Genomic DNA, 112,706 nt, shown 5'->3' on the forward strand with positions numbered 1-112,706 from the left:
TTGAGTTTAAGGGGACTTGTTAGACTTCTACCAGCAAAGAATAGGTAAGGAGGTCTGCAGTCCCAGGGTGATGTTCAGGCTAGAGATATAAGTTTTGGAAAGATCAGGAGAAAATGGTTTTTTATCAGACTGTGTGACTGTAGAAAATCACCCAGGGAAGGAGTGAAGAGAAGAGCTTCCAAGGACTGAGTCCTGGAACTCTTGTGTTAGGAGGCTGGGAAACAGAGGGGACCCCAGCCAAGAAGACTGAGAAGGAGCAACCACAAGAGGAGAGTCAGGGAGTGTGATCTGTTCCAGTCAAGCAAGGTGGCCTCCTCTGTTCAGGAGGCAAGCACTTGGCCGGGTTGCCTGCTGCTGACAGTTCCAGGAAGAGATGGGGATCTGATCACTGGACTTAGCAATATTGGGGTCAACAATGACTTTGATGAAGAACTTTGGAGTAGGAGTTGGGTAAAAATCTGATTAGAGTGAAAAATCAGACCTGGAGCCCACAAGTGTGGGCAGAAGATGCAGAAGATGCAGAAGAGCTGAAGATAAGAGGCAACCCAGGGTGTGTGGGTAGTGTGTTTGCTCCTTAGGGGAGCAGTGATTCGGTAGTAGCTGGAGGGAGTAGGGAAGATCAACCAGGCACTCAAAAGTGAACATGGCCCACCACCAGTACACAAGGAAATCCCCGAGGCTGCTTGTGCCCAGTCTCATTGACTCTCATAGACTAAAGAGCTCAGGGACCCAGAGCCATCAGAGCACTTAGCCCTGGGACCACTGATAAATAACAGGAGTCTCAGAGAGTTAAGTTCTCTACCAAGGGAGACATTCCTTCCATTTCCTGCACCCCAAATCTGCACATTTCAGAACACCGAGAGAGAGGTGCTGGGTGGGGTCAGGGGAAAGGGCGAAACTGCTGGGGGCCTGCTGTCCTTGATCTGGACCCTCTCCTAAAGCCAAGAGCATAGCAGCATCTTCTCTCTCAGTTTCTCCAGCTGTCAATGGGAATTTAAGTTTTTTTGTATTCAACACACTTGTTTTTAGCTCTCTGCTTGATACATAATAGGTTCTTAGATTTTGGTGATTGTCTTTATGGATCCAAATTAGGGCACGGTTGGGGGAAGTAGTGAATATGGTAGAAAATCTTTATGAAAAGCACCGTTTATTGTAGCGATTAAAAAGAAAACAAAAGCACAGTTAACTTTAATCAAGAAGCTGGGAAGAAGCCCAGAAAGGTGGTCAGTGAAAGCAAGATGAGAAGCAAAAGGAGGATGAGCACCGCCTGGAGACCATGGGAAGCTGCTGGAGAGAGGCGCTGGTGCTGAGGGGACGGCTGAGGGGACGGGCCTCGCCCTCCTCCCTATCTGCTCCCTACCTGCTTCCTTCCCACCTCCTACCTGCGGGCCGGCTTCGCTGGCGCTCCTGCCGCCCAACCTCCCGTCCCACTTCCACCCGCAGCCACAGCAGATGCCAGAGCCAGCGGGTGCGGCAGGTCTCACAAATCCAGGCGGGTCCCCCACTTCACGCTTACTCAGCCGGGACCTCCGCCACTAGCCGGGACAGGGGGTGTGCTCAAGGGCGCAGTTTGGACGTCGTCACCTAGCAACCGGCTTGCACGCTCTGGCTCTCCCTGCGGAAAGACTACAAGCCCCAGAATACACAGCGCCCCCTGCGCGACCAAGGGCGGTGCTCCCAGGGCCCCGCCTCCCCGCAATGCCCATCGGGACTTGTAGTTTTTCGCCGTTCCCAGGAGCGCTTGGTCGCCCTTGGGGAGCGCGCCTCGGGCGGGGCGCGGCACGGCGCCTCGGGATTGGGCGGGCGGGCAGGGGGCTCGCGGCGCGTCGGCGCATGTGCGGCGCGCGGCGCGGTGGCCCGCGAGGCGCGGGTTGTCAGTGAGCCGCGAGGAGCCGGCGCCGCTGTGCCAGCGTCTGTCCGCCCGCGGGTTCGCCTGCTGCGGGGCTGCGGGTCCGCCCTGCGCGCCGCTAGCGGAGCATCTCCGACCGCGCACCTGCCCCGCGCACCTGTCCGCCACCCTCCGCCAGGCCCCGCGCTGGACTCCGCTCGCGCCAGCCGCCCAGGCACCGCGCGGGCCCCGGCCCGGCCCTGCCCCCGCGTCCGCCCCGCTCTGCAGCCGGGCGGGGCGCAGCGCTGCGGAGGCGAGGGCCGCGGGGCCGGGTCCGCGCGGCGCGGCGATGATGAACAGGTTCCGAAAGTGGCTGTACAAACCCAAGGTGAGCGCCCGCCCCTCCTCGCGTGACTGGCCCTCTCTCGCCTGCTGCGACACCCTCGACCTCCACTCCGCTACCCGCACGCGCGGCCACGGGACCCCTGCGGCGGGTCCCGCCTCTCCTACCCCTTCCCCGGCGGGGTCTTGGACTCTCCTGCTCTCGCGCGCGGACCTGGGCGCTCTTTCCCCTCTGGCGCGGCAGGGACGCGCCCAGCTCCCTGCTCATCCCTGTTCTGCGTGGCCCCTGGCTCGCATCCCGTGGTCCCCGGCCCGCAGCCCAAAGAGGACCCCTCCTACTTCTCCTGGGTCCCGGAGGGACCTTTCCATCCCTCTTCCCTGCCCCGGAGGGCTCCCTTATTCTTCTGCCCGCCCCCGTTATCCTGGACCCAGAATGTGCCTCCCAGCCTCCCGCTGCACTCCGGAGGAGACCCTCTCCCCACTCCCCCAGTTTCGGAGGGGACCCCCATTTTTCCTCTTCCCGGGTCCTGCTGCTCCGGACCTGCTTTCCCCCAACTAGCGCTGATCCTCCCCTCGGCCCTGTCCTTGGCCCGTGCCCACCCGCGTACTCTTGAACCCAGGGCGGGTGCTTTCCTCGGCCGCAGGGTCGGGGTCCGGGCGGCGCGCCTCGCGCCTCGTTGGCTGCGCCAGTCGCACTGCGGGCGCTGCGTCCCCGCGCCGGCTCCGGCTCTTGTACGCTGTGGCCGGCGCGGGGCTGGGGACGGGGGTGCGGGGCGCAGGGTCCCGGCCGCAAGCTGGGGACCGGCACAGCGGGGCGGGCGGGAGCGTTGGGGCCCTGGCTGGGGGCGATACCGCTCGGGTGGGGTCACCCAACGACCTAGGGACATGGAGGCCGCAGTGGCACTGACCGATCCGAGGAACCCGCTGCTGCCCCCGCGCTGACCGCCTTTCTGGATCCGGCTTCCCCGCCCTCCCAGGCGTCGGTGGTCTCTCAGGGTGGGGGGGGGGTTTCTTTAAATCCGTGCCCTTTGGATGTGCCCAATTGGGGGAGGCAGCAGGTCTGTTTGAGAGACCGGCGCCCCGGGTCCTAGGATGAGCCTAGGGATCTGCGGGGTTTGTGCGTTCCGTTTTTGGGGTCAGAGAGTTCTCCGGAGCGTATGGTTGAGGGTTTAGGATGCCAGCGGTGCGCCTTGCTCCTCCTTGGCCTCACCCGAAGAGGAGCTGGGTTCTTCCCGGCCAGGGGCAGCCGCCCTCCGGCTCTCAACCTTCTTGTCATGTAGCAGCTCCTTGTCCCTACAACCCAGGTGTTCCCCGGATCTGCGTGTGGTATGCGGTCGCCCTGACCTCTGCCATTTCCCACCAGACCGCTCCTGGCTGCAGTTCCCCCCAGGCCAGTCTCTGTCCCCCTGCCATCCTGCTGTAGGTTGCCTGGGGAGGTGGCAGGCTCTGCACAGGTTATCTGGACAAGGAATGGCTTTTTGCTTGTGTGACCTTTGTCCCCAGTTAAGGAAAAATCGAGTCTGCCTGCTGAAAGGTCATTTCTAGGGTGGTCCGCAGTGTTCTTTTTTCAGTGTGTATGCCAGCAAGGGCTGGCGGGGGAAATGTACCATAGATCAAGTAACCTGGTATTTCCAGAAACACTCTGTCAGGAGTCCAGGGGCTCTGGGATGACTCCCAGCTATGGGTCTGCAGTGGCCTTGCTTCCAGGATCACATAACTGTGTCGTATTGTTGGAAGGGGAGTAAAAGTAATTGTGGGCCATATGTTTCATTAACAACTGCATACTTTCAGTGATCCTGCCTGTTTCAGTTTAGGGAAAAGTCTTTAAAAGTGGAAACTGATACTGCCCTTGAGGTTGTGCCCGGGAATTGAGAATGGTGTCCCTAGTTTTCTCTCTTTGGCAAGCAGCTGCCCTTCCAAGGCAAGGTCTAGGGACTGGCCTGGGCAAGGGAGAGAGTCGTGATGGAGAATCCAGCTACCGGGGAAGGGAGGGGTCATGGTTCATCGGGTCCTCCATGTCGTCTGGGGTCGTGTTGTCTGGTATTTGTCCCTGACCCTTGGACTCAAAGACACATCTGCACTAGAGGTCTTTGCATCTGGCCATGGCATGCTGCCCTGCAGTCAACTTGAGTTTGGGCTGTCTCTTATTTGAGATCTGTCTTTGGAGTTAAATGTCTTGATTGTTTGAAGGGGTAGAATATGTTAGGTCTCATCGCAGTAGCCTTTCATTTTTCAAGCAAAGCTCAGACTTTTGTCTGGGTTTCTGAATTGAATTTTGTTTCCCCTATCATTCTAATTTAACCTATTGGGCACAAGTGAGCACAGACTCAGTCTTGGGAAGATTCTGGGCTGGAGGAGCAGAAGTGTGAGTGTTAGCTGTGGGGGGGATGTGTCTGGGGGAGACTGTGGCCTGCAGTTAGGATTTTCCCCCCACTTTTGTATTTAGATAGATGCACAATTCAAACTGCATTCTTGATGTAATCCCTGCTTTGGTTTAAAACCGAACACTGAGCTGCTTGTTCATTACAATGCAGTGGAAAATATTCTGAAGCCAAAAATACTCATTGTTCTTGCAGTTGAAAAAAGCACTTAGAAATGCTTTAAAACATTCTGACACTTAAAATTTTTGCTATCTGAATCATTAATAAGTACCTCAGTTGACTAAAAAAAAAACCCAATGTGCAATACACTTGTTTAACATTAAAATGACATTACCCATCTCTCATTTTTCCATTTATTTTCTTTAAGGCAGTTTCTTTAAGGCAGATTGGTCCATATTACCTGGATGGTGAAAGCTGCGTGCTTATCAGCCTGCCCTTCATGATGTTGGTGATGTGCTTTTTTTGGCTTTTGTTTAGGGAAAGTCCTTCCAAGAAAGAGTTAACTAAATTAAAAAATATATTTTTTGAAGATATTATTTATTTAGTTGAGAGAGAGTGCGAGAGCATGAGCACAAGCAGGGGGAGTGTCAGGCAGAGGGAGAGGGAGAAGCAGAAGCCCCAGATCCTGTTACTGGACTCTATCTCAGGACCCTGGGATCATGACCTGAGCCAAAGGCAGATACTTAATTGACTGAGCCACCCAGAAACCCCAGTAATTAACTTTAAAAAGGTAAAACCTTTTGGAATAGTTGGTGTCTTCATTTGAAGGAAAAATATTATGCTTGTGTTTCTTGCTTGGTTATAAGTTTCTTGTTGATGCCCAGTTACTGTGCTAAGGGGTAAGATGGTGACATGGCAGAAGGGGTCCCACACTAGGCACAGCCAGGACGTCTTGGCCGCCGTCAAAGAGCATCCTTACGATGGCACAGGTTAAATTTGTGCTTTCCATCTTTGAAGAAGAACTGATGGGTGGGTAGGTGATGCTGTCCAGCTGGATGGGGGTTGCCCTGCTCAGCCATGCACCTCATGGTGAGCTCTCTCATCTCACCCCCAAACCACTTCTTGGTGTGGTTCATTAATCTTCCTTGGAAATACAGTGGTTTAGTGGGCAATGTTTATCTGGAAACTTTCAGTATTCAGTATTCAGGATTCTTAAAGAGAAGCCTGAGTAATGGGATGGGTATGTGTGCTTTCTGAAAGGACTCTATGAGCTCTGTGAAGTCTGCCTGGGTGTACACCCAGATGGGGTGTTTGTGGAACTTCCTGCTGGTGGCTCTTGGCTTACCCCAGCCTCAGTGGGATAGGGGCTCCAGAGCTCTGTCCGGGGTCCCTCCTGGTTTCCAGAGTCCCTGGCCACCTAGTCCCGGCAGTGGAGCTGGCCCTCTGTTCCTTGACCACCTGGCAGAGGGGGCTGGACCGTGGGACGGCAGTGGCAGGTAGGAGCCCTCCGGGTAGTAAACCTGCAGGTCACAGAGCCACAGGAAAGGCTTCGGTTTGTGTTTGCATGTTGCCTAGACTGGTCATCCTCTCAGGGCTCCTCTGCAGAGGCCTGGAGAAACACAACCAGGGCACCAGCTAACCCCAAGGCACAGGGCAGCATGGGGGGTTTGCGGTGGAGGCCAGAAAGACGTGTGGTCTTCCCTCCTCTGGGGTCCTGCAGCCTCTGGGTCTGGGAGGGCAGCATCAGCGTGTGCCTTGATTTCCCTTTTGGAGTCTAGTGCCGGCTGCAGACACCATTTCAGGGGCTTGGGGTTTTAGTGTAAATGTGCATCAGGCTGCGGAAGGATTGGTTTTCAGCTGATGCGATCTGAGTACCCAGCTACTGCTGAAGTTGTCCTTGGGGTAGCTCGCTTCCCTCTGTTTCTCTCTGAGGTGAGCTGCTGGGAAGCCAGTGTTTGGGAAGCCTGGCCACGCCGGTTGTGCCAGGCCCGAGCTCCCTTTGCCAGCAGGTGCCAGGCAGAGGGGGAGTCCTGGGAAAGAGGCTCGGCAGTGCTGAGTCACAGCGGGCTTGGCTGGCCCACACACCCATCTCTGTCAGCCCTGAATTCGGAAGGCATGGGCCCCTCCCAGAGAGCCTTTCCTAGGCTGTAGCAGCACTGAGAGGCCGCTGGCATGTGGGAGGGCTACAGAGGTCTCCAGGCCCTGCAGGGGGCTTGCGGAGCCCACCCTGCCAGTGGTACAGGTGTGACTCTGGCGAAGAGGCTCAGTCCCATTTCCCAGGCTCTGCTGTGTTCTGTGTGTGGCCTCCCCGCACCAGCCCTATGCCATTGGTGTCTGCAGGCTGGGGAGAGGCTGAGTGGCTGCTGGGGGGTGAGTGTCATGTCTCTGCCAGCTCTGATGTCACCAGTTAGGGCTGCAGTCTTCGGTCAGAGCAGTGTACTAACGGGAAGTGTCCAATAGGCTTTCTGCTAAGTGGGCGGGTCACAGGCGGGGATCTTCAGGGTCGCCTAATTGGTATCTGGCCACAGAGTCCAGCAGCAGGCGTGCTGCCCCCCGCTCTGAATGGGAAGCCTGCTGGGTAGTTACATTCAACTTTAAGAAGAGACACGTAATTTCAGGATGCACTAGTCCCTCTCCTAAAGCTTCCAGGAATTCCCAGAACCCCAGAGAGGCTTCTTTAAATGTGCGAGGATGCACATCTAAGAGCCTGTGAATGACTCAGTAGTCTTCTGCCATTGTTGGCGTTGATGGCACTGGGCCGCCACGGCTCCCGAGGGGTCTGCATGCGCCCATGCAAAGGTGGGTGATGGGGAGTGATCCCGGCTCAGGAAAGTGGGTACACGGTGTGCGTGGGCAGCAGCTACCTCCTGGGCCTCATTGGCCTGTCATGACTGACCACCATGGCATGTGTGTCCAAACAGTGTGGAGGCCGCCAACAGGGCAGCAGAGGCTCCCACACTGGGACCTGGGTGGGAATCCTCAGCCCCTCCTGCCCAGTGCTGTGCCTCAGTTTCCCCATTTGAGGTGGGGAACTTGAGGAGATCATCTCGTCAGGTGCTCATAAGAGTGGCTCAGGAAGTGACCGCTATCCACATCAGCAGCGCTCGCGGTTATGGACTGAAGGCAGGACCATACATGTATCCCCTGGAGTCCACCATCACTGAGGTTTCCGGTGACTTCAAGGTCGATCTGAGCATAAAACTATCCTAAAAGATGCATCCTGTCTCCCCACCCTCACTTTCTGTGGCCATTGGGTACTGGGTTTCTGGGAACAGGCCCTGACTCAGGACACCTCAGGCATCCCGTTGGGCCTGGTCACAAATAATGACAAGGATGAGTAATAGTGACCCGCCTCTGTGCCCTCCTGGGGCTGAGATGCAGCCGTGTGCTCACCAGCTTACCGGCATTTGCTCTCCAGGGAGAAGTGGGGGCCGGGTTTTAGCCCTTGTGGGCACCACTGGATTCCACCGTGTCAGGTCTGGCCCCCAAACCTATCAAGCCTTCTTCCTGTGGCCAGTGAGCCCCATTCCTTGGCCAGAGCCTCGAGATCCTGTAGAGGACGCTGGAGCTATGTGGTGGCCAAGGCTGGGTGTAAATGACAGCTCGGGGGAGATGGAGCTCTATTGGCTAAGGCGCTAAGGTTTTGGGGGTGCTTGTTAACATTTGCTCTTCCCTGTTGTACAAACGAGATCTCAGACATGGGATGTTAACTTTCGCAGCCAGGACAAGGGCAGGCGACGTTGGAACTGCAGTCTGTTCGGCCCTGGAATTCGCAAGCACCTCGGTCCTGAGCTGTGTGTTTCCTGCAGGAAGGAACCGAAGCTGTCATTGGTGTTTACATGAGTCCCATTTGATGAAACAATTGCTTTTGTACTTTTCACAGTTGGATTGCAAAGAAACTTAGATATTGATGGGCAATTCAACTGTTTGAAGGAGGAAGACAAAAATGAATGGATTTTTTTTTTTTTTTTTTTACTGATCTGAATAGATTAAGCAGAAGTAGAATAGAACGTTTCATATTATGGTAATTTATGTAGAGTAGTTGGGTAAGATGAATGGAAGTTTTTTTTCCTTTTTACAGTAAGTATTTTAAAAGTTCTTCCATTTCTCCTTGTTTTGTGCTGGGTGGAGGCAGGGGAATGTTGGGGGCATTGCAAGTGGGGCTCCCTTCATGGCTGAGGGGTCCTTTGAGCTCTGCACAGGGGCTCCGCTCCATGACTCTCTGCCCTGGGGGGTTTACAGATGATCTCCCATGACCACCCCCATGACTGACCGCCAAACATCGTATGCTGGGTTCTTGGGGAAAATGGGGTTTTCTTTTTTTTTTTTTTTTTTTTTAAAGATTTTATTTTATTTATTTGAGAGAGAGACAGTGAGAGAGAGCACGAGCGAGGAGAAGGTCAGAGAGCGAAGCAGACTCCGCATGGAGCTGGGAGCCTGATGTGGGACTCGATCCCGGGACTCCAGGATCACGCCCTGAGCTGAAGGCAGTCGTCCAACCAACTGCGCCACCCAGGCGTCCCGGGGTTTTCATCCCCACTCACTATGGGCACAGTGTCTTTAGGGCAACCATTTTTCCTTTGGGTTTTTCGTTTTTGAGAATGTTTCTTGTGATTTTTAGGATATTGTAATTGTAAAAAATGTCTAGAAGTCTAGAAGCAGAATCAAGTACTTTCATGTCAGATACATTTAGCATTGCATACCCATGTTTATAACAACATTCTGCCTAATAGCCAGAAGATGCTAGCAGCCCAACCGTCCTCCAACAGTGAATGAGTAAATGAAGTGTGGTCTGTCCACATGATGGAGTGTTATTTACCCAGGAAAAGGCCATACGGGTTGTTACATGGATGAGTCTTGCCATGTACTGCCACTGAAATGCACACTTTACAGTGGATAATCCAATCTTATGTGAATTGCACCTCAATAGAAAAAATTTAGCAGTTCTTGAGAGTTCTTTGAGAACTGTGACATTTTTAGAGGTAATCAAGGGAAAGGACATTTGCAGCCAAGTAAAGAGTTGCTTGGGACTGGGTTTCCTGAGGGGCTTGGCACCCTGAGGCTCTCTGAAACAACCCCTACCAGGCCACTCCCCCAGCCACCTCACTGGGGATCTCATTGCCACTGACGAGGGACCCCCGTGTCCCTGCTCCCTGTCATCCCGCCCTGAGCCCTGCTAGGCCCCTCTGTCCCGGGATAACTCGAAGACAGCAGTGAGGTGTCCCGTGTGCTAGGGCTTGTCCTTAAGGCCTACTTCTGTCAGCTTTCTGAAGCCAGAGCCTGTTCCCCGGAGCTGCCCTGGGGAGAGCCAGTCCTGGCCGTGTGTGGCGCTCACACCCTGTGCCTGCTTGTGAGGGGTTTCAGGGGTCCAGGTGTGCAAAGTGGGGGCGCCTCGTCCTGGAGGAGCAGCCATTGGTCAGCAGAGGGGGTGGGAAGAGTGCTGAGCATCACGCAGGGCAAGTGCCAGGATGTGGATGTGTGTGTGCAAATGGTGTGGGAAGGGTCAGGGGACTGGGTGGGGGTCCCTGCAGGTGGTGATCGGTCATGGGCTCTCCAGGGAGGGTAGGGGGCATAATGTATCCCTCTTGTCAGGTTCGAGAGTAGATTAGGTGGGGAGACCTTGGAAGCTGGGACTGGTGACAGAGGCCTGGCCAAGGCTCAGGTGAAGGGATGGCAGCCAGGAGTCTGGGAGAGAGAGGTCTGGCGGGGAGATAGAGGGCTGCTATTTTCTGGAGGGAAGTGCAGGAGAGGACCAGTGGAGTGAGGGGTCTGGGGGCAGCATTCAAGGTGCCCATGGAATGTCCACGTGAATGGTGATGGCAAGGACGGTGGACCTGGAGCTCCATGTGGCTGGCCTGGTGAGAGTGGACCCCACCACTGCTGGTGCCCAGGATTGCTGAGTCACAGGTACCGAGCTGGTTTGGGTGCTAGGAGTGAAGGAGCCGGTGGCCAGGGCTAAGAGCGTCGCTGTGAGAACCAGAATAGTTATCCTGTTTTGTGGGCCACATGTGGGTGGGGCTCAGCTGCTCTCTCCTGGCTCTATCCTGTGGCCTCAGTTGGGACTGTGTGTCTGTCAGCTGGGTCCCTCTCTGTGTGGCCTCCTGTCCTCTTGGAGGCTGAATGGGGTCTCAGGGCCACAGCAGGAGTGGCTGGGCCTCCTGAACCCTGCTCTGAAGTCACAGTCTGCCTGGTCTCCAAGGGCTAGGCACCACCCCTCCCCCGCCCCCAACCAGCTGTGTTCAGGGGCAGGGAAATCCCAGCTTCCGGGGAACACTATGCATGCTGGTCCAGGGCCTAGAGACGGGGAGGAGGGGAAGCAGTGGGCTGGGGCGGATTAGAGGGGGTCACACACAAAGCTGTGGCCTTTGGGACAAGCAGCTAGGAAAACTCTGACCTCTCCTGTGCCTGGGTTGGTGCTCAGTGTCACTGGGGTGCCCGGCAGAGTAAATGAAATTGTCCTGGAAACTGCTCCTGCCATATGTCTGGCGTGTAATTCATGGTAAAAAAGTTACATGACACGAGAACGTGGATTTCCCCGAGCCAGAATCAGGGCTGAATGCACTTAGGTTTTATTTCATTTTTTTTTATTTTTAATTTTTTAAGATTTTATTTATATATTTGAGAGAGAGACAGAGAGAGCATGAGGGGGAGGTCAGAGGGAGCAGACTCCCCATGGAGCAGGGAGCCTGATGCGGGACTCGATCCCAGGACTCTGGGACCATGACCTGAGTTGAAGGCAGTCGCTTAACCAACTGAGCCACCCAGGTGCCCCGCACTTAGGTTTTAAAGCAAATCCAACAGGTGCGAGAATGAAAGCACAGGGCAACACGAGGACCCTTCAGACAAGGGCCTGGAACTCTTAGCAATGAAAGAAATAGTCAGTGAATTGAAGCTTAAACACTTACCCCAGCCCCAAAGAAGGGGTCTCTCATAGGAGGGAGAGGGGTTCACTCTGCAAGTGGCTTGAGAATTTTCAGCCACGGAGGGTGGGATGAGGGTCAAGGTATATGTGACTGAAGGGACGGTGGGGGCAGGAGCAAGGGGCAGACTTGAGGCCCTGGGGGGCATGCAGGGAGCCAGCCCCTGGCAGAGCTCTGGGCTCACTAGGCTGCGTCTGCCGAGGGATGAAATGGAAGACATTTTCATATGGAGGCGAAAGCATAGCCGCCTCCGAATCCTTGCTCCAGAAGGAAGATCAGAGTCAGAGGAGGGCGTGGGAGGCATGGAGCTCGTGGCACATCCAGCCTTGCAGCCCTCACCACGTGCTGTGGAGAGGAGCAGGGGCTTGGGCAGGAGTAACCCCGAAAACAAGGGGAGTAGAATTACCAGCCAGGAGCACCTGGTGGGGGCTGAGGTCTTGATGGCTCGATGGCCCTGGAGAGGTGTGTGGCGCAGGTGACCCTGCGTTAGGCATGTGTGTGATCACCAGCACAGTAGTTACTGAACCCGAGAGGGACATGGAAGTACACAAAAGACACAGACAATCCATCGCAGAGGGAAGGTGGGGGGCACAAAGAGAAAGCACAGTAAATACAAAGCCAACAATAAAGCTGTGGAAATAATCGCCTATCAATGGTCTCAGTAAATGCAATGGGGTGAACCCCCACTGAAAAAGGTAGAGCTAGGCTGTGTCAAAGGTAGAGCTGTGCGCTGTAGAAAGGGATTCCTGCAGAACAGCTCTGTGCAAGGGTGGGAAGGAAAGGCCCCGGAAGATATTCAGGTAACTAGCAGAAGTAAGGAGAGGCATCTCAGCAGGAGGCAAATGGGCTGAACCTGTCCCAGCCTGGGGGCCCAGGGGAGGAAACTGGGTAGCAGGCTCTTCAAGGAAGGTATGCAGCAGGCCTGGGTCTGGGAGGCCTTCTGGCCAGGGACAGAGTAGGACAAGGGAGGGGAAGCTAGGTCTCCATGCAGCCTTGCCCTGGAGGCTTCAGGGGCTGGGAGGGCCCTTCAGGGTGACCTTGACGTGGGTGAGGCTCCGGGCCTTTCCACCCCTGTGGATGGGTCTTGGGCGGGGCTACCCACAGAGGGGCTTATCCTCAGCTGGGGGTGGGGACTGCCAGCTCCTGGGGATGACCCTTCAGTTCTAGAGGTGCTTCTGGGCGAGTCACAGATACCCGCTCACCTCCCTCACCAGCAAGAGGTGTTGACCCGTCTACCCTCCATCACGCCAAGAGCTCTTGGAGGGACATGGCTGGTCTAACCCATTCCTACGTGTTTGTCAGATTGACTAGCGCTGTGTACTTGGAGGTGGTCTGGGGGGTCATGAAGGTCATGCACAGGAAGCCTCCATGTATCAGAGGAAGAGGGGTCACACACAGTCCTGGCTGGGACCCTTGAATGTGGAGGATGCCTGGGACATCTGCCCTGGTGGGTCTCTGTTACATTCTGTGGTCCTGATAATTTTAGGCTTCAGTCTTAGCTTGGAGAAGAAGGCATGATGCACAGCCACACGTCCTGGGACAGAGAGTGTTCTCCGTGGCCCTACCCTTGCATGACTCCCTGTGAACTCTGTGAGTCTCCAACGAGCCTCCATGCTACTGGGGCAAGTCTGCATTACACCCAGCCCAGCAGAGCAAAGGATGAGGTACAGAGAGGCCCAGGACTGGGGCTCCTCACCTATGTGGTGAGGCCCCCTGGGAGATCATTGTTGACCAGAGGCCAGTGTGCTTTAGCTGGAGAGGCCCAGGGAAGACCCTGCTGCCCTCCTGCCCCTGCAGCGGAGGACTGCCCTTCCTGGAGAAGTGGAAAGTGCAATTCCGGCCTGCCACGGCTCCTATGAGCCAGGCATCCTGGGATCTCCTGTGTGGAACAGACTGAGCGAGCTCCAGAAGGCCCCCGTCTGACACTGGGGCTGCTGGTCTCTTGCACAGCCTCTTGTGTTGCTGGCTAAGCCCACTTGCAGGGGCTGTACAGCGCACTCACTGGGCGTCGTTTTCCAGCAATAAATGCTCTCAGACAAGAACTGTGCGCCTGAGAATCCCTGGCCCCAGGGGCCCCCCAGAGAGCCTGTGTCCAAACCTCTGCCATGTGGCCCTGGGATGGGGCTCTGGCAAAGTCTGGGGGGCACCAGGGTCTGCTGAACTGCCCCGGGAAAAGAAAATTTGTGCGCCCCAGGGGAGGCATTCGTCAGGCTGAGCAGGCACCGGCAAAAGGGTTGGCGGTGAGCTCACTTGTCACAGACACAGACCTGGATGGAAGGAGTGCCCAGAGGGTGGGGGCACACGGCCTCTCCCCCAGACTCAGACCCAGTGTGGGCTGATCCAGGCCTGGGGCCCAGCCCCGCTGTTGGCAGCTTACCTTGGACCTTTGCCAAGGATGTGCTTTTGGGCACAAATCCAGCTTGTTCCTGAGGCCCATCGTAGCTTTGTTGTTGTTATATATGGTTTTCATTTTTTAGAAAATTAGGTGATATTCCCCTGATTAAACAGTTAGCCACTTCAAGGTGTGTAACCCTGTGGCACTGGTGTACCCAGTGCGCTGTGAGTGCCCGTGTCTACGGTGCAGTTCCTCCCCGACCCCCACCCTCCCAAGCCCTCTGACCTACCATGTCAGGTGCCCTTCTGTCCTGGGCCCTTCACCCGATGGGCGTGCAGCATGGACCTCGGCCTCTGCCTCCACATTGGCGCGGGTGTCAGAAGGTCCTTTTGGAGGATGAATAATACACAGTTCAGGCAGACTTCCTTTAACTTCTCCATTCATCCATACATGGGCTTGGGGGCTTCACCTCTAGAACTGAAGGTGAATATGGCCACTGTATATATCCACGGACATGGTTTTCTGTGGACACATGGTTTCATGCCCTTGGGTAGATACACAGGAGCAGAATTTCTGGGTCACATGGAAACTTTAGGTCTTACTTTTTGGGGGACCACTAAGCTGTTTTCCTCATTGTGATTCTTGACACATGGAGGGGGCTCGTGGAGGCGGTGGGGCCCAGGGAGCCATGGGATGCCCAGACAGGGGACCTCTGGCTGCCCAGCCTACAGGCCGTGGCCTTTGGGCTGTCTCAGCCCTGGGGCACAGAGTGTCCCCATGGGGGTCTGTGCTTGTAAATCAGAGCAAACTCCTTGAGGTCGGAGGCCTGGGGAGGTCTTGTGAGGCAGCCTATGTCCTCTGGACCCTGGCCCGGGCTTGCCGGGAGCCACACTCTGTGAATCCTTGGAGGACCGGTGTGGCGTGGTCCGTGTTCCTCTGCATGACTCTATCTTTCTTACATGCTGTTACTTTCACATCCCACTCCTGGGCCAACAGCAAGATCCCCTGGCTGGGAGCCATGACATCCTTCCCTTCCTGGGATCCCTGCGGGCCCCCATCAGGAGCTGGGCTCAGGCACGCATGGTTGTGGCTTGGAGAGGTGACCCTTTGTCCAGTGTTGTGAGGAGTCCGAGAGTGCGTGCTGTTCATGGGCTCTTGGCACACACGGCTGCTGCGGGGCACGGGGGCTCCTAAATGGGGAGCAGGGCCCATCCTGGGGAGGTAAGGCCCTCCCAAGAATTAGCCTACTGTCCACCGCAGAGGGTGCAGGCCGGGCCCAAGCTTGAGAGGCTGACAGAAAGTAGACTGAGCTCCCGTAATGGAACGGGAGAGGATCTGGTGTGGGTAAATAGAGGCGGGAATTTACTTCGAATTTGCTCCTCTGGGACACTGCTTCGTGTGGCCCTCCTCCTCATCCTCCTCACTGACATTTGTCTTCAGCAGCAAACCTAATGCCTTCCCACCTGCTTGCACTGTTTCCTGGGCGGCTTTGTCTCCCACCGCTGATTTCTCACAGGCTTTGTGCGATCTAGCAGTAACATAGACTCATAGAATCATAGACTCGGAGTGGGGGCAGGGATGGGGGGGACCCCTGCTGCTGGTGGTCACCCTTGCCGCCCAGCTTCGTTAAGGGCTGCTAACCCATCCAGAGATTTTGGTGACTGTAGAGTAGAGGCTGCAGGAGGGAGCTCTGGAAACAGCCCTTCCTCTCCCTGCTTCCGGAAAGTAAGGGGCCGGGGTGGGGCTGGGGCCCAGTGGAGAGGGTGTCCTGAGGGGGGCAGGGCCCAGCAGAAGGGGACCCTGGCCCTGTTGGCACCAGACTCACATTCCAAATCCAAGCCCCAAAGTCCCAGCTGCCTAGAAGCCTTGCTGAGTGCAGGGAGGCGTTAGGCGTTAAGGGGACCTCACCCTCCCTGCAGGGCCATTCCCTGGGTGTTGTGCATGTGGATGGAGGTCCCTGCTCCACCTGGTGCCCATGGCTGGTTGTCCCTCCGTTCTTCACTGAGAAGGGCTGTCAGCACATGGAGGGCTGATGCCTGCTCGCCGTCCAGCCTAGCCACAAGCTCTGGCATTCTAGTGTCTCTGGTCCTGCGTGTGAGCTGAAACTTCCTCCAGTGTCCAACAGGGGACTTCAGAAGCTGCTACTCTCCCTCCCTACCCAGTGGCATGTATGGTCTTCATGCATTGGCGGGCATCTCTTGAGAACAGATAGAGCCACAGGAGGCCATATGGGCTGATGGTCACCCCACACAGCTGGATTGCAGGAGGCTTTGTCTGAAAGGTCTGTCTCTTGAGGTGGGAGGAAGGGAAGGGCAACAACCCCCACCCCCAATTCCCCATTCTGGGCCAGAATCCACTGTAGGACTCGTGGGTTTTGGAGCTCCGTGGAAGAGGCCTGGTGGAACCTGGGACTGAACTCTGACCCTGGACCCACAGGACCTTAGAGCTTTGCAGGATGGACCTTGGAGGGGCAGAGGCAAGGAGGAGCGGGAAAGGACAAAGTGGGTAGCTGTGGAAGGAGGGGCATCTGCTGAGGATTGCGAGGAGGCACTCACTTTGGGTCTGGGTTTCCCGCTGCTGTGGCCCAGAGGAGGCCCAGACCAAAGAGAGTTTCGCCCTCTGATAATTCCCCCAACAGAGCTCTCTTCCTTGGCCTTGAACACACAGGGGATGCTGGGTGAGGCCACATACTATGGAAACCCCCTGTACTGCCCAGAGGGTTCTGGACACATGGCCCCAGGCTGTGGGGTCTGCCCATGTTGCATGCTGTGAGGTGTGTCACTGGGATGGTGGACACGTGCTAGGCTGCAGGAACAGTGGATGTGGGATGTGGCTGTCTTGGGCATCCCGGACACCGGACGGGCTTGGGCCTCAGCTGGGGACAGAGTGCTCACTCTGTGTGTAGCTTCTGGCTGGGCAGGCACTGTCCTTGGGCGGGAGACCTCCCTGGCAGCAGGCATGGGTGTGAGGGCTATGGCGGGTAACGTTCTTAGAAAGGACGTTCTTGAATCGTCACAGGTGCCCGTGCAAGGCAGGCACATGAGCTATAGAGAGGAACTCGACCCTGTTCCCTGCCCTAAGGAGGTGGAGGGTGGGGCGGCTGGTAGACCTGGCCTTGAAGCTGGTCAGGGGTTCTGGGAATGAGATCCCACTCCACCAGGGGAACACCAGCACCACCTGGTTGTTCTCGGATCTGCATAACCAGCTGTTACACGTGGATTGTGTTCTCCTAAATATCCGGTTCGAGTCCTTACCCTTGCACCTGTGAATGTGACCTTATTTGGAGACAGGGTCTTTGCAGACGATCTGGTTAAAATGTAGTCACTCGGGTGGGCCCTGGATCCACCATGACCACGTGGAAAGAGGAGCTCTGGGCACTAGCATATGTGCAGGGAGAACGCATGTGAAGATGAAGGCCGAGATGAAGGCCGAGATGGATGATGAGTCTGTAAGCCAAGGAACGGCAGAGATGCTGGCAGAGAAGCAGCTGGGGGGAAGGGCCTTCTGGGGGAAGGGCCCAGAGTCCCCAGAACTGTGAGAGAGTCAGCAAGAGTGGCCTCTGTGACAGTGGCCCTACTGAACTGACACAGGCTCTGTGACTGTACAGATCAGGGCTTAGACAGTTGGCTGCTCTCTGGGCCTGTGGGTTGGATCCCAGCCACTGGATCAGGGATTCCGGTACATTCCATCTGCTTCCATGCCCCTGCATTTTGGCTCTTTCTTTGGGCCACAGTGTACCCCAGTGCCTCAATTCTGGGACTTGGGGAAGAAAGCCTGTTGGGGTCCATAGTCTCATGGGTCACCCCGCCCCCCTCTGGCCTCCCCTTGGCCAGGGTGGCCACACCTGCCCACCCCAGCTGAGCTCCAGAGGCAAGGTCCTATCTGGAGCTGAATTGGCATCTTCAGGAGCTGTCTGCTGGGCATCCACTGAGCCCTGGGCTGGCTCCATGGCTGTGCCACCCAGCCTGCACCCACGTGTGCCTTGTGGACCCCACGGCCACCCCACTGTTGCAGCACCCAAGACAGTGAATGTCTTCAGTAACCCGGGGTCTGTCCCCTAATGGATTCCCCACTCGGTTGCACCAAGAAGTCCCCCGTTCGATTTGGAGCGCACGCAACCACACTCCTGTCTCCCAGTTGGAGCTGTGCCCGGCCTGCATCCGCACCAGGCCCCCTCCATTTCTGTGTCCTGCTGCACTGCCACTGGTCACATCCTCGGGACATGCCTGCTGGCAGCCACCTCCCTCCTTTGTGGACAGAGCAGGGGCATCGATCCATCAGGATAAACAGCTTGGCTCTATGGCTCAGGTCTTGCCCACTCTGGCAGAGTGGGGGTGGCTGGTGACCTCTGCGATGCTCACTCTGGAGGTGGTTGGGGACACTGGGTCGTGGTAAACTCCAGCTTCTCGACGCCTGCATTTTAACAGCCAGACTTTTAATGGGTCAGGAGACTCGTTTTTGTGTGTGCTTTATCACACAATTCATAGAAGTCGTTTGATATTTCCAAACGTTCTTTGATGGACCAACAAGGACTAAACTCTGAGCCGTGGGGCCTTCGGTGTAGGTGAGTAAGGCCAGTGGTGCTCGGCCTAACCTGTGGCTCTCAGCGTTTTGAGGGTCCGTGACATCACCGACATGAGCCACTGAGGGTCAGAGCGGTGGGCCTCCATGAAGGAGCCAGCAAGACCCACGGTGCTGGGCTGCAGTGGTGAAATGACCCCGAAGGCTCCCAAGACCTCCCGGGGGAAGGGTCCTACATAGAAGCTGTTAGCACGGAAGTGGAAAGCAGGGTGCGGTCCCAGCCCTGTGCACCAGGTGCGTGTGTGCCCCTGACCCCCACGCTTCTGAGCACTCTCCACAGGCTCTTTCCTGGGGAGCATGATGAGGCCATGCCTCAGTGGGCCACCTCTGAGAGCCTCCCCACAGAGCCTCCCTCTGCGCTGTGCTGGAGAGGCTTTGATTCGAGAGGCAGAAAAACTGGCTCTGCGGGACCAGGTGACTAGAGCTTGCGGCTGATGTGGCTCACACTCAGCCCAGTTTGGGTTCAGACAGCGGCCTGGGCTTTGCTCGGAACTCTGTCCTGGGAAGGAGCCCTGGCAGGTTCTTCCCCAGACTAGGCATCCAGGCAGAAGGTGCTGTGGGGACGCTCTGTGGCGAGACCCTACCTGTCAGCCTCCTGTGAAGCATGCGCTTGGGACCTGAGTCACACTGTGGAGACACTTGGGGGTGGGAGAGGCAGGGATCTCTGCAGGCAGTCCCTATAGGCATCCGGTGTGACAGAAGGGAGGGCCGAGCCCCTCCTGACCTTCTCAAAATGGCACAGAGTTAAGGTACTCATTTGTGAATTTGAGAAACATTAATTGGGTGTGAACAGTGTGCCGAATATTGAACTCAGTACTTAACAGAGAGAGAGAGCAAGACATTAGAGGCCCCAGGGAGTAAAACTGGGCGCAGGTGATGAATGGCCAGCGGTGGCTCCAAGGGCAGCAACTTGGGACCCTCTGAGGTGGAGCGGGCGCCTGCTCATGGCTTTAAAAGCTCTACTGAGTGTCTTTAACACCGTTGCACTAATATACACGTCAGAGTTCAGATTTTACGTCATGTGTGCTTCACCGCAATGGAAAGGGTTTTTCTCAAAAGGGCAACGTGTGGGGTCCCAGGGGGTGGTGAGCAGCTCAGCGTCCTGACAATGGTGGCAGGTTGTGGCACCCCATGGGTGCAGAGGTGCGACCCTGACAGTGTGATTGTGGCCGTGGGTGGGGTCTGTCGATGCCCCACTCACAGTGCTGGTCTGCATGGTGTTACCCCCGAAGGAAGTGGGTGAGGCATGCACAGACCCCTCTGTGCTGTTTCTTATGATCACATGTGAACCACAATTGTATCAAAATTAGAAGTTCGATTTTTAAACAGCTCTCTGGAGGTATAACTGAGATATAATCGACTGCGTATGTTTAAAGTGGACACTTGGATGAATCTTGACATTGGGACACACCATGAAACAGCCACCCAGTTGAGACAGTGGATGTGATTGCCATGGCACACATTTCCTCAGCTCCTCTGTGCTCCCGCTGTTTCCCTCCCTGCCTCCCTCTCCCCGCCTCAGCCTCAGATGAGTGCTGGTCTGCTTTCTGACACCATAGGTCAGTGTGAACTTTCTGTAGGGAAAAGGAAGGGCTTATGGCCAAGGACAGTGGTGAGGACCCCTGATCCTGCACCAGGGAAGGCCAGACTCACCAAGCACAATAAAAGAAGCTTCTTGAAAGTTCTTCAGCAACAAGGTGATGCTTTAGGACAGCGCTGTGCACTGAGTCCTATGCTGAGTCCTGACCCCAGTGTGGCCGGATTTGGAGAAGGGTCCTCCCATCCCCAAATGATGTCACGAGGTGGGGTCCTGTTACCATAGGACTGATATCCTTATAGGAAGACCTTTCAGTCCCATACTCTCTCATGTGCAGGGATGGTGAGCAGTGGCTGTCCACGAACCAGGAAGTGCGTCTCACCGGGAACCAACCACATGGGCACCTTGACCTTGGGCTTCTGACCCATGGCTTCAGAACTGTGGGAAATAGAAGCCTGGTTTGGCAGACCATAGATAGAGGGTGGTGTGGAAGTATCTGCTGTGACGTGGTTTCACTCCCACGGGGAAGGGGTGCAGGTTCCTCTTGGGCAGATAGTCCAAGTCCTGGCATTCACTGGTGTTGGTTTGCAGACCGGCCACCATTCGTGGAGGGCGGGGGGAGGCCAAAGACAGAGGTGGCCACCCCGGGTTGGCAGGGTTAAGAAGCAAGGGGACTCACTCAAAGGCTGGTCTCTGGTGCCACGAGAAAAAGAGATCTCTGTGCCCAGCTACCCAAGCCTTAAGGTTCATAGAGAGGCCAAGTGGGTTCAGTCACCGTGCCATTGGATGGCCTCCGCACATTACCGTCTTGAGACCTCATCCTTGGGGTAGCCTCAGAGTGGGGAAGGCAAGCAGAGTGCACCTTCCTAGGACCGGGGAGGGAGTGAGGAGCCTCCAAGTGCCTGGGTCTAGCTCCCAGGTCAACTGGAGGTCATGTGCTCTCGTCCTCTCCATGATTTCCTCCAGTGGCTGGGTTTCAAGTCCCCTGCTCTAGGACGACTGGGCCTCCGTCTCCATGTGGAGCCTGCCTTTCAGCAGACAGTGTTAGGCTCTTTTTTGTGGTGGTTCAAGGGTAGGACAGAGGGACGGTGGTCCAAGAGAGTGGCAGACTCCAGCCCAGCAGTCACAGGGAATGTGGGCTACATTCCCTTGGTCTCAGCAAATCTCAGGCCAGCCTAGATCTGAGAGAACCTGAGAGACTCTATCTCCTGACAGGAGGAGAGGCATGAAGCACAGGGTTGGGGGAGCTGCATTACTGTGGACAGTCTACCTCCCAGCCCTGGGCACTGGACCTCATTTTCCCCCCCACTTTTTTAAAATGATTTTTTAATAGATTATTTGATAGAGAGAGATCACAAGTAGGCAGAGAGGCAGGCAGAGAGAGAGAAGGGGGAAGCAGGCTCCCTGCTGAGCAGAGAGCCCGACATGGGGCTCGATCCCAGGACCCTGAGATCATGACCTGAGCTGAAGGCAGAGGCTTAAACCACTGAGCCACCCAGGCGCCCCACCTCATTCCCCTTTTACACTGGATCTCTCCGAACTCCCGTGCACTGGATCTCCCCTCCCCCTGTGCCCTAGGTCTCCTCGCAAACCATACACTGGATCTCTCTCCCCTGTCCACTGGGTCTCCCCTTCCTCCTGTGCACCAGATCTCCCCTCTCCCCTGTGCACTGGATCTCCCCTCCACCCTGTGTGTTAGGTTCCCCCCCCACCAGACAATGGTCTCCCTAACCCTGTGCACTGGATCTCTCTCCCCTGGGTCTCCCCTCCCCACTGTGCCCTAGGTCTCCCCTCCCCCCTGTATACTGGATCTCTCCTTGCCATGCACTGAATCTCCCCTCACCCACATATGCTAGATCACCCCTCCCCGCCGGGTCTCCCCTCCCCCATGTATAATGGGTCTCCCCTCACCCCTGTGAGCTAGGTCTCCCCTCCCCCATGTACTGGACCTTCCCTCCCCCCTTGCACTGGATCTCCCCTCCCACTGTATGCTGGGTCTCCCCTCCCCACTGTGTGCTAGGTCTCCCCCTCCCCCTTGTACACTGGATCTTTCCTCTCCCTTGTGCACTGGATCTCCCCCTGCCCCTACTTGGGACATTACCCCCTTTGTCCTTACAGTGTTGTTCCCTGACTCCTGTACTGGTTTCTCCATCTTCTAGATCATTCCCCTGGAGGTAAAACCTACTCTGAACTCCCCTCTTTCTAAAGCAGCAGCCAGGTCACCAGTCCTCTCGACCTGAGGTCCCACCTGCTCTCCCCTCCATAGAGGTCCTGACCTTAACCCTGTGCCCTCTGTGGTCTGCTTCCCACCACCCCTTCTCCAGCCTGCTTCCCCAATAGCCCACCGAGACCACAGTGCTGACCACATCTGTGGCCCGTTGTCCTCATCTCTTCAACTACTTCCTTCCCTAAGTGTCTGGGACACCACATCCTGGTCTCTGTCCTGTCTCACTGGGGCTCCTTGCACTCCCATCCCACCGGTTCCCCAGCCCTGAGCCTTGTGTGCCCTGACCTCTGCCTAGGGTGCCAGACTCCTGACACATTTCTCGCTCAGCACCTCCACTGGGAGGGACACTATCTAGGGACGCTATCTAGGGGAAGGCTCCTGCCCTTCATGCGGGTGCTCAGGCCACACCTGGAAATCAGCCCAGTTCTCCTAGTCTCAGAAGACACGTCCCTGCCATCAGCAGACCCCGTAGTATGTAGTACCCTTCACCCTGTTCCCAGGAGTGTGGCTGTGCTCACAGCACACTATTCCCCTTCACCCAAGGCGGGAGCAGCCCAGTGTCTACCCACAGACAATGTGGTCCATCCAGACAATGGAATATTCCTCAGCCTGATACAGGAAGGACAATCTGCCACCTGCCGCCACCTGGTAAGCCTTGAGGATGCTGTGCTCAGTGAGAGCAGCCAGCCACAGAAGGACAAGTCCTGTAGGATGCCACTTGCATGAGGTACTTAGAAGAGCCAAAATCACAGAGATTGATGGGCTGCCAGGGCTGGGAGTAGCAGGAACGGGAGTCACTACTGAATGGGCACCAAGGTTCAGAGTCACAAGATGAGCGAGTGCTGGGATGGATGGTGGTGATGGCCCTTCAGCAGTGGGAACGTGTTTAATACCACTGAGCTGTGCGCTTAAAAACAGTCAAGATGGGGGGGTGCCTGGGTCGTTCAGTTGGTCAAGTGTCTGCCTTTGCTCAGGTCAAGATCTCAGGGTCCTGGGATCGAGTCCCACGTCGGGTTCCCTGCTTGGTGGGAAGTCTGCTTCTTCTTCTCCCCTGTTGCTCCTCCTGCTTGTGCTCTCTCTCTCTCTCTCCCTGACAAATAAACAAATGAAATCTTCAAAAAAAATGATCAAGATGGTAAAGTTTATGTTATGTGCATGTTACCATGACTTAAAAGAAAAAGTAAAGAGATGTGTTTCTGATGCCTCCTGCATTCCTAGCCACCGTTGTCTTCCCTGGATTATTACAGGAGGCCCTAACGTGTCTTCCTCTCTGCCCTGGCCCACTGCCTCACCCAGGCTATTCTCAACACAACATCTAGAACCAGATTTTTTTTTTAGGATTTTATTTATTTGAGAGACAGTGCACAGGCAAGGGCAGTAGCAGAGAGCAGGACAAGCAGACTCCCCACTGAGCAGGGAGCCCAACTCTGGCCTTGATCCCAGGACCCTGAGATCATGCATGACCTGAACTTAACTGACTGAGCCCCCAGGCGCCCTGGAACCAGCTTTTAAGCACACACTTCCATGTTGCCTCTCTGCCCAGAGCCCTCCATGACCCTATCTTAGAGGAGCACCCTGAGGCCTTCTGGGGTTGGGGCCCCTCTGACCTCCTTCAACTTCCCCTGCTCACCCTGCCCCAACCCACTGGGGTCTTGCTGCTTCTGGAGCACACCTTGGGGCCCTCTGCCAGGTGGCTCTCCCTGCCAGGTTTCACTTTACATCCCACCTTACGGGAGACACCGGTTTTCCCTGGGATCCATCGGTTCTTGGGGTAACTTTGACCACTAGGGAACATTTTGGGATGCCTGAGAATGTTGTTAGTTGTGACAACTTGGAAGTGGAGTGGTGTTCTGGGATCTAGTGCCTAGCGGCCAGAGATGCCGTCAAATCCTATAGTGCAACAGGGCAGCCCCATAACAAGGAATTACGGCCCTGAATATCGGCACTGCCGGGGCTGAGAACCCCCATTCTGACACCCTCCCCTTGCTTCAGCTCTTTCCCTACATCCTGCTGTTCCCTGGTCACTGGTTGTTAGCTTAGGTCAGAGGCCGTCCCTAAGGTCTTGGGTCTTCTGGCCTGGTGTTCTCGGTGACCTTGCTGCAGGCAAGCTGGAGTGGGACTGAACTTCAGGAAACCCCTCTGGTTCTGGCCCCTCATGACAAGGAAGTGTTCTCGATTCCAGCCCTGGGCCAAGAGACGGGAGCTTTGGGAGCCTGGGTGAGCGAGCGGCGGGACCCAGGTGGGATGCTCCCCAGGGCAGAGGCCTACATGTTCTCATTCTCCCTCCCCCAGCCAAAGGACTGAGCCCATGGAGGAAGCTGCTTGGACCCCCTAGGAGGCCTGTGGGGGTGCCTGCCCAGATCCCCTGGCCCTGGAGTATGCTAATCCCAAACGGAGGGGGGTGGAGGAGGGGACCCAGGGATCAAGCAGTTAAAAAAAAGGCGACTGCATGTTTTTATTGTCACCTGCCCTTGGGAAGGAAGCAATATGGTTAAATAGTTTTCATGATGTATCAGGTATTATGTCTGAATTCCTCTCTTATTAATCTTTTAAATCTGGACCAATGGGGTGCCTGGGTGGATCCATCCTTAAGCATCTGCCTTTGGCTTGAGTCATGATTTCAGGGTCCTGGGATGGAGCCCCACATTGGGCTCCCTGCTCAGTGGGAAGCCTGCTTCTCCCTCTCTCACTTCTGCTTGTATTCCTGCTTTCTCTGTCTCTCTGTCAGATAAATAAAATAAAATAAAATAAAATAAAAAATCTGGACTGAAGAAAACACTGAACTTTGTAGTTCTTTCCCAACTAGGAAATGCTGGGCAGGTCAGAGGCAGGCGCCTCTACCAGGACGGGCTTCACAAGGTCGGAGAGCTCAGGCTGGTTAGGGAATGCTGAATCAGTCCCCGGGGCACACACTCACAGTTGGTGTCTACCGCAGCCATAGGCTTCATTTCATTCTTGGAAAGAGGTAGCAGCCTCTCCCCCTGAGTTAGGGTGGACTTGCAAGGGGAAGATCATGAAGTCTGTCCTTGCCTGGGGTCAGGAGGAGGTTTCTTGATCTTCCACGGACCTGTTGTCTGCACAGCACCCAGTCTGTGCCCCACCGCTCCCCGGCTCTGGGTGCTGGGTTTGGTGGAGAACAGAGGACAGCACTTGCCTACTCACAGAACTTGGACACCTCTGACCCAAAACAGGGCGATTGTGCCACATCTGCGGCCAAGTGTGCCCAGCATGGGATTGCCCCCAGGACTGCAGACCCTGCCACCTAGACAGCCAGTCCCCTCTGTCCTGGGACTATGAGCTGGACAAATGCTCTTTGTTGGAAAGAATGTTGACATGAGGAACGCATCCGTGCACAGAGCGGGAGCCATCAGAACTGTACATGGTCATGACCTTCCATGGGGTCAGCCGCCTTATGAAGGGAAACCCTTTCCCTCAAGTCACACAAGGCTCCACCTTCTCCCACTGAGCTGGTCACAGAAAGATGACATCTGGCCCAGGTCCTGGAGGAGGGGGGTCTGGGACATGCTGGAGGCTGATGTGGCAGAGTAGTGACCCCAGAGATGTGCATATCCCGATCTCTGGAGCTTGGGGACAACTTAGGATACACGGCAAAGGGGGATGAAAGCTGCAGGTGGGGCTAAGGTTGCTAACAAACTGACTTTTTTTTTTTTTTTCAAGATTCTTTATTTGAGAAAGAGAGAGAGAGAGAACACACACAAGCAGAAGGAGGGGCAGAGGGAGAAGCAGGCTTTCTGCTGAGCAGGGAGCCCCATGCGGGATTCAATCCTAGGACCCCAGGATCATGACTGAGCCAAAGGCAGATGCTTAACCACTGAGCCACCCAGACGCCCCCCCCCCCAAGCTGACCTTAAAGCAGCAAGACGGTTCTGGATTATCCAGTGAGCCCCGTGTAACCACAGGACCCTTAATTGTGGAAGAGGAGGCCCAGAGGGTCAGAGGGAGCTGTGACCATGGAAGGTCTGAGAGACGCATCATTGCCAGGTTCAGAGATGGATCCAGGACAGGGTGGCCTCTGGCAGCTGGGAAGGGCAGGGACACAGGTTCTGTCCTGGACCCTCCTGATGAAACAGCCCTGCTGACCTGTTGATGGCAGCCCAGTGAGGCCCAGGCTGGAATTCCATCTCCTAGAACTATAGGGTCGTAGTTTTGTTTGAAGCCATGAAGGTTGTGGTGATTCGTTACATCTGCCTCTGGGGACATGGGCACACAACAGGGGCTGGGTAAGTGTGGTCATGGGTCCATGCACTCAGCCAGACCCTCCTGGGGCGTGGCTGGGTGCTCCATGGGGATCTACACAAGGTGTGGTTACAGAGTATCAGCTTGGTGAAGGGCAGAGCGCCAGGATATGACAAATCGAAAGCCAGTCTCAAAATATCACATATGCATGACGTCCTTTTTATAGAGTTAAAAGCAACCAAAAATACATTCAGGACCACATATGGCAATGAAGCTGCTTTAGTGGGGCTGTGTGAGTCAGGATCTAGGGAGCAGGTAGCTTAGTGGGGAGGAGGGAGGGAGTGGGGGCTGTGGGGAATAGACGTGGGTGGTGGTGGGGCTCTACCTTCTCGTGGGTGGTGGGCCCATGGGTGCTCATCACAGGATTTAAAATAACTACTGAGCCATAGCGAAGAGATGGCCATCTCCTGGGGCTGTGTGGCTTGTGGGCTGCCTCCTTCCAGAGAATTCCCAGCCCAGGAGTTTTATTTTTATTTATTTCCTTTGAAAGATTTATTTATTTACTTGGGGGGGAGGAGGAGCAGGGGGGAGAGTATCCAGCAGACTCCTCGCACCCTAGAGCACAGAACCTGAAGCGGGACTCCATCCCAGACCCACGAAATCATGACCTGAGCCAAAACAAGAGCAGGATGCTTAACCCACAGAGCCAGCCAGGCACCCCAGGAGTTTTAAATGAGTGTGGCCAGTAGCACCGTGCATGACACAGGGCAGCTTTGCTAGTCTTGTTCTGTAATTAGCAAGGGGAAGGCAGATGGGGGAGAGGGAGCAAGGCGTATCCTGGGCAATGGGCTGTAACTTTTGGTGTGCCCTTGGAGAGCCTGCATTCGGGGGTTCTGCCCAAGAGACCCGACTCACCCGTGTGGTTAATAACATGTGTTTGGGGGTGAGAAGGATACAGCCTTCCATCCTTTCAGGAGGAGCTTTGCAAATTTAGTTGTACTAGAATAATCGTGTACTCGAGGGTCAGCAAGTGGGGTGTTGTCACGTTCACAGTGAAGGATCAATGTGTAGTGATTTGCTGAAAGACACCTTTTTTGCCTCCTTCCCCCAACCTGACACGCGGTAAGCCCGATAAAGGAAGTGATGTGATATTAATACGATTTTCTTGAGAGTCCTGCCTGTTCCATACGTTTTGGGTCTGTTTCTTACGGTCATTTTGTTTCTCGTGTGGAATTTACTCCCGCGTTAGATTCCTGGTCTGGCCAGAGAGCGATTACTGGGCACTGCTGCCTTAGGTCAGGCTTCACAGCCCCGTTCCCAGCCCCGGGGAGCCCGACCAGTGTGTGTGGGGCACGCTGGCCACTCGGGGATTCTCAGGACATGTTACCCTGGGTGATTCCCCCACAGGGGACTGTCATTGTTAGTTTCAAGTGAAAGTGAAATTGAGGTGATGTAAACTTTTGGATACGAACACGTCCGTGGCACTCAGTGCATTTGCAGCATTGGGCAACCACCACTTGTCCAGTTCCAGAACGTTCCCAACTCCCGAGCAGGAAACCCTGTGTCATGGAGCTGCCCAGCCTCAGGCAACTGTGCAAGGAGCAGCTGAAATGATTACATTTAGTTTTACAAAGACTCATCTCTTGCCATATATTGAAGAAGGACGGAGGTGAGCAGCCTGGTAGGGCCACTTGCTGGGGCTTGGACCTGACCTATCAGCACCACGCTCCTGCCACGTGACCTTGTCCAGTGGCTTGGCCTCTCTGTGCTGCGGTTTTCTGCCCTCGAGAGGAGGCTGTTGGGGGAGCGGGATAGAGCCTGGCCCTCCAAAGGTGCCCAGGGAATTCAGCGGGGCAACATGGCTTCCATAAGACAGGGGTGACCCCTGGAAACATCATGTCACCTTGACGTGAAAATCAGTAGCCCACAAAACAGTGTAATGTTCCTAGCTCATGAGAGGGCTGAGGTCATAGGGCCCCGTGAGGTCCTGGGCCCCATGAAGATGGTGGGTTTCACTTCCTCGATGTGTGTATGTCCTCGAGCCAGGAGGGTGTCACATGGGCCCGATCTAGTCCTAGATCCTGGCACAGAGAATTCATATGTAGGCCGACTGGCAGCCTGAGTTCCTACAGAGACCAGCCCCCTCGGGGGAGGCAGGAGCCTGGAGGAGGTGGCCACCAGAAACGTGGGTAAGAAGGAGGCCACAGGAGCTCCCAGGTTCTTACAGCTGAGTCTTGGCTGTGATGTCGGGAATCCTGGGGCTCCCTTTAGACCCTCGGGCGCTGGCTCTGAGGCTCTGTCCTGTGGGTCTTGGGTCCTTTCAGGCAGATGTGCTGAACTGAAGAGAGATTTTCTATCTTAAACCTTTTTAGAAGAGAACGGACATATATGAGATCCCCCCCGAGGAGACAGATTCGTAGATACAGAAAGAGTGGGGGGGCGGGAATGGGGGTGTTAGTGTTTCTTGGGGGTAGTTTGGGAAGGTGAGAATGTTCTGAGCTGGAGGGTGGGGCTGTTCACAACCGTCAGCCATACACTGAAGAGTGGTTAAGAAGGTAAATTTTATGTGGTACATATTTTTCCCCTATCAAAATGATAGTCAGTCTCCTGAGATATACTCGGTCTAGAACAGCACTGTGTGTTTTGGGGTTGGTGACATACTAGAAGCAAACACTACAGCAAAGGCCCACGTCCGTGGCGTGAGGGTGTCGCACCATATGTGGTTGTGTCAGACACACGGGGATGTGGGCTTCAAAGCCCGGCACGCTGTAAACTTCAGAGCCGCCACCGAGACGAGGGGCTAGAGCGTAAGGAGGAAATAGTTAGTCTGCCACCATGGCAGCCTCAATGGAGTGGCAGAAGTCTCCTCTGTGCAGGAGGAGGGCAGGAGGGGACGGAGGTCCTGGGACCAGTAGGAAGCAGGCACAAAGTGCAGCCCCCGGGGAGACCACCACCTGCTGATTACTTGGGGGGGTGCTCTGTTCAGCAAGCTGGGGTGGCCCTGGCTGGTCTCAGCACGTGCTGGAGTGTCCTCAGACAGCCCTGGTGTCTGCTCCCGCCCCCCTGGGGGTAAGGAGGGCCCGTCTTGGGTGAAAGGCCACAGGGGCTTGCATCACAGATGGTCACCTTACCAGCATCAGGCTGCTGGGATACACTGTCCACTATGGGGGCTGTGGAAATGCCACAGCAGCTACTGGCTGTCCACATTGCCAGGCTCCAGGCTCCAGGAGGTCAGCGCCCCCTAACAGGGTGGACACAGAGCCTGTCCTCACGGTTGGTACCCTGTGCTGGGCAGTCTTTCCCTGGGCGTGGATGAATCCACAGGCAGGAACATTTAGGCCTGGAGGGAGGGCTGTGGGCAGCAGATGGCATTTACCCTGTGGGGCCCTCCTCTGGGCCTGGGGGTGTTGCTGGGCAGAGGGGCAGTCTAAGAGCAGCACCCCCTGGGGGAGGACGGTCCCTGTGGCCTGAGCTGGCCTGGGCTGAGGGTTCTTGTGGCCACTGGAGCCTCCCCGTCCAGAGGGCCCCAGGGCCACACCTGCCCTGCCTTGGGCTCCACGTCTCTCTCCCCAGGAATCCGGGATGCTTTTGAATGGCCAGGCCCTGCCCACAACTCAGGGTTGTCCTGGCTCTGCCTGGACTTCTGGAAATTTCTCTTAGGGGCCCATGGCCTTTCCTGCCCGTCCTAGAGGAGCCTCTGCCTTCTCTCTGCTGAGATGTCCAGTGCTGAAGATCGTGTTACCCTGACCCCGTCGCTGGTCCTGGACACAGGTTCCTCAGCGAGGTGGGGGTGGGGTGCCTGGCCCACACCAGCTCCAGTGATAGGCCTTGCAAAATTTACCTTACAAAAGGTAAATAAATACATACACAAATAGTAATTAAAAAACTAGGGCCATATGAGGAGAGCCCTGGGGTCCCCAAGGACGGTCCCCAGGGTCTGCACCCCCAAGTGGAGGCTGTGGGCGCTGAGTGCACCCGGCTCCCTCTAAGCCCTGCGGCGGGACTCCTCCTCTGGGCGCTGTATGAACGGGATAGGTTACTTTCCTATTAAGTTCGAGGTTCCTCTGCTTCCTCTGCAGAGTGTGTGTGCAGGGGTCTGGGCTGTCCTGTCCTTGTGCCCGAGCTGCTCTGGGCTGCCCCTGGAGTGGAGCTCGGAGACCTTCAGCTAGTGCCATCCTGTCCATCATCAATGTCCACTGCACTGTTTGTTACTTCAGTAAACTCAGATCGTTGGCTGAGCGGGAAGGAGGCCATCTGGTGTGGGTCTCAGGGCTTTTGGCCACGTCTCTCCTGCTCTCCTAGCCTTGGGTGACACTGAGACAGGAGATCTCCAAGCAGTCTCGTGGACCCTGGGTCCCCAGCATTTTCTCTGCCTGAATTTTCCCCACCAGGTAGATGAGCTCAGGGTTGGCATTAGGACTGGCTTTCAGGACCTAATTGGGAAATAGATGTTGTAAAACCTTCTAATTTGCCTCTCCTGATGGGATCCGTGTTTAATATGGTTGTAATGGCCAGTTTTTGTGTGTCTTGGTGCCTTAAATTTATGTTCTCTTTGAAGAGAATTTCGGGGGGAAGGACCCTGAGCGATAACCCAGTGGGCCTTGCACAGGGGTGGCGGGCAGCTGGGAAGGCTCCCACAAGGACGGCCCACTGCCCATCAGAGGCCACACCTGCCTTTGCAGATCCTGCCTCAACTGTGCCCTGAGGACAGGAGCCTTGCTGTGGCCAGTGCTGGCATGAGGAGCTGAGCTGTGTCCAGGCCTGGGTGTCCAAGGGGCCTCTTATCTCTCACTTGTCGGTTTTGCTGTCCCATAACCTTCTTTGAAGCCAAAACCCCCGGATCCTTTCCTGCACAGCTCTGAAGCTGAGTGAGCAAGAGCCGGGTGATGGCCACTCTAATGGATGGTCATGGAGGCATTCGTGTTCTAGCCATGTGGCAGCTCTGTTAGCCGGCTGAGGAGACCACCCCACCCACACATGCAGCCTCTAGGCCCAGTGCTCCCTGAGTCTGGGGGCTCTTCAGACCAGCCTGCCCCAGCCAGCACCCAGATCCTAGCGTGTTCCTCCCTGATAGCCCTGGGGCAGGTCCAGGGGGCAGGCAGAGGGGGACATAAGGAAAGCAGACAGGATTGGTGGGAGCAGACCCCAGGCTGGGGAGGGGAAAGCTGGGCACAGGTCAGGGAGAGGCCATGGCACAGACCAGGGAGGAAGCAGACATCGTGGGAAGAGCCAAGGTGGGAGGCCTGGTTTGGGGGGACAGCCCCATGGGTAATGGGGGAAGGGTGGTGCCTGTGTGAGGTGAGGGCACCCAGGTGAGGGGGGGGAGGGTTCAAGGAGGTGAGGCCAGCCTGTTCCTGCAGGGCAGCCAGACATTTGCTGTCCCTCCTGGTCACTCAGAAGAGCCCCAGCTGCGCTCTCATCAGAGAGCCTTCCCAGGTCTCTGTGTCCAGTGTAGATGTCTAGCTTTTTCTTCTAGTGGACAGGGCCATGTCCACCAGATACACGGGGAACCAGCTGGCAGCCCAGTCTAGGCAGAGGCCTTGGTTGTGGTTTCTGCTCGGATGGGTCTGGACCCTGGGGGGCTGTTCGAGGATGGACAGGCTCCTCCAGGGGGTCATTGGAGGGCAGTGTACTGGGTTGGGAGCTCATTGTTCGATGGACACGGTCTCTCAGTGGCAGCAGTGAGTGCAAGGAGAGAAAGCAAGGAGAGAAGTCGTGGGTGTAGTTAGATGTATGGGCTCATCAATAAGTGAGGAGCCATTCACTGCTCTGGCCTGGATGAGCAGCCCGCCACATGTGTTTATGGGGACACTGAATCATGGCTTTGTGGAGGGAGACCCCAGAACTCCCCCTTTGCAAGCTCAAGACCCTCAATCAGCCCAGTCCTGACTCTCCCTTCCCCAAGGGCCAGGTGGGTCCTTGGTAAGCCAGGAGCTGGGAGCACAGGGAGGACTCCCCTTTCACAAGCCTGAGGGAAAGAGGGAGCATGGTGTCCCGAGAGAGTTCAGACAGCGGAGCTGGGGAGGATCACTGCAGGAGGTCGGAGGCCGTGTCCCTACCTGGAGGGCTCTTTTGCAGGTGGTGGGTGCCCCAGTCTGTCCCCTCGCAACAGTGGCTTGGTCCTTGCCATCTCAGGGCCTGGGACACTGAAGGAGCCCAGGGAGGGTGCATGGGTGATCCCGGCAATGCTGGGTGCCCTGTTGCTGCTGAGGCCAGTGGGCCTGCCGCCTGTGGGGCCTGGCTGTGTCCCCTGGGCCCTGCCATTTCTGCGCTGGTGGCAGTCAGCACATCAGGGGTTCTTGGGTGTGTCTGCCATACACCCCAAATGCTCCAGCTTCGGTTGGCAGGAGAGCGTGCAACATCAGCTCCCTATCCTCTCTGTCTCTGGTTATGGGGAGTCTAGCCTGTTGTCTACATATATCAAATGCAACACTTACTTATCTGTAAGAGAAACAAAATCAAGTTACTGCCATAGTAAGTTCTAGATAAATTAAATGTTTCCCTATAGGAAAAGAAATCAGAAAAGTTGGAAGGCCGTGTGCACAGCCACATCTCTGTCCCATGGTAGGAGGGCTCAGGGAGCATGGGAGAGTGGCGGGGAGGCATGGGGCAGAGTGAGAGACAGCCCACGAGACCCCTAGCTGTATCCCCAGAAAACTGCCACAACGTTGGAGGACAGGTGGCAAACTGTTGGCTTTAGTAACATGAAAGCTGTCACAACACCTCACAGCCCACAGGATGGCTGCTCTCGGAGGAGCAGACACCAACAAGCCGTGGTGAGGATGTGGACCAACGGGAGCCCTCTGCACCATGGGCTGCAGCCGCCTTGGAAAACAGTGTGGAGAATCCAGGATGAGGCCATGGCCCAGCTGTTCCACATCTGGGCGTGTTCCCTGGAGAATGGAGAGTGGGGTCTTAAACGTAGGCCCCGCTTGGCCTTGTTGCTCTAGCATGTTTGGGAACCCCTAATTTGGAAGCTGTGAGAAGGGACACATGTGCACCTCCTGTTAGCATTCTGCTGCTGGGGATGTGCTTTGAAGAAATGCGTGGAGAGACACGAATGAGGTTTTTGAGGTGGTTTTGTTCATAATTGTTCATAATTCCCTTTGGAAGCTGTGTGAGGTTGGAGCAGAAGCCACGCTGCGTGGCCTTGGAGCACGTGGCCTTGGATTGCACAGTGTGGGGAGTGGTGAGAAACGGTGGGAATACAGTGCAGTTTTTATTACAAATACGTGTGTGTGTGTGTGTGTGTGTGTGTGTCATACGTGTGTGCTGGGAAGTGGCTCAGGATGTGCTTCGAAGGCTTCCACAGTGTCCCTGGCGACAGTGATTTCGGATAGTTCGTATTTTCTCTGTAGTTTTGTGTGTTTTTTGAAGACCATGTTATACCAACCATATATTCTATATATGAAAATTAGAAGAAGTAATGGAAGGATTTCAGGTATTTCTCCTTGTCCATTTTTCTTCCCAGAACCCGTCAGGGGCTGCTGGACCAACAGGGCAAAGCCAGTTTCCCCCAAGGAGAAGGTTGGTCCACTGTCCAGCAGCCCCTGCCTGGGGCTCCCCAGGGTCTGGGGCTCAAAGCCTCCTTGGGCTGGGGCTTGCTCTCCTCTGCTACTCGTGCCAGGCCATGTCCTCCCTGCCAGCTGCCCCAGAGAGGTCAGGGTCATCCGTGTGGTTGTGACAGGCTGGGCATTGTCCTGGAGCTGTTGGCTTGGGGGGCGGGGGCAGCAGGGGTGTGTCCCCAGGGAGCTCTTAAGCAGTGCCTCTGTGGGTTGCTGTGTGACTTGGCCTGCGGGGCAATGTCAGGGACGCCTGCTGGGCTGGTTTTGGGGAGGAGGCCACCAGACTTGCCTGGACCCTGTCTTTGAGGCTCTGAGGTCTGTCAGGGTGGGGTTTGCTCCCCACCTTGGATGGGTGCAGGACAGATGCCCCGAGCAGCCCACGGCCGAGGACTGAGCTGTCTCTGCCACACCTGGAAAGCCATGTTGCTGTTGGCTCTCGGCACAGAGTGGGTTCAGATCGGCAGGGGTCTCGCTCTAAAAACTTGAGGTGAGTGAGTGGTCTCTGTTTCCTTAGCCTCTGTTGAATTAAAATTTGTTTTTCTTTTTTAAAAAAATTTTTTAAATAAAGATTTTATTTATTTATTTGAGAGAGAGAGAGCATGAGAGGAGAGAGGTCAGCGGGAGAAGCAGACTCCCTGCCGAGCCAGGAGCCTGATGTGGGACTCCATCCCAGGACTCCAGGATCATGACCTGAGCCAAAGGCAGTTGCTTAACCAACTGAGCCACCCAGGTGCCCCTAAAATTTGTTTTTCCAAAGTTAATTCAGTCATTCATTTGTTCACAAGTCTTGATTTTGTTTGTCGGTGCTCCTCCTGTGACCCTCTCGGGCTTGGCTGTTCCCTGCCCTGGTGGCCATCCCACTGGGCTTTGAGGGGTGGGCTGCCTCTGCTCCTGGACCTCCTCTGCTTCCTGCTGCACGTCCCTCCTCCTGTTCTTGCTTGGATGTGCCCTGACCTCAGACTGCACCCCCAGAGTTCAGTGTCCCTGGGTGGCAAGTGCTTGGCTCCATTCTCCCTCTGGGTTGGGCAGTTATTTGCCTCTGACCTTTCCCAGATAACTCTTCATCTGTAGGGGCCGAAAGCTCTCAAGACAGTTTTCTACAAAGCCAGCTTCCTCTTCCCCGATAAAGGCAATTCCTTTCAGAAATTTTCTTCTGGCAACAGTGCAACCTGGGCTACTCCGAGTCTCTGAGGACCCCTGAGAAGGGCTCTGCATGGCTGACTTGTTTCCGAGTCTTGGCGGCCCTCTCCACCCGCTGTGTCCTCTACCCCAAGGGTCCTCCCGAGAAACCGCTTGTGCTCTGAGCGCAGCACGCAGACGGTGACCCACCTGCCATCGCATCTGTGTGCTGGTCCTGCCGGGAATTGGAGCCGAGTGTTCCTGTCTCTGGGGAGGTGCTCTGGATTCAGAGCTCCAGTGGGACAGTGAGGCAGGCATTCCATGGGGCCACCTTACCCTATACAGGAGGAGGGGCTGTCCTTCGCTCTTTCCTGGGGACCCATGTGTTCTACTTCTCAGTAATAGCAAAGCATTGACTCGAAGGAGGGTCTACAGTCCTTCCTCAGACCCTGGTTCCCTGTTCTCTGTCAATAAAACCGAGGGTGCGTACCTGAGATTCTCGGACTGTAGTTGTCCATGGCCTGTCCTACAGACTCCAGTTGAGGACAGGTGTTCTGGGCTCATGCAGAACCAAGAAGGAGGCGCATCCTTGCAGCAGGAGGCTGTCTCCCTGGGCAGTGAGTGACATTCGCAGGGGGGAAGAGCCCGATGTGTTTCTAGGGGAATTTGTGCATGGCATGGTTGCTCGCTGGGATGCATCATGTGCTTGTGCCGTGAGGACCGGCTGTGGACTGATACTCGCAGTGATGGTAACTCAGTCCAGAGAAAACGTCTAAAACTCAGTCTTATGATCCCAGGAAATTTTTTTTTAAAGATTTTATTTATTTATTTGACAGAGAGAGATCACAAGTAGGCAGAGAGGCAGGCAGAGAGAGACAGAGAGAGAGGAAAGCAGGCTCTCCGCTCAGCAGAGAGCCCGATGCGGGACTCGATCCCAGGACCCTGGGATCATGACCTGAGCCGAAGGCAGCGGCTTAACCCACTGAGCCACCCAGGCGCCCCGATCCCAGGAAATTTTTTAAAAATTCTATTTATATATTTATCATTGCAGAGGTGTGTGACAGGTGATCAAAAAAGACTTCGGGGCATAAACACATATTCGCATAAAACAACAGGAAGGAGTGGTGTGGAGACGTGGACTCAAGAGGATGGAAGAGCCATGCGTCTGCTTCTCTGTGCTTGGTTGTGTCTAGGGACGAGGCAGGCGGTCACATCGGGGGGGCTGTTGGGGTCCACGCAGGGTGGGGTAATTTTATCATCAACGATTACAATATACCGGTAATCGAACCTCTGTAATTTTGTTAACTTTAGCTGAACATTTTAAAAAAGATTTTATTAATTTATTTGAGAGAGAGTGAGCTCAAACAGGCAGAGGGGCAGAAGGAGAGGGATAAGCTGACTCCCGCTGAGCAGGGAGCCCGACGCGGAGCTCGATCTCCGGACCCCAGGATCATGAATTGAGCCAAAGGCAGATGCTTCACCAATGGAGCCGCCTGGGCGCCCTTAGCTGAACATTTTGGCTGTCAGCCTGGTTTTGCCGGATTCTCCTAAGAGGAGAGAGCTTCCTTTGTGGGGTCCAGCATGGGTGGGGGCATCCTAGAAGCTGCAAATCCATGCTGTGCCCCCACCAGCTCTGGACAGAACCTGGCCTGCTGCGATGTCCTGTATTTGGTGGGTGGGGAAGCTCTAAGTCCTACAGTGGCTGTTAATGGTGGTGGGTCTGGCCGGTCCCTGGAGAGGCCCCCTCACAGCGTGTTCTCTGCTCTCTGGCCTAGCAGGACTGTGCGCTGTTGGGTCTCAGCCACATAACCAGCCCCCATCTAGCACCCCTCCTTGTGGGATGGCCCCCACAGGTTTGGGGTGACCATCTGCCACCAGGAGTACCTTCCCAGAGCTCCCCAGGATGACCCAGAGCCCACAGATAGCTGGAGGAGACCTGCCCCTTAGAGGAAGAGTCCCTAGCATGGCCTCCTGATTCCCACCTTGGGGGTCTCAGGTGATATGGGGAAGGGTGGGTAAACCCTGCCATTGCCTCTCTTGTTTCCTTTGAAAGAATCAAGATCTATGGCCTGTGTGAGCTCTGGGAGTAGAGGGTGAACCTCTAAAAAGGCAGTTGTTTCCACCAGCCTTAGACAAACGCTTGAATGTGGGCCTGGGGCTGAGCAGGGCGAAGAGGCAGCTGCGGGAGCTCGGGTTTGCTCCTTCTGCAGATGCTGGTGCAGCTCCTGCCATATGCTGGGTCGGGCACCAAGTGAGGAGCGCTTGGGCGCTTGCACTCACGGTCAGTTGCACAGTCTGCCTGTGGTCAGTCCAGGAAAGCAGGATGAGGGGATGTGCAGAGTGTCCCCCGAGTGCGGGATTATGGCATGTTCCCTGGGGTCCGATAAAGCTCTCCTAAGAGTCGGGGCAAGAGAAGGGAGGAGAAACACTGACAGAAAAGACCAATTTGAAAAAAAAGAAAAGAAAACAGCAGCTGGGAATTTCCCCAAATGGAAGAAAGAGGAGAATCCTCTGGTGAAAGGAGACGGAGTTCGAAGCAGGAGAAACAACATGAAATCCCGTGTGACGTCTATAAAACTTGGAAACATGGAAGTGAAAAATCTCACAAGTTAACCGAGAAAAGACAGGGTATCTGTAAAGGATGGGGAAAGCATGGCGGAGGTCTGTAACGGCGCCCGACTGCAGACAGAGGAAGCGTGGCCCACAGTGCAGTGTCTCACCCTGTGATGGACTCTTGTGCCAGGCAAGGCAGAGCTGCTGCCCAGACACCCAAGGGTGAGCTCATAGCAAGGCCTGTTCCTAACAGATGCTTGGCGGCAAGACGGAAAGAGGGCTTTCAGGGAAGCTGGGGCATAAAAGGGACAGCACTGAGGATGGATGTGCCCTCAGTGTAGGTGTAATTAGCTGATCATTGCAGAAATTGTATGTGTCTATAGTGGAGGGAAGGGACGAGTCCCAGAGCAGAGCTATCCTGTGGATATATGGCACAGGACTCGGCTGAAAATTTTTAAGTAGCTACATAGTGAAGAGAAACAGGCAAGATTAATTTCAACAGTACATTTTACTTAACCCAATAGATCTGAAATATTACTATTTCATCATTAATCAACATACCAACGAGGAGACTTGGACATTCCCACGAACATCTGTGAAGTTGGCGTGTTGGCCACACTGTCAGCACATCTCCACTTCGACTGGCCCTGGGCAGGTGGTCCTCAGCTTCCTGTAGCAGGACGCGGGGAAGGGGCACGGGCCAGGAGCCCTGGGCGCACAGGGCAGTGCCCTCCTCACGGCAGATGCACCTTCATATGGGTCGATAAGATGTCAAGGCACTGGGAATTGCGTTTCTTAAACAATAGAGAAAGAAAAGAACTTAGCAGGAGAATTTTGTTTTGGAAGCTCAGAATCTTCTGTGGGAGGATTCGAGCCTCTGTGCATGCATCCACTCCCCCATCTGAAAGCCTCCCCAGGTCAGCAGACTCTTGGAGCCAGACTGGCCAGTGGGCCTATGCCCTGCGTGTTCAGCACCAGCGGCCAGGGCAGGGGTGGGGGGCAGGGGGTGAAAACGGGGCTCCTGACAAACTTTACAGAAAGAAGGCCAGGCTGGCCCAGATCAGAGTGCAGCTGCTGTGTCTGCCGGCAGTGTCCATGTGGATGTATTTTAAATTCTAGGTTTGTCCCAGGGGTCTTCTGGGTGTCTTTCCTGCGAGCACACAAAGACCCATTTAAAAGCACAGATTCTGACCGGTGTCTGTCCTTATCTTCAGAGGCTTCTGAACAGTAATGGAGGATGTACTTTTTTGGAGAGATCTTTGCATCAGTTCTGGTTTTCTGTATACTTGCATTCAGTTGTCCCTGCGTCTTTTTCAATGGATGGCTGAGCCCATGAACAAGACAGACACATGGAGGGACTGAGCATCTACCCTAATTTTAGTGTAAATACACTGCTGTTTGCTCCTCAGGTTAGCACTCTTGAAGACCTGGGGGTCGGAGGGGTCATCTGTGGCTCTGGTGTTGTTTTGTCCTCCTCTTGCTGCCCATGGACATGGGGCACTGGCAGGAGAGGCCTGCGGGCCACACACATGGTTAGGCACTGGTCCAGGCTGCTAGGTGGTCAGCCCTGGGGAGAAGCCTCAGGGAGGGTGGGCTCTTGGGAGTAAGAAGTGGCCCTGGCCAGATGGGTGCCAACCCTCAACCCTCCCCAGATCAGACCCGAGGCTTTAACCTGCCCAAATCAGGACAGCCCCAAGATATTTGTTCTCTACCTTTACAGGGAGGGGAGGGGACCGCTGGGGTCATGAGGTCTTCTTTGTTGGGTAACTTCCAGAGTCCAGGCCAGGTTGGCCTGCCCACACACGTGTCCTGTGGCACCCCGTCTTCTCCTTCCCATATCACGCGACACGCCCAAGGCACCCGGGAGGCCTCTGACTGCTGACGACATTGGGTGATGTTTGGGCTGAAGGAATGAGCCTAGAGGGGCTGGGGGAGCAAAGGGGGAGCAGTGAGGGTAATGGCCTAGAGGCATGACCATGCGGGGCATGTCTGGGGGACAGGAGGAGGTAGGGGTGCTGCAGCCTGGCGGGAGGGGCAGGGCCAGGGTGTCCGGGGACACTGTGGTCAGCCTTTGCCTGTTGGCCCCCAGAGGCCTGGGGTGCGGTGGGGGGAAGGGCAGCATGCTTTGAAGGTATGGCCCATGGGGTTTGCTTGGGGCAGGGGTGGGCGTGAAATGGAACTCACCACCCCCTAACCACACATCAGAACCTGCCTCTGCCAGCTACTACTGCTACCAGACAGCCTCCCAGGCCCACTCTTCCCAGCCTGAAAGCTCATGCCCTGGAGAGTTCCTCTTGGTCACACAAACATGTGACCGTCGGACAGGACATGACCCCCAGGCCACATGCTCACCTTGTCCTCCTGCGCAAAGGCCACATTACTCCCGCGGACAGGACAGCCCCAGAGCTGCCCACCTGCCCTCCTTCCTCCATGCCCCCATGCAGTGGGACTGAGGGCTGGCAGCTGGGGTTCCGCGGGGTTCCCACATGGCTGCCCAACCCTGGGGCACACTGTAGGGCCCTGACCCTACAGCCCCAGCCTTAGTCTTGTCACTGAGCTGGCAAGGCTCCTCACATCTGGGGGACCCAGGGGCTGCCTGTCAGCACAGTATTCCTGGGTGAGTGACATCAGCAGTCCAAGTGAAGGCCTTTCTGGTTCTGCTTTGGCCCTCAAAGACAGCGTCTACACTGGTCTCCCAACTCAGTCTGGCCCCAGGCCTCAGGGTGGGTCTATCGTGCACTTCAGTCACAAGTGGGATCAACCGATGCACTCCCAGGCCCCGTTCCAAGCATGGGGGGCCCTGCTACTGGCCCAGTGGCTTGTGACAGACACAGGGGGCTCACCCTTCTCTGGGATGGTACTTGGCGGTGTCCCTAGCGGAGGGTGGCACCTTAAGGTGCCCTCTAACCTCCACGCCCAGTGTTCCTCTGGGCCTCCCAGGTTGGCCCCTGTGCCCCCTGGCTGGCCCCGGGCAGCCCCTTACCCTAGGCTTCCCTGAGCTCTGATCTTGTCCCTGAGGCTCCTGTGGTTGACGGAAGAGCGGGGGTGGGGTGGTGGGGCTGGCCGGTCCCCTCTGCCCCCTGGCAGCCACAGCTCTGCCTTCTGTCTCTAGGTATAGTGCGTGTGGTGGAGAACTGTGGCTACACAGGTTTATACATACTTACTCTGTGTGGTCTGGTTTGTCTGCCTTCAGTTCCACCCAAATTGAGATTCATGTTGTAGCTCTGTCCTTCTTGCTGCCAAGGTGACCTCCACTGTGTGGTAGCCCACTGCTTGTCCGTCTGTCCAGTCGCAGGATGAGCGGACTGCTGGTTGACTGTTAGGGGTGAAGCTGCTATGTGTAGTCACACAGCTTTGTGTGGACGTGTGCGTTCAACTCCCGTGAGAGAGCCGGGGCAGCACTTTTCATGTGGCTTGTGAACTTTTTAAGAAACCACCAACCTGTTCCCAAAGATTGGACCACCGGGCACCCCACCACTGGGGTGGGAGGTTCTAGTCACTCTGCACCCTTGTCAATACTTGGTACTGACAATGTTCAAACTTGAGCTGTTCTGATGGCTGCAGGTGGCAGCTTACTGTGGCCTGAACTTGCATTTCCTCGATGGCTGTGATGTCAAGTGTCTTTTCATGCTCATCTGTCTCTCTGTAGGTCTTCTTTAGTCAAGTGTGTGTTCAAATGTTTGCTCATTTTACAATCAAGTACTGGTCTTGTTTTGTTGTAAGAGTTCTTTCCTTGTTCTAGATGTAAGTCCTTCAAAACATACACGTTTGACAAATATTTCTTCCAAGTCTTGGAGGACTTTGGCTTTAAGACTTGGCTTGACTTTTCATTTTCTTAACAGGGTCTCTTGAAGAATGAACTTTTTAGTGTCGATAAAATCTAGTTTATTGATTTTTTTCTTTTATACAGTTCACATTCTCTGTGAACTATTTATGAACACTTTGGCAAGCCAAGAGCACTAAGATTTTCCTATTTTGAGTTCACTTTTGTGTATGTTCATAGGTAAGGTTTGAGGATCATCTTTTTTTTACTCATGGCTGTCTGATTGTCCCAGCACTATTTGTTGAAAAGATTCTTCTTCCTCCATTCAGTTTTCCTTGGCCCCTTGACAAAAAAATAAATTGCCCTTGTATGTGTGGTTTTTTTTCTGGACTCTGTTCTGTGGCATTGTGATGGCCGAAACCAACCCCAGATATACCCAGATGCCCACAGGGGTGCGCATTGACTGTGATTTTGTTCTCCAACCTGAAACCCCATGTGCAGTGTTGGTTGGGTGTCTATAACCAGGTGGTTGAACTTGACAAAGCAGTCTTGGGAACCAGTCTGTGCCCTTGAGGAAGAGCAGTCCACACATCTGAGGGATGTTTGTTTGACATCCTGTTTGGATGATCATGGGACAAGGCAATGGTGTTCCCCATCACCTGTTTGTTGATCATTCTGGTCTGGATGGCTATGTTTGCTCTTTCGCCCCTACTCTGTCCCCAAATCCCCTGCACCCCTCAGGTGAGCTCCTGGTGGATGTGGGCTGAGTCTTGTCTGGATGCTCTTCCTGTCTGCCGCTGGATAGCCTGGCACTTGGGGTCCCGGGATCCTCCAGCGGCAGGCTGGACTGTCTGCTGGTGTCTGGAGCAGGCACCCCACACAGGGCCACAGAGAACAGAAGGCACGAAGGAGACACTATCCTCTCTTCTGAGTGAGTCATGCATCTTGGTCCTGAGTCCCTCCGGTGGGTTCTCCGCTGTGGGCCAGCGGGGTTCGGTGCAGGAGTGTCTCCCTCCTGCAGTGACAGATTGGTCCGAAGATGGTGCCCAGATGTGGGGCAGTGCCGCTTCTCGGAGATACCAGGAGGCCTATAGAACCTTCAGGCTCCAAGTGGGAGTTGCTGAGAACACGGGACAGCCCTGTTATTGGGCTGGGGCAACCAGGAAGCTCTGCAGGACCTAGAATGTGGTTGTTTCCACCTGGGCTCTGGACCGAGCTGAGCTCAGGGCAAGTTCACAGGATATGTGGACTAAAGTTGGAAAATGAAGAAGGACTTCTGACTTCTTCTACACAGCCACTACGAGGTGATCCCCCCACCCTGCTGTGTTCTGGTGCATTTGGGTAGTTGGGGTGGGGTGTGGGGCAGGTGGTCTCCCTCCTCCCTGCTGCTGTAACCAAACACCACGCAGTAGGTGGCTTAAAACAAAGGAAATTTATTCTTTCTCAGTTCAGGAGACCTCAGTCTGGAAACAGGGTTGGTTCTCCAGAGACTCTGACAGAGAATCAGGTCCTTGTCTCTTCTGGATTCAGGGGTCTCCAGGCATTCCCAGGCTCACAGACACCTTGCTCCAATGTCTTCCTCTGCTTCCCATGACTTTTTCTCTGTGTGTAGCTCCCCTTCTCTTGTAGGGACACTTGTCCTTGGATGGAGGATCCAACCCCGATAATCTAGGATGGTCTCGTCCCAAGATCCTACCTTCCTGCCATCTGCAAAGACACTTTTCCAAAGAACTCACATTCTTGGGTTCTCCATGGACTTTGAGGCCACGTCATGTGGATAGGAATGATTTCTGGGGTCCCGGGGCAGGTGATGGGGAACACCATTGCCTTGTCCCAAGGACTCCCTTTGGGGCCAGGAAGCATGTTCCCAATCATGACGAAGGTGCGGCGTTGCCTGGTTCACACCAGCCTTTGGCTTTGGCTGTGGCAGAGGGACCCTGGTCCCAGCAGACAAAGGCCCAGTGTAGCGCCCTTACACAGCTCTGGGAAAGCAGATCTGGTCAGGCCAGAGAGCGTGACTGCCTTCCCTTCTCTGACTCACATGCAGAATGACAGGACACTGTGAGGAAGGATAGTGACAAGAATACTGACAAAGGGCCAGTAAGCGTAGGAAAGAAGCTGGACATCCTCACTTGGCAGGGAGATGCAGATCAATCTTCCCACCATGGCTGGAGGCTGTAATCAAAGTCCCAGAAGCCCCTGGGGGGCTGCCGAGGCTGCAGAGAGATTGGGACCTCAAACACAACTACCGTGGGATCGTCACATGGTGCCGCCGCTTTGGAAAGCAAGCTGGCGTCTCCTCAGCATCACCCAGAGCTACCACATGACCTGGAGTTCCCTCTAGGGTTTGTGCCCAAGACCAACAGACGCTCACATCCTCACAGAAGCCGGTTCCTGGCAGCACTATTCACCATTGCCACCACGTGGGAACAGTCCACGTGTCCACAGACCACTGAGGTGGCTGGCTAGGCGCCCCTAGGGAGGGCTGACACACGCCACAGCATGGACGGGCCTGGAGAACGTGCTGAGGGGAAGAAGCTAGGCACAAACAGCCACATCTTGTATGATCCATTTGCACGAATGGGCCAATCTGCAAACACGGTAGATCAGGGACGGGTGGAAGGATGACTGGTGATGGGCATGAGCTTCTCTTTGGGGTGATAGAGGCCTTCTAAAATTAGCTCGTGGTGATGGTTCCACAAGCCCATGAAGATACTGAAACCCCTGATTTGCATACTTTAACTGGAAGGATGTCGTGGGATGTGAGTTCTATCTCAGTAAAACTGGGTCTAGGAATACCTGGATGGCTCAGTTGGTTAAGCCGCTGTCTTCGGCTCAGGTCATGATCCCAGGGTCTTGGGATAGAGTCCTGCATCCAGCTCTTTGCTCAGCGGGGAGCCTGCTTCCCTCTCTGCCTCTGCCTGCTTGTGCTCTCTCTGACAAATAAATAAATAATCTTTCTTTTTTTTTTAAAGATTTTATTTATTTATTCGACAGACAGAGATTACAAGTAGACAGAGAGGCAGGCAGAGAGAGGAAGGGAAGCAGGATCCCTGCTGAGCAGAGAGTCCAATGTGGGGCTCAATCCCAGGACCCTGGGATCATGACCTGAGCTGAAGGCAGAGGCTTTAACACACTGAGCCACCCAGGTGCCCCATTTTTTTTTTAAAGATTTTATTTATTTGTTCAATGGACAGAGATTACAAGTAGACAGAGAGGCAGGCAGAGAGAAGAAAGGATAAATAAATAATCTTAAAAAAAAAAACTGGGTCTAAAAGCCAGTTTTTTACCCTCTTTTGGAAAGGCGTGGCTGGGCTTACAGTTCTGCCCCGTTGGAGCTGGTTGTCCACAGACCTTTCCAAATAGCTCCTGTGGGGCCTTGCATGATGTGTGGTCAGAGGGTCTGGGTCCAGGGTGGCAGCAACCTCTGGGTTATAAGTCCTTGGATCAAGGAGGGGCAGCCCTGGTGGAGTTTCCCAGGGGGTTCATTAACCCCATCTGCTTGGCCAGGGAGGCCTCCCTCGGTGCAGGTTTCTGGTGACATCCTGTCTCTTGGGTCCTCCCAGTGGGACACCCCTTGGAATTCCATGTTCCCTCTGACCAGCATGTTCCCAGGACCTACGTGAGGATCCTTGTAGTGGGACAGCCTCTCCTGATCCACTGTGAGGCTGGTATGCCCAGGACTAGGGGACATGTATAGGCCAGGGGTTTGGGCTGACAACACAGAGAGCAGGGTAGCCCAGCTGCTGTCATAACCCACCTTCAGTAATCCACTTGGTCTCAAATTTGGGACCCCTGTTTGGCCCCTTTAATTGTCTTTAATTGCTTCTCAGTTTAAACAAACAGGCTCAGTTCATGTGTGTTTGGATTTAGTAAGTCACCTCAAAGTCCTTTTGAAGGAGAGGACGAGTCATGAACAAGCAATTTAAATTTCCATTTCCCTTGGGTAGATTCCCACCCATCCTGGAAGCTGAGAGGACCACAGTCCCCGGCCCTTGCTTCATCTGGCTCCCAGGCCACTGTCAGCCAGGCAGGCGGAGCACAGGACTCTGTCCCACAGTGGGGGTGCAGGAAGCTGGTGTCCCCAGGGGCCCTGGGACCGTGTGCCATGGCTGCTAGCAGTGTGGGAACAGAGGTGACTGTCGTCCTAGCAAGTTCACTGTTCAATAGTCTGTTTTGAAAATAACATGCATTTGACAGAAAGTTCAGAACGGGTCTCCTGCAGTTACAAGTCATAGCTGTCAGGTGTCGCCTGTCAGTCTGGGGACGCAGGGCACCCTTCCCTCTGCGGCTGGGCCGATGCCTGTGCCCTTCCCCCCATGGTTATAAAAGAGCTTCTCCCAAGGGGTGTATAACACTACCCCCCAACTCAGCATTCCTGGTGTGTCATTTGTTTGGATGCTACTGGATTGTGAGGTTTGCGAATCCATTTTCCTTCTGAAAACCATTTACTGTATGCTCAATTGTCTCCAGGCGCTGCGTCTGGTTTGGCGCACAGACCAAACACTGCAGCCCAGGCCCAGGTGGTCTCCTGGGTGCCGCAGGGTCCCTTGCTTGGCTGCTCCCCGTGAAAGGAGAGTGTCCGAGCCTACCACACGAGGGCCTGCGTCTCAGGAGCATCTCCCTCTGCAGCATGGGTCTGTCTCCAGATTGGACTAGAGCATGCTTCTATGGGTTCTGTGGGGGGGGCCGTGGCCATGCCCCCAGGGCAGGGACCCCTTGCAGTCAGAAAGCTTGGTCCTGAGCTATTCCTCCGTGTCCTCCAGAGTGGCCTGCTGCTTGGGAGCGGCTCCTCCAAGCTGACCCATCGTCTGGGAGATAGCAGGGAACTGGTTTATTGGGCATCTAAACTGCTCCTACAATCTGGAGTTTTCGGGGCACTAATGTAGCCAGTCATGTGGGAAGGGGCAGAGTGCTGGGTTCGCCTCAGGGAGGCCCACTGTCTGCTTTGCCTAAGAAGGTCTAAAAGGTCATTTGGGGCAACACTGGTTAAGGTGGTAAAAGTATCTTCAGCACAAATTCAGTGAATTCAGAACCATCTCAGAGCTGATGTGTGAGCCTCTGAGGTGTGAGTAAGATTTCATGACTGTGTTTTGCTGGAATAACGGACCCTAGATTTCATGACAAGTTGCCCCCCACAATCCCTTTAAGAGGATGTGGAGTGATCTGTTGTAGGTGTCCACATTCAGCCTGGGGACCCTCCTTTCAGGTGGATGTGCTGGGGTGTGTTTCTAGAGACCTCTGGGAGGTCACCGTGAAGCTGGGCTGTTGTATCCACCCAGCTTCGTTTCCTGAGTGAGAGACTGCATCTGGGTGCTGGGCAGCTACCGCCAGAGGGAGTGCCCGCCCTCTCCTGCACCTCTCTTGCAGAGGGGGACCCCCACTGTGTCCATCCAGACTTCATTCCGCAGCTGGCTCAGCAGAGGTCCTCTTGTATTTGGGTGACTCTCCAAGCTCACTGACCCACCCGCCAGCCCAGGACCCCAGTTGAAGTGGCTTGGGCTGGTCCTCCCCTGGATCCATCAGGAACCCTGCCTTTCTAGCCCCACTTTACCTTTTTTTTTTTTTTTTTAAGATTTTATTTATTTATTTGACAGAGAGAGATCACAAGTAGACAGAGAGGCAGGCAGAGATAGAGAGAGAGGGAAGCAGGCTCCCTGCTGAGCAGAGAGTCCGATGCGGGCCTTGATCCCAGGACCCTGAGATCATGACCTGAGCCGAAGGCAGCGGCTTAACCCACTGAGCCACCCAGGCGCCCCCACTTTACCTTCTTTGAGCCAGAGTGGGGAGAAGGGGCTGTTGGGGCCTGCCCCTTCTTCCGGGTCTCTGAAGGCTCAGGGATTGAGAAAGGACCTGGAGCTGGGAGGGCCTAGGGCTGGCCGGAGGGGCTAGGCTGCGTTTCTCCAGTGGGTGGCCACCTTGCCCAGATGCCTGCCTAAGCGGGAAGGCTGGACGCATCTGCCCCTGCAGCTGGTTCTTTCCATGAGACCCAGTGAGAGGCCGCCAGTATCCATGCCCTCCTGCATTCCTCCCGCTGCTCAGCTTGCTCCCTCGGCCACCGGACCCTCCCTGACCTCCCCGAGGGCCTCTGTGAGGACTGAGGCTCACTCACCGCACATTCCCAGGTGATGCTTCCACCGCCAGGCTCTGCACCTTCCTCCTTTCCCGAAGCTGCCCACAGCCTGCCCTCCTGGGCTCACCTAGACACCTATACCCTTCCCCCTCGACCCTAGTGCCCATCCCACATGCCCTCTGTGTCTCTGCTCCCCAGCCTTCATGCCCTGCCCCTTGTCCCTGTGCCTCGCATCCCAGTGCCTGGAGCCCCACCCCAGTGTACTGCAACCGTGCCCCTTGTCCCAGTGCCCTACACCCCAACCCCCAGTATGCTGCCCCTCCAACCCCCGTGCACTGCCCCCACCATGTCAAGGGAGGGCTCAGAAAGAGAAAGAGGCAGGGGCATCAGGCAGGAGGCCCACCCCAGAGCAACCCCAAGTATGCCTGTCTGAGACCTGGGTTCCCCCACCCCGCCCCATCAGCAGGAGATCCAGGGACCAGGTGTGGGGGTGGGGTGTCTCCTGCTCTTGCTGTGGGTTCTTGCTGCCTCCTGGGTTATTGAGGTTCCCCACCAGGCTCTGTTGGCTGGAGGTGGTGTGTGGTCAGCTGTTTCCGGAAGGCACTGTCCAGTGGAAAGCTTAGGCTGCTCTCAGGGGACGGTGCTGTCAGGAGTGATGTCATTGCATGCCTTATTTTTTTTTATCACCCTGGACAGCTTCCACTCCGTTGCTTTCCTGATAGTGATGTCGCCTGATGACTCCTCCCTGAGTGTCTGCTATGCCCCAGGTACTGGCCAGGTACTCTGTGTGCTTTAAGCCCATTTTGTAAATGACAAACTGAGACACAGGTGCCCACGGTCACCACCCAGTAAGTGAGTGAGCTCCCTTTGAACCTGCAGCCCACCCTCGACCTGAGCCCAGCACATTGCTTCTAAATTCTGTGCCCAGCTGGTTCATCTTGCCATCTCAGGCACACACTCCTCCCCATGCCACTGGGGGTCCTTGGATTTCTCCAAACCATGATCAGAACAGCCTGTCTCTGTCACTATACCATAAACTATTTATTGATGTGAGTCATCAGTCCTTCCTGGGCAAGCATTTGGCCTTGTTCTGCTGTAAAGTGCTGTGTCCTCGAGACAGCACGGTTCATGGTGGCCTGGCTGGTCCCCACACCACTGGGGACAGGCCATCTGTGGCTCGGGTCAGGCTGCAGGTGCATATGGGGCTGGCCCTGGGTGGGGTGGTTCCCGGGATCCAGCAGTAATTTTCGGGCTGCAGCCGGGGATGGGGCCAGCCTCTTCGTGTGGATGGAAGCTCCCTGGGCATTCAGAGTTGTCATGTGGTGTCCGTATAAGTGGGCCCACCGTGGGCACGGAGCCTGGACCCTGAGCCACCGACTTGACCCCAGTGGGACCCACCAACTTTCTATCAGGGCCACTCGGTGGATGCCCAGATGGCAGCTCTGTGTGACTCTTGCCCTTAACACCCAGCAGGAGCCAGCAGGGAAACTGAGTTACAGGAAAAGGCCATTCTTTGTCAGAGAGGTGGGAGAGAGGTGGACTGTCTCTTGGATACGTGGTCCTGGGTGGACCTGTATACCTCTTTAAGCCTAAATTCTCCCCTGTGCAGATTGGGGAACAGCCCTCACTTGCTCTTAGGGCTGTTGGGTTATGGAAATTAGGTAATGTATGTGAACTCTCCATGGTTTCCTCTGTGATTCCTCTGCACCGAGCTCTGCCCACCAGGACCTAAAACCTCTGGAGCCTTGCCAGTCTCCTCAAGTCCCTGCAGAAGCAGCTGGCCCCCTGGGGGGCTCCTGTGGCAGGGGGCCACAGGGATGGTGATGTGCCCAGGGCTCAGCTCTGCACCTGATCCTGATGGCCACAGGGAGGGAAGGGTCCTGAGTCCTGAGAGGGAGTGGAGTGGGAGGGGCCACCAGCAGGAGTTGTTGCCCTTGGTGGGGGGCTGGGAGGGTGGGGGCAGGTCAAAGCCCCTGACAGTCCCTCCTGGTGACTGGGCTGGCTGTCTGCACACACACACCCCCCACTGGGAGACAGCCAGCAGGTAAGTGGGAATGGGCACAGGAGTAACCGGCCACCTGGCATGGGGGGGCCAGAGGGCAGGGCCACTGCCATTTGACAGCAGGAGCGCCTACCTGTTTGGGGCACCAGAGCTGCGGAAGGACAGCAATGTCTGGGGCCTGGCCTTCCCCGGGTATACTGCGATGGAGGCAGGGCCAACTTTGGGGCCATGGGTCATGGCTGCCAGTCAGCCAGACCTTGGTGGGGCCAGAGGGTGAAGATTAGCAGGGGGCCAGGGTCCATGTTTGGAGGCAGGGAGGGGTTTTGGACCTGGTGACTGTAGTCAGTGGGTTTCCTTAACAGTCCACTGTGCCCGGATCCTGCAGATCAGCTGGCTGAGTGTGTGTGGGGGACCACCGGGGAGGAGCAGTCAGATTTAGCATGCTGCCCCTGGGCTTTTGTCTGGTTTCTCTGAAGCATCCTTGGATCTGTGGGTTCCAGTGGGGAGTCCAAGGCTTTACTGGAAAGCTGGCCAAAGAGAGGCCCAGGGCTGTGCTGGCCCGAGGCCCCAGCCCTCACCCCTGAGCAGCCTGGGCTCAGTCCAGTCAGAGCCAACCTGGGGTCTGCTGAGGTCTGGAAGGCTCTCTTCTGCTGAGTATTGGGATGGTCGGGGCACGTGGGGTGGTGTGTCTTAGGAGCCAGTGTTTGGAGACTAGCTTACATCCTGGGACAGCTGCCAGGGAGGGTGGAGGGTGGTAGGCAGGGCCTGGGACTCCCCACACCATAGCTGGGCTGTGCTCCATCACTGGGCTTACACTAGGGGGTGCGGAGAGCTGCCCTTTTCTGGTCTGGCCAGGCCACCTGTCCTGCCATCTGTCCTGCCCACCTGTCTGGCCATCTGCCTCCTCCTCTTTTCCTCTCCATTGTGCAGCGTGGCTGAGGCAGGGGGGCTGCTGCTCTGGATTGAACAGGGGGCGTCCCTGTAAGGCCCTCCCTCTGCAGTGCTTACCTCTTACTTGGGAAGCAAAGTGTATGAATGGGATGGGAGCCCGCACCACAACTTACCCCTGCCTCCTCTTTCCCATAAGGCTGCTGGAGGGTCCTTAGTATGAGTGACTTTGGGCTCCATCCTGTCTAGCAGGGCGACCTTGGCTATTCCTTTTCCTCAGGAGCTTCAGTGTCTCCATGTGGGTGCTCTGCAGGGAACTGGGGGCTCCCGCCCCTCAGGGGAAGCTCCCAGTTCATGTGTTCTGCTCTAGCCCAGCCAGCCAGCCTGGAACCCGCTGGGATGCGCTCCAGCATCATGGGGCAGCTCAGCAGGGCACATGAAACAGAGCGGATCTCTCCTGTGGCCCGTATCCCCTGCCACAATGCAGAGCAGGTTTTTGAATGAATAAATCATTTCATCAATTTTATAAAATTAGTTCTGAATTATTTTTTCAAGGTTTTTTATTTCTTTATTTGACAGCGCACACAAGCAAAGGGAGCAGCAGGCAGAGAGAGAGGGAACAGGGAACCCGATAAGGGGCTTGATCCCAGGACCCCAGATTGTGACCTGAGCTGAAGGCAGACGCTTCACCACCTGAGCCCCCCAGGCACCCCTCTGAATTAGTTTTTGCACTTTGACTTAGTACTTCTTTGTTGTTGTGTGTTTTCTGTTAGTGGTCACCTGACCTCCAAAGCCAGATGTTTCCTCCGTGAGCTTAGTTTTGTCTCCTTGCAACTGCAAAGACCTTCACCGCCCTGAATTGATTTTGAGAAAACATTGACACAGTACGCCAAAAAGGACATTCCCACCAAGTTCTAGAATTACTCTCTTACCATTCTTATTCCAAAATAGGGTGAGTTCTTCTTATTTATACTGATTGGTTCTCTTTGGTGTGGACATTTTCCTTAGGGACATTTAAAAGCTTAATTTAAAATTGAATTTTAAGATAAATTTAAAAATGAATTTTGAAATTTTAAAATCAGAGAGAAAGACAACTTGTCATGTCCCCAGACGCAAATGGAATTTTGTAACTTGTGTTCATTCATTTCCTGGGACCCTCCCCCGCCCAGCCCACCCCACAGCCTGGAGCGTTTGTCTCCCGCAGCACCTGGCAGACTGCTGACCCTTCGTGGGCGATACCAGAGGGGGCGGGAGCAGGAGCCCAGGGAGTGGCTAAAATTTCCAAGTAGCATAGACGTTTCTAGTTTCAGTGATATAAAGACAAGCACTAACTGTAAACCATTTTTCTGAATTCTCTTACTCTGTTGCATGTGTGTATGTTCACAGTTCTCTTTTAGCTGAGGGACAATACCTCCGTAGGTCTGGTTTTAAGGTCTGTAATTCACTGAAATGCAGTTCCCAGGCAGCCGATTCTGTACACTTGCCGGGTGCTGGGGGCAGGGAAAGCGTGGTCCTGAGGAGGCTTTTGCCTGTGCAGCTCTGGGGTGCACCCAGGGCTAGGTGTTGCTGTTCACTTTTCCTGTGCCTTTCCATGCACGTACACACACATGCACGGACACACGCCTCACATGGACGCATGTGGTACTTGTCACTTGCTCCAGAACATACAGCAAGGTGTGTGTGCGCGTGCCTGCGTGTGTGTGTGTGTGTGCACATATGAGCTGGAGCCACGAGGGAGACCCTCTTGACGCTCAGCCCCCTCCTGTGGGAGGGGACGGCCAGGTCAAGGCTGTGTGAAGGGCAGAGCTTTGTCTTCCATGCCCGCTGACCCCCGGCCACCACCAGGCCTTCCTGGGCCTGCGGTTGTTGCTGCCACTGCTTGCCAGCCTAGAGCGGAGAGGGTATTTGGACTTGAGGTCTGCTTATTTGGTGTGCGTATTTGAAATTGAGGTCTGCTTATATGTGGTGAAGTTTTTGCTGCCAGGGCAAAGGCTGATTCAGAGTTATTGTCTGGGCAGTTTTGGGCCCGGAACCCTGCATCGTGCCCTCTTTTCAGAGCAGAGACTTGCTTCCTGGCGGTGTCCTTACCCAGTGCCCTCAGTTAGTCCCGGCCTGGGTGCTGAGCCAGCCAGTATCTCATCGGCGAGCAGTGGTGGACTGGATGCCGCAGGAGCAGATGTGGGGAGGGCTTTTATCCCCGGCCCTGGTGTGTGTTGCCCGGGAGGGTTCCAGGCCAGCGCCGTAGGAGGTGTACCTGCTTTGCCCCTGCTCTCCCCGCCCTCCCACCCCCACTGCTGTGAGGGGAGCTCCTGGGTGTGGGTCCAGAAGGAAGCCCGTGGTCTGTGGCGACTGGGTTCCCGAGCAGGGTGTCAGGGGCCTAGGCTTACTGCCAGCAGAGTCTGGCCTATGTCACTGGCCAGCGGTGACCTCAGCCCCTTGCCACAGCCCCTCTCCAAGGAGGGATGGCCCCTGTGTGTCTGGTAATAAGGTGCTATTTGAGCCATTTTCCTATTTCCCTGGGACAATGCTTGTGGTACCCAGTGCGGCCCGGAGGGAAGCTGGCAGCCCGGTTACCATTCTGGAGCCTCTGTTCTTCTCCTCCTCTTCCTTCTTCTTCTTCAAGTTTCAGGGTGGAATTTAGTGATCAATCAATTGCACACCCATGCTCATCACCTCATGTGCCCTCCTTATTGCCCCTCATCCAGTTATCCCATCCCCTCACTCCCTCCCCTCCAGCAGCCCTCAGTTTGTTTCCTATAGTTGAGAGTCTATTATGGCTTGTCTCCCTCTCTGATTTCCTTTTTTTCTGTTTTTCCCTTCTTTCCCCTGTGATCCTGTTTTGTTCTTAAATTCCACATATGAGTGAGATCACATGGTCTTTGTCTTTCCCTGGCTGACTTATTTCACTCAGCTTAATACCAGGGATGCCTCTGAGAAGCAGAGAGCAAGGCCTCAGGGCCTCATCTGAAGGTCAGTGGCCTGCAGTCAATGGCCCTGAGGCTACCCCACCCCCTGCCCGCCAGCACCACCACTGCCCCTCCCTGGGACTCCCCACCCTTGGGAGACGGGCTGAGAGATGTTTTTGAACATCAGTGGAACAGGAAAGAGGCAAAAGGTATTGCCCAGCCCCCAACCCCAGTCCTGTCCCTGGTTGATCATAGAGGGGAGACTGGTTACTCTCCTAGGTGTGCCAGGAACCAGGGCAATCAGCTGAGCCCATCGAGGGGCTGCACTGGCTCCCGGGACCAGAGAGGGCATGAGAAGGGGGCACGCTATTTGTTGGTGGGGGGATCTGGGTCTGTCTTATCTCAGGCTGTGCCCTGAGCCCAGCATGCCTGGCCGAGTGCTGGGTAAGTGGCTGGAAGAGCAGGCGCTTCCCTCCGAGACCAGTCCTCCCTGGCCCTGCCTGGGTCACCTGTCCACCTCCGGGGCCAGTCAGCGCGCTGGGCACCCCGCTCCGTGGGTCTGTCTGCCACATCGGGGGGCTCCTCCCTGGGCCAGCCTCAAGAGCTGACTGAGTCAGGCCCTGGAGGACCCAGGCCCCTGAGGCGGGAAAAGCCTCTGTGGATGGCCACGCACAGGGGAGGGGCAAAATGCCAGGGCCAAGGGCAGAACCTGCGGTGGGAAGAAAAGGGCAACCAAAAATTAGGAAAATAAGTTATCCTACGTTTAACAAGATTAGGTTATAAACACAACCATGTGGTAGCTCCTGGGTCACCTGAGCAGTGTACATCCACGTGATTTTTTTCCAGCAAATTTGGGCACCTGTGTGATTTGGTGTCTTTCCTTCTTTGTTTTTCTCTGTATGGTCATGAAGAACGCCACTTATAAAAATACCTTCATGGGATCCATCACTTTTACTGTGGGTTTCTCCTAATCCTGGAAACTCAGATCAAAGGGAAGAGGCCATGCCTGCCTGAGACCAGAGGGAGCAAGAGCAGGCTGACCTGTGAGGGAGCAGCTGGTGTGAGGGGGCTGGTGTGTGAGGGGAGCAGGCAGGTGTAGAGAACAGGTTGGTGTGTAAGGGAGCAGACAGGTGTGAGGGGAGCAGGTGGGTGTGAAGGAGGAGGCTGGTGTGTGAGGGAACCAGGTTGTGTGTGAGGGGAACATGCGGGTGTGTGAGAGGAGGAGGCTGCTGTGAGGGGAGCAGGCAGGGGTGTGAGGGGAGCAGGTGAGTGTGTGAGGGGAACAGGTGGGTGTAAGGGGAACAGACAGGTGTGTGGAGGTGGGGGCTGGTGTGTGAAGGGTGGGGCAGGTGTGTGGGAACAGGCTGGTGTGAGGTGAGTGGGCTGGTATGTGAGGGGAGCAAGCCAGTGTGTGAGGGGAGCAGGTGGTATGTGAGATGAGTGGGTTGGTGTGTGAGGGAAGCAGGCAGGTGTGTGAGAGAGCAGGCCAGTGTGTGAGGGGAGCAGGCAGGCATGTGAGGGGAACAGGGAGGCCTGAGGGGAGTGGGTTGCTGTGTGAGGGAAGGGCGGGTGTGAGGGGCGTGTGTGGGAGAGTGGGCTGGTGTATAAGGGGAGCAGGTGGTGTGTGAGGGGGAGCAGGTGGGTGTGAGGGGAGTGGCCGGTATGTGGAGGGAGTGGGCTGGTGTAAAGGAGAGGGTGCATGTGAGGAGAGTGGGCTGGTGTCTGAGGGGAGCAGGTAGGTGTGAGGGGAGCAGGCAGGTATAAGGGAGCAGGCTGGTGTATGAGGGGAGTGGGCAGGTGTGAAGGAGAGGGCACATGTGAGGAGAGCGGGCTAGCGTCTGAGGGGAGCAGGCAGATAGGAGGGAGTGGGCTGTTGTGTGAGGGGAGTGAGCAAGTGTGGGGGGGGTGGGCAGGTATGTGAAGGGAGTGGGCAGATGTGAGGAGAGAGGGCTGGTGTGTGAGTGGAGCAGGCAGGTGTAAGGGAGCAGGCTAGTGTGTGAAGGGTGCAGCAGGTGTGAATGAGCAGCCAGGTGTGAGGGGAGGAGGCTGATGTGAGGGGAATGGGCTGGTGTGTGGAGGGGAGCAGGCTGGTGTGTGAGGAGAACAGGTGGTGAGGGGAACATGCGGGTGTGTGAGGGGAGCAGGCTGGTGTATGGAGTGAGTGGGCTATTGTGTGAGGGGACCAGGCAGGTATGTGGAGGGAGGGGGCTGCTGTATGAGGGAGGGGATGGATGGGTGAGGGAACAGGCTTCTGTGTGAGGGAGCAGGCTGGTGTGAGGTGAGTGGGCTGGTATGTGAGGGGAGCAAGCCAGTGTGTGACAGGAACAGTGGGGCATGAGGGGAGTGGGCGGCTGTGTGAGGGGAGCCAGTGGGTGTGAGGAGGGAGGGGGCTGGTATGTATGAGGGGAGTGGGCAGGTGTGAGGGAGAGGGTGCATGTGAGGAGAGTGGGCTGGTGTGAGGGGAGCTGGTGGGTATGTGAGGGGAACAGGTGGTATGTGAAGGGAGCAGGCAGGTGTGTGAGGGGAGCAAGTGGGTGTGAGGGGAGTGGGCTGGAGTGTGAGGGGAGTGTTCTGGTGTGTGAGGGGAGTGGGCAGGCATGAGAGAGAAGGCACAGGTGAGGAAGTGGACTGGTGTGAGGGGAGCAGATGGGTGTGTGAGGGGAAGAGATGGTATGTGAAGGGAGTGGGCTGGAGTGTGGGGGAAGTGGGCTGGTGTGTGAGGAGTAGGTGGGTATGAGGGGAGCAGGCAGGTAGGAGGGAGTGGGCTGGTGTGTGAGGGGAGCGGGCAGGTGTGAGGGAAGTGGGCTGGTGTGTGAGGAGTATGTGGGTGTGAAAGTAGAAGGCAGGTAGGAGAGAGTGGGTTGGTGTATGAGGGGAGTGGCGGGTGGGGCGGGAGCACACCAGGGAGTGGAGTCAGGTCAGTCGACAGTCCAGTAAGGGGAGCAGGGAACCAGGGTTTTGCTCGAAGTGGGGTGGGAGGCGAGCCCCTGAGGAAGGGGCTTCCTGCCACAGAGCACTGGCATTTTCTGGTGTTATGGGAACCGGGCTGAAGTCCTAGAAGATTCTAGAGGGTAGAACAGGTAAGCAACCATTGATGGGTTTTCATTAGAGGCAGTTGTGCTGTGTTGGTCTGGGCCAACAATAAGCAGTTTGCATCCCCCCGGACATCTGTCGTGTCCTTTCAGGGATGCAAACTGCTTATTCAGAGCTGATCCCATTATGCCCCTGCCACCTGGACCCCGCTTGGGCCCCGCTGTCCCTAAGCCCCGCATCTGAGTCTTCCCAGCATTGGGAGATTCTGCTGGGATATTGGGCTTCCCTACAGAGGGGCTGTCCCCTGGGCCCTGCCGCCAGGGTGGCCTGCTGAGAAGTTGGGGTGGTTCAGGCCGGGTGTGGGGCTCCTTGTGAGGGCTGAGGCTCCCATTGATGCCCATGCCGCTGTCCCCCACAGAGGTCGGACCCGCAGCTGCTCGCCCAGTTCTACTATGCGGACGAGGAGCTGAACCAGGTGGCCGCTGAGCTGGACAGTCTGGACGGGCGGAAGGACCCCCAGCGGTGCACACTGCTTGTCAGCCAGTTCCGCTCTTGCCAGGTGAGTGCGCCTGGGCCCACAGGGCCTGTTGCAGGGGGACCGAGGCTTTGTCACCAGCTCACGTGCAGTGAGCACACCTGGGGATGGTGCCAGGCAACCCTGGGTCCAGCTACACCCAAGCTGTGTGGAGAGCCAGGCGATGAGCGCAGCTGGCACAGGGCACCTCGCAGGCAGATATTGGGAATGCAGGATGAGCGAGAGCCAGCAGGGTCTCGGCCGGGGTGCTGCTTGCACAGGACCGGGCTGGGCTGTGGGGGTCCCATGTAGAGATGGGGTTTGGGGTCTCGGGGGGTTGCACGGTGGCAGCCCTGGAAATGATGCTAGAAATGTCTTCCCAGTTGAGCCTATGACCCGTGTGAGAGCCTAAGGCGTGATGTGGTTTTGTCAAGGGACAGTCAATGCCTTTCACAAAGTTCCGGAATGTCTTGGTGTATTCTACCCACAAGTGTGGCCTGGGAGAGGAACTGGGGTTGTGCTTTCCAGATCACAAGGAACTTGGGATGCCATGGGGAGGGAGGCCGCAGAAGCCAGCACCCCACTGTGGGTTTTAAGCTGTGGGAGTCAGACAGGGATTTTGGTGGGAGGAGCAGTTCCTAGCTGGCCTTAGGATGACCAGGAGACCCTCCCCACTTCTGGGGCACTGGAGGGGCCAGAAGGGTCTCTGGACTTGCCAGGCCATCTCCCTTTCCCACCAGAGGATCTCATTCCTTGTGCTTGCAACATACTGATCTTGCAGCTGGAAGACCTCCTTCCAGCATCCCCACCTGTGCCCCTGCCTGTGCCTCCACTCCTGTCTATGCCCCCACCTGCCTGCCCCTGCCTGTGCCCCCCACCCCTGCCTTCCCCCGCCTGCACCCTTGCCTTCCCAGCCTCCCACCCCATGCCCCTGCCCGCGCCCCGCCTGCCCCACCGCAGCTCTGTGCCCCCTGCAGTGGACTGGCCAGTTCACAGGCTGATGTAATTGCAGGTTATGCAAACTGGGTGCTTCGTGGATCCTCAACTGAGCACAAACCGGAGAGGAAAACTGCTCTGGAATTAGGCGTGGACAAGGCAACTCTAAGGGGGTCGAGAAACAAATCCCAAAAAGCTAGAAGGATCTTGCACAGGCATCTTTAATTTCTCACTGCTTTCTTAACACTCCTGTGTCAGGGTCCCGGGACCAGCCCAGGTCCGCTGACTCCCTAGGAGGACACAGGGACATAGCAGGTAGTCGTGCTCATGGCCAGGGGTTTATCCTGATGAATACAAACCAGGCAAAATAAGCGAAGGGAACAGGTACAGGGTGGGGGGCTTTGGGAGACGAAGTTCAGAGGAAACAGGCGCCAGCTGCCAGCATCCTCTCCCAGGCAGTCAGGTGGGACACGCTCTGTTCCCAGCAGCGCCGTGTGACAACACATGTGGGATCCCGTCTCCCGGGGAAGCTCATGAGAGACGTGGAGCAGGGCTCTCGCCCGGGCTGGTCCCACAGGCTCCTCTCCCTGGCTTAGCCCCAACCGCAGACCCCTAGGAGGAAGGGGTGTAGGGGCCGACTGCAGTGTGGGTGTGGACAGAATGGGTAGCTGGGAAGGCTCCCACAGGCCAGGAGCCCAGATCCCTGCCCAGGGCTGGCACTGCACAGTCCTCTTGGAGGACAGCACGGGCCTGCGGTGGAGCACACTCAGAAATGGTGGCCACGCATCCCGGGCCATGGAGAGTAGAGTCAGCAGGGATGCCGTCCTGTACGTGCTACAACTTTATAAACACAACTCACAGTATTTGTTTTACTGGCCCCTTCCAGGCTATGGCCTGTGTCAGGGCTCCTGGCTAGTGAATTTCTACAAAGCTCAGGCATCTCAGTTGGAAAGTGTCTTCATTTCTAACGTTTGTCTTAAAACAACACATTTTGTCTTTTCTGCTTCTGACGCCTGCTCCACGTTCTATTCCCATGGTGATGCTGGGTTGTTTCTGTGATTGCGCGTTGGTTCATTCATTCATTCATTCATTCATTCAATAGCAGTCACTTGAAGACCGTCTGCCGCTGTGCAGAGGGTGGTCAGTGCCCCAGAAGTGAGGTGGGCGTGGAGGGGGCAGGCCTCTGGGGTGCTGCTCGTACACAGGCCCGTGTGCCGTTTCGCGCAGTCTGGGGACCTGCAGTTAAGATGCGGAGCTCCGAAAGGTCAGAGGCACTGCCATCCCAGGTGGGTTACTGAGGCCAGATTTAGGGGCCCTAGGCCCCTGACATGCTGGGCACCTGTGAGTCTGTCCCAGGCAGCATGTGGCCGCCACTGCCAAGCACTGGGAGGCTGCGACTTTCTGAGCTTTGGGGCTGGTTGGCCAGCACTACCAGTGAACCTCTCCTTGTCCCACTGTTGGCTATGACTCTGGCCTTGGTGACAGATCCCTGAGTCTTCTAGTCTGAGTGTCTGGGGGCATCTCAGGGCCCCATCAGCCTAAGTACAGCCCTTGGCTGGGCCTGGGACGTCTGTGGGGAGCTTGCTTGGCGGCTCAGTCTTCCAGGTCACATGCAGGTCTCTGGCTGGCTCCCATTCTGTTCTGACTGAGGCAGCACTCCTGACTTGAGGGTGGGCCTACACTCGGGGAGCCTAGTCCTTCTGGCCTGGGAGCTTCATCTTCCACAGGGCATGGGGGTGAGTCTCCACAATGGTCCTCTGGGTGATGGCCTCACCTCTTAATTCCTGCTGGGAAGTCTGATTCCTCTCACCAGTGAGTCTTGGGGACCTCATGCACCCCAAGTCCTTGGGGTGTGGTATGTCAAACCTTACTGCCCCATAATGGGTCTTTTAGGTAGAGTGTCCAGGCATGTGCCAGGTACAGAATAGATGCTCAAAGAACAGGAGCCTCCTTTTCTCTTCTCACAAGAGTGATGCTGTGGGACGCCTGGGTGGCTCAGTTGGTTGGACGACTGCCTTTGGCTCGGGTCATGATCCTGGAGTCCTGGGATCGAGTCCCGCATCGGGCTCCCGGCTCCACGGGGAGTCTGCTTCTCCCTCTGACCTTCTCCTTGCTCATGCTCTCTCTCACTGTCTCTCTCTCAAATAAATAAATAAAATCTTAAAAGAAAAAAAAAAGAGTGATGGTTGGACGACTGCCTTCGGCTCAGGGCGTGATCCTGGAGTCCCGGGATCGAGTCCCACATCAGGCTCCCAGCTCCATGGGGAGTCTGCTTCGCGGAGTCTGCTTCGCGGAGTCTGCTTCGCTCTCTGACCTTCTCCTCGCTCATGCTCTGTCTCACTGTCTCTCTCTCTCAAATAAATAAATAAAAAATCTTTAAAAAAAAAAAAAGAGTGATGCTGTGAGAAGCACGTGGGCTGGGTTTATAAGGAGCAGCAGGAACCAGCTCTCTGCGGGTGACATGCAGGGCAAGGGGGGGGTGAGGCAGTGAGGGGCTAGGAGTCGGTGAGGTGGAGAAGGCCCGGGACCCACATAGCGGTCCCACCTTGCTGGCTCTAATCTTAGGAGTCAGAGTCCTTCATTTTCACCTAAATAACCTTTTACTTTGTGAAGATTGTGGACTGGGGCATAGTGAGTGTGTGGGTGGATTTCTGATGACATTTGCATGTCTGTGTTCTTTTTGGCTTTAGAAACCATAAAGGATTAGAAATTGCAGCTCAGGGGTGCCTGGGTGGCTCAGTGGGTTAGAGCCTCTGCCTTCGGCTCAGGTCATGCTCCCAGGGTCCTGGGATTGAGCCCCGCATCAGGCTTTCTGCTCGTCAGGGAGCCTGCTTTCCCCCGCTCTCTCTGTCTGCCTCTCTGCCTACTTGTGATCTCTGTCTGTCAAATAAGTAAATAAAATCTTAAAAAAAAAAAAAAGAAGAAAAGAAATTGCAGCTCAGTAGGATGAAATGAATCCTGGATTGTTGTGATGGGCTGAATTGTGTCCCCCCCAGATTCACACATTCAGGTCCTAACCAATCTTTAAAGACATAATTAAGGTAAAATGAGTTCAATAGCATGGGTCCTGATCCCATCTGACCAGTGTCATTGTAAGAAGAGGAGATTAGGTCCTAGAATGCAGAGGGACAATCATGTGAGGACGGGGGAGAAGACCGTCTACAAGCCCAGGAGGGCAGCCTCAGAGGGAACCCGCCTCCTTGCACCTGGGTCTCTCAACCCACCCACCTTCACCTGCTGCTCAGAACCAACCTACCTACACCTGGGTTTCAGAACCCCGCCCACCCGCACCTGCATCTCATCTTGGAACCGCCCACTTGTACAAGTGCCACTGAATCTGGCACCCCGCACCACGGTCCCGGCCTCCCGGCCTCCAGACCTGTGAGGAATACACTTGGAACTGCCAGGTGTGGTGCTGTTATGGCGGCCCCGGACACGAATGCAGCGAGATTTGAATATTGTGGTGCAGATGGGCTGAATTTGCCCTGGGTGGGATTCCGGCATCATCATAGACCTGTTTTTCCTAAGGCACACTGTAACTTTTGCCATCAAGCGAATATAATTGCAGATGTTTCAGTGAAGAATGTTAAATGGCAAAATGTGCAGATCTTGTGCCCAAGTGTAGCTAGTTGGGTCATGGTGGTCATGGAGGTGCCTTGCTGCAGGTCTGTGATGTGAACAGAGCTGCACTTGGCAAGGGACATCCTCGAACTTTCCTGTGTTGGAAGGGACCGGTGCCCACCGTGGCAGAAGGGGGTTCTTGGGGAGAGAGGCATCCCTGGTGTGCCCTGACTGCACACTCCAGCCTCCTGTCTGGTGTGCGCTACATCTGGGGGCTGGTATGACTACAAGTCTGCATTTGGGGTCCCAAGAGCTGTGCCCAGGAGGGACTGAGGCCAGGGGACCCCAGGGGGCTGGTGACCTCTTGCCAAGGCAGGGAGAGCTCCTCGCAGCTTTTTTTTTTTTTTTAAGATTTTATTTATTTGGCAGAGAGAGAGAGAGAGAGAGAGAGAGAGAGATCACAAGTAGGCAGAGAGGCAGTCAGAGAGAGAGGGGGAACCAGGCTCCCTGCTGAGCACAGAGCCCGATGTGGGGCTTGATCCCAGGACCCTGAGATCATGACCTGGGCTGAAGGCAGAGGCCTTAATCCACTGAGCCACAGCTCTTGAATTCTTTGTATTGTTTCCATATTGACTTTTGAGAGTTCTTTATTATGGACACCAACCGTCATCTGTTTATGATTTACATTATTTTCTCCCAGTCTGTGGCTTGTCTTTTCATTCTCTGCCCAGTTTTTTGAAGGACATAAGTTTTAGATTTTGTTGAAGTCCAGTTTACCCTTTTTTCCCTTTGTAGGTCATGCTTTTGGTGTCCTGTCCAAGAATCTTGGTCATCAGATCAAGAACCCAAGGTCATCAGATTGTCCCCTGTGTTTTCCTTTAGAAGTTCTATACTTTCAGGCTTTACATCGAGGTCTGTGATGCATGGTGACTTACTGTCAGTATTAGTGTGATGATTGGACACATGTTTTTGTGGTTTTTTTTACAAATGAATTTTCTCTTGTTCTAGTATCATGTGTTGAGAAGTCTATATCCTTTCTCCACTGAAAAGTGTTATTGCACCTTTGGGAAAATCAGGTCTCCACATGAGTGGGGGGTCTATATTCGGGCTCTCTGTTCTGTCCCCTCAATCTGTCTTCAGGCCAGTACCATGCTGTCTCAATCACGGCAGCTCTATACTGTGTCTTAGAATCCTGTGGTGTCAGATCTTCAGTGTTTCTATTTCAAAGGTGTCGTGGCTGTTCTAAGTTCTTTGCCTTTCTGTATGGAATTTAGAAACTGCTAGTAGAGGTCTATAAAAAAGCCTGCTGAGCAGGAGTACACTGAGTCTGTAGGTCAATACTGGAGAAAGCATGCAGTTTTCCCCACTCAGCATGGTACTAGCTGTCACAGGCTTTTCCCAGACATGCGCTATTGGGCGGAGTGGGGATCCTCGGATTCATGGCTACTCAGGGCTGGAAAGACAGAACTCTGCTGCCGTCTGACGCATACTCTTCCAGTGAGAAAGCCGGGGTCACCCTTATCTTTGTTCTGTGTGGGTAGCGTCTTTTTGTCTTACTACTTGTAAGCCTTTTTTTATTGGTTTCTATCCATTTCATCATGCTGTGATTTGGTATAATTTTCTTCGTGTTTCTTGCCCTTTGGGTTCATTGATCTTCTTGGACCTTATGTTTATAGTTGTCATTAAATTGGACAAAAACTGGCCATAATTCCTTCAAATCTTTTTCCCATCCCACTCCTTCTCTTGGGTCTTGCATGATATGTCTGACATCCTGAAGTCTCATCTCTTTCTTGGGCTCATTGGAGAGTTTCAGTTACTTCGTGTTTAAGTTTATTGTTCTTTTCTTCTGAAATGTCTGATTTGGGTTGAATCTTGTCTGATGTGTTTTTTTTCAGCTCAGATATTGTAATTTTCATCTCAAAATCAGCTTGTGTCCTTTTTATGTCTTCACGGTCTCAGCTAACTTTTGGAATGCATGGGAGTCACATGTAAGGGCCATCTCCATGTCCTCCAATGGCCACTGTGCCACCTGCCTCAGCTAGGCTTGATTTTTCTTTTTATCATGTGTCATATTTTCTTAATTTTTTGCAAGCCTGGTGTTTTATTTTTAATTGAATGCTTATGTTGTGAGTCTGGTCCTTCTGGGAGCTGAATATTTTTGTATTCCTATAAGTCTGTTTGACCTTAGTTTTGTAATGCAGTTTGGTTATTTATAAATGGTCTGGTCCTCTTGGGTCCTGTTTTTTAAGATGTTAGGTGGGGTCAGAGCTGAGTTCAGTCTGGGGTTAACCACCCTCCCCATGGAGGCAACACACTTTGGGTGTTCTGCCCAGCACCCTGTGAACAGTACTCCGAGCTCTGGCCATGGCTCCTGTATGGCACCTGTACCCCCTTCCTGGTCTTGCCGGCCTGTGTCTGTCCCCTGCTCTCGAGTCTGCAGGGTTTCCTCTGGACAGCTCTCTCTCCTCTCGATTCTAACTATCCTGATCCCCCGGACACTAAGCTCTTCTCTTCAGTGAGGGCATTTGCTGGGTCCCGCTGGGGTACCCTCTCTCCAGACCAGGACCTGAAGGGTTCCTCTGGGCCATGAGCCACCTGGTCACAGCTCTCACCTTGCCTATTTCTCTTCTCTTGGGGCCACTTGGCTGTGTGATGGCCAGTGTCTTAAGAACCACTGTCTTTTAATCTCACGAAACAAACTGTGGGTTGCTGGGGGGAGGGGGGTTGGGAGAAGGGGGGTAGGGTTATGGACATTGGGGAGGGTATGTGCTTTTGGGTAAATTGGAAGGGGAGGTGAACCATGAGAGACTATGGACTCTGAAAAACAATCTGAGGGGTTTGAAGTGGTGGGGGGGTGGGAGGTTGGGGTACCAGGTGGTGGGTATTATAGAGGGCACAGCTTGCATGGAGCACTGGGTGTGGTGAAAAAATAATGAATAATGTTTTTCTGAAAATAAATAAATTGGAAAAAAAAAAAGAAAAAAAAAAAAAGAACCACTGTCTTATTTTCCCCATGACAGTGGTCATCGATTTGGTTCCTATTGCTCTGCATTGGCTGGAATCAGAGGTCCCCGCAGATGTTTGCTGGGCACTGGGGACCCGACAGAAAAAAGGAGCCCTGCCCTTGCCCTTGGGTGGTGGTGTCCTCACGGACCAGCAGGATGCACAGTAGATGCAAGCGTCACGTGGGAGGTCAGAGCCCTGGCTCTTTCTGGGAGCTGATATTGACTGGGCGCTCCCAGCTTTTGAGGGTGCTGACTGTTTATTAGTTTGTTGAATCACAAGAAAGGGGCCTTTCTGCCCAGAAAGCGTTTTAAAAAGAACTCATGGTACTACTGCTTGATGCTGGTCAAATTTTATTCTGATTTTTTTGTTGTCAGAGCTCAGGGTGCTGACGTTTTACATTAGCAATGTCATGCTTCCCATGTGTGGGGACTGTTTGTATCTGCTTCCTAACAGAAATGAAAGTCGAGCCTCAGAGGGCGGAAAGGAGGGGTGTTGAGATATAAAATCTCTAAGGGCAAGAGCGTCAGCTAGAGCCATCTTTCTGGAAAGCCATTTGCTGAGCTGTAACCTGAACCCATAACTGTATGCGCACTCTTGACTCTTGGAAACGCGTGGATCCTAAGGAAGTCACTGACCACGCTGACATCACACACCGCAGCTGTGACCATGACGCTGGCACTGCTTCTGGCAGTAGAGATTTAGAGATGCCAACCGTGGCTGGCAGACTGGGAAACGGCTGCTGCTGGGTGTTACAGATTGGAGCTCATGCCCTCCTGACAGCCTGGGGACTGGGAATCGTGGTGTCCTTTTCTGGGCTGCCTGGAGGACCAGAGAAGTTAGGCAGCCTGTCCCTGGTCACACAGCTGTGAGGGGAGCATTGAGAGTCTCCACCGCCAGAAGGCAGGGAGCACCTCTTCCTTGCCGGCTCACTGATCTGCTCATTCCAGAGGAGTTGAGGTATTGCAGCATAGATGGAGTCGGGCCATTTGTGCTGGCCTGCTCCATCTACGCAGGAGTAAACCGAGGTCCAGAGAGGGTGGCGGCTTTGCCTGGCCTGACTGCGGAGGCTCCTGTGGTCTCCGTGCTGGGCGAGGCCCTTGTCCTCACACAGGACGGGTCTGGAGCATTGTGTGGCAGGTCTGAGAAGGCCAGTTCTGCCGCTGGTACTGTTCCCTGACAGTAGCGGGTCTTGTCTGTGCTGTGACCACTCCCAGGATGACAGGGTGCCTGATGTCAACAGAAGCAGGACAGCGAGCCGGCGGTGTGCCTGCCCACCGAGCCATGCTGCTCCTCGCGCTCTGTTGTAAGAGGGTCACATGCTGGTGTTCAGAGAGCTGTCCAGGGATAGTCCTCGTGGCCCGGGCTGCAGGGAGCCTGACTATGGGTCGGCAGCACGCGTGGGCTCCGTGAGTGTGAGCAGCGGGACCAGGCAGGCAGGGGGACCTGGATGCTTATTCTCGATGCTCCTGGAGCATTTGAACATTGTGTAGCCGTCTCAGAGTGAGCTGGGGTGTGTTACCGTATCAGCCTCGTAAGCTTCAAGAACAGCATCGTGCCCCGTCTGTGTCTCGTATTTTCCAAGCAGCCTGACAGCCACCAGCAGCAGCGTGTCTCAGCACAGTCTCTCCGATTCTGTTTCAGGACAACGTATTAAACATCATTAACCAGATCATGGACGTGTGCATTCCCCAGGACCGGGCCCCGCGGGATTTCTGCGTCAAGTTCCCTGAGGAAATCCGACACGACAACCTGGCAGGCCAGCTGTGGTTCGGTGCTGAGGTAGTGGGCAGCGCCTGGGTCTAGGGTTGCAGTTTGGGGCGCTGTGCAGCTCCCCTGTGTGTGCACCTGCAGTGGTTAGGGACCTGGGGTCACCCCTGCAAGGGGTCAGAACCCACTGCTGGGGATTACCGACAATGCGTTCCAAGCCTAGGAGGACTACTTTGAGGGTCTGGGAAAGCCCTGAGACTGCTCCCCAGATCTACACATACGAACACAGACATGAAGCTTCGTGAGCAATTTCTGGGAGGTTCTTGGGCCCCAGATGTGAGGGCCCACAGAGGTTCTAGTGTCGGGAGCAGAACCTCCCTAGCCCACTGTTGGGGGACATCCTTGCCCACGGGGTTGGGAGCTGCACTCAAGGCCTGGCTGGAGCCACTCCTTACTCGCCCCTCACACCTCCTTTCTTGTCTCCCATTGCGGGGACTGCAGCCTAAGAGGAAGGCGGCTGCCCTGTGGGACAGGACCCATCTTGCCCCAGTCATTGCCTGTGCCCACACCTTGCCACCCCTCTTTGGGCCATGCTGAGGTTTGCAGCCTGATGCCAGTGAGTCCCTGGGATACGGCATCTTCCTCTGGCACTGCCTGGCCTTGGGCCCCCTGCCCACTGCCCCACTGCTCTGACCCCCTGGGTGGGAGGGCATCCTTGCCCATGCTCTGATTGGTGTGGCAGGTCCCAGGCAAGCTGTCCCGCTGCCTGGTCTCAGAGTGGGCCCCAGAGACAGGGACAGCTATGTGGCCTGGATATGAGGCAGGCCCCATGCCCAGGGATACTCAGGGCGCTGTCTCCCCAGTGCGGGCTGGCCCTGGGGCCAGCCAGCTCCACATGCACCTCCAGGGGGGTAGGAAATCAGTGATGCTGAGCCCTGCCTCCAGGAAAGTGCTTCTTGCCCCGGCTCATCTCTGGGTCACTGCTGATGAGGTTCGCTGTTGAATGGTGCAGGCCTGAGGCGGGCAGGGGGCCCCACATCACCATAGCCCCACATGGGGATCGCATGGCCACCCCTCAGCCAGGACGTGGGTCTGATAAGCACCCATGTCCCTGACATGTAGAACACTCCGGGGTGATGCACACAGCCCACTTGGCCTGTGGTCTGCCCCCACCCGCTCAGTATAGGCGTGGGTGGGTCTGTGGGCACAGAGGGACCCTCTGTATTGCCTAGCAGCTAGGAGTCCCACACTGATGAGTCTCAGTCAGCGGAAGGTCAGTCAGCATTTGTGGAAGTGAGGTGTCTTTACTTGCTAGGAAGGTCACTGGTCTCGGGGAGCATGGTTAGCCCCGAGGGCCTCGTGCCTGAAGTGCTGCCCTGAACGTGGTGTTGGGGCGTCCCTGGTCACCCAGCTGTGGGCTGGGTGGGAGGGGACAGGCGTCACAAGACTGGGCCCTGAGCATGAAACCCCATATCCCAGAGTCCTGGTCAGACATCCTCTCCTTCTGGGTCTGTGTGCAGCCCCTCACAGGGGGCATACTTATCAGCATGGACTTGTTGGGATCTGGGTTTGGTTGAGACGCTTGTCCCAGGGTGTGAGGTGAGGGTATTTCCAGGAGAGGAGCCTCAGGGAGGGGTCTTGGGAATGACAGCGCACCCCAGCCTGTGCCCGCTGCCCTGCCTCCCTGTCCCACTGTCCTCAGGGCTGGCCATTAGAGCGTCCACTCTCTGCAGTTCGGAGGGGGGACCCCCGCCAGTGGGACTCCAGGGGCCCCCCTGGAACTGGAGCTGATGCCTGTCCCCCCGGGCCTCTCTGGACCCACGTTGTCACCCACAGTGCCTGGCCGCTGGCTCCATCATCATGAACCGTGAGCTGGAGAGCATGGCCATGCGCCCGCTGGCCAAGGAGCTGACCCGCAGCCTGGAGGACGTGCGGGGCGCCCTCCGAGACCAGGCGCTGCGCGACCTCCACACCTACACAGAGAAGATGCGGGAGGCTCTGAGACACTTCGATGTCCTGTTTGCTGAGTTCGAGCTGAGGTGACTCTGAGGCCTTTGCCTCCTGTGTCTGGGGGGACATCAGCCCCAACGCACCGGTCACGATGTTTCCCATGGGATGGATGTGCGGAGTGGGTAGCCAGGGCGGGTTCAGGGCCGGCAGTCCGTGTAGTGAGCCCTGGACCCATGAGGCACGGGTGTGGGGGTCAGGCTGGGTGACCTTTCCAGGGGTCCAGCCCACCCCCTCTGCCTCTCCCCGATGCACCCCAGCACGAAAGAGCCGGGAGGCGCCTGCCCGTAGCAGTCACCAGGAGTGGATATGCCAGCCTCCACCTGAGCCGCTGCCCGATGCTCTGCTGCTCCCCTCCCACCTCGCCTCCTGCCTCACCTCCCGATTCGCTTCCCGCCTGCTTCCTGCCTCTGACCTCCTGCCTCTGGCTCTCACCTCTGCCTCCTGCCTCGCCTCCCGTCTGTGCCTAGGCTCACCGTGCGGGGCTTGGTGTTCGCAAGCTGCCCCCTTCACCCCATCTGTTCATCCGCCCCTGCACAAACACCCCGAGCATCACCTCCCCTCACCTCCATGTGCTCAGACCCCGGACACAGTGGAGCAAGGGAGGGGTGGCCGTGGCTCCTGGACGTGGGGACTTCAGTTCCCTGGGGTGAGGGCAAGGGCACCTCCCAGGTTTGGATTGCACGACACCCTCCATCACCACCCACCTGGTGCCCCACCCATGTCCTCCCGCCTTCTGCTGTCCCTAGCCTGGGGAGCCAAGGCAGAGCCCTACCCCTTCTCCATCCAGTGCCTCCCTCCACCCCTGACCCCTGCCAGGCTGCACTCATCTGCTCCTTCCCTGGAGGACACAAGCAGGGTCTGGGGGACTCCTCACACCCAGCACTGGGGGGCAGGCACGCCACCAGCTCCCACAGATGCGGAGACGATCGTGGTTAGGTGTGAAAAAGTGGGACCCCAAATCCCCGTCCATGGAGGTCCCAGTTAGCACAAATTGTCCATCGCGTAAGCCGGCAAGTGAAAGACAGTGCCCTCCAGGAGATGGGAGCACAGACTCTGGTTTTCCTTCTGTATCCTTTTCTGGCTTCCCCGGGTCCCAAAGAAACTTTTATAACAGGAGAAAATCGGGGCTGGGAAGTTAGGATCAAAGAGACGGGTCCTTACCTGGGGAGGGGTGGGACAAGGTGTCTCTTGCCCAGGAGGCCCCTGTGCCCCACCCGGTGTGACCACCCCCACCCTGCGGTCTTCACCCACCTGCACGTGCATCCATCCACTCACTCACACTCACGAAGGCCGGCACCCAGTCAGGGACATCACAAAGCAGGCAGTGCCAGGCCCAGGGCGCACAGGGCCCAGGAAGGGGAGGGCCATGGTTTCAGGTGGGACAAGGCCAGGGTTGAGGGGGACCAGGCGGGGCAGGGCAGGGGGCGCAGGAGGTGCTGGACTAGGCCTCACCCTGGAGGAGGCTTGATTTCAGATACAAATGGTCAGGCCTCACGCCGGAAGCTGCTCATGTCTGAGGCATGTTTGGCTTTCATCTGAGATGCCGTTCTTTTTGGGGGGACACTTGGGTGGTGGGGCAGCGCTCACCTCCCTGGCTGTGTCTGCAGCTACGTCTCAGCCATGGTGCCTGTGAAGTCCCCCAGGGAGTACTACGTGCAGCAGGAGGTCATCGTGCTGTTCTGTGAGACCGTGGAGAGGTGAGGCCACCCCTGACTGCCACAGGGTCCTGCTCCTCCCTGAGGCAGCTTCAGGGACAGGGATACCTCCAGCCACCTTCCCCTTCCAAGTCTGCCTTCCCCTGGCAAGCACACCTACAGCCTCCTTCCTCAGCTGCACCATCCCTTCCTCTGGGCCCAGAGGGCTCTCCTGCCAGGGACTTCCCTGGTAGAGCCCTGGAGCAGCCCCACAAGGCAGCACAGAGAGCTGGACGCCTCACCTCCTTGCCTTCCTTACCTCTACACCTCTGTACCCTCCACACCTCCATCCCTTCCTAAACTCCACTCCTCCTTAACTCCTCACTCCCTCACCGCCTCACCTCCACACCTCCATCCCTTCCTAACCTCCACACCTCCTCAACTCCTCACCTCCTCAATTCCTCAGCTCCTCACCTCCACACCTCCTCATCTCCTTGCCTCCACACTTCCTCACCTCTACACCTCCTCAACTCTTCACCTCTATACCTCCTCACCTCCATGCCTTCCTCACCTCCTCACCTCATCTCTATACCCCCTTATCTCCTCACCTCCATACCTCACCTCCACACTTTTGTCCTTTCCTGACCTCTTCACCTCCACACCTCCTCCATACCTTCCTCACCTCCACAACTTCCTCACCTCACCTCCACACCTCCCTGCCTTCCTGACCTCCTCACCTCCACAACTTCTTCATCTCCACACCTTCCTCACGTCCTCACCTTTACAACTTCCTCATCTCTACCTTCCTTACCTCCTCACCTTCATACCTCCGTGCCTTCCTGATCTCTATACCTCCACACCTCCTCACCTCCACATCTCCCCACCCTCTCACCTCCATACCTTTCTGACTTCTATACCTCCACACCTCCTCACTTTCATGCCTTCCTCACTTCCACACCTTCCTCACCTTCATGCCACAACTCCATACTTATACCTTCTCACCTTCCTTACCTCCCCACCATCTTCATCACCCCTTTACCCTCATCCTCCTCTCCCCACCTTCTCATTTCCTTACCTCCACAGGCCAGGATGGAGCCCTTGCTGGGTTGGAGGTCTCCTGAACAAGGTTTTGCTGAGTGAAACATCAGTATTCTTGCCATGCCTTGGACAGTAATTGAAGTCAGATTTTTGAGTGGACTTTGGGACTAAGATATAGCCTAGAATGTTTTGCTCATCTGACTAGTGCTGTGGTATTAGAGAAGTCTTGAAATTGCCTCATATCACTTCGTAATTACAGTCATGTTATTCGCTGTTTATGTATTGAAAAACATTTCAAATTGCTAAAAAATAAGATGGCAGGAAAGACCTTGTCCTTGGAACCATTGTGACGTGACTTGAGCAGTGCCAGCTCACAGAGTGTAGAGAGCCACTTGCATTTGCCTAGAGCATGAGACTAAATCCAGCAGAGCGCTGTTTGTTCCTCAGGAAAGTGTTAAATTGTGTGGGGTGGTGTTTTTGTTCCACGTTTATTCTTGTCACTTGAGTTGCTTCAATTTTCTGGCTAAGCAAGCCCGTGGCAGGATGAGCTTCTGTGTTTTGTTTGCTGGACACCATTGCTGTCCCGTGGGCCCCTCAGCAAGCACACCTTGCCCCTCCCTGCACCTTCCGTCCCAGAAGTGGGATTGGGCAGGTGGAAAGTCAGGGAGGGGGAAGCACCAGCCACCTTTGCTCGGGCCTTCTGGAGCAGAGCGTGGCCCATGTCACCTTCCTGGCCATCAGCTGAGCACAGACGCAGGTGTGGGTGGAGCGGGCCATGGTGGGTGTTGGGAGGGCAGGCCTCACCCTTCTTGCTCTCTGTCCCTCGGCCAGGGCCCTGGACTTCGGGTACCTGACCCAAGACATGATTGACGACTACGAACCGGCCCTCATGTTCACCATCCCCAGGTTGGCCATCGTGTGGTGAGTGTTCTCCTGCCCGGGATAGCCATTAGGCGGAAGCCTAGCAGGACTGTGGAGTGAGACAGTGCTGGGCCCCTTCTAGGTGTTGATGGCTGGCCCTTACACCCCCAACAGGTGGCTGCTAGCCGCCGAGCGGCACCAAGCAGGCCTGCTGTCGGCCCTCACCAGGTGTTCTGAGGGTGAGGGAGGGACCCCCCCCACCCTAAATAGTACAAGATGGCCGGACACCCAACACCCAACGGCACAGGTGAGATGGACAGTCACCTAACTCACAGCCCAGGGCAGGAGCGCCCCCACACCACATAGAGCCACGTGGGGGGCATGCAGGAGCAGAGTGCCCAGCCCAGGCTGTGGGAGGAAGCCCCTGGCTCCCGTGGGGGGACGTGATGGGCTTACATGAGTCATGCACAGACTGGAGGGAGGTGGGGGAGCATGAAATGAGCCTGAGCAGGTGAAGAGCAGGTGGGGTGCAGCTGCTCTGGCAGTAGGGAGGGGGGAATGCGCGCTGAGGCAGAGCCTTCCCTACTGGGTACGGAGCATGAGCTGGAACTCAGGTGCAGGCCTCTGGGGTCTTGTGGGTTTAGATGTGTTGGCCAGCACATGGGGTCAGGCCTTATGTTCCCCAAGGCAGGATGTGTGTGGTCAGTGGCGGAGCACTTTGAGCTTCTTGAGGCCAAGGTCGGGTCAAGGTCAGAGCCTGGGTGTTCTGGTCTCGGCCTGGGGCTTCTCACCCATACCCTGACTCCAAGGCAGGGACCACCCTTGCCTCTTGCCAGGTGAGGGGGCGTGGGGCAGGTGGTCACAGGGGGAGCCCAGTGGAGAGGCCTGTAGGTCTGGCCACCCTGGAGGGGCCCCATGGGCAGCTGGTGTGCAGGTGTGGAGCTGGGCAGAGAGGGGACCAGAGTCCTAGGGACAGATGCTGATTGCAGATGCAGTCATCGGCGAAGCAGTCTGGGGGAGTGTGGGGTGGAAGCAGAGGCCAGGACTGGTCCAGGCATCGGCCCCCCTCCTTGGGAAATGGGGATGCAGTGGTGGGAGTGGTGGGGGGCAGGGTGGTGCAGCAGGATGAGGTCAGCTTCTGGGCCAGAGGGGCTTCCCTCAAGCAAGTTGCACTGCGTGTAGAAGGCGTATGGGGCCAACAGGGACGCTGGAGGTCAAATGGCCAAGACATGCCAGGTACAGTGTCTCAGGGGAGACACCAGGTACAGAGGCTTGGGGGAGGGAGAGCTGGAAAGAGGGGTTGGGGCTCAGGGAAGCCTGAGCATCTCTCCTTGACCTGACTGTGTCCTTGGAGCTGCCTTCCGTGGCAGTCTCGCTACCAGGACCCCTATCCTCCACCCCTTCCTGTTGTGTCTCCTTCCCTGAAACAATTTTCTCCCCAAGTTTGCCTGTCAGGGAAAGCAGGAGTGCGTCCCAGAACACACACACTTTACACGCTTTAATCATTCGAGTCTGAGATTCTGCCTTCACCTGAAGCTGAGCGGTGCAGAGGACAGATGTCCCCTGGGACCAGCTCCGGTGATCTGGCCTGAAGTGGCCCCTTGGTGGGCCAGGTAATTTTGTTATATTGTTATTTGCTTTCTTGGCAGCGGCTCTCTGCGGCCAAACTCATGCCCAAGACAAAGCTGCTTCGAGCTAGGGCCTTGCTTCTGTGGGCCTGGGCCCTGGGTTGGCGAGCCCCTCCCATGAGAGTGGACTTTGTCCCCTCCCTCTGCGTCATGCAGTTCACAGCCCCTTTTCTGGCCTGGAGGTGTTTCTTTTTCTTTTCTTTTTTTTTTTTTTAAGATTTTATTTATTTATTTGACAGAGAGAAATCACAAGTAGGCAGAGAGAGAGGAGGAAGCAGGCTCCCCTGCTGAGCAGAGACCCCGTTGTGGGGCTCGATCCCGGGACCCTGAGATCATGACCTGAGCTGAAGGCAGAAGTTTAACCCACTGAGCCAGCCAGGCACCCCCTATGGTTCTTTTCTAAAATGCCTTGGCGAGTGCCTTGAAGCTCAGGATCCAGTGCCCCCAGCTCTGAGCCCGCGTCTGGGATTTCATCATGCTGGCTGGGGGTGGGGGGGGCGGCTCCCACCATGCTGGAGGGGTTCCCAGGCTGGCCACCTGACTGTGCACAGGGGTGCTGGTGTGGGCGCATGCTGGCCAGCCTGCCCTGTTGAGCTGTGTGGCCTCTTGGAGGCTCCCCAGCTCCATGGGGCTAGGCAGCATCTGGGATCGTGGGGACACGAAGGCCTTGTGCTATCTTAGACGGAACCTATCCTCAGCTTCATGGAAGTGCTCAGACTCTCCCAGGCACTTTAAAAATACAACCCATTTACAATAAAGGCGAGGCATTAGACAGCCTGAGCACTTGGGCTCCAGGTTCTCACACAAGCCTGCTAGCGAGGGCGGTCAGACTTCACTGGCCAAGCCATCAGCACTGGCCCAGACCTGGTGGTCATGGGACCGTTCTCTCAGGCCTTCTCACCGAGTAGCCCCCCAAGGTCACTTTTCCCTGACCGGCGTCACTGTGCCCTGTGTGCCGACTGCAGCTGCCCTGTGGATATCTGACTTCTGCTCCTTCTCTGTCCCCTGGTCCTGGGAGGGAGAGTGAGGGTCCCACGGCTGGGCCTTTGTCCTTGTGCCCCTCTCCTGGCAACAGTGTGTGGGGGCCTCTTGGAATCCCCCAGGACAGGTGGAAAGGCTCTGAGTCACAGTGAAGGTAGGCTAGTTTTGGATTTGGAGTGAAGGGAGAGCAGGTATAGGGAGGCCCGCTGGGAAGTAGGAGCAGAGGCAGGGACCCAAAGCCCAGAGTTGAGGGAACAGAGGTTCTTGGCTTGGCTGTGCCTGGAGGGAGGCCGCACGATGGCCCCAGGCCCACCTCAGACCCTGGGCTCTGCGTCTGGGGCTTTAAGGTATACGAAACTGTAACTGAAGTTCTCCATCCTATGGAAGGAGGGGTAGAGCAGTAAGCAGCTGTCCCCAGAGCCTCCCCCTTCAGGGTCACTCCGGGACTTGATGGGTCCTGTATCTGCCCAGTGAGCCTGTGTTGAGCCCCTGCTGTGTACCTGCCCTGTGCTTATCCCCAGGGATGCCAGGACACCTCTGGGGCAAGTGTATAGGTAGGAGAGATAAGAAGTTGCTGTGGGTTTTTCTGGATGCTGGGGTAGGATAGGACCCGGAGCAGAGCCCCTCTGGAGAGGACAAGAGCTGTGAGCATGATGGGCGGGTCCCCAGTCCTGGAGCAGAACCCTGGAAGCTGGGGTGGGAGCTGGTCAGGTGGCTGCAAAGGGGTGGAGGCAGCACCTCTGGCTGGAGGGAGGAGGGGTGGGTCATGGGTCACATGCGGCAGGGAAGCCAACACTCTGGAAACAGCAGCCTTCAAGGGTCACATCTGTGCTGTGGGTTCCTGGGACTCCAGGTGACTCTCAGGGAGCAGTGAGAGCAGAGGGGTATCTGGGTGTGAGGCCTCCCTGCTGCACCAGCCCCCCTCCTGCCTCTAGGAGCTCCAGCCCCTTCCCACCCACCCTGCTCTGAGCTCTCCCAGGAAAAACTCCCCCTCGAGGTGGCATGGCATCTGTGGGCCCATCACAGGTGAGGAGACAGGTGTGGAGCAGCCGGATGGGGCCCAACCCAGCCCTCCTTGTGCCTGATGACCACTGGGCTTTGTGGCCCTGGGGAGGCCCCCCTGAGGTAGAGGCGGTAAGAGGAGCTCTGGGAGATTGGCGGGGATGGGGGGAGGGTTGTGAAGGGGGGGCCTGGAGGCTTAGAGGAGGCTCAGGAAGAGGCTGGCCGGGCCAGGTGCTGGGTGTCCATGGGGCTGGACAGGGGTTTGGTCTTGTCCACGCCCGCTCGGGTGCCAGCCCTGAAACCCTGGCCCCCCTCCACTTCACCTGTGCCCCTGGGCCAGGCCCCCGACTTAGCATCATGTCCCCACTGGTCACTCTACTTCCTCTCTCTCATTTTCACACTCCCTACCACCCACATCTATCCTGCGGTCCTACTACCAGAATTTTCCAGAAGTTGCTGCCCCATGGGGGTCTCTGGCCTCCCATTGTTTCCTTGCCCACCTGCTTCACCACCAGAGACAGCCCCCTGCCCAGCCCCTTCCCAGTCTTCCAATCTCCACACAACCTGCCTGGCCTGCAGCCCTTCTCCCACAGGTGCTCACCTCTAGCAAGGTCGCGTGTGTACTCGAGTGTGTACACTTAAAGTGTACAATGTAATGGTTTTCAGTAAATTTACAGGCGTGCACAGCCATCACCATTAATTTCAGAACATTTTCGTTCCCCCAAAAGGATACCCCTCCCTCCTTAGCTGTCACCTCCACCCCCTACAATCCTGCCTGCCTAGCACCAGGAAACCCCAGATCTGTTTCTGTGTCTGTAGGTTTGCCTGTTTGTGATGTTTCATATAAATAGGATTTGTGTTATTTTCACATCTCCCCATGTGCCTGGAAGCGCTACCCTGAGGGGTGCTCATGGCCTGTTTTCTCTCAGAGGCCTGAGCACTTGGCGGGTGGCGGCACAACTTTTGCAGAATTTGGTTGCATTGACTTGACAGGGCACCATCTGTATTTAAAGATTTTTACTGAAGTTTATTTTTAATCATGAAAATCTGAGGGGCTAGATATCCAGAATTAAGGTATTGTTTAAAAACAATACTTCAGGATGCCTGGGTGGCTCAGACGGTTAAGCGTCTGCCTTCGGCTCACGTCATGGTCCCAGCATCCTAGGATCGAGTCCTGCATCGGGCTCCCTGCTCAGTGGAGACTCTGCTTCTCCCTCTCCATCTGCCTCTCCCCCTGCTTGTGCTCTCTCTCTCTCTCAAATGAATAAATAAAATATGTAAAAAAAAAAAAAAAAACAATACTCCAGGTGTTTAGGTAACATTGGTGAAAAATCCCAAAAAGCCATGGAAAACGTCCCTAGTGTGCTAACTATGAAAAATTATACCAAACACTGTGTCTCTACTTAACATAACCTCTTGACATGATAATTATAACTTCTGTAAACAGAATCAAAGCAATAAATGTTAATTTTTTTTAGTGTGGTAAAATAGACATGACACAAAATTTACCACTTTCACCCTTTTTGAGTATACATCAGCGGCGGTTAGCACATTCACACTGTTGAACCACCCCGACCACCGTGTCCAGAACTTTCCCATCATCCCGAACAGAAATGCTGTTTCCACTAAATGCTAATTCTCCACTCCCTCCCCCGGCCCCCGGTACCCTCCAGTCTACTTTTTCTCTGTGAGTTTGACTCCTCTAGGGACCTCATATAAATTGAGTCATTATACAATATTTGTCCTTTTGTATCTGGGTTATTTCACTGAGCATCATGTTTTCATGGTTCATCTACATGGCATGTAGGAACTTCAGTCTTGAAGAATAGTCCATCGTATGTAATTAAATATTACTTTAAAGAAGAAATTTCCAATAACATCCTAAAGAAAAAAGTACTGAGGAATAAATTTAACCAAGGAAGTGGAAAACATGTACACTGAAAATTATAGGACATTCCTGAAAATAGCTAAAGACCTAATTAAATGAAAAGATAGCCCATATTCATGGATTGGAAGGCTTGCTATAGTTAAGATGGTGATACTCCCCAAAGTTATATATAGATTCAATACATTTCCTATAAAAACTACTTTGGCCTTTCTTTTTTTGCAGAATGGAAAAGATCCTCAAATTCATATGGAAGCTTTGAATAGCCCAAACAATGTCGAAAAAGAAAAACAAAGTTGGAGGACTCGTATGTCTCGATTTCAGAATTTACTACAAAGTTATGATAATCCAAAGTATGGTACTGTCATAAGGATAGACGAACGGAAAAAAAATCAAGACAACAGAAATAAGCCAAATATCAATAGCCAACTGGTTTTTGACAAGGGGGCCACGGCCATTCAATGAGGAAGTTAGTCTCTTCAACAAATGATGCTGGAACAACTGGATGGCTGTATACAGAAGAGCAGAGTTGGGCCCTGTAATGATTAATTTTATGTGTCCACTTGTCTAGGCCATAGTACCCAGATATTTGGTCAAACACTAGTTTGGATATTGCTCTAAGCTATTTTTAAAATGAGATTAACATTTAAATTTTGATCTTGAGTAAGGTAGCTTACCCTTCATAATGTGGGTGGACCTCACCCAATCAGTTGAAAACCTTAAGGGAAAACAGAGTTCCCCAAGTGAAAGGGAATTCTACCTCCAGACTGTCTTCAGACTTAAGCTGCAGCATCAACTCTTCCGAGTCTCTAGGTTTCTAGCCTGCCCTCCTACTCTGCAGAGTTTGGACGTGGCCGCCATCCACAGTCATGGGAACCAGTTCCTCAAAATCTCTTTCTCTCCAAAATAAATAAATAAACCCAACACACCAACCAACCACCCAAGCTCTCCCCCTTCCCTACACACACACACACACACACACACACACACACACACACACACTACATTTGTTCTATTTCTTTGGAGAACTCTGACTAGTACAGGAGGTAAATCTTCACATTCCCTGGCTTGGCAGTAGATTCTTAGATTTGAAAAGCACGAGTGACAAATGAAGAGATAGGTAAATTGAACTTCATCAAAATTAAAAACTTTTGTGCATTAAAGGACATTATGAAACAGTGAAAAGGTGACTAGAAGAATGGGAGTGGGGACTCAGATTTCCTCTCAGGCTCGGCATCTGCCTGGTGCCCACTCTAGCCAGCCACCCATCCCTGACTCTAAGTGTGCCCAGCAGCCCTTTCTACCTCCATCTCTGCCAGGCTCAACCCCGGGGCTGCCTTGCCCTCCTCAGCAGTGGCAGGAGCACCGGCCTCTGTGACCTGGGATGGTCCCGTGCTGGGAGCCCTCCTAAGTACTGGTTTTGTTTCTGAGTCTCCAGACCAGCCAGTCAGCTCCGGGCCTTGTTCTCAGGGCACTGATGGGGCAGCCAGTGTCCTCCCTGGGACCCAGGAGCAGAGTTAGGCTCCCTTCCTGCCCCCTTTGCTGCTTTCTGAAGGACAAGATTGCCAGGAAGCCTGGGCAGGGCCCCTTTTCACAGCCTTTGTGCCGAGAACACTGACTCAACGATGAAGTTAAGGTTCTATCTTGGGAAGTTGTCCCCCAAACACTGTTAATTTAACTGGGACTGTCAGCTTGTGTCAGACCCATAAAACATACTGGAAGGAATGGAAGGCTGGCCAGGTTGTCCTCTGCCCTCCGTCCAGACCTATGTCCAGGACACAGCTGCTCCTGGCAGCCCCAACCCTCCAGCTGCCAGAGGAGGTAGCACAGCCCATGATTTTCCTGTGACTTTTGAATCTTCCTTTGTGCACGTGAAATCTAACCTTTTAAAGGGAAAACAGTCCATTCAGTTTTACCAATTTCTCTCCCTGTACTGGACGTGTTCCTGAGCCAACGAGGACTCCATGTTGGGTGGTGATGACCTGACCCCAGTGCAGCGATGAGATTCTGTTCATTTGCAGAGAGAGACACGGGGGCATTTCTTCATTCATGCAAACAAGTCTGCGAGTCCCTCCCCTGTGCTCTGACAAGGACGCAAGGAGTAGTCACTGTGTGTGTGTGGGGGGGGTCATTCCCTGGGTGGCCCCTCGATGTGAGCTATCTGGTCTTGGGGCCCCAGGAGGAGGTACCCCCCAGAAGGGTCCTCCAAGGACGGTCCTGCTCTTGGAGAAGCAGGTCTGGACAGGATGGTGGGCATGCTTGGGGCTGGGCAGTGCATGGCAAGATTGCCACAGGGAATAAATGAGGTGCTGCCTGTGGAATGGGGACCCCCTGGAAGGGCATCTGGACAGAGCCACATGGGGCTCAGCCGTGGGACTGAGGAGAGTGGGTCTGTCCTTCCTGGGGGTGACAAGGCTGTCTCCAGGCTTGAAGAGTGAGGGAGCAGGAGCCAGACCTCTACAAGGGAAAGGAGGCTTGGGGACAGCCTGGGCAAAGGTCAGGGGAGCCACGAAGCACACAGCTCACTGTGGGGGACCTCCCAGGGTTCCAGGTGGGCAGGCTGGCAGTGGGGGGTACTGCATAGTCACAGCTGGTGTGGTCTGGGGGGCAGGAGAGGCTGTGGTCAGGGAGTTGGAAGGACTCCGTGTGGAGCCGGGTGAGTGAGGGCCGATTCCGGGAGTCCAGTGGGAGGCTGGGAGGGCAGCTTGGAGGCATGTCTGGGAGAAGTCCCACCCTATTTGCGACAAAGGTCCCTGAGATGCTCCTCCGGCCCTTGTGGGACCCCGCCAGGGCCCAGCCCCCAAGGCTCAAGTGTCTGTGTGCCTTGGTGCAGAGCCATGGGTGCGTGGGTAGCAGGGGCCCCAGCTCTCACTTTCCACTTCCCCGTCACATCTGTGGTAGGGGCACCCCACTAATTCACAAAAGCTTCTGCATCTGTGTTACATTTAAACACAAAACTGAAGTTTCCATTTCCAAGGAGTTAGTTTTAGTAACAAATCTTGATGCTGATTTTTTTGATTGCAACAGGGATGTGAACAGATAAATTTTTATGATTATTTTATGATCCCTCAAGTGAACATCCCCTAATCAGCTTCAGAAGATGATCAAGTCTGGCAATTTTCAGTGCATTTTTCTAAATGTATTTAAGATTCAGTCACAAGAGGTGAGGTGTGTGTGGTCTCAGAGCCCCTGGCTGTGGTCTGGGCTTGTCCTGGGGGGGGCTGCAGGGCCTCACGCCATCCTGGCTTTTGTTTTGAATGCAGTGGCCTCGTGGTCTATGCAGATGGACCTCTGAACTTGGACCGCAAGGCAGAAGACATGTCTGAGCTATTCCGGCCCTTCCACACGCTGCTGCGAAAAATAAGGTGGGGAGCGGCTGCTCCGGGAGGGTAGGGGAGGGTAGGGGAGGGTGTGTGGGGGGTGCTGTGGTCCCTGTTGGGCCCCAGCCCTCCTTTCTGTGAGGACAGGTGGGTTCTCCCCGGTCCTCTCTGCTCCAGGCAAAGGTGTGCCTTGGTCTTCGTCTGTAGTTACTGGTTCATAGTGTTTCAAGCCCTCGTGTAAACCCACATACACCCTTGTCTCCCCTCAGAACCCAGCTCTTTGTGTTTGGGTAACAGCATGACCTTGGACACAAACTGCCAGTCACATGACTGCAGCCACCATGATGAAAGCTCTGGCCCTGGGCCCTCTGTGAGAGAGGAAGAGGCTGGGAAACAGGATGACAAGGGTGCCCCCCCACGGCCACACAGCCTGCAGGGGAGGGGTGGGCCCTGGAAGGGCGGTGGCAGGGCTGCTGCTGGGGCCCATGCAGGGATGGGTGCTTGCTTGGGCTTTCATGGGTGCTCCTACCAGTATAGAGCCGAGGTGCCCTGCAGCCTTGAGCACCAGGGCTCCTCCCCTGCTGTGACTTGTCCTGGCTCCCCCAGCAGTCCCGGGCAGTGGGTCCAGGTGGCATTGATGTCCTCGGCCCCCTGTGTGCTGCCCTGGTGGCCTGGAGGTGCCTGCTGTGGGTGACTGTCCTTTGCTCTAAGGGGCTCCCCTCGGCTTTCAGCAACAACAGGCCTCAAGCCAGCCTCCTCCATCTTGGGCCTCCCCACAAACCCTCATTTCCCACTGGCCCGGAGCCCTCTCAGGTGGCCCTGGACAGATGGCACAGCAGGAGGCTGTGAGCCCTTGTCCTCTGAACTCCTCCTGGCCCTGTGGCCTCAGACTCCAAGGTCTTTCTTACCGTGGTCCCAGTCTCTGTAAGCTCCCTTCTGTGCTTTTGGTGGAACCAATGACCCTGTGGACTTCCATGTGGACTTCCTGGGTCCAGCAGGACAGCCTAGCCCAGGGCAGCCAGCACTGGCTTCCCTTTCCTGGTGCCAGTTCAGGCAGACAGCTGGAGAGTCCCCTGCTCCCAGCTGCCCTTGGCCCCTGCAAGAGCCAACATGCTGTGAATCAAGATGAGGGGGAGAGGGGTGCCTGGGTGGCTTAGTGGGTTAAAGCCTCTAAACCTAAAGCTCAGGTCATGATCCCAGGGTCCTGGGATCAAGCCCTGCATCAGGCACTCTGCTCAGCAGGGAGCCTGCCTCCCCCACCCCTCTGCCTGCCTCTCTGCCTACTTGTGATCTCTCTCTGTCAAAAAAATAAATAAAATCTTAAAAAAAAAAATAAGATGGCAGGGAGAGGCCCAACAGGGTGGTCCTTGGAGAGTCACTGGCCCTAGGGGTGGGTGAGGCACAGCCTGGGTCCTGTGATAGGTGCTTGGTCCAGACAGTGGCTCATCCGAAAGATGGCTCCTGCTCCTTCCCTCACACCAGGGCCTGGTCATGACCATTCTGGGCAAACTGTGACCCTGGACCCAGAGGCCATCACTGTTGCCCTCCCTGGCTGTCATACGATGAATGAGGAGAGATGGTGGATGGGAAAAGCAGGGCACTGGGCACACACATGGGGTACCTTATGGGGAAAGGGCCAGTGTGTGGGGATGGGGGACACTGGGCGCTGGGACATGGGCAGGGGAAACAGTCCAGAGCATCAGAGACAGGTGCAACATGCTCTGAGGTCTGACGTACGTGACTGGAATCAGAAGGAAGAAAAGAGGGGCACCCAGCTGGCTCATTCTGGGTGGGCGGGCCTGCCTCTTTTGAGTTTGAGCCCAATGCTGGGTGTGGAGATCACTTTAAAAAATCAAATCTTTAAAAAAAAGAAGAAGAAGAAGAAGAAGCAGGAATTTTCCAAAACTGAAGAGAGATCTCTGCCCACAGACCCAGGAGGCTCAAGAACTAACTACAAGGAAGACAGATAGAAGCAGACTTAGTATATCACAGTAAAACTGCTGAAAACAGAGAAACAAATCTTAAACACGGCCAGAGAAAAAGGACATATTTCTGGGAAAAGAATGTAAGATTGATAGCTGTCTCCTGAGAAATGAACAATGGGAGCCCAAAGGCAATGGAGTGATGCTATTTCAAGGGCTGGAAGAAAACATCCATCCAGCATGAAGGCAAAATGGTGAGTTATTGAAAAGCAGACCTGAAGGCATTCAGCAGCGGCCTGCCCACGGAGAAAAGCTAATCGGAGTTCCTCAGGCAAAGGCAAACGCCCAGATACAAATGTGGAAATGCAGGAGAGACTGAAGGAGTCCGTGTGGGTGGGTAAGAAGTGTGCTTTGTGCAGAGCGATCATCACCATGTCTTGTGGAGTTCAGATGACACATAGCATCGTTAGCGTTTGGAAATAAAATCAATGTTTTGCTACATTAATTTTTTAAAAGAAGAAAAACTGAATCATTTTGAAATTGCAGCACAAGAATTTGAAAAATTCAATACCAATTTTATGATGAAAACATCAGTGGTGATTTCCTTAATCTGATCAGAGAGAGAGAGAGAGATACACACACATGAAGTGGAAACCGTACACAAAAATGACAGAGAGTGGACCCAGGACAGAAATGTGAGAACTGAGACAATAGAACTCCTACAAGACCATCTTGGACAAGTGCTCTATCACATTGCATTTTTAAAAAAGATTTTTATTTATTTATTTGACAGAGAGATCACAAGTAGGCAGAGTCAGGCAGAGAGGTGTGGGGGGAAACAGGCTCCCCGCTGAGCAAAGAGCCCGATGTGGGGCTCGATACCAGGATCCTGAGACCATGACCTGAGCCGAAGGCAGAGGCTTAACCCACTGAACCACCAAGGCACCCATCATGTTGCGTTTTGGAAATTATTTCTTGGACAGGACACCAAAGGCACAGGCAACAAGAGGAAAAAATAGACAAATTAGACTTAAAAGTTTTTAAATTTTGTACAACGTGAGACACTCTCAACAGAGTAGAGAGGCAGCCCACAGGTTGGAGAAAATATTCTCACATCTTAACACCTGATAAAGGATTGACATCCAGAATCTATAGAGAACCCCTAAAATTCACCAAGAAAAGCCAAACAACCTGGTTCAAAAGAGCAAAGGATTTGAACAGACATTTCTCCCAAGAAAGTGTGTGAGTGGCCAGCAAGCTCTGGAAAAATTGTTCATCACTCCTTGTCCGATCAAACTCACAATGAAATTGTACCTCCAACCCAGTAGGATGGCTCTTTCCAAAACTAACAGTCAACAACAACAACAGAGGCCATGTGTTGGCAAGAATGTGGAGAATTAGAATCCTGTGCCTCATTGGTGGGAGTGCAAAATGGTGCGAATGCCATGGAAAAACACTGTGGAGGTCCCTCAAAAAATGAAAAATAGAATTGTCAGATGATCCAGCCATTCCACGCCTGGGTATATTCTACAAAGAGCTTGAAGTAGTGTCTCAAAGAGACATGTATCTAGCCGTGTTCCAAGAAGCATTATTCACAACAGCTAAGGCATGGAATCGAACCAGGTGTCTACTGGTGGATGAGTGGTGAAGCCAAATGTGGCCCATCACACAATGGAATGTTATTCAGCCTAAAAAGGAAGGAACTCCTGACTCCTGCCACCACACGGATGAACCCCAAGGACATGCTTGGTGAAATAGACCAGCCACAGAAAGACAAATTATGTGAGATTCCAACTCCACAAGGGACCTGAACTAGTCAGAATTGTGGAGACAGCGGGTGGTGGGTGTCGGGCTGGGGGTGGGGAGCGTGCCGTTAGTGTTTGTGGGGACAGAGTTCAGGTTTATAAGATGAATGTGTTCTAGGAGTAGATGTTGGTGATGGTGGTGCTAGGATGTGAATATCACTGAGTCGTCCCTCAAAATGGCTAAGATGATAAATTTCACATCATAGCTATTTTAGCACAGTAAAAAATTTAAATATTACCTCCAATAATGTCAGTAAATATCAGCTGCTTCAGCATCTATCTGCAGTTGTCTAAGGCTTCTGTTGAAAATCACAAAAGGTTACTGGCATGAAATGTTAAAGACGTAAAGAGAGAGCGATTCCAAGTCAAGGAGTGGAGAACTTAACATTGCAAAGGTGTCGGTTATCTTCCAATCCATCTATGAATTTAGTGCGGCCTCAATCAGAATCTTAGGAGGTTTTTGTCTCTTTTGGTAAAAATTCACAAACTAATTCTGAAATTCATGTGGAAGTGCAAGGGACCAAAACTAGCCAGAAAGAAGATCGCTGGAGAGAAAGAGCATTATTTACACATTCTACATGCTGGGCTTTGGTTCTTTCCATAAATGACCCTGGTGTGACCACGCTTGTGAACACATGTGCATTTCTGCTGTAGATAGTCGTGCAGGGACAGGAATGTCAACAGAATGGAGCCTAGAAACAGACCAACACATCTGGGCCTCCCTGATTGAAGACAAAGGAGACACAGCCCGGCAGTGGGGGGGTGGTTGCTGTTTTCCAATAAATGGGCTGAGTCAGCAGATATCCATGTGAGGAAAACGGGTCTGGATCCTTACCACAATCACCCACAAGAGTCAACTCCGGATAAATTGCACGTGGGAAGTAAAAACAATGAAGATTTCCGAGGAAAACAACAGGAACATCTTTATGACCTTGGAGTAGCAGATTGCTTAAACAGGACAGAAAAGCACTAAACATAAAGGAATATGTGATTTATTGAACTTCATTGAAATTAAAACTTCAGTTGTTCCGAAGGTACCGTTACAAGAATGAAGGCGGAAAGCCCGAGTTGGAGAACATGTCCAACAAAGAACTCAAATACAAAACAAAGAACTCCTGTCGATCTGTAAGAACAACAGAAATAACCCAACTAAAAATGGGCAGAAGATCTGAAAAGGCTTCACAGAGGGCACTGAGGAGGGCTGCCAAGCCTGTAAGCCGCTCTGCCCTTCATCAGTCAGCAGGCTGAGCAGTTTAAAGTGGAAAACCCCAGGAGTGCCTGGCGGTGCCAGCGAACAGACCGCAGAGCCGCGAGCGGATGTCCGGGAAGCGCAGTGGGAGCCCCGCATCAGGGCACAGGCGCGTTCCCTGGACGCACCCCCTCTGAGCCCACGCCGCAGCAGGGCGCACGCATGTTCCCTGGGTGCACCCCCTCCCAGGCGCCTTCAGGTTTCTCAGGGAGGCACTCAGAGAGGGTGGCTGGAGCATCCAGAGCCCAACAGGTGTGGAACTGATTCCTACCCATGAGACCGGACCACCCAGGACACTGAACCTGACCAACCCTACATTTCCAGATCCAACAAGACAAAACCAGTAGAACCTTCTATTGAATTTGAATTTCAGATAAACAGCAGTTTCTGAGTGCAAGAATATCCCACATACTCCCCATTTGGGACATTCTTATTCTAAAAAATATTCATATGCTTAAGAAGTACTTGTTGATTAGAAACTGCTATTAAACTGGGCCTCCTGCATTTCCTCTGGTGCTTCTATACAGACATGGTGTTGCCAAACCATGCCTGCCTCTAGAGAGTGTGGATGGCACGTTCCCATTTAAGCAGGGCGACTGCCTTAGTCTTTGGAAGTCAGGGTGCTGGTGATGGCAGGTGGGTGAGTTGGAGGGCACGTGAGGGCCTGTGAGCCTGGTTCACAGTCCACGGTTGGATCAAGGTGCTGCGCACAGGCGTGCTCAGTTTATGGAGTCGCAAGCTGTGTGTTTCTGGGAAGTACACTTTTCTGGCGTTTCTGAGACTGCACGGGGCTCTTTAGCCTGGACTCAGACCTGCACTGGCCGAGAGCATGGCACATCCATGTAGACCTGCTTGAGATCCATCCCAGGCGTTGCCACATTAACTTCTTCAGGTCATTGCTTTGGTGCCCCTTCCTCCAGGAAACCTTCCTGGGTTAAGCCTCCTGCTGGTAGGCATTTTTCTTTGTTGTAGTTGCTGTAGTTGTGAGGCAGTCATCATTCACAGAAACAGTGACTCTTCCAGTGTAACCTCCAAGGGCGCAACGTGCCTGACCCGTGCCTGCCTGTCTCCCCACCTGGCACAGAGATGGCGCTTGAGAACATGTGCACAGTGAGAGCCTAGAATGTGAACCAGCATTTTGTTTTCACTCCTAGAAGGTTTTCTTTTTCTTTTTTTTTTTCTTTTTTAAGATTTTGTTTATTTATTTGACAGAGATCACAAGTAAGCAGAGGCAGGCAGGGGGCAGGGAGCAGGCTCCCTGCTGAGCAGAGAGCCCAATGTGGGGCTCAATCCTAGGACCCTGAGACCATGACCTGAGCTGAAGGTAGAGGCTTAACCTACTGAGCCACCTAGGCGCCCCGTAGAAGGTTTTCTTAACGTGATGATCAGGTCCCTAAGAATCAGGGCAGCCTTGTTTTCCACAAGAGTTTTTAGAGCCTCACTTTTGAGAAAGACGCCTTGAGGGAAGGCAGTCATCCCTCCCCACAGCCATGGTCTGACCTGCAGCTGGGGAGGATCCCTGCAGAACTGTGCCTCGTTTCCTAGTGCAGGAAGTATGTGCGCTGTGCGCTTCACTGCCAGGGGCTGATCCCTTGTTGCTTCTCTGCTGATGCAGACATTAAGGGTGCTGTGTCCATCTGCTGTCGGCCAGGGGGCTGCTGTGGCCTTTGCGATCCTTACCTGTGGTTTTTGTCTTGACCCTTGTAGGGACTTGCTGCAGACCCTGACAGAGGACGAGCTTCACACGCTGGAAAGGAACCTCTGCATTTCCCAGGACGTGGAGTTCCCCATCCGGGCAGACACCCCGGTGCCCCCCTCCCTGACACCCGCCTTTCCCTCACCCCTCCCCACCGAGGAGCTGCTCTCAGCCAAGGCCAAGACCCCGGAGGCAGAGCTGGCCTGTTCCATGCAGTATGACAGCCAGGAGCTAGAGCAGCTCGACCGCATGGTCCACAGGGCAGGGGATGAGATGTCATCCCTCCTCTCCCCACCCAGTGCCTGCCAGTCCCCCGCACACCGGCCAGGGGTGGAGGGTAGCCCCCGTGGGGAGGCATCCCCAGGCAGTGCTCGGCTGCGGCAGGGCAGCGACGAGGAAGAAGGAAGGGTATTTTTCATGGATGACGTGGAGGGGGCTGCTGAAGCCCCAAGAGGCCCATCTGGGTGGGCAGGCAGTGCCCGCGCTGACCCCCAGGAGAGAGGGCCAGGCGGAGGGCACGGAGAGGCCAAGGGTAGCGGTTCCTCTGAGGCAGAGGAGGGGGACATGAGCAATAACAACGACGTCCCTCATGACAAGATGTGGGCGCTGGGTCCCAACTCTTGCAGCTGCCTGGATGCGCAGCCGCACCTGGATGGCTGGGAGGGGGGTGGGGACGCTGCGCAGACGGCCGAGATGATCGCCCACCGGACCGGGGGCATGAAGCTCTCAGCTACTGTCATCTTCAATCCCAAGTCAACCCCTGCAGGGGGCTCTGCCGTCACCACCCCGGAAGCCTCTGAAGACGGCATCTCCCTGCCGGGGCCTGTGGCCCAGGGGACACACAGTGGCTCCCACAAACTCAGTACTGCGGCCACCAGCTGCCTCCTTAACTCCTGCGTGTGCTGCGGGGCCTGCGGCGGCAGCAGGGAGGACAGCGCCGCCCAGAGTCTACATGACAAGTGTGGCCCCAGAAGCGTCATTAGCGCCTCTTACGTGGGCTCTGCCAAGGCCAGCGCCAAGGGCTCTGCTGAGAGATGGGAGGAGGCCCGGCCTGTGCCGGAGGCATTGCCCTCAGAGGATGCCTCTACTTCCAAGTGCCTGACACACACCTCGGGGCCTCAGCTGGACACAGTGGACAGGTCACCTGGAGCGGCCAATGGTGCAAGTCCAAAAAGGGAGCCTCAGGCTGGACCGCCAGACTCAGGGCAGCCGTCGAAGGCCAGGGTGGAAAGTCAGCAGGGAGAGGTGGCCGAGGAGGAGCCTCAGCGCCTGTCAGACTCCAGGTAAGAGCTGGCTCTAGCCATGCCCAGGCTCTTCTCCTGGTATCCAGGGCTTGTTCCCAAGGTGTTGCCCGCAGGGCTCTCAGGTTGTGGGGGAGGCCAATGTGGGAGTCAAGCAGCCAGTAGCAGCCTGCTCGCCTAGTCCAGCAGAGAAATGTCCCCAGTGAGCCCTGGGCCACCCTGCTTCTGATGTTACAGGCACCTTTCAGGTGATGTGGGCCCAGTGCCAAGCCCTTTGGCCACCCCCTTGGACTGCCGGGGCCCATCCCGGCCCCAGGTCATCCTCATCTGTCCGGGGACTGGGCGGCGGCCACCTCTGAGGTTGCTTTCCACATCACTCACTGTGGGGGCCTTGGCGAGTGCCCACCTGCCCGCGTGGCTACCCAGCTCACCTGGGGTTACAAGTTAGGCCAGCGGGTGCCCAGCAGAGGGCATGGAACCCTGAGGGCTGTGCTGGGATCCTGGGTCTGCCCCCTTACATTCTCCCACAGTGCCTCCAGGACTCTGTCTTCTGTCTCCTCCCCTCTTCTCCCCAGGGGAGCTTCTGTGTGCTCCTCCTGAGGCAGGGAACCAGGAAGCGTGGGCCAGGGGTGGGGGGCAGTCTGCAGGGCCCTGGCACCCACCCACCTCTTTTGCCTCAAGGCCACTCTCCCTTCCATTGCTCCCCACACCCTGGACCTTTCCCGGTGAAGCAGATTCAGTAAACATTCCCTTATGACCGCCGTGTGCCTACTGCAGGCTCTGCACTGGGAAAGGGGGCACTGGGGTCACCCCGACTATTACATGGTCACAGCCCCCAGCCCTGTCCCCTCAGTGGGGCCTTGCCTGCTGGGTCTGCTGGCAGGAGGTAGGAGGATGGGGAGGAGGTTTAAACTGCACACAGCCCCTGTGGCCGCGATACTCTGGCAGCGTGTGACAGGTGCCCACGTGCCCCGTGCAGCTCTGCATGGGGTCTGCCATTGCTCCCCACCCCTCCTTTGCCCCCAGTGACCACTAACTTCCTCTCTGTCACCATGGACTTGCCACTTCTGGATGCTTCCCATACGCAGAACCCCACGCTATGTAAACCTCACACCTCTCTGTTCCATGAGCGTGAGGCTTCCAAGGCTCATCAGTGTCGAAGCAATTGTCCACGGCGCTTCTTTCTTCTCTGTGGCTGGATAATGTCCCGTCCCGTTGGACAGACACACTGCCTTCCATCTGTCTGTTCATCCACCAGTGCGCGGGTGTCGTTTGTGCGTTTTTCTGTTGCCATGCAGAAAACTGCGTCCACACTCTGTGTGCTCAGAGGTTTCCTTTCCTCTAGGTGTGTGGGCGGGAGACCTGGTGGGTCATACACTGGTCCTTCAGTCATTTCTCAGAGCCGGACGTGCACAGGGCCCCCGTTCTCTACCTCCTTGCCGCTCATTTTGGCCGAGAGCCGGTCAGCCAGACCCTTTGTCCTTCCAGCAAGCACAGTCACGGGGTTGCTTTCAGCTGCCTCAAGACCATCGCTCGCTCTCTGCGACCACGCCACCGGTGTCGGAGTGCTCATTTGACCCCACTGAGCACAAGATGTAGAGAGATGGCTGTTGATATTTAATCGTATAATTATCTATTTGTTTGGTTCCCATCAAATCTATAAGGTAAGGTAGATCCAGAGAAGTTTATCTCTTCACCTTGCTCTTCTTAAAGGTAACAGGTTTTTTAAGTTTTTTACAGCTTCCCTTCCAATTTTAAAAATATAAGCAAAGATGTACACATATGCATTCTCTCCCCGCCCCCCCCCCCCAGGGTCTCACCCTGCAGACATTCTCGTGTGCCCTGCTCTCCTGGCCTTGTAGCTTGGAGGCTGGGCCGTCGTCGTCTTTGGAGGTGGGCTCCCTGTCCCGTCCAGCCGCGTAACCCCCATGGGGCTGAGCCAGCGTGCCCTCAGGCAGGTCTTGCTGCTGGCTGTGGGGTTGTGCCAGACTCTGCTGCTCCGGACGGTGCAAACATCTTCTATTTCTGATAAAGCTGTTTTTGAGATGCAAGCCCAGCTTCCTCGGCCATGTCCAGAGGAATGAACTATTGTCACAAGCTGCTGGATGGCTTTCTTCCTTGGGATCCCCTGCAGAGTTGATTATTGGTAAGTGAATCATTCTTCAGCAAGGATGATAGGAAATCATCAGAAATTCTTCGACAGGTATGTGGCTTTTTCAGTTTTTGACCTGCCTCCCTTCTCTGGTCCAGCTGGTGGACACCTACTCTGTCTCCTGCTCTCCCAGCATTTCCCACGGTGGACACTGCTCGTTCGTCACATCACGAAGATGACTTCCCGGGCCCTATCCAGCTTTGCTCAAACATTGCAGCTGAGCTGAGGAAAGGAAAGGGAAGACCCACTGTGGCCTTGAGACAGCCCCACCTTCCTGGGGAGCTTCCAGAAGGTGCAGAGGGCCTGAGGAGGGAGGAACGTGGCAGGTGGCTGGTTGTCAGGACAGTCATGCGTCTGGGCCAAGACTTCGGACAGCGGTGGCCCCCCATCCCACGCCAAGGGCAGCGAGAACTGGGTCAGCCAGGTGTTAGCACGTGGTGCCCATGGTCTGCCAGCTGCAAACACATCAGGATCATCACTCCCTTGGGTCAGGGTTAGATCCCTTGGAGTGTGATCTAACGCTAGTGCAGGCGTGACAGAGCAGGGAGACCCTTAACATGGACAGACACAAAAGACCAGTCTCCCACAGGCGGAAAGTTTGCCGAGATTCCAGCATGGAGATTCCTGGATGTCTGGGGTGCTGCTGCCCTCACTATGTCTAGAGGCTTCACGATGGAGACCACAGGGCTCAAGTGCAGGGACAGGGGCTCATTCCTCCCATTCTGCAGACAGGGAGGCCAGTGTCCTGGAGAGGCAGCTGGCCTGTAGCTCCCTGCCTGTCTGCTGGCCCGCAGGGGCTGCCGCAGCCTCAGGGGCTGGCAAGTGGCCAGAGGAGGGAGCACCAGGCATGGTGCTAGGCTTGGGAGCTCCAAGCCCTGCGGTCTGGCCAGGAGGTCACTCAGGGGCAGCTTCACTCCTCTGCGAGCGACACAGAGCTGGCCCAGGCAGGAAGCACATGGAGCTGCATCTCCCTGAGGACACAGGGAGCGAATACCATGGTGAAGCAGAAGCCCGATGGAAGGACGGGGCACTGGGGTCTGTGCCAGACTAGCCAGAGGGTCTGGGCCAGAGAAGCGCCTTCTGGGGTGTTCCCCCAGGCCCTACAACATGGGCCAATTCCATCAGTGCCATCAGTGCCATTTCCAGGGTGCTGGGTCATGGCCCCCAGCAGAGTCCTTGGCAGAATGTTCTGGAACCATGCATCCCTCAGCTCTTTTATTGGCTTCTCTCCTACCTTTTCAGGAAAACTTAAGATCTTTTTAAAGGGAAAGTTAGCATTTTTCAAGAGCTTGTTGTTCCCTGTCTAGATTTAACTCACTGTTCCAGAATCTTCCATGCTCTTGAAGCCTGAATAAGCCACTTGTCTACAGCATGGAAGCTCAGCCTGCCTCAAATCTGTTTTTGTTCTTTCCTAGGACATTTGACTAGAGCGTCTCCATCCTGTTGCTTCTTTAAAAAATTCCACAGGCTCGCTTTTTTCTTATAATAAACATGGCCCCGTTCATTGTAGAGACTTTGAAAACATAAGAAGAAAAACAAAAGGAAATAAAAATTACCCCGAATCCTATGAGCAGTTTTAGTTTTTTCACGACGTTATGATCATTTCTCTGGAAAGTGCTTGAAAAACACTATTTCCGTTGAATTCTACTATATCCTAAGGACATAAGGACATACCTAGTTTATTCTATGTTTTCCCACGTCTGTGTGTCTTTCTGTGTTGAGCTGGCCCTATGGCCCCTCTGCCTTAGGGATCTGTGTTTGCCCCTGGGGTTAAGTCTTCAGAGTAGATTCTTGGTAGGGTCACCACGCCAAAGGCGTAGAAAGTCTGTGGCGTCTTCCTGCCCCTTGCCGCCACATACGGTCAGATTGCTCTCCAACATGTGCCAATGAACCAATTTGTCTCAGCGGGTGCCCCTCCCCCACCGTTGAGACTTGAGAGTGAAACACGAATCCCTGGGTGTGGTAGTTGGCTTTCCTCTGACAGTTGGTACCCCCCCCCCGCCGCGCTTCTTCCTTATCCGTGTGTGAAGCGACTGCTCCTGTTTGCCAGCTGGGTTTTCATGACTTGTTTACTGATTTGAAAGCATTCCTTCTGTCTGGTGTGTCTGCTGGGGACAGATTTACCCCACGTGCTCCTTGCCCACCGATTCCATGTGTTGATGTCCTTTGATTTATAGAAGCCTTATATAGAAGTTATATTTATGAAAATTCCAGAGAAGCCTTGTGGTTCTCACTTTGCTTATTTTCTCTGGCTGGTTGTGCACCTCCCAACCCTCCTTGCCCCCAGGCCAGGGCATTGTCTCCTCTTTGGCTCCTGCCCTGTGGCTTGCTTCATTCCACCGCTAACTCTGACCCAGTTTCGGAGGTCCAGGGGTCCTGCTTTCCAAGACCATCTCTGAGCATGTAGAGAGCGTGACTGTCAGGGCTGATGGCCATCCTGACGCTCAGGCAGGGTTGCTCCCCTGTCCCACCGTGGAGGCCTGCTCTGCAGGATTCGTTCTCCAGCTGCATTCGCGAATCTGGCTGGCAGTCCCCCTGCATCTCCCTCATGCAGCTGGTGGGCCTCCCCGGCTGTCATTTGGGGTCGAATGTTAAGAATCTGGGAGGGCTGTCCTCAGCACAGGCTTCTGAGCCTCTGTCCTCAACAGGCGATGTGTGCTCTGACCCAGTGTTCCGTCCCTGCAGAGGGGAACAGCTGACACGCCTCCCCTGTTGTACCCCTCACCTGTCTGGGTAGTGGTGTCAGAGGCCCCACTTCCCTGCACCTACAGAGGCAGTGGGAGGCTGTGTGCAAGGGAGGGAGGGCACCTGTGGCTGGATGCTTGACCTCAGCCTCCCTGAGCCTCTGTTTTGTCGGCCACAAAATGGGCCAACAATGGTCACCAGCTCAGGTGGGTCTGGGGGAGTAGCTGAGAAGCCACGGAATGTTGCTCCTGGTTGTTACATTGCATTTTCCTTGTTATTCATATTCATTACTCCCTGTTTCTCACCCATTATTTCCTCGGTGCGTGCGTGGCTCAGGGGTGTTACTGTTCCTTGCTGTCTTGCTGTTCGAGTCTTGGCTTTCCCTCCCCATTGCATCACTGGATTTCACTGTTTCCAGCCTCGTTCCCACTCTGCACGGGTGGCGTGACCACTGGCAGGGTGACTTGCAGCCCTTGGAGGGACTGTCCCAAGCTGATGGGCTGTGGACAACTCCGGCCTCCAGCCCCACCTCTGCCTGATCTTGAGTCTCCCCTGGCTCTTTTTCCAGTTGATGCCTTGCCTTTCTCTGTACTGTGGCTCTGTCATGGACCCCCCCACCCCCACTGAGCTCCTCTGTCTGATGCCGGGGTTGGGACCCAGGTTCAGGGGCGTCGGGCCCTGGGGACGCCCAGGGTCCAGCCCCCAGCTGGCATCCTGTGTTTCCTGGAGCCCCCTGGGCCCCAGTGACCCACCTCCCCAGAAGGAAGGAACCATTTGACATCGCTGTCTAAGACCCCATGGACCCTGGCCCTGCCTCCATGGCCAGCCCAGGGAAGGGCGGCATGTGGCTGCACAGACCAAGCTTCCTCCAGAAGCATGTGGTGAGTGGGGAGGCCTCTATCACGTGGAAACCTTCCCCAGAGGCAAGGCCTCCATCACGTGGAAAACTTCCCCAGAAGTGACTCTTCTGCTGTGCCGTGTGCATGCCTCCCCCCGACAGCTTTCCCTCTAGCAGATGGATTCAGGTCAGCTCCTCTGTGCTGGGATCAGCCCTGCCCCCGGTATCTTCTGGCCACCTCAACCCGGCAGGGCGTGACTCCCTTCCCAATGTATGATCCATAGCCTCAAATCCTGGTGCTGGTGGTGGGGCTGGTTGGAGCTGCCCTGGGGATGGAGTCCTGAGCCAACACCTTCAAAGGGAAGGGGGTGTGGGTCAGGCATGGGAGCAGAAAGGACTGTGCTGGCTGGGCCAGTTGACCACTCAATGACCTGAGATGCGGAGCGGTTTCCCAGCCGGGCCCGCCTGCCCCGTGGCTGGTTCTTCCTGGGGGCTTGGCAGAAGAGCAGCTCCAGGATGGCATGATTGGGGGCAGAACTACCCCAACCTCTCTCTGGCAGCTGTGGGGCCCTGGGCTTGTGTCCACCCCATCGGACACACTGATCATTGCCCAGAGCTGTTCTGGGGCCGGACTGCTGGGTGTGGGCCGTGCTGCTGCAGCCCTCGGTCCCCGGGGCAAGTGTCTCCGCCGCTGTGCAAAGAACACCGAGCTCTCCCACCACGTCTGGTCCCTGGAAAGAAAAACAAGAATGATTGAGCAGGTTAAAAATAGAGAAGGACTTGGAATTAATTTGACTATTGAAAAGCAGATGAGGCGTGATGACTGTTAGCAAGTGCACAGCCGACCTTGGGCAGGCTGGGAGCTGAGTGCAGGCATGCGGTCAGAGGGCAAGTCAGGGCCGGGCTCTCACCTGAGCCCCTCACAGGCACCCCCCCATGCACGCTGCAGCAAGCACAGTGACTAAGGACCAGATCGCTAGAACCCCACAGGCCCGCTACAACCCTCTAAGGCCACGGAGTAGGCCCGCACATGGTAAGCATTTGAGCAGGGGTCCTGGGAAGGGTGCTGCCCTTCTTGTTGACGGACCTCCCCGGTGTTAGGGTCATTATTACAAACTCCCAGCCAGGGGTGGAGCTGGCCTGGCTGAGGGGTGGCCGTGACTACCTGGTGAGTGGGCACCCAGGATAGCTCCGTCCTGGCCTCTGCCCCCTGGTGACCCCACCCAGAATGACCTCAAACGGCCCCCCTCATTCCAGAGAGCTCCTTCCTCCAGGCTGGCTGCCTCCCTGCACCCCAGACTTCTCAAGTCCTCTTACTCTAATGCTCTCTCTGCCTACTGCTCTCTCTCACCATCGTCAGCACACGACTGGGCCCCTCCCTCTCTTTCCTCCACCGGCCCCACCTGTCCTTCCACTGGTGCCTGCATAAGATGGAGAGTGACAGGTGGAGTCTGATGCAGCTCCTGCAGTTGGAGCAATCAGGGGAGGCCTCCCTGGGGCGGGGACATCCCCGAGACCTGAATGGAAGGCATGGGAAAAGGGAGATGTTCCCCAGGCCCTAGGTCCAGCAAAGGTCAAGGCGCCAGGTGTTGTAACCCGGGCTGTTCTGACGGTGTGAAGTAGTGTCCACCGCGGTTCCAGTCGGCAAGCCCTTGAGGACTAGTGACACTGAGTGTCTTCTCATGTGCTCGTTTGCCATCAGTCTGCCTTCTTTGGTCAAACGTCTACTCTATTCAGATTTTTTGCTGTTTCTTTCATTTGGTTGTTTCCTTGAGTTTTGAGAGTTCCTCATTCATTTGGGGGTACTTTATCAGATATAATTTGCAAATATTTTCTCCCAGTCTGTGGATTGTCTTCTCATTCTGAGTATCTTTTGAAGAATAGAAGTCCTTAATTTTTATGAAGTCCACAGTTTGTCAACTTCCTTCTTTCATGGATTGCAATTTTGCTGTCATAGCTAAGAATTATTTTTAAAACCCCAAATGACAAAGGTTTCTCTTCTAGAAGCCTTATATTTTTTGTTTTACATTTAGGTCTGTAATCCATTTGGGGCTAACTTTGTATATGATGTGAGGTATGGATCAAAGTTTTATTTTGTTTTGCATAAGGGAAACCAATTCAGCACCATTTGTTGAAAAAGCCCATCCCTTCTCTACTGAATTTCTCTTCCTCAGATCAGTCAGCCACATGCATGTGGCTTTATTTCTGGACTCACTAGTCTGTCTCGTTGATCTGTCTGCAGGGACACCAATACCACACTGTCTTGATTATGGTAGCTTTATAATGAGCCTTAAAATCAGGTAGTATAAATCTACAACTTCTTTTTCAAAGTTTATTTTGCTTTCTCTGTGTTCTCTGTATTTTATGTGAATTTTAGAACCAATTTGTCAATTTATATGAAAAACAAAAGCAAAACCAAAAACAAAGCCTACTAGGTCTTTGGAATTTTGTTGAATCTACAGATCAACTTGGGAAGAATTAACCCCTTAATAATATCAAGTCTTCCAACTCATGAACATAGTACACCCCTCCTTTTGGTTAGGTTTTTAGTTTTCTCAGCAAAGTCTCACAGTTTTTATTGTAGAAGTCTTGCCCATCTTTTGTCAGGTCAGATTAATTTCTAAGTATTTTACATTTTTGATGCTATCATAAATGATATTGTCTTATAATTTTGATTTCCAGTTTTGACGGCTTATATTAGCCTATATTGGGAGCTGTATCTGAGGGCTGTATACCAGTGTTGTCTCTTGTGACTTTGCTGAACTCCCTTTATTACTTATAAAGGTTCTTACAAAGATTCATCAGACTTCCTATGGATGATGCTGTCGCCTGTGAAAAAAGCCAATTTTATGTCTCCTTTTCCATTGGCTGTGGTTTACTTCTTTTTCTTGCATGTTTGCCCTAGCAAGGACCTCTACTACAAGTTGACTAGAAATGTTGACACAGGATGTTTTTGCCTTATTCTTGATCTCAGAAGGAAAGCATTTACCACTGTTGGCTGTAGGATTTTCATAGTGCTCTTAATCAGGTTCAGGAATTTCTCCTTTATCCCCAGTTTGCTGAGAGTTTTTATCAAGAATAGATGGCTTTTCTGAAATGCTTTTTCTCCATATTTTGTGATCGTATCATTATCTTTTAGCCTGCTAATGTGATAAATGGCATTGATTGATATTCAGATGTTAAGTTAACCTAACATTCCTGGGAACCTTACTTGGCCACTAGGTATTATCCTTTTTATGCACTGTTGGCTTTGATTTACTAAAATTTTGTTAAGAATTTTGCATCTGGTGGTGAGGAATGTCAGACAGCAGTTTTCTTTTCTCTTGATGTCTTTTTCAGGATTGGGTATCAGCAAAGCTGAGATCCTGGGGTGAGTTGGGGAGCAGTCCCACTTCTTCAATTTTCCAGAAGAGTATGTAGAGAATGGGTACTATTTTTGCCTTGAATATTAGTTAGAATTCACCAGTGAAGCCATCTGGGCCTAGAGTTTTCATGGGAAGGTTTTAAACTATTGTTTCAATTTCTTCACTAGACATAGATTTGTTCAACTACCCATTTCTTGTTTGGTGAGTGGAAGAGCTTATTCACGTAATCCTGGGTCCCTGCTCCGTCCTCTTGACTTCCCCCTCAGACAGGCTGATGCCAGACAGCTGGGTGTTGGGGTGAGGGGTCCCTCTGCTCCTGGTCTCTGGGGTCCAGGCCAACTGCCCCAGTCCCTGCCCCGTGGCTGGCTCCTCGCACCCCGACCAGTGTCCGTTTTCTAGGTCATCTCTGCACTCTCCTGCCTCTGGTCCTTGCTTGCTCTTTGGGTCACCATCCCCTCCCTGTCTGTGATGCCATTCCTCCCATCCCTGCTACACTATGTCACTGTATGCCTTGGATGAAACTCATGGAGTGCTTTTGCCCAGTGGCCTGTCAGGCACCACAGCTGCATGTCCTTGCCATCCTTGTTTCACAGATTTGAAACAGGCGCTCAGAGCCCCTCAGCAGGGGGAAGTCCTTCTCATTTGTCTGACTCTGTTTGGGGGCCAACTGCAGAACCTGGGCCTATCCCCAGAGTTTAGCCTTGAGTCTCAGGTCTGTGATGTAGTCCATCCTCCTGGCTCCCACACCACCTCCCTTAGGCTGGAGGGTGTGACTCGGGGTCCTTGGCTGGGGGAAGTATACCTGCCCTAGCTCGAGTGAAAATGAGGCAGCCGGTCACAGCAGGGTACCCTGAGATTTGGAAGGGGACAGCGGTGCTCACGTCCAATCTCCCACATCCTGGGCTCTGTCCTTCAGACTTCTGCCCCTGCCAGGGACCTCTTCTGGCCCCTGCTCCTCAGCATGGTGTGGCAGCTGTCCAGCCCATCTCTCAGGCACAGCCAGAGATGGTCCCCTGTAGCAGGGCCCATGCCCCTATCCCAGCCTGTGTGTGCCATGTGGATATTCGTGGCTGTGGGGGCCACCCTGCCAGACTCTGCAGCTCCTCCCGATGCCCCGCAGCCCCAGCTTTGGGAGGTGTCTCCTAGGGACTGTCGGGGACAGAGCTGTCGTCTCACAAGTGGACAAAGCTGGACATGATGGTGTGCCAGTGTTTGGGGACACATGGGACCCACCAGGGCAGCTGTGGAAGAAACGGAGAGTCTCCATGGCAACGTGGGAGGCAGCAAGGCATCAAGTGCTCCTCAGCATGGGAGGAGGATATGCACCCTGTTTCACAGACCCTCTTTGGGTCCCAGCAGGCTTGGGGTGACTCCAGGCACGATGGACCTGCATGTTGCCAGGCTCTCCATCCCTCTGGACTCTAGGAAGACTGGCCTGGGGGGAGTCTGTGTCTAGGGAAGTGACTCTGAGGGACCCAGGCACACCACTCTGGCCACGGCCACCCCATCTGTTAGTCGTTGGGCTAAGAGGGCTCAGCGATGGCCAGGGGCACCGGGCAGTGGGTCTACTGTGTGTCCTCCCTGTTTGGGGAAACCACTCGTCCCTTAAACTTCTTCAGTCCTCGGGGCTCTGCAGCACATCCTTTAGTGATGAGGGGTTCACCAAGGCTTCCTGGCTGTCCCCCACAAGTGTTGCGGGACACTTGAACTCCTGTGTCCTTCTTGATGGATATCATCCATAGTGATGACCAGAAGACATTTCTAGGAAACCCAATCCCAGATCGTGCACCCCCTATGGCTGTGGTGGTCTGCCCCTGCCCCCAAGGGCCCATGTATGAGTCCTGGCCCTCACCCTGGCAAGGGGGGACCAGACCCCTTCCCAGTGGTGTTGGGCAGCCTCACTCCTCCCCAGAACTGGCAGGGAGGGAGCAGTAACCCTGGAACCAGGACGGGGAAGCAGGTGAGCTTCAGCTTGATGGACTGCAGTGTCTCCCCACACAAGGGTCTCTCTTAAACGTGCACACACCTGGGATCTCAGTTTTAAACCTTTTCACATAAGAGTAAAACATAATAGAATTCCTTGTTAAAGGAATGCACAGATAACAGACAAATAACTGACATCTTTTGAAAAAAACGAGGCTGCAGAGTGACTGGTTCTCGAGGTAGGTTTGAAGGGCAAGCGGAGTCAGGCCTGGCTGCCAGTGGGGTCATGGCCAGTCATGGCGAGGGCACAGCGGGGCATGGCTGGCTGGGCCATAGTGTGCGACCTCACAGGAGACACCAGAAGGCAGCTTGGGGCAGGGAGGTTGTGCGGGGTGTGTGAGGTGTCTGCTGGTCACAGTCGACCCTCAGTCCTGTCCCTCTGTCCCTGCTGGGTAACTTTGGAGGAGCGTTTGGTCTTGACATCGTGGCCTGGGGTGGGCACTGTGCCCGTCCTGTGTGCTCACACGCATGCACATGCATTCTCAGGGACATGCACGTGCACACACAGATGTTCTTGCTCTCACATAGGCACATTCAGACTCTCTAGAGCACATTCACACACACACACATGCACACACGTGCACACATACACACACACGCACCTCTGCACTCAAGCTCCCCATAGGAGATTCAGTGGGTAGGGACCCCCCTCCCCACTGGCAGGGCCCCAGGATGCTGAGGGGAGCAAGACTATGCCCTGGGCCCCAGCTCTTGAGGCAGAGGAGGTAGAAGACTTACTTCCCACCCCAAGGGCCACGTGGCCCTATGCCCTGCCTTCTGCCCACCCCCAGCCCCACCCTGCGTGCTGGAACACGATCCTCACACATGCTCCGACCCACTCTGTGCTCCTGTGGCCACCGCACAATTTGTGGGAAGAACGCAGCAGACAAACACGTCCTGGCAGGGCGATTTCCCTAGAGGTTTAAACACTGATTACGAGCTTAGACTCCCTTGAACTGTTCGAGCCATAATTATGTGTTTCGTGGGGCTGCCTCTCCATAATGCCTGGCAAGCTCCAGTGGGTTTCGTTGGCGGGAACTGGCCATGTCCTTGGAGCCTGGACAGCGCTGGCTCTGGCCGCCACTTTCTCATGTGCACTGATGCCCTCCACATGTGATCGGCCTTTTCTCCCTGGACCAGTCGGTGGTGATTCTACCGTGCATTCTGTCTATAGGAACAGTTTCTGGGCCCAGCAGGGCAGAGATGGACCTGGGGTTGGATTGCCGGTTCTGTGCCCAAAATGGTTTCCCCGGGGAAGCAGGACCAAACTAGGGCACACCGGGCTTCAAACAACAGGAAGATCCCACGTCACAGTTCTGGAGGCCGGAAGTCCGAAATCGGGCCATGCTCCTTCTGGAGGCCCCAGGGGAAGGGCCTTATCTCCTGACCTGGCTCCTTGGACTCCCAGCACTCATGGCCATGTGGCCTCGTCCCTCGGTCTCCCCTCCATCCACACACAGCCTCCTCTCCTTCTGTCTCCTCTGCTGCTCTTAGTGGGACCCTTGTCATTGGATTTAGAGCCTGTCCGGGCAGTCCAGTCTCAGGTCCTGGGGGTTTGGGGTGGACACATCTTTTGGGGGCCCTCCCACTCCTCCTTCATGGTGGGGGGCGGGGAGCATTCCAAAGCTGTGAGGCGTGAGGAGGCTCTGCTGGTGGCTCATTTTCCTGAACCCCATCTAGTGTTCCAGAGAGAAATCGTTCATTCCCACGGGGAGCCCTCTTCTCATTCTCCCCCACATCTAATGAACGCAAACTCTTTGTCCAGCAGGTAAAGAATGGAAGGTTAGTGAGGAGCAGGAGTGGGTGGGGCTGCCTTCAGTGTTGGGCGTGCAGCAGTGAACAGAAGAGAGGGTGCTGCCGGGCCAGCCTTGCAGTCTCCCAGAGTGAGAGTCAGCACACACATGCTAAGTCAGGGTACTGAGTGTCCCAAGTTGCACAATGCAGGGTAGGGGCAGGAAAAGAGCTGTTGGGGGCAGGGGTCCTGCTTGTAGTCAAGGAAAGGCCTTCCAGCAGAGCATACCAAATAGAGGTGTCTGGGTCTGGGCCCAGTGACATCTATGCAAAGGCCCTGTGGCCAAGATATGTTTGGCTTCTCTGAGATAGCAAGGAGGAAGTCTGAGAAGCATAAGTAAGTGGCAGGTATGGGGAGGGAGGTTGACAGAGAGGGGTCCAGATTCTGCCAGGGCCTGTAACCCTCAGTAAGGATTTTTGCTTTTTCTTGGACTGGAAAGCAGGGGTAGAAGATTACAACAGAGGACAGACATGTTCTGACTTCTGTTTGGAAAGATTCTTTGTTCTGGGCCTTTGGTAATCTTGGTAGGAGCTGCAGCTCCTCAGGGTGTCCCCTGGCATGTCCAGGGGTGTTTAGGCCTGCCAAGTCCTGGGTACTGAGCTCCTCTGAGGCCTCGGGTTCGTCCTGCCTCTGTGAGTCTTTCAGGGCCCGCCCTGTGGGCATGCTGAGCTGGGCAGGGCTCTGCAGGAGCCCTGGGGCCTGGTCTCCAGACAGTCCCCACTTTGTCAGCCTGCTGGCTGGGCAGTACGTGGGAAACGGGGTTCCCCTGTAGATGTGAGTGCCCCTTTGCCTTCAGCCTATATGGTGTCCACAAAGGGTCCAGTGCCCGCCGTTGGTCAGCACTCTGTCTAGCGACTGCCTGTGGACAATCAACACCCTTCTGAAGGGGTGGCCCTGGGCAGTGCCCAAACAATGGCCATCCCTCGGGGCCAGGCAGACCCAGACAAGACCCCGGCTCAGGTCCCAGCTGAGATCCCGCTTCTAGTTCCGGTGGTCTCTTCTTTTGCTCCCCTCAGCCCTTCGAAGCTGACTGCCTGCCTAGGATCCACCTCTGTGTGGAGTTCGGTGTCTCTCTCTCCGCTGACCCCCCCAACCCCCACTCAGCCAGAGTCTCAGGCTCCATGGCCTCCACTGTCTGTGGCATCAGAGAGCTTCGGCGTGCAGGCCGCTCCTCCAGTCTCTGGGAAGACATCCCAGCCTCTGGGGTGCCAAGCTGTGGGGCTGGGGCTGCAGAGCTGAACCCCAGGGGCACCCACTCAGTGGCTGACTCCCGCCACAGGCAGGACTGTGGTGCCATCTGCTGCCAGATGCACTGCCTTTCTCCCCAAAGTCACATGTGTTCTGATGACAAAAGTAACCCTTGCTCACAGAAGACACTTGGGAAAAAGATAAACTTCTCCATAGTCCCGCTCCTCAGATAAACTTGGTGGTAATGCTGGGATGGTCTTCCCCATGTCTCACCAGGCACATACGAGGTCTTTAACTTTAGAATACGACCTTTTCACTTAATCTGTCAACACTTCTAGCATCTGTCCTTCTACAAAGTGGAGATTGTGTGGATGGGACCTAGTTTGTTGAGCCAACCCACTGCTGACAGACATTTACCTTACAAGCTGTTTCCTGAATAGGAGTTTGCGACATGATTACAAGAAAAACATTCCTTGGGGCCCCTGGGTGGCTCAGTGGGTTAAGTCACTGCCTTCGGCTCAGGTCATGATCTCAGGGTCCTGGGATCGAGCCCCACATCGGGCTCTCTGCTCAGCGGTGAGCCTGCTTCTCCCTCTCTCTCTGTCTGCCTCTCTGCCTGCTTGTGATCTCTCTGTCAAATAAATAAAATCTTTAAAAACAAACAAACAAACATTCCTTTATTCTTTGAAGTGTACACTTGACTGGTTCTTAGCATGTTTGCAGCTATTCACACATTTTTGTCACCCGATAAAAAAAAAACCACCGTGTCCCTGAGCAGCGGCTCCCTCTCCCCGCCGCCAGCCCCGCCTTCTGTTTCTATCCATCTGTCTGCTCTAGACATTTCAGATAAACGGAGTCACACACTGGGACCTTTCGTGAGTTGCTGGGTCACAGCTTCCTGTCTTCCCACTTCCTCCTGATCATGCTGCACGCACGGCTCTGTTCCTTCTACAGCTGAATAGTGCTTCCCCGTGTGGAAGGACCACGGGTGTCTGCCGGCTTCTCTGTTGATCTACGCTTGGCTTGTGCCCACCTTGGGGCTCTTGAAAATAATGCCTCTGTGAACACCTGTGAGCCGTGTTTGTTTGGGTCCCTGCTCCCAAATCTTCTGGGCAGAGCTGTCACTGACTCCGGGGATCGTGAGTGGCAGCAGACATTGCCCACCGTGAAGTCCCCACCCCGAAGTCCCCACCCCCTTACCTTGCATGACTCCCTATCCTCGGGGGCCCTGTCCACGGAAACCATGCAGCTCAGGAGGAGACAGCCGTGGTTCGTCATCTGGGTCCCAGCAGAGCAGGGGCATGTCCAGCCACCGCCTGCCGGCCGTGGCTGCTCCACAGTCCAGGGAAACACTTAAAGCTCGTTAACGAATGTTCGTCATGTTCGAGGGCACTGGGCTGGAGGAAGGGGGCCCATGGAGCCCTGGGGCCCTGTTCAGGCCTGTGTCCCTCTTCCGTGGCTGGGGGTGTCTGTGCTTTTCCGTGGCATAAATTAAATTTAAGCATAAATTAAACCTCAGGGATAAGGCTGACATTAAGCATATATTAAACGTCAGGGACAAGGCTTTATTTATGCTTAAATAAATTTAAGCATAAATTAAACGTCAGGGACAAGCCTGGAAGGGAAAATGGGGAAATTTTCTTAGATTGTAGGATAGAGGAGTAGAGAGAGAAGAAAGGAAGGGAGTGATGGAGGAATTGGGCGCTCCCCCCAGGTGGTCCCACTCAGCCGCATCGGAGAAGGGAGTGCGTGGTGAGGGCAGGACCCTGTCTTCGTAACAGAGTCCCACATGTGGGGGCTTGGAACAACAGAAAATCACCCCCTCACTGCGGAGAGGCCAGAAGTCCGAAATCTGACCAGTCCATCCACCTCCAGACCCTGTGCTGGGTCCTTCCTGCCTCATCTAGCTCCCTCTGCCCACTCAGACTCGTTGGGGCACCGTGGGGGTGACATACTGAAGCCCGGGAATCTTGACTTCCGTGCCGCGAGAGTTTACCTCTCACTTGTGGGCTTTCAGGCTCCAGAAGTCCCTGGCCATGCCCCCCATGCGCCCCGTGTTTCCTTCCTCATGCAGTGGCTCCACGGACCAGGCCGGGTTGGAGGCCGCCTCCTCGACCACAAGAGAGAAGATCCGGTCCAGGTTCCATGGCAGCCACGACCTCATCCACCGCCTGTTTGTTTGCATTTCAGGTGCCTAGCTGGGTGTGGGGCGGGGCAGGCAGCATCAGGCTGTGGGGTTCCTGGAGGCTTGCCCACCTGTGTCATTTCTTCATCCGCAGCCCAGGGGCAGGGAAGAGGGCTTCATTCCTCTGCAGGCCCCCCAGCCAGGACTGGGGAACCCATGGCTCCCACGGGGCCTTGGCAGCCTACACGGGGAGGTTCTGTTCAGTTTGTGGTTCAGGCTTAGTGTACCCCGCCTAGTTTTGTTTCCCACTCTGGGGATGTCTACACTGCCTGTTTGGTCCACCCCCGACCCCCGGGGGTTCAGAGGCACATGAGCTTTTCTTTGGCTCTCTGTTTAACGAACACATTCGTGTGGTTCACAGTATAAAAGCGTGCAGCACTCTCGGGCCTCCCGCATGCCCTTCCCACCCCCACCTTTGAGGGCTGGGCTCCAGCTGGCCTGCTTGGCAGGAGCACGGCCCGTGGCCTGACGATCCTACAGAATCAGGGTCGTGCTGGGGGGCGAGGGCCCCATGGCCACGGCCAAGTCAGGCCAGGTGGGACCAGGAGGACCTCGGGTGACTCTGAGCTCTGGTTTGCATAGGTTTGTGTCAGGAGTTGGAGGGACATCATGCCCAGCAGGTGCACAGAGAATCCTCTGGAAACACTGACTGCAGCACTATCCTTGGGATGGGTCCCTGGGCTCCCATTTTGGTGGGATGTCTGCAGCTTCTCCCTCACTTTGCTATCCCTGGCAGCCGGGGCCACCCCCACAGAGCTAACCCAGCACTGCTTTCCACCAAGAGGGCCCTCATTTTCAGAGGGAGGAGACCTCCCAAGGTCTCTGCAGGGAGGGTGGGGCGAGTGCATTCCTGCTAGGAGGGGGCCGTCTATGTGATCACCCCTGCCACCAGCCTTCCCTGGACTCCTGAGCTTTGACTTCTGCCAAACTGTGGCCCAGGGGCTGGCCGGCCCCCTCTTGCTCTGAAGAGCATGTGTCAGTCCCGGGCTGTGAACTCTGGCCAGGATCACCCAGCTCTCAGCCCTGAGCCCCTGTAGCTGGTTGGCCTGACCTGCTGTCCGTTTGTCCTTCTCTCCCAGGGGTGGCCGACCAGCTGCAGACGAACTATGCCAGCGACCTGAGGAGTATTCTCAAGACCCTTTTTGAGGTCATGGCCACCAAGCCGGAAACAGATGACAAGGAGAAGTTAAAGAAGGGTGAGTGCCCCCAAGGGCATGTCCGCCCCCCCCCACCGCACCCCAGGCCACACACTCCCCCCGAGCACGCGAGGCCCTCCAGAGCCATCCAGCCTGCCTTTCCGTGGCCCACCGCCCACACGGAACTACCAGCACTGCCGGGCTCTCCACTACGTACCAAGAGGCACAGGTCACAGGCCCCACAGGTGCCCTGGCAGGTTTGCAGGTGCTCCCAGCCTCCACGCACAGGCCTGTGTGTGCAGCACCTTCTGCTGTCCCTGCATGCCCTCCAGCAAGGCCGTTGACTTCTCAAGGCCAGCAGGCTGTGGAGAGGTGTGGGGGAGGGTGCCGGACAGTGAGACCCGGACGTGGCACATCCCAACCGCGTTGACAGTGGGAGCCCAGCCCAGGGTCAAGGAGAGGTCCTAAGGCCCCACCTCATGGGGGGAAGTGGCCGCCTGGGACCTCCCTCACGTGTTTACAGATCCCCACACATCCCAGCACAGACACACACTCACCCTCACACATGCACGCACACACTCTAACTGCACACAAGCTTACACGCACACGTGGATGCACACACACACATACTCTCATGCATGTGCGTGCGTGTGCGCGCGCGCGCACACACACACACACACACACACACACACTCCCACATGCATGGGGTGGGGAGGGGCCTCATCCCTGCTGGCCCTCCCCTTGTGCTAGGCTGAGATACTTGTTCTGGGCGAGCTGCCCATCCTCATGGGGCTTCTGGGTGCACGGGGCAGCCTGCCCAACTGGAAAGCCCGCCCCCACCCAGGAGGGCAAGTTGCCAGAAGCCCATCCTGGCTGCAGGTGGGCAAGGAGCAGAGTTAGTCCTGTGTGTTTTCCCCTGCTCTGCCTCCTGGGAGCCGGGCCACCAGGCTCTCCGGGAATTTGGGGCAGGGCTGCTTTTGAAACATCATGACTCAGAAAAGGTAGGTGCCATGAACCAGTCCTGCAAGCAAGGATGGTGGGCTCCTGGCTTCTGGCTCCCAGCCCCTAGCCAGGCCTGGTCCCCCTACTGCCTCGGGGGTCATAGCCCTGGGGGACCTTCCACACACAGACAGTGCAGGGGCTCTGGGGCTGGCGGCCTACAGCAGGGAGCAGCTGCAGACCTCAGGGCCCAGAGCACAGCCTGCTGGGGTGGTGCTAACTCACCCCTGTGCTGGGGGACTGCGGCTGGCTTTGGGGGGACTGACCCACTTCTGGTCTCCTGCGGGTGGGCCTAGCAGGGACAGGAGCTTGCCCATCAACCCCACCCCTTCCTCTCTCCCTCCCTCTCTCTTCTAGTCACCCAAAGCCTACGGAGTGCAGCCTTGGAGGACTGTGCCCTGTGCCAGGAGACCCCATCATCCTCTGAACTGGCCGCCAAAAGCAGAGATGGGGACTTGGAAGGTGTGTGTGAGGTCTGGGCCAGGCCCCAAGGTGCTGCATGCTGGGCAGGGAGTGAGGAGCCTCTCTGGATTGGCCGCCTCTCTGTCTGGACCCAGAACCCATGAAGGCTCTGTTTCTCCAACTGGTGGTCCCTTCCCAGAGGCCCTCTGGGCCTGCAGTTGCCCCTAGGGTGGGCACATGGGCCCCCTTACCCAAGGCCTTTGGCTGTGGCCAGAGGTGGCTGAGCCCACCTGCACCCATCTGCCCACAGGAAGGGCCTCACGTGGCAGCTATCTGGCACCTTTTTCATAGGGGACTGCACTGTCTGGTCACATGGGAGTCCCAAGCCCCTTATCCCCTTTTAGACTGGAGGTCAGACCTGCTGGGGGCCCGGTGGCTTAGTGATCAGGGAGGGAGCCTCCCGGGCAGGCTGGGGGCACTAGCCACCCTTCTCTGGAGAGGGGGTTGCCCACAAGTTTTGAAGGGGCTGGACGCCTAAGAGAGGAGTGGCGATGGATGGAGGCAGAAAAGCCTGGCCAGGTGTCAAACAGGATCAGGGCCGAGGAGGCCGAAGCTGACCCCGCCATAGGCCAGAGGTCCCTAGCTCAAGGCCTTCCTGGTGTGCCCCAGTCCCCTAGGGGTGACTGAGGCTGTGGGGTTGGGGTGTCAGGAGCAGCACAAGCTCCTCACCTCTACCTTTCCAAAAACCATGCACAAGGGTACCTGTCATAGGAACTTGGAGCCCCTCTGCTCAGGAGTGACTAATGAGCTGCGAGCTGTGAGGTCTGGCATTGCCCAGTGCACAGGAGTGCATCTGGCCTTATGTGCCTGAGCTGGAGATGCTTAGGGGCTAAAGTTGTCATCCAGGAGTTCCCTGGGGCCAGCCTAGGATTTGACATGGGGTGGAGGGTGGGGGCAAGCACAAGATACGGCCTCCCTGCAGGGTGGGGGTGAGCTGACTGGGCCCAGAATGGAAGGCCGGAGAGCTGGGTAGGAGGCAGTTTGGGGTCTGTGCAAGCCAGCAGGAGGAGGGGCAGATTCTCCAGGGTGGGCAGGAGGCCAGGAAACCCCAGGCCCTTCCGAGTTCTGTTTGGAGGCCCTGAGGGTGGGGCTTAGGGACACAGGACTGTGTCCACTTGAGCATCAAGCTTGAGGGTTATGTGAGGCTGCAAGGTCCACCTCTGAGCACACACTGTAGTCTGAGGAGGGATCCGAGCTGCTCTTTTCCCCAGGCCATGGATGCTGGCCTCGGGGCCTGGCAAACCACAGTCAGTTTGTTGCCCCAAATGGGAGGACAGTGCCTGTCTCGCTGCGTTTGGGACCCCGCTTCTCCCTGTGCTGACATGCCTCCCGAATTCCAGAGCAAACCTCCAGAGGCTTCCATCAGCCAGGAGAAGTCAGCTGGGACAGGGCCCACATGCGTGGAAGGAGGGGGTGGCCTCTGGCCTGAGCCTGGCCTGCAGACGTGTCAGGGAGGGGATGGCTGGGGGTCTCCCTGGGCCTCTAGGACCCCAAGAGTCTGAAAACCGCCCTGGATGGGCAAGGCTGGGGGCGTCTGAGGCCACCACAGGGTGCACCTAGAGCTGCGCTGGGGGGTCGATCTCTTCGTTTCTCAGCCACCACCTCTGCCCAAGGGGTCTGCCAGGCTGGGTGCTGACAAAGAGAAGCTAGGGAGAGGACCATCCGGGTGGACACTCTCAGCCCACATCCTGAGTGCTGGTGGCCTGGCTGGTGGCACAGCACAGTTTGTCCCTGGGGGCTGGTGCACAGGCGCCGTCCGTGAGGCCAGCGGTTTCCTGAGACCGTAGCCAGCAGCTGGGGTCCAGGGACTGGTGGGAGAGAAGGAGGGCAGCCAACCATCACTGCTTCAGGTCTCCCTTTGGCTGACCTCATTCCCACTGTCCCAGATCCACCGGAATGGGTCCCCGACGAGGCGTGTGGCTTCTGCACGGCCTGCAAAGCGCCCTTCACTGTCATCCGCCGGAAGCACCACTGTCGCAGCTGTGGGAAGGTGAGCGGTCCAGTTGGTGGAGGGTGTCCCTGTGGTCCGGGACAGGCTCTGGGCCTTCCCCTGGGCTGCGCTGGGGTTCTGGAGGCCAGGACAGAAGCCCTGGGGACCTGACAAGGCCTCTGAGGTCTTTGTGCAGGGGTCCCTGAGCCCTGGGCCCTGCTCTGACCTGGCCCCCAGGAATTGAGGCCCCCAGCTCCCCCACACCCTGGGTCCCCAGTGGTGCTGTCCCTAGCCACTGCAGAGCTGGTGGTGCAGGAAGAGGGTGGGAGTGGTGCCCGAACCCCCTGCATGAGCCTGGCCTCCTGGGGCGGTGACACAGGCCAGGTTTTTCTGGAGGTCCCGGCAGCATTTGCACAGGGAGGGCGTGGGAAGCGCCCCCCGCAGGCCCAGGGTCGAGGGCTGTGGAGGACCCGGGCTCACTGCCCACGGGGCCCACCCCTCCACCACAGATCTTCTGCTCGCGCTGCTCCTCGCACTCAGCGCCGCTGCCACGCTATGGGCAGGTGAAACCAGTGCGCGTGTGCACGCACTGCTACGTGTTCCACGTCACGCCCTTCTACAGCGACAGGGCGGCCATCTGACTCGCCCCACACCCCGCAGCTGCCAGGGCCCTGCGACTCCCGAGCAGCCGCTGGCCGCACCGGGATCGCTACGCACCTCTTCAAGCGCTGCCGCCAGGGAGGTGCTGCTGGCCGCCCCGCGCCCCCGCACCCATCCCCGCTGATACCTGTGGGCCCCCATTCTCCCCTGACACGGAGGGCCCACGGCAGGGGTCAGCAGGAGTTCCGGCAGTGAGGTGGCTGTCTGGGCGGGGGTGGGCACTCCGGTTCCCGGCCCCGCCCCCATCCCTCCGAGAGGCTGCCATGAGGCCCAGCCATAGTAGAAGGCCCATTCAGAGCTTGCCCTTGATCAGGGAAATGGGGTCACACCTGCGGCCAAATCCTGGGCAGATGGGGTGCACCTCTAGGAGAGGGGTCAGGTCTCAGTTCCCTGGACACTTACCCTTCTTTCTCCCCACCTGGAGCCGGCAGCTGCCTCCTCACTCCCCAGTGCACCTGTCCCTGCTCCCCTTTCGGACCTTGGCCAAACAACAGACATCTGGGTTATCCTCAGAGGGGGAGGTGCAGATGCACAGCCAGCCCCTCTAGGCCCGCAGGCACCCACTGCCCTCGGGTGCCTGCCTGCTGATGGGATGGGGGGCAAACAGCCGCCTGCACAGCGCTGAGACCCAGGTCCCCAGCTTCTCAGGCCCCGGGCTCCCAGGGCAGAGGACAGCCGCCCACCCGCTGCCACCACCCCCTTCCCTCTGTTCCCCCCACCTACCCCCGGACCCCAGGCTGAGGCAGCCAGCCACCCCGCACCAGACAGCTCAGGCTGAAACCTCAGGCTTCATGTTGCAGTGACGGCTGCAGCTCTGTTTTTAGAGAGATGGCACACGACTGCTTCTTTTATAAGAAAATCCAGCTACTGCGGCATAGTGGGTGCACATGCATAGAGACGGCTTCTTGGATATACAATGGAGGGAATATTATGTATTGAGATTATTTTTATTTTCTAAATGCTGTAATTCGAAGCCATTTCCATAAATCTCTTTAAGGATTGCAGACACTGGTTTCTGATGTGAATGCAGACTTCTTTTTCTGTCTGGGAGGCAAAGGTGTTCTTGCTAATACACATTCTCTCCTAGAAAGCTCGGGATGTCTGCACTCTTGTGACGGATGAAGGGCTCCCATCAGTCTTTAGGAAAGGGGTGGCCAGCCTGTCCCACTCCCCAAAAGCCCCATCCCATGCCCTGCCTATTTGTCCAGCCCCTTGTCTCATGTGTCCTCAGCTCTGACCCCTAGCCTGTATGTGTGTGTCGGAGGGGGGCTTCCGTACCCTGGTCCAGGGCTGGGCCACCTATGCCTTCTGGAGTGCCCTGGGGAGAATGCAGGCCACCAGGCTGCACCCTGGGGTTGCCATGGCAATGGTGTCTTCCTCTGCTTTTGGAGGCTAATCCCTTGGGAACTGTGTGCCCAGTCCCTTGGAACGGGGGAATAGCTGGGAGGAACCCAGTGGCCACCAGATCCACTTTCTTTCTGAGAGGTAAAAGAGTGTTTAGAATTTGGAGGCTCCCTAGGAGCAGTCCCGAGTCTTTCAGGAGCAGAATAGAAGGGGTATCAGGCTGCCCACCTGGACAAAGTTCCTCCCACCCCTGTGGGTGGCTGTAGCTGATGTTGCCGGCTGGACAGTGGTGCCTTCCGGAAAGTCGTGTGCTGGCAGGGGACGGGGAAGGCAGCCCGTGCTGCCACTGACCAGGAAGTCAGCCCCTTACAGGAGAAGCCTCTATGGAGAGACCCTGTAGGGTCCCCATTCCTCTCCTCAACAGGCACCCACAGTTGTCACTTTCCAGACTTAAGATGTGACAGGCCCTCCTCATCTGCCAGGTCAGGCTGGGAGGAGTGGAGACCCAGGAAAGAGGGTCTGCCTGCCCTTGGCACAGACAGGGCCGCTCTCCAAAGGGAGAGGCCTAGGCCCCAGGGACACAAGGGAGCTCTGCATGTGGCCAGGAGCCAGGAGGCCCTGCATGTCAGACTTGGCCTGCCTTTGTGCACCCCCACACCCGGCTGCCCTGCAGGGAGGTCTTGGACCACGGAAGCTGCCAGTGAGGGTAACTAGCTGTAGCATTTGTTCAGGAATGAAGACGGTACTGAATTATGAGACTTTCCATGCTAAACCAGGGATGTATGGTCACTCTACCCTTCTACGGCTAGCCACACTCCAAGGGCAGAGCCAAGACATGGTGGGCAGAGATGAGTCCAACACAAGAGTTTTCCACTCAGGATGGTTCTAGGAATGGCCTGCTGCCTGCCACAATAGGGGCTCAGGATTGGGAATCCCTGGGGGAAGGGACAGGGAGAGAGCCAAGAGCTCCAGGTTTGGAATCAGCCTTGCAAGCTGGTCTTGGGCCTCGAGCACACTAGCCTTCCTGAGGCTCCCATTCCCCTTTGTCACCATTGCTGTGGTGTTCCCACTGCTGTTTTCTAAGCACTCTACTCCCCTCGACACTCCCCCTGACACTCCCCTGCGGGGCAGGATCCCTGTGTCAGGCGAAGAAACTGAGGCTCACGGAAGTTAGTAGGCGGTGGCCACAGCGGAAACAGAGTGCCCCAAGACAGCCCCACCCGCTGTGCCTGAAGAGCCACTTCTAAAGGCCGCTCTGGGGACAGGGGCACCATCAGTCTCAGAGCACCCACCACACCCCTGTCTGGCATCCAGAGGAAGGCTGGGGGCTGCCAGGAAGTGGGCACACCTGGGTCTGTCTTGCCTGCCTCACCCCTCTCTTGGGCTCGCTCAGGCCCTGGGGAGAAGGCCTTGTATGCTCCCCAATACCGCCACCGCTGGCTTCCTGGCAGTAGGCAGGGGCCCTAGGCCTGGATGGGCCCCGCAGGTACCCAGGACCCGGATGCAGCCTGCCGGTGACCGAGTCAGAGGATGGACAGTCAGAACTGGGAGCACCCAGTACTCTCTGTACCCACGGGACTTCAGGAATCCCTAGAGCAGGGAGAGCCACCATACTCAGCCTCTGGGGGGGGGGTTGGCATGGGGATGGGAAGAAAGGGGACACCCTGTCCACTCCTGCCTCCTCTCGCCATAGGCTCAGCTTTGTCCAGAGCCCCCCCCACCAACTCCCACACCCACACCCTGGCCTCTGGAGGGGCCCTGCTGCCCGCCCCCACTGGTGGCATCTGTCCCCACAGACATG

At 55.5% G+C, this 112,706-nt stretch overlaps 1 protein-coding gene across 6 annotated transcripts; it reads left to right on the top strand.

Moving 5' to 3' along the window:
- The first annotated feature begins 2,141 nt into the window (after nucleotides 1-2,141).
- Nucleotides 2,142-110,565, top strand: ZFYVE28 (zinc finger FYVE-type containing 28). Of its 6 annotated transcripts, none has more exons than XM_044267920.1 (13): nucleotides 2,142-2,216; nucleotides 56,609-56,749; nucleotides 65,849-65,986; nucleotides 67,751-67,953; nucleotides 69,532-69,621; nucleotides 71,428-71,517; nucleotides 80,217-80,318; nucleotides 86,957-88,228; nucleotides 104,264-104,379; nucleotides 105,454-105,570; nucleotides 106,867-106,971; nucleotides 108,858-108,961; nucleotides 109,411-110,565. In XM_044267920.1, exons 1-13 carry the CDS (start codon nucleotides 2,178-2,180, stop codon nucleotides 109,540-109,542), a joined length of 2,649 nt encoding a protein of 882 aa, XP_044123855.1. In that variant the 5' UTR covers nucleotides 2,142-2,177; the 3' UTR covers nucleotides 109,543-110,565. The 6 variants fall into 6 exon arrangements, 5 of the variants coding, with proteins under 5 accessions (XP_044123855.1, XP_044123857.1, XP_044123859.1 ...); XM_044267922.1 differs by having other exon boundaries at nucleotides 71,428-71,502; XR_006386745.1 differs by lacking the exons at nucleotides 104,264-104,379; nucleotides 105,454-105,570; nucleotides 106,867-106,971; nucleotides 108,858-108,961; nucleotides 109,411-110,565 and adding exons at nucleotides 90,141-90,332; nucleotides 90,437-92,328.
- Nucleotides 110,566-112,706: the final 2,141 nt, after the last annotated feature.

Source organism: Neovison vison, chromosome 11, assembly GCF_020171115.1.
Source record: "Neovison vison isolate M4711 chromosome 11, ASM_NN_V1, whole genome shotgun sequence".
Classification (NCBI taxonomy): domain Eukaryota; kingdom Metazoa; phylum Chordata; class Mammalia; order Carnivora; family Mustelidae; genus Neogale; species Neogale vison.

Bases quoted from the DNA above. Each gene is read 5' to 3' on its own strand.
- ZFYVE28 (XM_044267920.1), top strand. From the start codon at position 2,178: ATGATGAACAGGTTCCGAAAGTGGCTGTACAAACCCAAG. The intron at 67,954-69,531 runs GTGACTCTGAGG...CTGTGTCTGCAG, and splicing joins TTTGCTGAGTTCGAGCTGAG to CTACGTCTCAGCCATGGTGC. The intron at 69,622-71,427 runs GTGAGGCCACCC...TCCCTCGGCCAG, and splicing joins TTCTGTGAGACCGTGGAGAG to GGCCCTGGACTTCGGGTACC.